The sequence below is a fragment of the Mesocricetus auratus genome, unplaced genomic scaffold (genome assembly GCF_017639785.1).
Source record: "Mesocricetus auratus isolate SY011 unplaced genomic scaffold, BCM_Maur_2.0 Super-Scaffold_4256, whole genome shotgun sequence".
NCBI lineage: Eukaryota > Metazoa > Chordata > Mammalia > Rodentia > Cricetidae > Mesocricetus > Mesocricetus auratus.
In genome coordinates this window covers 59,582,768-59,724,909 of record NW_024429182.1, presented here as the reverse complement: position 1 = coordinate 59,724,909, position 142,142 = coordinate 59,582,768, and the positions used below count along the sequence as shown (strand labels likewise).

The window sequence follows — 142,142 nt, the reverse complement described above, 5'->3', positions numbered from 1 at the left end:
CCACGCCCGTGGGGCAGAAATTGGCACTTTCCTTCATGGAGGGATTTTTCTTGTCCTCCGAGAGGGCCCTCGTTGCCTGCATCCCAGTGGCCTCGGATTGGGCATTATTTCAGTCCCTTGAGCCAGCCTTGCCCCTTTCCTGTACCTTCCTTTCTGACCAGTTTGGGAGGTCGGAAGGTATTCTGAGATGACTGTACCCATGATGCCCACAGGTTGGGCTGTGTCCCATAGCAACATTGAATCCATTCAACTGGGGCTGCCCAAAGGAGCAGTCTAAAGGAGGGATCAGGCTTTGTCATGCAGGCACGGACACTCGAGCTCATGGCAAACATATCCCAGGCCCTCATGGGGGCAGCTTCCTAACTGCAGGGTGATTTACATTACTCCAAGTGTTGAGAGACAGGAGACCTGAGGCCTGAGCCGCATTGCCAGGCTTCCTTACGTACAAAAAGCAGCCCAATTGCCAAATATGCTTCCAGTAAGAGGCAAGTGTGGCCTGTCTAGCAATTAGGACAGGGTGACTCCCAGAACAGCTGCACAAGCTGAGTGGTAACCAGAAGCATACCTGACTATGTCATGCCTCAGTTTCCCCATCCCATAGAACAGTGGTTCTCACCCTGTGGATTACAACCCCTTTGGGGATTATGTATCCTTAATAACAAGTATTTATATTACAATTCATAAAGTAGCAAAATTACAGTTGTGAAGTAGAAATGACATAATTTTGTGGTTGGGGGTGATCACAACATGAGGAACTGTATTAAAGGTTTTGTAGCATTAGGAAGGTTGAGAACCACTGCCATAGAAAAACTATTCTGTGTTATATAGAACATAGATCACCATGTAGGTCATCATGGCACCTGTCTCCAGTGTGACCCCAGAGATCAGATCTGAAGTGATGCCCTCCTTGAGCAGCTCCAGCCCTAGGCCCTGGCACAGTGCAGAGGGGCATGTGTGGCAGCTATAAGTGGGTGGAAACCACTAAGCCAGTGCCAGTATTCATGAAGTCACATCCTGAGCTTTGATTCTGGAAACTTCAGCTAGAGCCCAACCACAGTACAAGAACAAATTTTTGGTCCTGGCCATCCCAGGAAGAGACTGAGGGACATCATTCAAGTTGTGCATAGAGCCACAGAATAGCCTGTGCTCTTCTGCCTCTCCTGAGGCCCTGGGTCACCTGTAATGAACCTGGACCCTTGAGCAGGAGACAGGTGTCAGAGTCTACTCTGGTTCAGAGACACCACACCAACCCCGAACTGTTCCCTTATCTACCCACTTGACCACGACTGTCTCCCAGGATCTATCAGGGAGGGAACTTGGCTGACCTCCAGTCCCTGGAGAAGCCAGTCTGAGAGTTCAGAACACATGGAGGTCTCCGTGACTTACAGGATATCGAGCAGGCAGAAGTTCAGTGTTCATCTCAATGTTCCCACTGAGCTCTGAGACAGAGGACGGTTGACCACATCCCACCCAGAGTTTACCCACACCACAGGACTTACAAAACCGAGAATTCCAATGTCCCTGGGTCTAATTCTGCCTTTGTGACTCTTAACTATCTCTCCCCCCAGGAAATCTAGCTTCCAACATTTTAAATCCCATGAGAGCAAGGACCTGGGGACCCCATGGAATAGGCACTAGCTTTAAGAGCACCTGGAAGAGCAGAGTAGATGGGCAGGGCTGAATCAGGTGGAAAAGAAATGGAGTGGACCCCAAACAGGTGTCTCCCAATCACAGTGTCACACCAACAACTCCCAAAGGAATTAACCTTGTGAAAAATCTAGACCTGACCCTGGCCCTCCCCACAGGCAGCTAGCCTGGGCCAGGCCATCCCTCTGCAGCTGACACCCCGTGCTCTGGCCTCTGACACACTCCTCTGTACACTTCCCTTCCCTGTGCTCAGTTCTTTTGGTCCAGGTTAGGAGAAGGGGCTCAACACTGGGATTAGGGAAGACACTATCTGCCCAGCCAGTCCTGTCCACAGGCAGAACCATCCCTGCTGACTCATGCTTAGATAGACTTCACCTCAGATTTGGCATATTTGGATTTGAGAAATATTTTAATACCAGGATTGTGGAGATTCTTCCAAAATCAATTTCCGTTTCCACCTTCCTGTTCCTGGAGCCCTTGACAGACGGGGATCTCTTTTAAAAATGAAATAACACCATCCTGTCCTCCTTTTGGGTGAAATGCTTTAATGTGAGTTGTCTGAATCTGTTGGAAGCAAGCAGCAAACCCTAGTCGGTTGTCTCTTTAAATCGACTCTGCAGTGTGACGGGCAGCGGGCCGCCGGGCTGGGAAGAACCATTCCCGCTCTGCCGCAGGGAGCCAGGGCACGGCGCTGCCGCGGTCCGCGCCTCCCCCAGTCCCCATGGTTACAGCTCCTGCTTCCCGGCCGGTCCTTCATTCCCCTGGCTGCTGCTGCAGAAATCAGGCGCGCAGGCGGCTGGCGTCCCCCAACCCAGAGCTGGAAACTGCCTGCAGAGAGCGCATTGGATGCCTGCTCTTCTCGGCTCTGACTCACTCCCTCCGGGTGCAGAGCTCCGTCCCCAGCGCAGTGCTCTGGCCATAGCCAGTCGCCAGGCTGCAGCCCTGCAATCTGTTGATAACTCCACTCACAAGCTCCAGTCGAATGCCTGTCATCATAGGAAGCTGTTCCCTAACACGAGGGACATGCCATATCTCGCCTATGAGAAGCCTGAGACCTGTGCCTCTCCAGATGCCTTTACCAAAATAGGTGAGAAGTTGGGTGGCTTCCTCCTGGTGTCTGGGAAGGGAAGGGGAGGGGTGGTGCTTCTGGCCAAGCTACTGGCCCACCACAGTGTCCACTCATGAGGGCCATTTCTGGGGCAGAAACGCTGTGAGGGGTTTGAACACTCTTGCTGTTGGAAGGTGGATTCTGAATAACTTTGGCTAAGTCTGGGGCTTGGAGCCCTAGCAAGACCACATAGTTCCAGCACAGGCAAGAATGTCCATGTGGAAGACGCCAGCCCTCAAGGTCTGGCCACGTCAGGCAACAGAAGCTTCTGCCTGCCAGGTCTGCCCAGGCACTGAGAGATTTATTCAGGTTTATTTGATTCTCTTGATTTAAATTGATAATGTTGGTCTGGCTTGTGCAGCCTGAAATAACCAAGTGGTATTCATTCTCATGTTGGGAGGGTAAGCAGGGACTACTCAAGGGATGGTTTCTGGCTGCCAGGAGGCAGGTTTCCTCCAAAGTCCCAAAGCTCTGATTGTCACCACCTCTCTGGATGCCTCAGATGGAGTCTGAGCCAGGGACTCCAACAGGCTGGCCAGGTTGATAGAAGCCAGAAAGGGGCAAACTTGGAAAGGGACTGAGTGTTCCCTGAGCATGCATGTATGCACACCTGGGCACTGGCCGTAACTGGCTGAGCGGGCCCTCCCTCGAACTCTGAACATGCACTGTCTTTGCAGGTGGGTCAGCCTGCAGCTCCTCGGTCATCCTGTCACAGACACCCTGAGGTAGCCTTCCCAGGACTTCCACTGTGACTGCTATTTGGGACTTGATCTTCCTGATGGCCATGGAGGCTAGAGGGGAGAAGGGCGCAACATAGTGGTCGACGCCAGCAACCCCACCGGTGCTCTTGCCTCTCTTACTCTGCAGGGCTCATGGTAAGTACACAGCCCAAGGGGCTAGCAGCTCAGGGCACGCGGCATTCACGCCAGATCAAGTGCTACCACCTCCGGCAGGTGGAGAAAGGGAGGGCAGGAAAGTAACTGACGGGGCGGTTAGGTAGTTAACAACTGTCCAGCATGCGTTCATTCCTGGGGTGGGAGAACTCGATGGGGCTGGTGCTGAGGGCAGCAGGGTCTGGCTGCCCTGGGTCTCTGGCTGCCTGCCAGGGTCTGTCTGCTCGCTGGCTCACTCGGTGCTGTTCATACTAATTAGCTGCAGGCACACGGCAATGTCGAATCATTTAATCAACAGAGTGGCATCCATCCATGGGGCTCTTGTCCATCCCTAGGAAACCCTGTCCAATCCTAGACAAGGTTCTCTCCCACTCGGGAGGGCCTCAGTCAGGTCAGCCGGGCCTTTCCTACTGTTCCTGTTCCTCAGGAAGCCCAAGGGCTTTGGCAGCTACCCTACACCAGGAGTGGGGAGGGTGTTTCTCTCGCTAGAAAGGGGTAAGGACAGTGTGGTCAGCGAGTTGCAACAGTGTCCAAGATATGGTGGGGCCCTTTTCTGAAGCCTCCCACAAGCTTTTATTGTGGTTGCTGCCTACCGGTCTCCAGGAGGGCTGACAGCCGGGTAAATAATGCATTGTGTACGCTCCTAAGGGACAGCTGACAGGGCAGCTCGGGCTGGGGTGCGTGCTGAGAATACCAATGACCACCAGGATAACGTGTCCATAGCGCAGACATGGGCATGCATGCTCGGTGCAGATCTGCATGCCGCCTGGTCAGGAGCATTCTGTCTGCCTCTCTTGCTTCTCGCTCCACTCACAAATGCCCAAGAAGAGAAATCCCTGATGCCCAAAGCCTCACCACTTCAGCATTGTTGGCTGAGGCCACGCTTGTGTCCATGCTCTCCCTGACCCCAGCAAGGTTACCTGTTCCAGGCACTAGCAGCTCTCAAAGCAGAGCAGCCCGGGCTCAAGGGTCCCTTGGTTCCTGACACTCTCTCCTGCTGCCCCCAGGTGCCACACCCAACATGGCTGTCAGCCCTAGGTTGGAATGGTTTGTGGCTTTCATCTTCAGACTCATAATTGTTTGCGAAATGGAAACCTGCCCTTGGCAGATGATAAGTAAACTGATTGGAGCTTCAGGAGGCATGGGTAGCTGCCATGCCCACCCTATGGGGCTCACTGGGCAGAATCAGCTGCCTAGCTCAACCCTACCTTCCCCCACTCTTTACAAGCCCCTGGCCCTTGCCTACACTCAACTCCCTATACAAGAAGTGCCTGCCCTCTGCTCTCCCTGCCTCCATGTGCAGGACTAAGCAGCAGTTGCCAGCAGCCCTGTGGGGATATCTGATCTGCACACGGGCCATGCCAGACTTCAGCAGCCCATTTAAGAGTCCATACTATAAATGCCTCCCTGATAACTTGGCCCAGAGCCTATGGACTTACGGGGATTTTATTACTATCAACTGATAGCTTGCAGGTGAGAGAATCTGACAGACATAGAAAGTGGGCCATCTGAGATGTCAACAAGCTGTGGTGCAGGTGCTGGGCAATTCAGCTGGGACCCAAGGACAGTATGGTCAATGGTCCTGAGACTGAGTGACCATAGCTCCAATGGCTACCTGCACCATGCCTACTGGAACTTCTCCAACACATCCAGCAGTGAACAACCACCACCTTCCTACTCCCAGGCTTAAGACACAACCACATAGTCTGGTCTTCTGAGTCACATACCAGTGCTTAAACAAGCACTGGGTTCAAGAAGGACATTCAAGATGTCCTTGTCAGGGCATCTGTGTCACAGCAGATAACAAACTCAGAAGCAACCCAGTTTGCTTCTACAATAGGTACGGCTGTTTAATTCCAGAAGACACCCAGATATGGTTGATGTTGCCCTCTGTCACCTGTGATTCTCACCGTTAGCACCGAGATAGCATGCTCACAAAGGGAACAAAACAATGCCTGTCAATGACAGAGAGTTGTTCAGCACCTGCCTTCTCTCTGCTGTTCCCTGAGGGCATCCAGATTTGGTGGACTAACTAAGGCACTTTCCACGTGCATAGCTCTTGCTTTCTGGCAACTAGAGGTGAGGAACTAGACAGGATGGACTGATGTGGCAGTCACATTCTGTTGTGGTGTGGGGTGTGTGGTACAGAACATGCCATGTAGGGTGGGTTGGGGCGTGGGGTATAAACTAGTGTGGCCCAGAACGAGCAGTATAGAATATATGGCGTAAGATGGTGTGGTGCGGAGTCTGCGGCATATGATGGGATGGAATGTATGGTGTAGGATGTGTGGTGTGGGGTGTGTGTTCTAGACGTGCAGTGTGGAATGGACGGTGCAGGCTGTGTGGTGTGAGATGGGTGGAGTAGGCTGTGTGGCGTGGAATGTGTGCTGTTGGGTGTGTGTTGTAGATGTGTGGTGTTGGGTATGTAGCATGGAATGTGTGGTGTGGGATACGTGTTGTAGATGTGTAGTGTGGATGTATGTTACAGACATGCGGTGAGGGGTGTGTGGTGAGACGTCTAGTGTGGGGTATGGGTGTAGACTGGTATGGGGTATGATGTGTGTTATAGGATGGTACTATATAATATGTGTGGTAGGGGATTTGTGATATAGACCAGCGTGGTATGGAGTGTGTGGTGTGGGATTTGTAGTGCACATGTGTGGTGTGGGATGAGTGTATCGTGTGGAGTTTGGGATTTAGAATGTGTGGTGTGGTGGGGATGGGTGGTAGAGACATGTGGTGCTGAAGAGTGTGACGGGGTGTGTGGGGTAGAATATGTGGGGTAGATGTGAGATATAGACTGTGTGGTGGGGATTATGGTGTTGACTCGTCTAAGATGGTATGCATGGTATAGGATGTGTGGTGTGGGTTACATGGCACAGACCAGTGTCATGTGTATGGTATGGCGTGTGGTACAGGACGTGTAATATAGACTACTGGAGTGTGCAGGGTGTGTATGCAGCATGTGGTATACAATGTGTGGGGTGGATGTGTGGGGTGTGGTGTGTGGTGTGGTGTGTGGTGTGGTGTGTGGTTTAGGATAGTACAGTATTCCATGCTGTGAGGTCTGTGGTACGGGCGTGTGGTACAGACAAGTGTGGTGGGGATGTGTAGTAGGAATATCACTGTGGGTTATGGGTGTGATGCGGGTTGTGTGCTGTAGAGTTGTGTGGTACAGGATGTATGGTATAGAATGTTGTAGCAAGTAATGTATGGTGTGGGATGTGTGGGGTGTATAGTGTGAGGTTGTGATACACAATGGTGTGGTTGTGCAGACTGAGAGTGGTGGGTCATACCTGTCACCTCAAAATTCAAGAGGCTGAAGCAATACAACTGGCATACGTCTGAGACCAGCCTGGGCTGCAAAGCAAGACTCTGTCTGAAAAGTGAAGGGGTGGCGTGGACGACGGTGGAGCTTCAGGAGACATATTCACTGGATGGTGTGGAGAAACGGCATGAGGCGATCGTCTGGTGTGGTGGGGACTGTGGAGTTACGTCGTGTGCGGCAGCATAGGACAGAGCTGCGGTGCTGTATGCGGAACGACAGTGAGGAATGGTGTGGTGTGCAGCCGTAGAACGTGGGCTTGTGTGGTACGGAATGAAATGGTGGGGCTTATGATGACGCTTATTGAAACAGTATGATGTAAGATGATCTGAAGTAAAACAGCATAAAATAGGGTGGGAAAGGTTAGGGTGGCATTACGTAATGGGATACTCTGCGACAGCACAGCGAGAGAACCCATGGGTGGGATACAGTCACTAGTGTGGTGGGAGCAGGAGGTACTGACTGTGATATGGGGTGTCCTGGTGTGGGGTGACATGTGTGGAATGACTCCTGGCTCCCTGGAATTGTAGTATTTGAGTCTAGCTGATCAGGGGCTACTTCTGTCTGCTGGTTGTGACCATTCTGTGGCTCCTGTCTGCTGGTTGTGACAATGCTGTGGCTCCTGTCTGCTGGTTGTGACCATTCTGTGGCTCCTGTCTGCTGGTTGTGACCATTCTGTGGCTCCTGTCTGCTGGTTGTGACCATTCTGTGGCTCCTGTCTGCTGGTTGTGACCATTCTGTGGCTCCTGTCTGCTGGTTATGACCATTCTGTGACTACTGTCTGCTGGTTGTGACAATGCTGTGACTCCAGTCTGTTGGTTATGACAATGTTGTGGCATTGCATTGTTAAAAGTGCTATTGATAGCAGTGGCAACCACAGAGATTGGAGCTTTCCCAGAGAACTCAATTGGTCCTAACTCTGCTGTAGCCCAGAGCTTACCTCACTGCCATCGGATGGTCCTTAGCCACATTTGACAGGAACACAAGGTCCCTACTTGGAGTCAAGGGTCCCAATACATGATATATTTAAAACACCCTTTGTGTCTGCTACTTACAAATTCAAAAAAGTCAACAGAGAGGACTAAAGACCAACAGCAGCCTAAAAACCCAAGTTGAATCCCCAAAACCCACATTAAAGTAAAAGGAGAGAACCAATTCTGCAAAGTCATCCTCTGACCTCCACACAGGCTCCATGCATGGGCATAGCCCACCTACACACACACACACACAATGATAATGATCAATGAAATCAATAAACACATAAGACATGACATGATTTAAAATGCCAAAGGCACTGGAAATGTGTATAAAGGGCAAGACCTCAAACCCTGGCTCTTCAGCTCTATGAAACACAAACAAGCCCAAGGCCCTGCCTTCCTCCCCCCAGTCCCGGGCCACAAAGGCTGACAAGGGCACGTTCAGATTCACAGGGAAGCTCTACCTGTGTGAGGTCAGCTCTGGGACCATGGGTGAGGGCACGTCTGTAGCTCTCAGCTATGAAAAGTATATAAACCCAAATGTGATGGGTTCATTTCAAGTTAGCCAGGCTGGGAGGCAGCAAATGGCCTGGTCCTGCCTCTCCTTACAGGCCAGAGAAGGATGGCTGTGTTTATGAGCAGCTCGGAACTTTTGCTCACAGGGTTTGATGGTGTTTTGTTACTTGCTTTTGCTTTTTGTTTCTTTGTTTCCCTCTTCATTTTTTCCTTCATTCCGAGGTCTAAATGCTAAGAACAGCTCAGAGATACCTTTCTGTCAGGTAGGGCTGTTGCCATCCGCTCAACATTCCCCTTAAACTATCCACACTAAGAAAGAAGCCAGCAGGCTAGAAGGAAATCTCCATGATACTCTTCAAAATGTCTTTCTTCATGATTCCACCATCCCAGGTATCCCCCTAAAAAAGAAAATCACCACAAACTTTATTCGCGTAATTGGTATTTTGAGCAAATGAATGTCTTACCGTCTGCTTTTCCCATGGAAGGCTGATGGATTAAATATCACTGAAAAGACAGGCAAGGACATGCATCAGGCTCTAGCAAAACCAATCTGGGTTGGCACAGAAACAGGAAAGAAACGAGAACCAAGAAGACTAAACAAAGTAACCAAGCCGAGTGAGTGCAGTGACTCCGGCACTTGAGAGGCAGTGGCAGCTACAGAGTGAGACCCTGTCACAAAACAAAATAAAACAAAACCACAGATGGAGATCAGCAAGACTACCCAGGAAAACGAAGTAGAAAGAAGAACCAAGGCTGAGGAGATGAGTCAGTGGGTAAAACAACTTGCTGTGCAAAACACAAAACCCACCACCCAAGTAAAAAGCCAGCTATGGACACATGCTCCTGGAACCCCACTGCTGTGTAGGACAAAGACAGGAGGATTGTCAGAGCTGACTGGCTGTGAGACTAGCTCCAAGTTCAGCCAGAGACTGTCTCAAAGGAATAAAGCAGAAAGTGATAAAACAGGACACTTGACCACCTCCTCTGACTTCTGCATGCATGCAGAGCCACATGCTTCTGTGCATGCATGTATACATACACCACACTCACATTCAGACAGACACATGCACACACACTGACATACAGACCCACAAAAAATTTAAAGGAAGGAAGGAAAGAAGGAAGGAAGGAAGGAAGGAAGGAAGGAAGGAAGGAAGGAAGGAAGGAAGAGAGGGAGGAGGGTGTGAGGGAACAAACCAGAAGAGGAACCAGAGAGATCCACTTACTCCCTCTGTTCAAAGACCCCAGGTCAGAATGCAGTATGCCTTCAGACCTGGCATCCCCAGGTTCAAGAGATTCCTTTTCCACCTGTCTGCCACCAAGAGCTGACATATTGCTTAATTGAATTATCTTCCCTCTTCCCTCCTTTCTTCTTGTCCTGTGTAACTTTCTGGCCCATGCCATTGGCAGAACAAACCCAAAGGTTACATCAACTAAAATAAGATAAAAATGTGAAAGGAAGCCATGACTTATAACAGGATACCTGTTGCTATATGTTAGGGCAGGTGTCTTAATAGCTGTTCTGTTGCTGTGAAGAGATACCATGGGGCTGGAGAGATAGCTCAGAGGTTAGGCTGCTCCTCCAGAGGTCCTGAGTTCAATTCCCAGTAACAACATGGTGGCTCACAACCATCTGTAATGAGATCTGATGCCCCCTTATGGCCTTCAGGCATACACACAGGCAGAATACTGTATACACAATAAATAAATAAGTCTTTAAAAAAAAAGATACCATGACCAAGGCAACACTTATAAAAGAAAACATTTAACTGAAGGCTGGCTTACAGTTTCAGAGGTTTAGTCCATTATCATCATGGCTGACACTGGGTTTGGCATGGACTTTGAAACCTCAAAACCCAGCCCTAGTGACATACTTCCTCCAATAAGGCCACACCTTCTAATCCTTCTAATCTTTTCAAATAGGCCACCCATTGGTGACTAAACATTCATGACCCTGTAAGGGCCATTCTTATTCAAACTACCACCACAGTGGGTGTGAGACTGCTGACTGAGCAGCCATCTGAAGGGAAAGGGACTCTGGAATTTCCCAGTGAGCAAAGACGTGCCACAGTGGCTTCTAGAACAACCAGTCCATCCTACAGGCAATGCGAGCAGTATGTCACCTAGACCTAGAGGGCTGAGGGCAGCCTTTATCTGTCACTGAAATTCACCCTGCCTCTGAGATTCCCCTGTTACTGCATCTCCCAGTTCTTTTCTTACTTAGTGCTGATACATTACCCAACAGTTCTGGGAAGCAGGCAGGAAGTGTTACCTCGTGGTCAACGAACAGAAAAGGGGAGCTCAACTCTGAAGGCCCTCAGGCTGCTCTGGAGTGAGGGTTGTTACTAGGCCTGCATTCTAACAGTACAGCCTTCATGCTGTCATCAGAGAAGGGAGGAGACTTCCAGGAATCGGGGTGCTGCCTCTTTTCTCCCCTGACTTGGTTATATTCAGATCTGTGACAGCAGGGTGGGTGGATCTGTATCACTGTAATGAGATTATAATGAGCTCAGCATCCTCCGGAGTGTCAACATGACCTCTACACCAGACCTCATTGATGTGTAGTTCCTGTGGAACGTGAGTGCTAACTGGGTAGCCGGCAGCCAGGAGCGTGTGGTTATCAGCATGCTAGTTGTAGTTTGGGGGAGCAAGTGACACAGCTGGCTGGACAGCAGGCTTTGGTCATTTGAGAGCTCTTGTGTGTAACCTGGGAGCCAAGCTCTGCTTGCTATCCCTGCTCCAAAGACTGTTCTGGCTCCGCAGCTGCAGAGGGACTCTTTGTCCTCAAGCCAGGCAGCTTCTGCCTGACCCCATGTCAGATCACTGGAATCTTGCCCAAGGAACATTTGCACAGTAGACTCCTTGAGAGGAACTTGCCCATGTGTGAACTTTAAAATATGAAATGCATCTCCATTTTGCATTGCCTACTTTGAATTTTAAATGTCACCTCTAAAAATGCAGAAAGGCACTGCTGATCATTCTGATACAAACAAGCAGGAAGCCCAAATGAAACCTCACTTCTTACCAAAACTTGGTCATCCCGTGGGTCATTCTGCCCCTAGTCTCTGAAGTCTGTCTTCACATAGGTGACTCCACCCACGCAGGCCTGATCTCCCAAGCTTACAGAGCCACTAAAGGGTTAGAGGCCACTCCTAGGACTATCCAGCTGAGACTGAGCCCCTCAGCCCAAAGCTGTGTGACCCTGTCCTGACAGTATCCTTCAGAAAACATCACTGCACAGCAAGTTGGCTCTCTGAACATTCTATCTGCTACATGGAGACAGTTCTGATATTTTGTTTGGCCTCCCATGAGGCTTTGTTATGTGAATTCAAGCCATACATAGGAGTATCCAAATGCAGGTGTTCCTGTGGGGCCTGTGGATGAGAATGGGGATCTTCTGCTCCCAACTCAGAACTTGTTACGTTGTAAGCACTGCTGTGGTCAGAACTGAGTCCCCTGCCCTCCGTGGCAGTCCCCAGATCCTTCCCATCACAAAAGTCTGATACCGTCAGAAAGGCAAGTCCCTGTGACACCCCCCAAACCCCATATACACAGTGCCAATTACCAATTACCCTGAGAAGGGCCGTGGAAGCCTTGTAAGCCTTCAGGATCATTGTGGAGTTTTAGTTCCAGGGAAGAGACCTAGATGCAAGGAAAGGACTGTACTGGGAAGTTTGCTTTCTCTCTCTCTCTCTCTCTCTCTCTCTCTCTCTCTCTCTCTCTCTCTCTCTCTCTCTCTCTCTCTCTCTCTCTCTCTCTCTCTCTCTCCTTGCTAATAACAATAACCAAATTGGGTCAAAAAGACCCTCCATGAAAAGACCCATATGCACAAGACCCTGGAAGTACCACTTAATCCCAGTTCAGCCCAGAGTTTTTGGAGCCCCAGGGGGCACATCACCTCTGAGCAGCACAAGCTAATCAGGTGTGTGGGTACCCTGACCTCACCGGCAAGTGTACATTCTATGACTCAAGTGTTGGCTTCTCTCTGGCAGGAAGCAATTGAGTGGAGACAAACAGAATAATGGCTTTGGTGCTCGCAGGGGCCCCAGAGTTTCCTCTATCAGCCCATAGCAAATACAAATACCTGCAGACAGACAGCAAGGGAGGACACGTGAGCTGCCAAGGAGACCAGGTGTCCTGGAGGAGGAAGTTCTACACTGGGTCTGGGGCCCTCTGCTCAATACACTATGGAAAGCATCTGAGGCTTGAAGTCGGGGGCACTCAGGCAATCTTAAGGGAGGCTCTTGTGCTTGGAGAGTGAGGTAGTCTCTAGCCATGTTCCTAAAAATACCCACTGGCAAATGTTGTACATATGCCATGTAACTGAGCTGAGCCATCAGACTAGATGTTGGGTGTTGAGGACGAAAGGGCCAGTTGAAGGCATACTCCTTGGACTAGTGGTATTCACCCTGTTCAGAAACTCCCACTCCAATACAGGTGCCTTGTCCTCACTCAGGCACAGGCTCCTACTGTAGTTGGCCGTTGTTGCCTGGCCAGCACTTCCTAGGGCAGAGATGCATGGCCCTATGGGGCATCCTTTCCATCCTGTAGATATCCGGCCTCCCTTCCCAGGACCTTAGACCTATAGCTATCCTCCCTGCTGAGTTCCCTTCCCAGGGCCTGGGGCCCAGTGTGGGAAGTCTCCTAGTCAGGAGGGTAGGAAATGAAGAGCACTACACTGTGCCTGCACTAGGGTTAGCTTTCCAGTGTGTTGTTTTACCTTCATAACAGGGGCTGTACATTAAGGCTGTGGCCTGGGGGAATTCTGTTCCCCCAGATAATGGAGATTCAAAGACTAGGGTGAAAACCCGTGGGCTCAGAGAGTTAGAATAGCAACTAGCTAACCTTCTCTCTTTGCTGGTGTCCTAGAAACCACTCACTCCCTTCCACACTGCCCCAACCAAAACAAAACAAAGCAAACACACACACACACACACACACACACACACACACACACAGCTCTTCCCTGTCAACCAGTGGCTAACCCCACCTCTTTGAGCCCAGGTTAATTTTATTTAATTAACACAAATGCAACACTTCTTTACATAGTTAACAAATGCAACATGAACAAGTATAACACATCTTTGCCTGGTTTAAGCAAACATTCCACAACACCAATATCTCATTAGGAAATCATAATCTTGGAGGGACACAGGCTACACGACTTTCCACCTGTTGAGCCCCAGATCTCCTAGAGAGTTGTTCGTGTGATGCCCAAGTCCACAGCTAACCCCTCACACTTCTGCCCTGCTCCAGCTGTGGCCCTGAAGTGAGAAGGGTATGAGCACATTGTGAGCACTCGTCCTGGCGGCCCAGTGACCAGGTGTCTCTTCAAGGTCAAAGTAGGGACTTGACCCTCTTGACACAAGCATAGTGGCAAGGACACTCACCCTGGGCCACAAGGATTTCCAAGCATTTCCATCCCAGACATCCATTCCTCTGTGTTTCCCTACCACAGGAAAGTCATGCTTTCATCTGAACTGTGGCCTTGAACCCTTTACTTCAGTTTTGATACACAGTAAAGTGGGTGGAGGTAAAAGGCCCTGAGGCCACACCCATTGTTCACAACTTCTCTTTTCCCATCTGATCAGGCCACCGCCACTGTCTTAGCTGCAGAGATGTGTGCGGGACTCCCCAGGGAGGCATGTGAAAACATAACGTCAATGAGTGTGGGGTGCAGAAGTGGGCTGGGGAGGCTGAATGTTCTAGAGCTCCTCTGGAGGCAGCAGACATGCATGCAATGGAGGCTGGTGCCTGCCTGCCCTCCGCCAGCGACATGGATAGAAAGAATGCTAGAGGCAGGTGTGGTACCCCCGGGAGCTGCTCTGAGTCATAGGAAGATGCTCTCAGCTGAGCAGCCCCAGGAGGACACCAATCCCAGGTGGGCTCCTGGTATACTAGGCCCTACACTCTGCGTAAGTAGCCCCGAGCTTCCCAGAGTCCTTCTCAGCTGCCGGCCTGACCCCGCCTCCTGAGACACCTGACAAATCACATGAAGAATCCTGCCCATATCGGTCACACGAGTCTTTGCTTCCTTTCCAGGATTTGAAGACTGTCCTCTCCCTGCCCCAGTACCCAGGGGAGTTCCTGCACCCCGTGGTGTATGCCTGCACTGCGGTCATGCTCCTGTGCCTCCTTGCCTCTGTCATCACCTACATCCTGCATCAGAGGTAAGGGAGCCCACCTCACCCTACCTGGAGTAATGCCGAGGCCTGCTTCATAGCCAGTCACAAGTGGAGGCTTGGTATGACAAGGCCCCTGTTATAGGGAGAGGTTTGGATAGCCCCAAAACTGTTCTTAGTCTATTTTGGCAGCTCTAATAAGTTGCCACAGAGTGACTGGTTGATAACAATGCATAAAATAAAAATTGTGTATTTCATAGTTCTAGAAATTGGAATCCAAGAGTGAGGGTATTGAGCTGGTTTGGTGTCTAATGAGAACCCATGTCTTGGTTCACAATATCTCTCTCTCTATTTCTCTCTCTGTCTCTCTCTCTGTCTCTCTCTCTGTCTCTCTCTGTCTCTCTCTCTGTCTCTCTCTGTCTCTCTGTCTCTCTGTCTCTCTGTCTCTCTGTCTCTCTGTCTCTCTCTCTCTCTCTCTCTCTCTCTCTCTCTCTCTCTCTCTCGGGTCTCTCTTTGATAAGAGCACTAAATCTATTTGTGAGAACCCTGCCCCAACAACCACATTCTAATGCCACCATGCTGGCCGTAAGTTCCAGTGGGGATCTTGAGAAGCATTCTCAGACCACAGGAGCTGTAGATGTGTACACAGCCATGATGGAGTCCAAGTCATAAGCTGATTGATTTCTTCTGGCCTTGCCCTAACTAGCTAGGTAGAGCTTTAGACATGCTGGTGACCATGGACATTATCACAGCCAAAGGCAATCATACTTTGAGGCACATAGTCCAGCCCTCAGACATCTGCTCAGAGAAGAAGCTGCCCTGGGCATCAGGAGCATGACTTCCTCCTCTGAGATCCTAGACAAGTCAGTCTATCAAACGTGCAGAGGGGCAGGAACGCTACAGAAACTCTTCCAAGCATTGCACCAGTGAGAACCTGCTGAGTTGGACAAGGTCCAGTTGTCTGCCTTCCCCATGGTCTGGTCCTCTGAATGGGTTGCTCCCAGCCCTGCTGAAGGCCTACTGTTCCCACTGTGGACACAATGTGGTATTTCCAGGTTCTTCTCTGAACCAATGGTCTTTAATGTGAAATCTCTGTTTCCCACAGTGCCATCCGGATCAGCCGGAAAGGCCGGCACGCGCTCCTCAACTTCTGCTTCCACGCGGCTCTGACCTTCACCGTGTTTGCTGGTGGCATCAATCGCACCAAGCACCCCATCCTATGCCAAGCGGTGAGTGCTGCCTTCCCTGTGCTGAAAAACAAAAGTGTGCATGCCAGCTTTCTTATCCACTTGGAAATGAATGCTAATTTGATGATCAAATAATATCTTAGTGCGTGTTCGGCTGTTGCTCCTGACGGGAAGAGTGAGGCTCTATAGTGGGTCTGTAGTATAATCCCACTCCATCTGAAGCAGGTCGTTTTGCTCAACATTTGGACATACGAAACAATTCTATCTCTCACTACAGCAACTTGTCTAAGGGCTAGTGGGCCATAGAGGTATACTGTCCAGCAAATGGTGATCTTCACAAGAATGGGGATATGATGCCTTTCCTGAAGACCAGTGAGGCAGGACCCAGGGTGGGCTGAGTGAGACCTTCCAGGTGCTAACCTCACGTTGCCAGCAGATCTGCCAGCCATAGATACCAGTGGCAGCAAAGGCTCTATCCCCACATAAGCCAGAGCATCCCCAGGCATCTCTGCTCTCTCTTAGGGAGAAAGGAGCTTTGAACACCCAGTATGGAAAAGAACAGCTCAAATCACAAGGCACATCGATGTGGCCCGGTTTGCCTGGCTTAAATTAGAAAACAGAAGTGGCCTGTGGCCCCTGGCTAAGGTGACCCTAAAGAGCCTCCTTTCAAAGTCAAGCCCAGGACTGTCCTGTTGGGTTGTGGCTCTGGGTCAAGGAAGAGAGCCATCTGCACCTCCTGCAAGGAGTCTGTGTTTGTCTTGTCTCCAGACCTGCTCTACACCTAGGCTCCATGCGTGAGGTCAGGCAGGGACCCAGGGACCCAGAGCAACTTATCAAAGACCTTGGTGGTTTCTGTCATTGCATTGGTAACATCTTCCCTGAACCATGGGTCCTCAGGTAGTCCTAACTGTTGCAAATTCAGCCAATAGCTATGGGCTGCTGCAGAAATGACCTCCAGCCAATACCTGAAGACCACATAACCCACATTAATGACAATAGCCACACTAACTGGTTCCTCTGCCTTTCCTGTGACCTCTAATCCTACATGGGTAGCTAGCTGAAGGTGATGCTGTCCCTGCAGAGCAGTGGGTTAAAGGCTGCTCCCAGAACAGTCTCACTAAGAGGACACACACCCCTACCTACCTGGTCCCACGCAGGCCCACCTAGCTCAGGCAGGCTTCAGCTGACTCAGCCACTGCTACTTTGTTGCACTACACGCCTTTTGAGACTAAAAGTGTTCTGTGAGCATGACACTCACACCTGAAAGACACAACCCATGTTCTCCTCCCCTGGGTACCAAATATGTGGACTATGAGACACACTCAACCCTGGGAAGCCAGGCCTGGACCAGACAAGCCAAAGAGGCAGTACCACATGCCTGAACGGAAGGGAGAGAAGACAGCTTCCTCCATCGCTGCCTCTATTAGGCTGGAAACAGCCACAACAAGGGCTAGGAAATCCTACTCACTCCTGTTATAAAAGCCTGTCCAGAAGCCATCAAAAAGGCAATTGAGTGGGTCGTTATCTTTATGTCTTTATTCTGCCATCAAGTGCTGCACAGCTGGGGCCTGCTGGCCACATAGTCCATTGCAATCATTTTAGTGCCTCCATGAAGTCCAGCACTGCCCCCATGAAGCCCCAGGGAGGCAGGCATCTGTGGCATTCCAGAATTCTACTGGTGCAGGACCTGGAAGAGAGGTTTGGTAGGTGGGGACAAGTGGGCCTGGAAATATCCTCTGAGCTAAGATCTTTAAGGGTCACGCTCAGGTGAGAAGTCCTTAGTAACAACGCTGGGACTCCAGACGGTGGACGACGTGCTAGTGTAGTATGCACTGCAGAAAGCCGACCTGTGTGGTATTCTGTGGCTGTTCCTGGTGTGACCAGCCTCTATCCATCCCTCAGTTGGCAACACACCTTGCTTCCAGGCAGCGTTAGGGACCAGTGGAAACACATCAGCCAGGCTATGTTGGGGGAAGTTGTGAACAGCAGACTAAGGACGGGGGGGGGGCACAGGTAGGTGAGCTTTTGGAGACACAGAACTGCTGCAGGGCAGTAAGGAAGGGGAGAGAATTCAGGTAAACAAGGGCTAAGGGGAGAACCCCAGTTCCCACAAAGCACTCTGGGGGACAATCTCCTCCACACCAGGACATTTAATTCCCCATGCCTATAAGCAGAAGTGGAGTTGTCTATTGCTGCTGAGCCAGAGGCCAGGCCAGGAAGGTACCTGAGAGGAGCAGGCTAAAAGCTAGATCACTGAGAGCTAGATGTGTCCCCACTTGGACCAGCAACCAGGTGACTGAGTACAGGAGTCCCAGCCCCTCCCCATCCAAGCTCAGCACCACTACCAAACAACAAGGAGAAGTGGTCCAGAGCTCTGGATGGCTGGCAAGAACAGACAGTTGTCATGGCAACAGAAAGATGACCGTGAGTCTCATTAAAGTACTAAGTGACATCATAAACAAAGCAGACGGCTGCTGTTAGTCCCGCATAATGAATGTGCGCCAGTGCTGGCCCCGGGTCCGGAAGCAAGGGAGGGCGTCCTGCTTGCTTCTTCCTTTCAATAGCAATGCTGTCTGAAAGCCAAGCGGCATCTCCCTTGACCTCCCTGTGTGTTCTGCCTCAAGCTGGTGTTTAAGAGACAGAGCCTGGCCTTTGTACACCTTCGCCCACTCCTTGACCATACAGCCGGGATGAGGCTCAGCTTAAGGAAGGAAGCAGCCAGGCCTCCACTCCCTCTCTCCTCCTAGCCCAGCATCCACCCACCTCAAGGCCCTGGACTAATGTCTCAGGGCCAAAAGTCAGGAGCCCTTCTGAGGGTGAGTCTGACATTTCTGTTTGTATATGACAATGACAGCCTCACAAAAAACCTTCCTGCAAGCCATGGCTGCCTGCCCCTCTTCTGGGCACCCTTGGCCTGAACTCTTAGATAGCAGACAGCTCTTGCCACCTAGGTCCAGGACAGTCCTACTCTCGTCCAGGAGGGATGACCTCAGTGTACCTGGAATGTCCATATGCCCACCTCACCTGAGCAGCAGCAAGACCAATGGAAAACTGAAGTCACAGGACATGCTGTGCTTACCCAAGAAGCCATCTTAAACCATAAACAGCTCTTCAATCTTTCTACCACCCCCCAGCCCCAAATCCTCATCAATTATTTTAACATTTGCTCATAAGTAAAAACTGAACTCTGGATTTGATAAATCATTATAATGGTGCAATGTTAGCTTTATTCAGGAAATCTCGGCATTCCTTAAACATTTATGTCCTTTCCGATTATAGCAATATTTTACTTGTCATTTCAAAATGTCAGGTTATTACCTCAAAGGTAGCCTTATTTTATGGAATCAGATGGAGATGAAGCAGTGCAGAATGCGTAATTAGCTAGCGTAAAAGTGCTAGATGGGACCGGCTCCAGCGGCTGTTTCCATAGCAATGAGTCACTCTGACGTGCAAGGGCGGGTTCTCAGAGCCTCAGCCCTGAAGTGCCTTCCCTTCAATTCAATGCCACAACGAATGTGTGTTGGGAGTCCTGCTGTGTAACTGTGCCTGCCTTCCACCTAGGGGCCCCAGAGCGGGGCCAGAGTTCACAGGTAGGTGTGCATACCAGGACCCACAATAAGGAAGGCATAGGCATCTTGCAGGGGGGACCAGGATGGGAAACCAAAAGCTCCCCACCGGTTCGCACACACAGCAAACAGCTGAACAGTTTAAAAGCCGTGGCTGCCCCTGACACATCACCTACCTGTCTTCCTGTTGGTCTCATTTTTGTTACCGTTCCCAAAGAGTTGCAGAGTAGCTGCCAGGGTTCAGTACACTCACAGCAGAAAAAGTCTGGGCTGCACACAAGGAGTCTGCTGTGCTGTGCTGGGGCAGGTGACAGGAGGAGGTGGCTGGCTGACATTCTCCCCTCCAGGTGGGCATTGCACTGCATTATTCTACGCTCTCTACCATGCTGTGGATCGGAGTGACTGCCAGGAACATCTACAAACAGGTGACCAAGAAGGCCCTGCCATGCCCAGGTGCAGACCAGCCACCGTACCCCAAGCAGCCCTTGCTCAGGTATCCAAGAATATTCATGGGCCCCTCCATCACCTGAGCCCAAGAAACTCATGACCACGGACATGCCTGTCCTGTGTCCTGTAAGCCTTCCTCGCCAGACGCCAGGCTGGAGATGATCTGGCCTGCATAAGTGACCTGAGGGCTGGACAGAACTAGAAGGTGGCGCAGTAAGTGGGGGGAAGAGTCTGTGGGCAGAAATGGGGGGCTGTGCTGAGTATGGGGACCAAGAGTAGCATGAGATAGCAGAGCAAGGTCCTGAGGTAAGATGGATCTAACAAGAGGGTGAGGCTAATATAGGGATAGAGACAGGTAGGCCAGGAACAACTTGAAGGGCAGGACACTGCCCATGGTATCTCTGGCTGGAGTCTGGCTGGTCTGAGGACTTGTGTCCCTATACTACATGGTACACTGAGCTGCCCGGTTACTGGCAGAAGGTCCTCCATGCCCCTGGTAACCACACATGGGGCCTGGGCATCTGTGGCTATGGTTTACTTTCTGGTCTCAGTGACACTAAGGCACCTGCTTTTAACTAGTAGAAACCTTTGCACATTCTAGTACTGACTTCATAATCACTGTGCACTGGCCAGTTGGGACCCTGTGGATTAAGAGGCCCTGCTCAAGCTCTGTCCACTATGTTCTCTCCTCCGGGAGAATTCTCAGCAGACTTGGAACCATGTATGCTGGGGCCATGCAAACAACCCTCAAGGACAAAGACAGCAGGGCGGTTGCTTCCCTTTTCCCAGGGTCAGAGACAGAGAAGCCGTAGGACTAGCCCATCTAGGAAACGGCCAGAGTCCTCTCACTTCCCTTAGAAAAGAGCCGTGCTGCAGAGCCATTGAAAGCTGCTTTAGACAGGAGCATGCCTCTAACCATAATAGACAGAAGTTGGCAATAAGAGCCCCGTGGCTTTGTCACTTGCTCAACACCAAACCCCAACACTAAAGTCAACAAAAGCCAGACTCAGAGCAGCCTGCCTAGGAGGTTCAAGTGCCACCCTACGTGAAGCAGACCTCCCCTGTCCTGTAGGCCACTGAGGTTCCACAAGTACCCTTCTTGACCTACCAGGACCTGATGTGCTAGAGTAGTCCATGGTGCTAAGACCCCAGCAGCCCTTGGTCACTGGCATGTCTGACCCTTCCTGTCTTCCCCAGCCCCTTCTCCCATGACTACTAGCTATGGACTTGGTATACATACCTCCCTGGAAGTGGGCACCCAGTATATACATATGTAGGTGCATACCTTCTGTATACGCATGGGAACACAGGTACGTAGCCTCTGTAGATACATGCTGTCCACATATACACACATAAACATGCCCTCCGTAGGTTCACACTCTCAGTGGGTTAATGTCAAGGTGCAAGTTCAGGGATTATGAGGGGTGTCTGCTTGGTTCTCCACTAAAGTCCTGCTTCCCTCTGCTGACTTCCGACCCAGCCTGGGTCTGGTAAGGGAATTGCTGCACCTGGCCCTTCTCAGAGAGACCAGGGGCTAAAGAGAAGGAAGGAGGTAGCCTCTCGTCTCAGGCTCTGTGATGGGCCCTCCGATACTTGACCTTCACTGTTGACTTTACTGACTTGAGAGATGCCCGGGACCAGAAAACTCCATCTGGTATGTCTGTGAGGACATTTCCAGAGACGACTGATGTGTGATGCAGTACTGGAAAGGAAAGGCCCACCTTGAATGTGGGCAGCAGTATCCAATTAGACTGGAGCCCAAATGGAGTGCAGTGAGATAAGGGGGATACCACCCAGCAGGTACAAGCCTCACACTTGCTGAGAGAGTACATCTGTTTTGACTGCCATGCACCATGGACAACAGACTCCATCTTCTTCAGCCTTTGAATGTAATCACACCAGCGACTCTCTAGGGAACTTCCAGGTTTTCAGCCTCAGATGGAGGCATCACTGGTCCCTCCTGTTCTAAGGCTTCCAGCCTCTTGAACTAAGCAGCTAGGGGGATCCTCTGCCTCTCTAGCAGACAGCCATTGTTGGACTACCCAGTCCCTATCATGGGAGCCAACCTAACAAATCTTTTTATATTTTTGTAAAATATAATAATTTTAAATATAAACCTATAGGCATACATCCTATTGGTTCTGTTAGTCCAGAGAACGCTGACTGATGCACCCTCCATCTCTGGAACAGACACCTCTAGCATGCCTTCCTTGATCCAATATCTCACTCAGGTGTCTCTTCCCGGCATACCACAATGGGCATCTCCCTGGATTTGCATCCATCCCTGGTCCTCAAACCCATATCACCATTCACTGAAATTAGTTCCAGAGTCCCAAGAACTGCACAGTCCCAGGAAAGAAGAACCCCCAAAGTGTCCACCAGATGTATGTCCTGCTCATCTGCTCTCTGTACCCCTTCTTACTGGACCCTGGGCTACGACAGGCAGAACAGTCAAATTCCATGGGTACAGCTAGTGGGTTCTGTTTCCCATGTGCAAAGGCCATGTGGCCAGCCTAGCCTGCAGGTTCCAAGAAGAGGTACTAAGAGAGCTGCCTGCATAGGCTTCTGGGAGAGCCCAGGACACACTGTTAGAACTTTCCACATTATCAACAGCCTTCCCATCCTTGAGGTAGCGCTGCAATCTCAGTATTCTAAATACACTCCCTGCTCAGCTTAATGGAGACACACCCACCGCAGGGAAACCTGGTAGAAAAAAATCCAGCCACAGAAGATTCATAGGACTTAGGCAATGAGTACTGTGTCAGCCTGAGACCCTCTGTGTGAGCACTGAGCATGATGCAAACGGTGTCATTGGCACAAGGCGGAGGGTCCTTACTCCCTAGAGCCTCCACATGTGTGTCAGTGCTGTTTCAAGGAGAGAGAAGGATCCACAGAGGCCCACAGGAGAGCAGAGCAGCTAAGCGGGCCTCATTGCCAAGGTTGAAACCAAGTATTTGTTCCTCAACCATGATCGAGATTGGTAGTTTCCATGACAACAAAAAAGATTAGACTCTCAGCGGGGCATTCTGTGACTTTAGATAGTGATTCACCTGGTCTCATCTCCCCTTACTCTCTCGATGTGCATGTGACCACACACACACACACAGAGAGAGAGAGACTAAGGAACTCACTGAGAAGCCCATGGCCAGCCATGCCTTCAGAGAATGGCTCCTGGATATATGGAAAAGCAGCTACCCAGGTCTCTTCCTCAATAGCGGGGTGTCTTGAAGAAGGCATGACCAGCCCTGCTGCCAACAGGATCCTGGCTGGGACCAGGCAAGTGGCCATTCAGGCAGCTTATGTCCCAGAGGCAAGTTATCAAAGGCCAAAATCCCATGAAGGGACAGGTCAGGCACTCACACATGCTCATAATCCTGAGCCAGAGATGAAGAGCGCTGGCCTTGGGCAGTCTGTCAGATCTTTGCGGTTCAGCCTGCAGTGAGGACCTTGTGAGGAAGTCCTGTCATTTTCCAAGGCTGACGTTTCAATTCTGTAGATACAGCCTCTTTCTGTGCATGGAGATCTCACACTTCCCCCAGAACCCCCTGTAGTTCCCAACACAGATGTCTTGGACCTCCTTGCTTACATTTTTTCTTAAGTATATTTTCCCTTTTAATTATCACTATAGCTGGGTGTGGTATCTCATGCCTGTACTACTAGAACTCAAGAGGTTAAAACAGGGGATATCAAAAGTTCAAGACCAACTTGAGATATATAGTGTATTCCAAGCCAGTGGGGATGGCAGAGCAAGATCTTGTCTCAAAAAAAAAATTTAAAAAATTTAAGGAGTCATTATAAGTTGAGACTTTTTTAATTTTCATTTCTAATCACCCCATGCTTGCCTATAGAAATACAACTGGTTTTGTGTGTGGGTCTTGTTTCCTGTGGCTTTGATGAGCTCTCTTAGCAGTTTCAAAGGTGTTTTTGGTTAATTCCTAGAAGCTGTGTGCATGCAATGATTATGTCATTAGGGCCTAGCAACAAAGTTACTCCTCCCATGCCTGCCCGGGTTGTTCTTTTTCTCCCGTCTGGTTAACTGCTCTGGCCACGATGCCAAGACAGTACTGGCCTTCTCCCTCCCTCAGCGTAGCTCACATTTGCCAAGTTCGTTGCGCACTCTACAGAATCAGTCTTTGCTGCATCCACTACCTCTATTTCCTTCCTGTCTCTGCTCTGTCCTTTCTTCTGTGTGAACAGATTTGTTTTGCCTGTCTTCTTAGTTCCTAATCACATAAAATTGGGGGGTTAATCTTTCATTAAAATTGCTGTTTTATGACTGTACGCTTTCCTGTGTGTGGTGTCGCCGGGTCCCCAAGACACAGTGTGTGGTTTTTTCATTCATCTCAAAATAGTTTCTGGTTCTCCTCTTCCTTGGTCTTTGGTTACTTAAGAGGGTGCAGCTTTATTTTCACAGATCGTTAGGTATTAGAAAATGGAGGAAACTGTCTGGAAACTTGTAGAGATTTTTCTTTTTGTGATGATTGGAATGCAGAAATTCCTGGCTCGGCCACAGGGGGTGGTGAGGTTTTAGCTGCTAAGACTCTGTGAGGAGATCTTTGCTACAACCAAGTCTCATTCCTTTATCATGTTTAGAAAATTTTATGTGCCCAGTGGCTCCACAATCAGGGAAGCGGAAAAACTGGGCTGAGAGTAGGTGACACACATCTTCCCTCCCAGGTAAGTCCGGCTGTGCCCAGAGTAGACACTTCCTGCTCTGTTGGAGTGGGAAAAGGAGAGTGGCCAGTGGCGCTGTGTTGTTGGGTGCTTAGTGGGAACTACAGCTTCCAGAGAGTACCAGGTGTTGAAGACACTGGTCAGAAGTCATCCAGGCATCATGCAGTAGGCCCAGAGCCTTGACAGGGCTCTTTGGCCCAAACACAACTGTAGATTTAGGGGGGATCACATCCCTACCTTGGTCCTATCTCAAGCCTCTGTAGGTTAAGAAACTACTAGCAATCAAGAGAAACATTAGGGAAGCCCAGGAGCACAGAGTCTTGGGGAAGAGAGTCCTAGGACCTCAGCTAGGGAACTGGGGGTCTCTGACAAGGACAATCTGGCTTTGCCATTGAAGGAAGAGGCCCTTGAACAGGCCTAGCACACTGGCAGAATGGGTCTCATGCTGAAAAGAAGTTGTACTGGGAGAAGGGGGTTAGGGGGGCAGTGGGAAGCCTGAGGAAAAGCTGAGTTGCCTTGTTGAGAGGGTACCAGGGTGGGCCAGTACCCCCAACCACCTACACTGGGCCTCTGCTGATGTGGGGAAACCCAGCATAGCCAAACATTATATCCACAGCTCACACAGGATATCCTGGGCTCTAGCTCACAGCATTATGGCCAGATACACTGCTAAGCACACTGACTGGCTCACAACAGTGTAACTCCCACACACATGAACACAGAGAGGTCAATACTTAATGAAGCCTCCTCTAAGAAGCCACCACAGAGCTCAAATGTGATTTCAAGCACAGGCCTTCCCACAATCTACTTGGAATTCTGCCCTTGTAGAACCAAGACTCCCCACAATGTCCATAGGGGACCAGAAATCCATCTCCCTATGTCCACATCCTCCAAAGGTGTCCAAGACTATTCCCCCATTGATGTTTACATGAAAACAGAAACTTACCCACAAAGTTTACATGAGGCCAAGATCTCCCCATTTGTCTATATTGACCCAGACCCTCCTCCTCAGTATTCACATAGGCCCAGAACCGCCCCCCTCCTGCTCCCATGCCACTATGACCTACCCCCTCTAAATCCAAATGTCCAACTAAATTCTCCCCTCCAGAGTACACACACACACACACACACACACACACATACACACACACACACTATATCTACATGGGATCAGGACTTATGACTATGTTCAAACTTATTGGGGTCACCTGGGGAACCACAGGTGAGAAGTTACTTATAGGAGCATGAGTGACTCAAAGCCCACCCAAGAATAAGTGAGGTCTCAGAAAGAGAGGAGAGGAGATAGGGAGAGAGCCAGTATCTCTAGAGCTCCCTGAAAAACCAGAAGTTACCTTAGCCCATTTCGAGTCTCCCTGGTAATTTAATTGTTACTGTTTATATAGCCTGTGAATATTATAAGTTGCAGGAACTTCCTGAACCTTGCAAATTTTGTTTTCTTCCTGAGTCTTAGGACCCTTCCTCCAACCTCCAGTAGGAAAAGTTTCAATTCAGAGAAAATAGCTACCAATACTCTCCTAGATTTTCCTGAGGCCCATGACTGACTCCTTCCTCCTACAGTGAAATATGTTGTGTCTCCATCTAGGAAAGCAGGCTCAATGCTCCACTCAAAGTCCTTTTCTGGGCATAGTGTCTGAACATAGCCTTGAGGCCCCTGACCCTTAGGAGGTACACTGCTGCCTGAAACACACAATGTTACTCTATAAGCAGCCTTGGAAGAGACTGGCTCTGCAAACTCAGGCTGGTCACAAGATGGCCCTAAGTAGACCACAGTAGGAGCCAGCTGCCAGAACCACCCTCATAGAACATCAGGAGGCTAAGGTCTCCTGAACAGGGCGTATGTCCTCCAGTGGAGACTGGCAGCCCTCCCCATGTTCATCTACATGACGATACAGGGCCTTCGCTTCCCTGGAAAGCTGCTGCAATCATCTTTCTCTAAAAATACAGTGAGAAGAATGAAGTTGAGAGATTGGGTGAGAAATGTGCAAACAAGCATGTGTGGATACTGTCCCCTGGAATGTGCCTTCCTACACAAAGTAGGGGCACAGTAGGACCCCACTTCTGGAAAGTTGACAGACTTAATATTTCACATCAGAGCTACACAAGACTTGCTATGTCCCCTGTAACCTTAGTCAACCCACTTCCCTGTTAACATCCTTGTTAACTAGCCGTCTGAATTATCAGGAGGCTAACATCTCCTGCACTGGGCATATGTCCTCCAGCAGTCATAGGACAGAACAGCGATCATTGTCCTGACACACAGCAACTCTGTCGGGTTACACCTGATACTGTGGCTGAGACCAGGCCTGCTGCCCACCTCAGGTACCTCTCACCCAACCCTGATGGTCTTCCCTCATTCCGAGATGTCTCTATGGATACATCTTGCCACATTTTTCCCACCCTCCATCAGCCTGAGGCTCATAGAATTTCTTGAGGTGGTTTGTAGATGCTCAGGGGCTAGTTCCCAGTCAGCTACATGGGATTACATCCTACCTGTCTGGTATGTTCTGCTTCTTCTGGTGACATCTCCCTCAGTAGCACCCATTGCGGTAGGACCAACAGTGGTCTTTCTGTTTGGAAGAAAACTCAGTAGCCACAAGAAGATTGCAGTCAGCTTCAAGAGCCAGCTTTGGGAAATGACCATTTGTTTCCTCCCACACAATGAGGACAGATCTGCTGAAGCCCCAAGGACTGACATGATAACAGAATGGTTCCCTGGGACCCTCATCCAGGAACCCCTTCTTGGGCAGCAATAGCAAATTCTGAAAGCTACCATGGGTCTGTGATGTTCTCATGTTTAAGAACCAGCCAGGCCTGATCTGCACACAGAACTTGGGACCCTGGAAATGACAACAGTGCCAAGCCACCTTCTTGGACCTCACACTCGAGGCCAGTCTTCAAGGGAACTGTGTTGCAATGAGCTGTGGTGTCACGCAGACAGACAGACAGATGCAGGCAGGAGACAAGCACGGACAACCCTCCTTCTTCTCTCTAAAGGCTGTGGAGTACACTGGGGAGCTGACAGGATGCCAAGATTCAGAGACAGGGAGCCTAGACACTCTTGCGAAGGTAGCAGCCTCTAGAGCCTGCTGGGGGGCCCTGAGCACCAAGTAAAGCATTCCTCAGCCACCCTGCCTCACGTCCTTGGGTGCCAGGCCACAAAGGCCTTAGAGTTAATGCCCTGGCCCAGGTTCCCAGATGAGGAAACTGAGGTTAGAGCGGCATGGAAGCCTGTGCACAGCCATAGCCAGGCTTTCAGGGTCCTGGGCCCAACATTCGCACCTCTGGCCACATTGTGTCTCCTCACTCAGGAGTCCAAACAACATGGTATTGACCTGCTCTCATTGCCTGCAAATGGACAGGAAGACCAGAAAAAGATCCCTAGTGCTTCCAAGGACACTTAACCACCTCCACAAGAGCCTGTTCTGCATCCCTGTGGAGACACAGGGGATTCCAGAACCTTGGTGGACAGATGAAGCCATGGCAGGTACCCATATCCAGGAGCAGACCTTGAGTCCACACATGGGAAATACATCCTAGAGCAGATTTGACCCAACAATATAACCTCTCGTCGTGCAAAAATGATCCCATAGCCCAACCTATGGTAACCAAATTCTAGCAAGTCCCAGGGAATGGTGTTTTAACATTTTGGTAGGTCTCATTACACAATTGCCTTTCTGAACAGTAAGGCATCACAGTGCCATTTGCAGGTGGCATCTGGTCTCACTCTACATTTGATCTCCATGTCTTTGTCTCCTCCTGTCTTCTACTTACCTAAAGTCTGTCCCTCCATCATCGGTGTATCAGAGGCATCTCAGGGTACACAGGAACCTTGAGCCAGCCTCCTTATACAAGTGGGTATGAGCCCATCAATACCTTAGCTCAAATTCCCTGTCTGAGTTCTTGCAGTGTAGAAATCCCTCCCAACGTCTCTCCATGGATCCTGTGTCTTGGGGGCATAAAGGCCCCAGAGGACAGAGCCAAAATGTCTTCATTTCTTTTCTGTTGCTGTGATAAAACACCCTAACAAAAGCCATTTAGGTAAGAAGGGGGTTGTTTTAACTCACCATTTCCTTCATCACTGTGGGAAAACACAGCAGCGAAAGCTAGAGGCAGCTGGTCACAAGGCATCCATAGTTAGAAAGCAGAGAGCAAGGGATGCTTATGCTCAGTTTCCTCTTTCCTTTTCTTTCTGCTCAAAGCCTGAACCATGAAATGGCTCTACCCACATTCAGCATGGGTCTTCCACTTCATTTAACCCAATTAAGAAAATTCCTTGAAAGGGCCAGAGAGGTGGTTCATCTCTTAAGGACACTGGCTGGGTTCAGTTCCCAGCACCCACACTTTGGCTAACAACCACCTGTAATTCCAGTCCCAAGGAATCTGTCTCCCTCTCCTGGCCTCTGAGGGCACTGCATGTATGTGGCGTGCAGACACACACGCAGGTAAAACACCGTACGCATAAAATAAAAACAAAATGAACTTTCTAACATGAAAGGAAAATCTCTCATGGGCACACCCACAGACCTACCTGACCCAGACAGTCCTTCCCTGACATTTCCTTACTAAATGATTCCAGATCCTGCGAAGCTGACAATGGAAAGCAGCCATCACCTATGACTTCTGAGTTCTCACTGCCTCTGTCCTGTACAAGAGATCTCTGAAGTGCCCCTACTCCCCTGAGCAGCATCAATTCCATATCCTGGCTGTTTTCCTTGACAACCAACCCCAGCACACCCATGATCCCAACACATCACTCATGTTTTCTGGGGACTTTGCTCTCCTTCTTGGGCAGGAACGGAAACATCAGGCTGGGTGGTCCTCTCCTTCCTAAACTCCCCAAAGCCTTGGGATTAGCTGTTCATCAAACAGTAAGACCTCTCAAAGACTGCCTTCACCCCCCCCATAGCCACAGTCCCAGCACTGAACCTTGTCCCAGGTGTGGGCCTCTCTCTTGCTCACACCCTCTAGCTCATATGTTAGCTGATGTCCTAGTATATTTATGACTCAATGAATGTACAAAAGTTTCAATATGTATGTGCTGAGGTTGTATGTGCACACATAAGCAGATATATCTATACCTATGTTACATATATACATACATGTGAGCCTGTGTTTGTATGATGTATACATGCCAAGTGTGTGCCGTGTGCTGTACAAATGCCATCCATGTAAATGGTATGCTCATGTTGAACAGAGTGTGGTAAGATTGTGATTGAGTCTGAGCCCTTTTCCATAGTTTCTCAGGATTCCAGTAGTAAATTTATTCCGACAGGTACACCATTTCCAGTTGGCAGCAAGGTGACTAGAAAGGCAGGGACACTGACTGTCTTAAGGTTTCTATTGCTGACACGAAGCACCTTTACCAAAAGCAACTTGGTGAGGAAAGGGTTTCAGCTTACAGTTTGTAGCCCGTCATTGGGGAAGTCAGGGCAGGAACTCAGTACATGGAACCTGGAGGCAGGAACCAATGCAGAGGCCCTGGGGGAGTGCTGCTTACTGGCTTGTTCCTCATGACTTGCCCAGCTTGCTTTCTTATAGCACCCTGGACCACAAACCAGGGATGGCACTGCCCGTAGCGAGCTTCCCTGCCTGATCAATCATCAATCAAGAAAATGCGCCACAGGCTTATCCTCAGGCCAGTCTAATAGGAGCACTCTCTCAGCTGAGGTTCCTCCTTGCAAAATGACTCCAGCTTGTGTCGAGCTGACAAAAGTACCACTGAACAGGCCCACAAAAGATGGGATTACAGCGTGGGAGGACAGACTCGGTTACCCAACAAAGCCTCCTTTTTCTTTTTCTCCCAAGCATATGAGGGAGCACTCATGTGCAGGGGTGCGCAGCCTGCAGCCAGGAGGAGCTCCTGGGCCTGTCTAGCCCCAAGTCCCACTGGCCTGGTTTTAGAGTGCCCCACTGTCCGTGGTTTGCCACCCAAGTTTACATACACTGGTGTGCCTGAATCGGAGCTGAGGACCCTGGGATTGTTTCCCTGTTTATTGTTAGCATGGTTTTCTCTTGGACACTGCTTTTTTGTTCATTCATTTGTTGTTTGTTTTTGTTTTTTGGGGTTTTTTTTTACGTTTTGTTTTGTTGATTTTGGTTTTGGTTTTAGTTTTGGGTTTGGGTTTTAGAGACAGGGTTTTTCTGCGAAACAGTCCTGGCTGTCCTGGAATTCACTTTGTAGACCAGGATGTCCTCAGACTCACAGAGATCCACCTGCCTCTGCCTCCTGAGTGCTGGGATTAAACATGTGTGCCACCAATACTCAGCCTGTACACTGTTCTTAAAGGTGCATTACACTAACTGCTCGCAACGTGACTCGCCATTCGGTCTCACTGTGCAAGACAGGTTTGTATGGTGCTGTGGTTGGTCCAACCCCTCTGCCTCCTACACTCTCAGGTGTCCTGGTCCTTCCTCCCTTCCCACGAGGCTGTACCTGTAGCACCCTGAACTGCTGCTTCTAGAGGTTAGCCTTCTGAGGTTCTCTCCCCCTCTCCCTTTGACATACTGGGATCTGATTAGGGCTTCATTGAGACTCAGTTCCCTCCTTCCATTCTGTCACCAGAAAAGGAGAGGGTCTGACCCCCCAAGATAGATAATCCAAGCTGTACCTGCCCTGTGTCAGGTAGGCTGATGATTTGAAAGAAGTCCAGTCATCAGGGGCCCAGTTGGCCAGGGCTGAAACACTCAGAAGACAGAAGCCTCCCTGCAGAGGGAAACTGCACTTATCGAACAGTGATCCTAGGGTGGCATGATACAAGAGTTCCAGAGGAGAATACATCTGGAGCTTCCTCATAGTAAGCCAGGCATCAGACCCCAGTGAAGAGACTGTGACCACTGCTCTTCTGGCGGCCAGGACAGCTGGGTACCCAGGAAGAGGACAAGACAGGCACTGGTGCAAAGGTCCATGACCCAGACAGCTGGCATCGAGTAAGAGAGGGGACTCTAGAGTAGTCCAGCATCCACACTGGTGATGAATGCAAACACAGCAAGAAAAATCATGGCCTGGACAAAAGGCATCTGCAGCGGTCTCTCAGCCCTCTGCTGGCATAGTGCAGGCAAGCCAGGAAAGAATTAAAGACCAAAGTTGTGGCTGTGGTGTGTAAGGGTTTGGAGCTGCAACTCTGCAGGGGAGGACCGACCTTCCCAGCCACTGACTGGGAATAATGTCTCCCTCTGGGCAGATGACTTCCAGGTGACGCTGGAGGAAGCAGGATAAGGTTTACAGGCACTGCAGAGGCAGTATCGGACAGTGCTGAGTGACCCTAGTGAGAACCACAGCAGAGCCTCCAATCTCCAAGTAGTAATTGGGACTCCGGGGCACTACTCTCTGGCTCCTCAGAGGCCTGTGTCTGCAAAGAAAACCATAGGTTTGCTCTAAATAGAGAAAACCTATCATTCCTGTCGAGTTGCTGCGGGAGTCTGCAGCATCGAGTGGCACCTTGTGGCTGTAACCTGTAGACATCACGGGGTGTGACTGCCTTTCCACACTAAATGTGCTCTCAGGCTTTCATGTTCAGAGCCAGGGCTTTCTGTACCCCACCAGCCACAGAAGGAGCGGAGTCCCTGTGTGTGATGTCAGGTCCGCTGGCTCAAGACAGCCAGGCGCCGACTGACCTCCAGTGCCCGGGAGCAAGCTCTGGACAGAAACCTGTTTTGAGTGGATCTGCAAGCACAGCTCACTCATGAGCTCTCCCACTGCTGCTATGGACAATGTGCCCACTAATATGAGCCACTTCACAGTATGATGCCTCCAGCATGCTACAAGTCCCACATGGTCTGGATATCTTCCCTTTTGGCTTTCCATGATTACAATCTGGACGTCTTTGTAGATTTCCCTCCACATCAAGCCAGAACAACTGGCCAGTTTTTGGCCTTTCTTTGACCCTTCATTCAGCTGATGGCCAGACTTATTCTGTGACAGCATCATACATATTAGGCTGCCTCCCTAGCTCTAATGTCCCAGCTTGGTGCAGGCCCACGTTTAGCCGCAGAGAAAGCCCTCATAGTCACACACCCTGCCGAGTCCCAGTAGCAAGTCTCCACTGATGACTAATTTAACCAAGAAATGTGAGGGTCCTGTGACAACAGACTCGACACCCACCCATTGGCAGCCCCTGCATGGAGGCACCGTCTGGCTATATGGAGTTAGTAAGGTCAGTCTCTACCTGTATACGAAACAGTGATGTGGCAGAACGGATTCCCCAGGGGATATGGGGAGACTGTAGAGATGGAGGCTTGGCGGGGATGAGGTGAAGCAGCTGGGGAACAGCTTGTCAAATGCTGATAGAAGATCTTGAAAGGGACTGAGCCTTGAGGGGCTGCAGGCTTCTGGGGCATTCTGCTCAGTAGCCTCCGAGGTCCTTGTCATTCAGCTGAAAACACTACCTTACAGGTTGGGGTTCCTGTTTCCTAAGAAAAACCCTAATACTTTCTAATCAAGTGACCCCCCCACCCCACCCACTTCTTCCCAAGAAGAGCAGGGTCTTTGTGAGAAGACATTGCCTGGTCTATCTCTAGAGATGGGGCTGAGCCAGCCCCGCGCAGGCCGTGCAGGCCGGGGACATAGGCATATAGAGAGGAGGAAGCTCAGGTGTCCCACTGGTCCCATGTGTGCCCCTGAGAGCCACACAAAACTAGAACACCTGCAGCTTTAAGTGTTTCTAGCCAGGAAGCCTGGCAATCACTAAGTGGGGTTAATGTTGCCTGTCTAGTGACAACTCTTCCAAGATGATAGAGCTTAATCAAGGTCTGATGTGTTCATCAGGGAGCTGGGAGAACCCCATAAGAGGGGACCAAAAGTCAGAGTCAGAGCCAGCTGGGACCCCCAGTGCGGAATGGGTCTGTAGAGCTGAGTCTAGCCTGGACTAGTGGCCAAAGGAAAGGAATCTAACCTGGACTTGTGGCTAAAGGAAAGGAGTCTAGCCTGGGCTAGTGGCCAAAGGAAAGGAGTCTAGCCTGGACTAGTGGCCAAAGGAAAGGAGTCTAGCCTGGACTAGTGGCCAAAGGAAAGGAGTCTAGCCTGGACTAGTGGCCAAAGGAAAGGAGTCTTCCTAGATGTACCTTCTGGCTGCAGGGACCACAAGGCATGCAGACTCTAATGGGTTCCCTAAACTCCAAAGCCACAGGGATTCTGATGGGTTCAGGAGATGGGATAGGGCCAAACCACGGCCCACCTGCTGCAGCCCACCAGGACTCATTGGGAGGCCAGTGAACCCCACTCTGGACCAGATTCCCACCTACCCTCGTATAGCTCTCTCCCATGCTACCAGCACTGGCTATAGCCACCTCAAATGAGTCCTGAGAGAGTGGGGCTCCTGCTGTCTAGTGGCCTTCTACTTTGCCTTTTGTTGCTGTGATAAAACACTGACCAGAGCTGGGTTGTGCTGGCGCACGCCTTTAATCCCAGCACTCGGGAGGCAGAGGCAGACAGATCTCTGAGTTCAAGCCCAGCCTGGTTTACAGAGCAAGTTCAGGGCAGCCAGGGCTACACAGAGAAACCCTGTCTCAAAAAAAAAACAAAAACAAACAAACCCTGACCAAAAACAGTGTGGAGGAGAAAAGTGTTTATTTGGCTTACAGGTTACAACCCATCATCAAGAGAAGCCAAGGCAAGAGCCTAGGGGCAGGAAATGACGCAGAGACCGCAGAGGAGGAGTGCTGCTTACCTGCTTGCTCACTCTGGCTTGCTCAGCTACCTTTCTTACGCAGCCCAGGCCCGCCCGCCTACACATGACATTGCACTGCTTCATCAGTCAGCAATAAGACAATGGCTCTGACTGGGAGGTGGTGCACACATTTAATGCCAACACTCAGGAGGCAGAGGCAGGCGGATTTCTGTGAGTTTGAGGCCAGCCTGGCCTACAGAGCTAGTTCCAAGACAGCCAGGACTACACATAAAAAAACCCTGTCTTGAAAAACCAAAAAGGCCGGGCATTGGTGGCGCACACCTTTATCCCAGCATTGATTTCTGTGAGTTCAAGGTCAGCCTGGTCTACAGAATTAGTTCCAGGACAGCCTCCAAAACAATACAGAGAAACCCTGTCTCGAAAAAACAAAACAAAACAAAAAAAGTTCTTGAAGACATGGTCACAGGCAAATCAGATCAAAGCAATTCTTCAGCTGAGGTTTCCTCTTCCTACATGACTCTAGGTTTGTGTTAGATTGACAGCTGAAGCTAACTACGATAGGTGTGTTCCACATCCTCTAGGAATTCTAACGCAGAGGCATTTCCTGCTAGGACAGTGGCCTTCTTCTACCTGGTCACAACAGTTTACAAAGCCTTCATGTATGCTCAAAACTGAAAACCCATTGCCCCGACCTTATCCTACCCCCAGACCTCCACTGTACCACCCTTCACTGTCCAGTCACCCTCCCAAAGCTATCCACTCTCTGCAGCCCATCATCCTCCATCCACCCACTCCATCCTCCTTCTGTAGTCTAGATATACCCATCTGGCAATCCAACACACACACACACACACACACACACACACACACACCATGAAAAATAAATGACCCAGAGACTGCTATTGGGGTTCAAACTTCAAGCTGAATATCAGAAAAGCAAAGCATCCCACCGCTAGCTCTCACCTCTAACTCAGGCTGAAAGGGCTGAACCACACAGAAGCTCTCACCAAGTCTCAGTGTGTCGGGGAACGAATGCCTCCTACTGAATCCTGATACTGATTTATATACCGCTCACGAGTCCTGGGACTAAAGGTGTGTATCACCATGTCCCAGCCTCTGGCTGCTGGGATTAAAGATGTGTGCCTGGCTTCTATAGCTTGTGACTGACTTTGCTTTCTGAATCCTCCGGCAAGATTTAATAAATCATAAATAATATATCACTACACACACACCTGTCTATCCACTGTCAGCCTTATTTTTGTGCTTTTCTGAGTATGCTGCAGACCTCACATACACAATACAACTGTTCAGCAGTGTCTGCTGGCAGGGCTTCCCCACTGTGTGGAACTCACTTGTGCTCAAGTGAGTAGTGCTCACACATGCTCAGTGAGCTGCAGCAGATGCAGGCAGAGAACTTGACCACCCACCTAGGCAGCCAGCAGAGCCCATTCTATGAAGACTAAGTTTACGGGAGGCTATGCATATAATGGTAAACCGCGAGTGTATTCAAGGAAGAGGCAGCCAAGGGAAGGAGAGGGGTGATGTCCATGGGGTATTAATAAATGACCGTCAGCAACCGATCTAGGGGGTGTTGCTGCCTGAGGCAGAGCAGCCTCTGGTGACATCCCCACAGGAGTGTGTCCTCCTGAAGCTGGGGTGGTCTCTGTGCAAGACGTGCTTCTATCAGCCTGCTGTGGGGGCTGTTCATATCAGGAGCATGCGTGAGCGCTTCTTAATCACCTGACGCTTTATTATTTGTCTACTCCCTTGCTTGTGCTCATCTTGCTTTGAGTTTGACAACTTTCAAAGCCAAGTCCCAAAAGTGTTCTCATGTCTGGCCCTAGGCACCACTAGGAGGGATATTTTTCCATCACACGTTGACTCTGCCTGGGATGAATAAGACCATTCGGGACTGGAGTGTGGCTCTGTGGTAGAACACTTGTCTAACATGTACTCCACCCTCAGAGCACTACAAAGAAAAGAAAGACTCGGGGGGGGGACAGAAAGAGAGAGAGCACAAGAGAAAAAGAAACCCACTGCAGTGTGCAGCCTTTTCAATCAGACATGGTTGGCTCAGAATTTTTTGGATTCATGTCCTGTGAGGACAGATACACAAACCTATCATGTCAGGAATCAGGGATTCTTCTGAATCCTTCAAATGGATCTGAATAGTCTAATCATTTACATACCCAGATAACTCTACAATCAATTTTTCAACTTTTTTTCTTTTGGTTTTTGATTTTTCAATACAGGGTTTCTCTGTGTAGCCTTGGCTGTCCTGGAACTCGCTCTGTAGACCAGGCTGGCCTCGAACTCACAGAGATCCACCTGCCTCTGCCTCCCGAGTGCTGGGATTAAAGATGTGTGCTATCACCACCCAACTTCAATTTTTCAACTTTTAAAAGAAGAAAATCTTCTGGGGCTGTGACTGGGATGCATTTATACTATTTAATGACATCTTTATTTTTTTCTCAGTGGTCTCCTGTTTTCACTCAAATATAAACATGTGTGTCTATGTGTGAACCCTGCACCTTCTTAAACACACACACACACACACACACACACACACACACACACACACACACACACACACGTCCCATAGATCCTGCAGGATTTCTCATGAGAAACATGCCCCTTCAAACTCATCTGGTACAAGTGTTTCCCAGGTGACTTAAGGACAAGGGTTGGCTGAGTTTGGGAATGAGTGCATGCTGTCTCCACTAGCTGGTTTTCCTGAATCCCGTGAATGACCTCACTGTGTTGTCCACACTGCTGATACATTAAACCACTTTGCTACTATGTGTGAATAACAAACCAGCCCAGAGTTGTGAGGCCATTCTTATTTCTGTAAAGTATTAAGGCTTCCTTTATGAATACATTGCTAGAGAGTAGTTGCAAAGTACTACAGGTACAAATAACTGACCTCTTCAATGTCTGTGTCTGGTTTTGACATCAGGTCCCACTGACCCAAAATCTGAGGAAATTTTTCCTGCCCACTTCTCCCACTTTGAGTATACAGATATTAAAACCATTTTTGTTTGTTATTATTAGACAGCACACAATAAAGTTCATTTTGTTTTGTTTTAGTTGGTTGGTTGGTTGGTTAAGGAGGTTGTTTTTTGTTTCTTTTTTTTTTTTGAGACTCAATGTATTATTTATTTGTTACCCTTAAAGACTTATTTTTGACTGGACTCAGACTTAGAAGTAGAAGCTCTCAGCGAGGACAGCCTACGTCTCTTGGCGATCTGTTCCTGGCGCTTTTCTTTGGCTTCCTTCATTCTCTTGGCCAAAAGTTTAGCATATTCTGCAGCCTCCTCCTTGTTTTCCTTTGTTCGTTGTTTCTTCAGAGCAATACGACGGCGTTTGTGTTGCAGGACACGTGGAGTAACAAGACGCTGAATTTTGGGCGCTTTGGTCCTGGGCTTCTTACCTTCTTTGTTTAAAGGCTTTCTCACAACATATTGGCGGACATCATCTTCTTTAGAGAGATTAAAAAGCTTTCGGATTCCGCTAGCTCTTTTAGGTCCCAACCGACGAGGAACAGTAGTCAGTCCAGGAATATCCTTCTCTCCTTTTTTTACAATAACCAAGTTGAGCACACTCAGATTGGCGTCCACGATGCATCCTCGAACAGACTTGCGTTTCCTCTCTCCCGTTCTCCTTGGTCTATAGCAAGAATGCCCCTTACTCAACAGCAGGCGCACTCTGCCGTGGGTCAAAACGCCTTGCTTCATGGGAAAACCTTGTTTGTCATTCCCGCCACTGATTCGGACCACATGACCCTTCCACTCTTCACCCAGAGCATCGGCGGCTACTTCTGTGGCTGTGCGCTTCTCGTAGAACGTCCGAAGCTTGCGCTCACCGTCCACTTCGATGAGTTTCTGGCAGCCGGTTGCGGGGAGGGATGTATTCAGCTTCACCTTGACACAGCCCTGTTTTTTGTTTCTTGAGACAACATCTTGCTATGTAGCACAGGCTAACCCTGAACTTTGAGAGATCCTCCTCTCTGCCTCCCAGAGGGGGTATGTGCCATCAGGCACAGCAAGATTTTCTTTTCTTTTTTCTATGAAATATATTTTGATTATAATTTTCCCCTCCCCATCTTCTCCCAGATTCTCTCCCCACCTTCCTACACACCCAACTTAGTGTTCTTTCTCTCTCTTTCTCAAAAACAAGACATAAAATGAGAATCAAAACAAACAGTGAAAAAACAATTAATACTGTAAAAATGCCAAAACAAAATTAAACAAAAAGTCCACTCCCACCCCCCAAAAAGCTGGTATCTTCTTGGGCAAGGGGCTTGCCTGGAGTGTGGTTGATACACCCAGAGGCACTCTACTGGAGAGAACTGATTTTCCAGTTGCCTTCAGGTATCAATTGAAGCAAGATTTTCTAATGTTTTTGGTTTTATTTTTTCCCCAAAGAATATATGTATTTTCCCAAAGTTACTGAATCTGTTGGCATACCATTATTCACTATATATACCTTTGATTCTTGCAATGTGTCTGCAGGATGCATAACAATAACTGTTTCTTAAGATTAAGAACTAATCTTCTCAAACCATCTTTTTAGTTATTTTACTACCATTATTGTGTGTTCACAATATGTGGGGGGTGGGGGGATCTACAAGCCATGGCATGTGTGTAGAGGTCAGAGGACAACTTGGAGGAATCGGTTCTCTCTGTCCACCTTTACTTGGGTCCTAGAGATCAAGCTTGTGCTTGCAAGGCAAGGCCTTTGCCCTCTGAGCCATCTTGTCAGCGCTTCTCCTCTCCTTATGTAGTCTAAGGTTCATAGCCTCAGCGGTTTTGCTGTGGAAGAGCAAGTTTTCACGAGATTCCCTGTTCTTTATCATGTTCATCAGGGGCCTACCCTGAGCTTTTGTTTTTCTACCTTGTTGGGGTAGAATTTTAGATCACTAAATTTCAGATCTTCAGCTTCTTTCTAATGGAAGATTGGAAACTATAAATTTCCCACTCAGCCCTGCTGTATCTGCAGTCACAAAATTTGGATGTGTCATATGATTTTCTTTGGTATTGTTTAAGGTACTTCCTGATCCTTTATGATTTCTTCCTTGTTCTGTGAATGATTTATAAATGCATTGCTAAGTCCACAGTGTTTGTGGCATCTTGGTTATAATATTATCATCAACTTCCCATCTAATTTATTTGTGGTTCTAGAATATGCACTGCATGATCTCAAATCTTCTGAATGTTTGCGTCTTTCATGGCGTATACCTAGTGAAGAGCCCAAAACTACTGAAGAATATCATTGTTGTCACAGTGAGTATGCCACAGGCAATGAAGGAGTAATAGAAGGTACCAATGCTGCTGCGGTGAACAAGCCACACACAGTGGAGAGGGATGTGTGGATACTATGGTTGCCATGGTGAACAGACCACATGCACAGTGAAGGAGGGTATATGAATACCATTATTAACATAGTGAATAGGCCACATACAATGAAACAGGATGTCACTGTTGCCATGGTGATAACTATATGCACAGTGGAAGAAAATGGGTGCTTGCTGTCAATGCCAGTTTTCATGGTGAACATGCTACAGGCTCTGGAGGAGGATGCAGAGATACCATGGTTGACAGATTGAGGCGGGAGATCAATGCTATATGGAATGTAATATATTTATTTACATACAAGCTGAAGGGACAGAAAGCGTGTCAGGTTTCCAGAGGAGAAGAGAGATTCCTCTTCTCTTTCACTTTCTTTTATCCTCACCTGTGCTAAATTTCCCTATCTCTGCGCTTATGGGCGTGAAGAGTTTTGTGGGCTCACACCTACAACAGGTCACACACAGCAGAGGACTATGTGACATGGATGACATGGTGAAAACACACCCTGAAGGATTATGAATATTATGGTCACCACAGTTCTTGGGCCACATACACTAAGTGAAGATATGTGGGTACTACTCTCATTTGTGTGAACAAGTCACACATTCTGGAGAATAATGTGTAAATGTCACTGATGTCATGGTGAACAAGGTGGGTGACATTGGTGACGCTGTAGTGTGAGATATGTTACTGCCATGCCTGCTGCGCAGCCTGTGTCTGAGATTGTGCGGAGGGTGTCGGGATTGATGACACAAAGACCAGTTGGTGGCTTCTAGAAGGCTCTACTTTATTCTTACCCTGGCTGGTTATATATACCCTGACACCAGAAGCAGTGGTGGGTGGGTCAGAAAGAGGTGGTTAGTCTTTGGAAAGTTCAAGGTCAGGACATTTCCATGGGACAGCCCTTATCAGGAACTTATTGCTCCAGGCACTGTATTGTTTTTAGTAAACATTGTCTTTCAGCTGCCTGCTCCCAGGCTGATGGGGAAGTGGGCCTCTGGCCAAGGTCTGTTGTTCCCACAAGTTACAAGGAGTCTTGAGGTCAACTTCTTCAAATACTATGTTCACAGCCTCTGTTTCCTCATTGATTTTTAGTTAGTTGTTCTATCTCTTTCTGAGAGAAAGAACTTTAATACCACCTATAATTTAGGAACTGCTACTTTTCCTTTCTATCTGACAACATTTGTTCTGGTATTTTGAACCCTCTATTGGTGTCTGTTTGGTAGCTGTGCTGCCTCCCTGGAAAATGCAAATATCATATCATACCGGAGCCTGTTTTCCCTTCTGATGTTGGCCTAGCAGGCTTCCTTGGCTTACAGCAGTGGTTCTCAGTGTGTGTGTGTGTGTGTGTGTGTGTGTGTGTGTGTGTGTGTGTGTGTGTAATTAATTTATTTTTTACATTCCAGCTTCTTAACCTTTCTAATGCCACAACCATTTATAGTTCCTCATGTTGTGGTCACCCCCAAACCATAAAATTACCTTCATTGCTACTTTATAACTGTAATTCTGATACTACTATGAATCATAATGCTAATACCTGATATGCAACCACTGTGAAAGGGTCATTTGAACCCAAATAGGTCGTGACCCACAAATTGAGAACCACTAGCTTCCAACCATACCCATCTCTTCTACTCTTGACTATCTCCAGCTGGGTCTTTCCTTTCTCTCTGTTCTAACAATCTTGGCATTGAGGTAGACTGTTTACACTGTTAAAATGTAACTGATTTTTCACTTGATTAGATTGTCTCCATTTTATTTTCTCTTCTTTCTCTGCCTCTTCTGCCAGGTTGTTTTGGTGTAGTCTCCATTCTTTCATTCCTCCTTTTCTTCCTACATTTGTGTTGTTACTATATTTTCATCTCAAATTCAATGTATTAATTAGCTTTCCTCTCTTAGTGTCTTGCAGCCTCCTTAGAGATTAAAATGACCAATCTGTTCACAATCTAAGTGAAATAAAGTTGTACTATGTCACATAAAACATCCAGAGATACCTTGTAACTCAAGACCACCTCTACCTCATCTTTTATGTCACAAATGCCACAAGTGTCACCCCCACCCCACCCTCCGTTTTATTTGTGAACTCACAGATGGTCAGACTTCTTCATTTTTATACTCATCTGTATTTTGAAGATGTTAAAGAGAAAACAAATCTTTTCTAGTTTCCCTAATCCTTGTATTCCTTGAGTTCCTTGCATTCTCCCTTCCTGATGACCAGCTCCCTTCAATGCAGCATGCCACCATCCTGAGGCATGTCATGGGACCTTCCTTCCAGTGTAGTTCGCCCAAGCACAAACTGTGGTTATTTCTTCTGCAAGAGAGCATACCTGCTGCACTTGGTTTTCGTCTCTTTTCAGAAAAGGTATCTCTATGTAGCACTAGCTTGCCTGAAGCTTAACTGCTGGGCAGCCCAGGCTGTCCTCAAACTTGTGCCACACTGTCTACTCAGGGTGTCTGTAATAGCAGCCACTTTCTCATGGAAATCCTCTCTGAGGTGTCACCAACATGGCTCAGCAAAGTGGGAAGCTATCAGTCATTCCTGATATGACAGAATCGGTGTGTGCACAGGCTAAGCCTAGGACACACATGCTCAGTGGAGTTGAAGGCAAATAGGAGGCATCCAGAGGGCTGAACACTGAATCACCCTCAGTGAAGCTACCATCTGAGGCCCATGGAGGGGAGGTCAGTCCATGCCACAGCCTACTCCTACCAGGGTGATCAGCTGTCCCCCCATGGATAGCTCAAAGGTGAGTCAGGTTCCTCACCCTAAAACTAGGTCTAACAATACACTCATCCACTGATCACTGGGCACTGCTGACAGGGAGGGGAGGGGTGTGAGCTAGGCTCTGGCTAAAGACAGGCCCAAAGGGAGTCCAACTGGGCCACCACTCAGCACATCACTTTAGGATAGGGATGCCCCACTCAGTGCCCTCCATAACCTGCTTGCCCTATGGATATACTGGCTGTTCCTCCTCGCATCTGCCCTGCTCCCAGCCCAGGCTCCACGAGGTCCCACTGAGTCTGCAGATTCACAGTGAGCCCCTGCCAGCCAGAACCAAGTGGGAGGAGAGCAGGCTCCCCCACTGGACATGTGCCTGTCTAAAGGGTGGCATGACCCTGGAATCCAGCCACCTCCCTTTTGCACCGGGGAAGGGGGAGGGTGGCCTCGTTTCTCCATGAGGATTTGGGCCATTCCTGGGAAGTCAGCCTTCTGGTCTCTGGCAGGTTCTACCTCATCAGCGGAGGGGTCCCTTTCATCATCTGTGGGGTCACAGCTGCCACAAACATCAGAAATTATGGGACCGAGGATGAGGACGTGGCATAGTGAGTACTTCCTACCTGTGAGCCAGTGAAAAGTTGGGAGCACTGTCCAGCTCCTCCTGGGGTCATCCCTGACACTTGAGGAATTTGTCAACTTTGTGCCCAGGGCTGGGGAGGGCAGGGAAGGTGCCCACAGGCATGTCATAACCATTCTTTGTTAGTGATTGTCCTCCAAGACACCTGTGGTAAAGCAAGCCCTTGGGGTGAACAGAAAGCCTTGGGCCCCAGAAGACTGCTCGGGGCCGTGTCTCCCCAGCCTCTGTGTGAGCTGAGCCCTTCTCCCAACACCCTCAGCTTACCACTGGCCCTATTTCCTCAGACACCAAAGGCCTTCCTTTTTATAGCCTGGGACCAGATAGGTCAGCTAAGCACGGCATACCTCTGGAACAGAGACAGACCCAGCCCCACCCCCACAGGTGCCCGAAGTCCTGGTGGAACCTTCATCATTCTCAGCATCTCCTCAGGATCCCAGGATGTCCAGCCCTCACTCAAGCCATAGTGGGCCCCATGCCCTGCCCATCAGAACCTGTCTGTGCCCACTTCTCCTTACTCAGGACAATTTCCTGTCCACCTCAGTGGGCCTCCTTGTCCCCTCCACCCCACACCTGACTCTGTCCCACCCCTGCCCACCTCCTGAGGACCAGCACCCAGAGTTAACCAACCATCCGGATCCAAACACTCATCTAGACTGCAGTTCTGTCCCCATCAACCCAAACATCATGGCTGACCAGTCTCCAGAGCCATCTGTGTCCCTATCACAATTAAAATCCCCGCTTGTAGGAAACCCCACTCAGTCCTGATGGGCAGGGGAGAGAAGCTACTCCAGCTGCATACCCACACTTGCCTACTTCTCCCTGCAGCTGCTGGATGGCCTGGGAACCCAGCTTGGGTGCATTCTATGGGCCAGCTGCCTTCATTGCCCTGGTCACCTGTGTATACTTCCTCTGCACGTATGTGCAGCTGCGACGTCACCCAGAGCGCAGGTACGAGCTCAGAGAGCGCGCCGAGGAGCAGCAGCGGTTGGCGGTGTCAGAGAGTGGCCATCGCCATGGGGTACGTCCCGGCACACCACCACCCAGCTGTGATGCCCTGGCTGCCTCCCAGCTGCAGAATGAGCATTCCTTCAAGGCCCAGCTGCGTGCGGCTGCCTTCACGCTGTTCCTGTTCACAGCCACATGGACCTTCGGGGCCCTGGCTGTGTCTCAGGGCCACTTCCTGGACATGATCTTCAGCTGTCTGTATGGCGCCTTCTGCGTGACGCTGGGCCTCTTCGTACTTATCCACCACTGTGCCAAGCGGGAGGATGTGTGGCAGTGCTGGTGGTCATGCTGCCCCTCTCGGGGAGACACCTCAGCCACCAAGCCCAGTGCCCACCCTACACTCAACGCCAATGGGGATGCGCTGGGCCATACAGCCTGCCTGCAGGACTCACCATGCCCTGGAAAACTCAGAGCCTTTGGCCATCCACCAGCCAGCCACTGCAAGATGACCAACCTGCAGGCTGCCCAGGGCCATGTCAGCTGTCTGTCACCTGCCACCCCCTGCTGCGCCAAGATGCACTGCGAGCAACTAATGGAGGAGGAGGCCCACATGCACATGGCTGAGGAGGACACCTTCCCTCACGATCCCCACCTGCATGACCCTCACCTGCACAGGTGCCTCAAGGGCAGAACTAAGCCCCACTACTTCAGCCGGCACCAGGCAGCCGCAGCCGAGAGGGAGTATGCCTACCACATCCCCTCCAGTCTGGATGGCAGCCCCCACAGCTCGCGCACAGACAGCCCCCCCAGCTCCCTTGAGGGACCAGTAGGAGTGCATACATTGGCCTGCTGTGCCCAGGCCGATCCCTTCCCCATGGTCACCCAGCCTGAGGGTGGGGACATGAGCCCTGGGCTCTATGGCTGTCCCCCACGACTGTCCCCAGGCCCTGCCCACTTGGAGATGCTACGAAGGACACAGTCTCTGCCTTTCGGGGGCCCCAGCCAGAATGGGCTGCTCCAGGGTGATGTTCGAGAAGGCCTGCCATTTGGCACTGATGGGACAGGGAACATCCGAACGGGACCTTGGAAAAATGAAACTACAGTGTAACCAGGTTGGGAACACAACTCCGGCACCAGTGCCACCATGTGTCCTGTCCCTGCAGGAGCTTCAGAGCAGAGAGTGACACTCTGCTCTGGGAAGGTAATGGGCTGGGAGGGTCATCAAGTGACCAAGTGGCTCAGAAGTGGTTCATGCCCCTCAGTCATGACCCCTTTAATTGTGAAAGAGCTCTTCAGGAGAACACTGGGCCACACACACCGCCACTGGTTCCAAGGTGGGAGGTAACTCTCCATAAGCTTGTCACCTGCTTTCTGTTTATAGCACCTTCCCTTACTGCTAGGAGGGAAGCTGGGAGACCTCCACAAAGACTCCAGCTGGTGTTCCTGCCTTTGGTACCTGTGTGCTAGGTTTTACTCTAGGGACCACAGCAGTGGCCCTCCAGAGCACGCTCACACGGGGCTGTCCTTGGTCACCTCACACCTGCATCTTCACTGGGGACCACCTGGCACCTCTGCCTGCTCACCACCTGCACCCAGATGGGACATGGCCCTGGCCTGACAGCCTGAGGGCATCTTGGGTGCTGAGAATGGGCCTGCTGTGGAGCTGTGGGAAAGGAAGCAGCCAATGGCTGTGGTCTTCAGAGAGGTGGCCCCAGCCCCTCTGAGCCTATGCTTCGGAAAGATGCCCACACACTTTTCGATGGAGACCTGGCTTTGGAAGTCAGCCGCTGTCGGACTGGATTGTGTTCCAATGTGAGCATGTAGTAATCAAGTTCTCTGTTCCACAGGGAGGGGCTAACCGGGGTGTGATGGTCATCACAGGTGAAAAATTCTTTTCCTTTCTTTTGTCATTTTCATGAACACTTGGGTACAAAGCCCCACCTCAAAGAATAGACGTCAACAATGAGCTTTTTGTAAAAGCAAATGTCTTGTCCTAGGGGAGGTCCTCACAGAGGTGAGAGCCCATGAGTCCAGAGATGCCAACCTATGAGACTGTCCACCTTTCCTTTCTGTCTTTCTCTTTCCAATTTGTGGTTCATATGCACACACATGTACACACACATACACATACACACACCACATATGCACACATATATATGTACACTGCACATGTGTAAACCCACATACTTATACACATTTACAGTTACAATATGCATACCACAGACATGTGCATCCACACACCTGCTCACCACAAACATGCATGTGCACACACCTGCACACCACCATGCATATGCATACATACTGCAATACCTACATATTGCAATACCTACATACAGACATACTGTTCACATAACCCACAAATAATTAGTGCATTTCATAGCCCTGAGCACTGGGCTCCTCTGCATATGTGAAGAGTCTCTGTGACTTGCTTCACAGAGCAAAGCCTTGCTGACAACCTCCTCTCGGAGAACAGGCCACAGCTAAGTTCCGAGAGCATTGGAGGCGGCACCTTCTGCAGCCCGTGGTGGGCAGTGCCATCTAGAGGCAGACACTCAGTATCTGAGTAAGCAGACTGGCAGGCAGATCTGACATTTACAGGCTCCTCTGTGACGCTCTCCCTTAAAGCAGCATTCTGCACCCATCCTCCAGGTGGGTAGCCAGGGACCACCAGGCCGTTTCAGCTCTTTTCACTACCGGGCTTCTTTACCTGCTTGCGTAGCTGACGTGTGCAGAACCCACCATGCTGTGTGTGTACTGTAGATTCAGACCATCCAGAGGAAAATACAGTGTTTTACATTGTTTGTCCTTGGTCAGGCTGGTCAATAGCATTCGTGTGTGTTTCTCAGTCCTAACAGGGAAGAACAGTGTGGGAGAGGGTGGGATGCCATTCAGACTGCTCCCCTGGGCCTGCCCGTCACATCTTTTCTTCCATAGGGCCTCTGAGATATCAGAGACACATCTTCATTCAACCAAAGAAATTCAGCATTAAATATTGAACCTTGCTATGCTTCAGCATTGATTTAGAGTCATGAGTCCACTTGGACCAATACTGCAACAGACTCCAGTTATGTCCTGCGGGGCAAGTGTAGTGATTTGTAGCATACCTGCTTTTTAGAGCCCTCGACTCCTAACCAGCCTCCCTTAGACTGTGAAACTTGTCTGTGCCAGCTTATCAGACTTTCTCTCTCACGGCCCTTCCTTCTTTCATGAGAATGCGTATGGCCAACGTGTAGGTGACTGTGCTGTGAGTGTGCACATTACTGTGTGAATGCACATGCATGTAGTACGTGCTGTGTGAATTGTGAGAGGGTGTTTGTCAGAGTCACGAAGTGTGCATGTGTGTATGCATCTGTGTGCTCTTCACAAAGGTAGCCTGAGACACCTCCCACCCTTCTCCCCAGCCTCCCTGCACTGCTAAGGATTTCATGAGGTTATATCCTCACCACACAGAGATGCTATGATAACTTTAATCGCCTCTGCAGTGATTCTAGCTACGGAGGCTCTGCATGCTTGGAGACCAGCCGTGTTTGCTGTGTCTCCCTCGGGGGCACTCCACAGCCAGACAATCTCACATCTGCCTGCTGAGGTATTGGCACTGCCTAGGCAGCTCAAGGACACCTCTCAGATCTAGGAATGAGTCACCTCTGTGGGGGCTTTGAGCAGCTGAGAGGCCCCTGAAGCTAGCAGAACAAGATGAGATGGGATCCATGTTCCAGTGGCCGGGAACAGTCAGGTGAGACTGAAACATGGGAAAACAATGGAGACATTGGCTCCATCTTCAAAGAAAAGTCGGCTAGAGGATGCAACGAGGCTTTCAGGGATGTGGGTCTGGGAGCAGCCTTGACTGGGGACCTGTGGTTAGATCCTTCTGCAGGAGCAGGCAGTCCCAGGCATTTCTTAGTAGTGCCTGTCAGCGTCCCTAACAGTGGCTGTGCCATAGGCAGTCTTCCAAGTCCTGTCAACTGACTCTCAGTTTGCTGGGTAGGCTCTGAGATCAGCAGAGCCTTCTGCAAAGATCACAACCCCCAGGGAAGTCCCGTCACACTTACTCCTTCATGAGGTCTGTGTGATTTACTATTCACCAAAATGTCACCTATTATAACTGGAACCAAAGACCAAAGCCGATGAAGCGGAGTGTTTGGAATCCTATGACCACGATGGAGCCCAGCTCTGCATCTGAAGCACGGGATAGGGACAGGGGTTAGAGAGAAGAGAGACAGGAGGAGCACTGGACCCAAGGCTTAGGCAGAGGCTTGGTCCAGTGAGACTTCCGGGTAGAAAGAAGATAGAGAACCCAAGTGAAATGGTATCTGGGACAAATGTGCTTCAGTTAGCCAGGAGGATGGATGGAGCAGGAAGGTCCTGAGATCCAGACATGAAAGAGGAGCAAATCCCTGGGGCCACACTAGTAGCTGATGTTTTCACAGTGGGAAGGGAGGCTACAGTGAGGATCATTCTTCATCTCAGGCCGTTTGGCTTCTGTGTTCACAGACGGGAGGATGGATGGAGCAGGAAGGTCCTGAGATCCAGACATGAAAGAGGAGCAAATCCCTGGGGCCGCACTAGTAGCTGATGTTTTCACAGTGGGAAGGGAGGCTACAGTGAGGATCATTCTTCATCTCAGGCCTCTTTGGGTTGGCTTCTGTGTTCGCAGACGGGGCTTAAACAGAGCAAGCACCCATTCAGTCAATTCCCAGTGCTCTGGAATTACTGCAGGCCTCCTAGGGCTACACACCATGTTCTTTCCATTCACCGAGGCCCAGACAGGCACTGGGTACCTCCATCCTGGTTTCCCAGTGGATCATCTGGGACCATGGACCCCTGGTTGACCACTCACCCACTACTGATGCGGATACTCAGAGAAGCAACATTAATTTCCTTTTAAACCTGGTCTTCATGATTTGATTCTGCATAATAAAACATAATAAAAAAGCTGTGATACCACATTCCTGTCCCCACAATTCAAACCCCAGCCATAACCAGCCATGGCCCCTTGGGGGGGTGGGGGCGAGGACACGACACTGCAGTCAGGCTTGGTTTTACATGTGGTTTGGGGGATCTGATCTAACACCAGGAGACCGTGGCTTTGGGTTCTTGGTGAGGAAACCAGACAGCATCAACAGACATGTTTGGGAAAACATAGAAGAGCAAGCAGTATGGATCACATCAGGAAGAAGTGCCAGAGACCCATCATCCCTCTTAAAAGCCTGTCCAATGACTTAAGGACTCCTTGTCCCACAAAGGACCCCTCCTACAGGTGCATAACAACCCCCAACAGCACTCATTGGGAAACAAGCCTTTGACACATGAACTTTTGAGCATACCTATGCAGACCACAGCAAGAACACAGCAGCAAGACACCCAGAAGGCAGGCCCTTCCCTGACAGTAAATGTCCTCAGACCAGATCTACCTGCCTGGAGAGGGAGGGTGAAAATAGCTGACTCAGCAGGGACAGTGGGAGGAGTCCTCATGCCTGTGTCTCATTTAGAGAGGACTCCTGGCCCTGTTTCAGGAACACAGCCCTGTGTACCAAGACTCCCACAAGGAGAGGCAGTCTGATGGGTTGATGTGGGGAAGTGTTCAAGAGGATGCCAGCAGGACAAGGGACATGGCCTGCACAGGGCAGAACGAGTGTCACCATCAGAATGACCTTATCCACCTTTCTGGTACCCTGGAATGGTGAGTGTTCTTCACTGGCACACTCAGGGAAGCACATAAGTATTATTGGATAAGTAAACACTGTGTGGTCTTTGTATTCCGGGAGTGAGTGCAGCCTGAGCTTTGGGGAGCTGAGCCTGAAGTCTCTGAATCCTCATCGTCTGCATCACCAGGAGAGGTATCTTAGAAGGGAACCTGGGACAGAGGCTATTTCAGAAAGGTGGCCCAGGGTGGGAGGTAGATGAGGGACAGGGTTTCTAGACAAGGACATGATACTGTTACAGTTTGGGTGACTCAATTACGCAAGACCAGTAACCTGTATCAGGCAGTCTTGTTAAAAATCTACCCAGTGTCACTTATCACAGCCTGGAAAGAAAGATGGCAGTCAAGACTAGCACAATGATGTGGCACAATTAATAAAGACCCAGAGACAGATATTGGAGTTCAAGTTGAAGATCAGAAAAGCAAAGCAGCCAAGCACCTAGAGAGTTCTTACCTCCACCAAGGACCAAATGGGGGTGGTCCTGTCCTCAGCGTGACTGCAGACTGCAATGCTCTCCACCAAACTTCAGACTGCCCTGAGACTGCACTGAGCTCCTCCTCATATTCCTCTCTAGTGCTGGAATTAAAAGCATGTCATCCCAAATGCTGGGATCAAAGGTGTGAACTCTCACTCTCTTGTAGCCCAGGGTGGCCTTGAACTCACAGAGACTCATCTGCCACTGTCTGCTGAGTCTTGAATTAAAGGTGTGGCCACCACTGCCTGTCATCTATGGCTAACTAGTGGCCTAGGTATGTGTGTGGCTAACTAGTGGCTTAGTTCTCAACTAGGTGTGTGGCTAACTAGTGACTTAGCTCTGCACTCTAATCTTCAGGCAAGCTTTATTTGCTAGATTACAAACAAAATATCACTATGCAGTGGTGAAAAGAAACAATTTGACTCTGAACACTCAGGGTGAGGAGAAAGTGAGGCCCTAGAGCAGGTGCCCAGGGTCACCAGAATGCTCCCACTATACTAGCCATCAAGATAAGAAGTAGAAAGGCTCAAACTTAGCCAAGTTAAATTTTTCTCCAGAGAAGTTGGTAGAAATCGGGTTCTGTGGCAGGGATGTCTTAGTGACCTGAGCAGTTCCCCTGTGGTGGGAGGAGACATGGGCTGCACAGGATGAGGCTAATGAGAGAAGCCCTCTTGAGGACGGGTGAAACCATCAAGGTCAGGTGGCCAAACTCACCATGTCTTCTGCTGTCATTGCTGCCCACCATGCCAAGCCCTCCATCTAGGAGCATTCTCTCCACCCCCACTCTCTGTTCCCTGTGGCGATATCTCGCTAGTGGCAAGCTCCATCCTCTCATCTTCAGACAAGCTTTATTTGTACAAGCAAGATATCACCACAGGTCCCCCACAGAATCCCAGTCCTCCAGGAGAGCTTGGAGGAGGGGTACAAAGAGGGCTGATCTGGGCTACAAGGACACTGGGAGTCTAGGAACGGACCCATCCCTTCATATGGTGATGCAGCCACACATCAAAGCTATCACGCCGAACAGTTTTCCCACATCCAGTATCATGTGTGTCACTTATCCCTTTAAAAACTATCTGGAACATGGCATCATAAACAGGGAGTGGAAAATAAAAAGCTTCTATACAGAGAAGGAGGAGGAGGAGGAGGAGGAGGAGGAGGAGGAGGAGGAGGAGGAGGAGGAGGAGGAGGAGGAAAGAAAGAAAGAAAGAAAGAAAGAAAGAAAGAAAGAAAGAAAGAAAGAAGAATCAGGGGAATAGAGAGGAATGAGCAAAGGACCACACACCTTGGCTCAGACATTCAGAGTCAGCCTTCAAAGCTTACCTGAGATACTGGGCATAACCACAGGACTGTGGGATATGACTTGGCATAACGATCGCCATGGGAGCAGACTCAAGACCATGAGTGTTTTTTGAGACCTGGGTCTTGGGCATGCTCAGGGTACCTGGACTCATAATGACACCTAAGCCTGTAGGCCTGCTGAACCCTCTCTACTGCTGCACTGGTTATTAAGTCACTCACCCTACATGTCCTCAGACACAGCATCTCCTGCCCTGCATGGCAGGATGTCCACATACGCAGATACATGGGATGAGAGGAGAGCGAGAGAGCAGTTAGACTCCACAAAAATTCCCAGGATCCGATGTGAAGCTGGCCACCTGGACACTAACTGATGTACTCTCCTAGGAGAGGCTGGGAGACTTCATGGACCCCATAAGGCCACCCTAGTTCTAGAAAGCAAGGAGTTAGAGATGGGTACTAATATAGGCCAAGGTTTCACCTGGGGACACCATGGAGGAAACAGCCCACCTTGAAGTCAGCCCAGCTTCTCCTAGAAAGATAGATGATGTCTCAGAACTCACACACATACACATCACCCAGAGGGAGCCCAGGACCACCTAGCCATGAACTGTTCACCAGAAGGCTGGAGAGACACCAAAAAAAAGCCACAGAGTCAGGCACGGTGGGCTAGTTGCCAGAGAATGTCCTTGTGACAAAAATAATTAACTGAGACACAGGCCTCAGGGGGAGATGGTACGTCCCTATGCCTCTGGTCAGCTGGGACAAAGATGCATTGTCCTGTCTGGCCTTCTTCAAGCCTGGTCCGAGAGCTACCACAGTGACATCTGGGGACATCTACAGAGGACAATGTCAAACTAAGTAGGGAAATGGACTAAGTGATCCATGCTTTTCCAGAGTATGTTCTAGCCTCACCAATGCTTAGTGGAAGCCACCAGGACTTGAACCCCAGGGTTGGTTAGGGGTAGCATCAGAACTGTTTAACAGTGCTGAAATGGTCATACAGAGTCTTATATAAATCTTTATCAGTATCTACATACCTTGTTGTCTTACTCAGTGTTTTATTCTGTGAAGAGTCACCATGGTCGCCGCAGCTCTAATAAAGGAAAACATTTAATTGGGGCTGGCTTACAGTTTCAGAGACTTAGTTTCAGGCCTGGTGCTGGAGGAGCTGAGAGTTCCACATCTGGATCCACAGGCAGCAGGAAGGGAGAAACATTGGGCCTGGATTGGACTTTGTAAGACTCAAATCTCACCCCCAGGGGCACATGTCCTCCAGAAAATCCACTTCTACTCTTTTTGGGCCACATCTACCAATCCTTCTCAAGTAGTGCCACTCCCTGATGACCAAGCATTCAAATATATGAGGCTGTAGGGGCCATTCTTATTCAAATCACCATACCTATCAATAAGAAATATGAATCAAAGGATGTAGAAGAATTAAAAACAAAAGCATGATGAGGCTGGAGAGATGGCTCAGTGTTTAAGAGCACTAGCTGCTCTTGCAAAGGACCCAGTTTCCATCTCATAACTATGTAACTCCAGGTCCAGGGGATCTGACACCCAATTCTGACCTCCATAGGCACCAGGCACATGTGTTGTACATTGCATACATGCAGGCAAAATGCTCTAAACATAAAATAAATGATATTTATTAAAAAGTGAAAAAGCTTGCCTAGAAAACAAATGTTTTATTAAGTAAAACATAGTATTAATATTAAAAACATGAAGTGTTTCCCCAAATTCATTAAGGAATGTATTTCATAAAGATAGAGGATAACTTCAATATGGAAATACTACTGTTGAAAAGTAAGCATTTATACCTAATGCATCATGGTAAACTCAGAGTAGGAACTATCCAGTTCTAATCACAGTGAATGGTTTTTTTGGTTTTGGGGGGGTTTTTGTTGTTGTTGTTGTTGTTTTGATTTTTTTGAGACAGGGTTTCTCTGTATTGTTTTGGAGGCTGTCCTGGAACTCACTCTGTAGACCAGGCTGACCTCGAGCTCACAGAGATCTGCCTGCCTCTACCTCCCGAGTGCTGGGATTAAAGGCATGTGCCACCAATGCCGGGCAGAGTGAATGGTTTTTGTATACCCTTCTCAGCACCAAAAGACAAGCAGACTAATCATCCATGGTGGTGCATGCTTGTAATCCCAGCACTTGAAAGACTAAGGCAAGAAGATTGTGGGGTTGAATCCAGTCTGGCCTGTATAAACTGATCTTACCTCACAAAGAGAAGACAGAGGGGCAAGGCTGGAAAGAGAGCTTAGCTGTTAAGAGCACTGGCTGCTTTTACAGAAGACCTGGGTTTAATCTCCAGCACCCACATGGTGGCTCACACCCTTTGTAACTCCAGTTCCAGAGGCCCAGACACCCTCTTTTGGCCTCCTAGGCACTAGGTACACAGACATACATACAGGCAAGCAAACACTCGTACATATGAAGTTTTAAAAAGTAACCATTTTTTAAAAGGAAGAGGGAGAAGAGAGAGAGATGAGGGAGGGGAGGAGGAGAGAGGAGGGGAGAGGAAGAGAGGAGAGGAGAGGAGAGGAGAGGGGAGGGGAGGGAGGGGAGGGGAGGGGAGGGGAGGGGAGGGAGGGGAGGGGAGGGGAGGGGAGGGGAGGGGAGGGGAGGGGAGGGGAGGAGGGAAAGACTAAAGTCAAGATATAGAAACTCAAAACTGTGATCAGCTATGTTTGAAATACCAACATACAAAAAACACTTGTACCACAATAGAGCATATTTTAAGCTGTAAACCAAGTCTCAAATATTCTCTTATTCTCACTCTCCTTCTGGCTTTACCTCTCTTATATACTTGCATATACATGGTCCACATACAATCAGGCACACATACATACACATAACAAAAACAAAATATTTTTTTAATTTTGGAGAAGTTCTTAAAAATAGGGACTTAGACGTCTCAGACTGCCCTTGAACTCACTATGTAGCCAAGACTGGCCTTGAACTCATGATCCTCCTACTTTTGACTCTCATGTGCTGAGATTATAGGCATGCACAACCATGCCCATCTTCAAACAGTCTCCTAACACAATGTATTTCAGCTAAATATCATTGAGGTAAGCAGAAAACATGTTTGGAAATTGGGGAACATATTTCAACTAGAATAACAATGGCAATATAATACATCAAGACTTATGGTGAAACTCAGAGGCAATGTGCAATCATGAGGAAAATAAGAGAGGAAAGGTTTAAGGGGTGGAGAGGAAGGAGAGGGAAAGAAGCTGTAAATACGTAAGTTGTGCACCCACCTCAGGAGTTTATGAAAACAGGAGCTAGAGGGAGTAAGAGCATTTGTTGCCCTTGCAGAGGACCAGGTTTGGATGCCACACTGGGTAGCTCACAGCACTGCCTGTAACTCCAGTTCTATGTGTTCCTGGCTTCCACAGGTACACACATGTACATAAATAAAATTATTTTTTATTTTTAAAGAATTGTTAAAATTAACCAAAAGTGGGAGCTGGGAAGAAGAGATGGGGAGAAGAGGAAGAGAGAGTAGATCATGGGGGAACAGGAAGGTTGGGTGGGGGTAGAATAGGGGGAAGAGGGAATCATAGGTTAGAAGACAGAACTGGCACCAGTGTGACCTCTAGTGATCTAAAGGGATGACACCAACTAGCAAGCTAAGCAATAGTGGAGAGACCACCTTAATGCCCATTCCTGATAATGAACTTGATGTCTATAACCATCCTGGAGCCTTCATCCAGTGACTGATGGAAGCAGAGTCAAACACTCACAGTTAAACACTGAACTGAACCCATGGAACCCAATGACAGAGAGAGAGGATCGATGAGTTAATTGGCAAAAAAAAAAAAAAAATGGGCTGGCAAAACCAGCAGAGACAGCTGATCTGAACGGGGAGAGCTCTTGGACCCCAGACCAGACCGACAGCTGGGAGGCCAGCATGGGGCTGATCCAGACCCCCTGAATGTGAGAGTCAGTGAGGAGGCCTGGGCAACCTATGGGGCCCTGGGCAGTGGATCAGTGTTTATCCCTGGCATACAAATGGACTTCGTGTGTCCATAACACAAAGAGGGATGCTCTCTCAGCCTGGACTCTTAGGAGAGTGCCTGGACTCTACCCTGAGTGAAATGGCAGACTCTAGATATTGCCTATGTGGAAGGAAGTGGGGATAGGGTGGGAGGCTGAGGGGGGATGGTGGGGGGCGCGGGAGGAGGGGAGGGAGAGGGAACTGGGATTGACATGTGAAGCAAGCTATTTAAAATCAAAATAATAAAATAAATAATTTTTAAATTAACCAAAATTAGGAGAAATTAAATAATAAAGAGGAGTACAAAATAGAAACCTAAATATATGCTATATAGTCTTTAAAAATATTAACAAAGCCAGGTGTGGTGACATAAGCCTTTAATCCCAGCACTCAGGAGACAGGGGCAGGCTGATCTCTGTGATACTGAACTCAGCCTGGTTAACATAGCAAGTTCCAGGACATCCAGGGCTACTTAGTGACACTCTGTCATGAGAAAAAGAAGGAAGGAAAGAAGGAAGGAAGGAAGGAAGGAAGGAAGGAAGGAAGGAAGGAAGGAAGGAAAAAAGACAGACAGACAACCCTAGCAAATCTGATAAAGAAAGAAAGAAGCACCAAGCAGTGGTGGCACACACCTTTAATCCCAGCACTCGGGAAACAGAGGCAGGCTGATCTCTGTGAGTTCAAGGTTAGCCTGGTCTACAGAGCGAGTGCCAGGACAGCCAGGGGCTACACAGAGAAACCCTGTCTTTAAAAACAACAATGAGCCATTGTGGTACATTAATCACCGTAGAGACAGCACCAGGCCAAGCGCGAGCCGGACGGGCACTGGGCGACTCTGTGCCTCGAGGACAAAAGTCAACTAAACATGGGCAAAGGAGATCCTAAGAAGCCGAGAGGCAAAATGTGCTCATAGGCATTCTTTGTGCAGACTTGCCGGGAGGAACACCAGAAGCATCCGGATGTTTCTGTCAAGTTCTCAGAGTTCTCCAAAAAGGGCTCAGAAAGGTGGAAGACCATGTCTGCTAAAGAAAGGGGGAATCTGAAGACATGGCAAAGGCTGACAAGGCTGTCATGAAAGAGAAATGAAAACCTGCACCCAAAGGGGAGACCAAAAAGAAGTTCAAGAACCCCAGTGCACCCAAGAGGCCTCCTTCGGCCTTCATGTTCTATTTTGAGTATCGGCCAAAAATCAAAGGAGAACACCCTGGCTTGTCCATTGGTGATGTTGCAAAGTACCCGGGAGAGATGCGGAACAGCGCTGCCGCAGACGACAAGCAGCCCCACGGAAGGAAGGCTGCCACGCGAAGGAGAAGCACGGAGAGGACACTGCTGCTTACAGAGCTAACGGAAAACCCGATGCAGCGGAAACGGGGGTGGACAAGGCAGAAAACAGCAAGAAAGAGAAGGAAGAGAAGATGAGGAGGAGGAGGAAGAGGAGGAGGAGAGGAGGAAGAGGAAGATGAGGATGATGAATAAGTTGGTTCTAATGCAGTTTTTTGTTTGTTTGGTTTTTGTCTATAAAGCATTTAACCCCCTGTACACAATTCACTCCTTTTAAAGAAAAACAGTTGAAATGTAAGGCTGTGTAAGATTTGTTTTTGAACTGTACTCTGTCTTTTTTTGTATAGTTAACACACTACTGAAAGTGTCTTTAGATACCCTGTCCTGGTGGTATTTTCAGTAGCCACTAACCTTGTCTGGTACAGTCTGGGGTTGTAAAGTGGCATGGAAATTTAAAGCAGGTTCTTGTCAGTGCACAGCACACATTAGTTACATATGGGGACAGTAGTTTTTTTGGCTTTGTTTGTTTTGGTTTTTTATCTTCAGTTGTCTCTGAGGCAACTTATACAAAGATAATTGTTCTATTAACTGAATACCACTCTGTAATTGCAAAAAAAAATTGCAGCTGTTTTGTTGACATTCTGAATGCTTCTAAGTTAATTAGTAAAAAACAACAATAATAAAAAGAAGCACAAGCTATAGATGCCAGGAGTCACTGCAGATCCTATAGAAGAAAGAGAAGGGGGTGGAGACACAGAGAATTCATAGTACACATAGCCGTACACCATCAAGTTTAAACGGTTGAGTAAGACAGAAGAATTCCTAGGAAAGAATATAACACAATTGTCTTAAGAAAATATAAGAACAGTTTGACAGTTTATGACTATTAAAGAAATGACTCTGTAATTTGAAACTTTCACATTAAGGAAAAGAGTGTCTTAGTCCAAGTGTCCAGATGGCCTCATCAGAGAATTCTACCAACCACTTAAGATGGAAATAATATGAGTTTACAAGAACTTTTCCAAAGAACGGAAAAAGAAGGAATCTATCCAAACACTCATGAGTAAGCATAATCTTCTAATTAAATCTGACAAGGACATTATAAAAATACAAAATATAGGCCAATAAAAACAAGTACAAAAAGCCTACACAAAATATTATTCAACCAAGCCTAGCAATATTGGGAAAGATAGCATATCCTAATCTTATGGATTTATTCCAGAAATATATAATTAGTTTAACAGTAAGCATTTGTCAGTATAACCCAAAACATTAACAGAACAAATGGGAAAACATAATTATCTTCATAGGCACAAAACACATATTTGATGAGGTTCAATGTCTACTTAAGATTTTTTAAAAATGCATTAGTGGGGGCTGGAGACATGGCTCAGGATTAAGAGTCCTGGCTGCTCTCCCAGAGGACCCAGGTTCAATTCCCAGCACCAACATGGCAGCTCACAGCTATTTCTAGCTCCAGTTCCAGGGAATCTGACAACGTATTTTGGCCTCTGTAAGCACCAGACATATGTGCAGTGCATAGAAACACAGGCAGGTAAAGTACTCATACATGGGAAATAAAAATAAATAAAACCCTTTTTAATGCATTAGGCAAATCAGTGTAGACAGGAACTTAAACTGTTGAAAGGAGTCACAGAAACCCACAATGAAATTATGCTTCCTAGTAAAATACAAATCATGTCTGCTTTCACTCTGGGAACTCAACAAAGACTGTTATTACCACTTCTCCTCAATTATTGCACAGGAGGTCTTGGCAGGAACTGTACAGAAAGAGGCACATGATGAGAATTACCAGTGAAGAGCCCAAAACTCCTTATTCTCTGATAATACATTGCTTGCATAGGAAATCAGAGCAATCTACAGATCAAAATTAATAGGTTGACTTAGCAGCCAAGTATGGTGACACACACCTTTAGTTCCAGCATTGGGGAGGCAGAGGTAAATGGATCTCTGAGTTTGAGGCCAGCCTGGTCTACAGAGCAAGTCCCGGGACAGACAGGGCTACACAGAGAAATGCTATGAAAAAGGAAAGTAATTATTTTAAAACATAAAAACATATGTCACCCCTATAGGACAACACAAAGCAGATTTTTCTTTTACTTTTCTGTAGTACTGTAGATCAAACCCAAGGCTTTGCATATGGTAGACATCCACTTTAAGTTTTTTTTTTTTGCAAAGATCCCATTTGCAACAATACCACAAAATATCAAATATCAGCAATAAATATCGTCAAAGATACACAAATTTCTTCACAGGAATCTACAAAATGTAATAAAGGGGACATAAGAAGACTAAACACACAGAGAGATGTACATATTCCTAAAGCAGATGACCAGTAAAAATTTATAGCCAGTCATGGCATCACATGCCTTTAATCCCAGTACTAAAAAGGGAGAGGTAGGTAGATCTCCATGAGTTCAAGGGCAGCCTGAGCTACATAGTGAGATCCAGGACAGCCAAGGCTGCATTGTGAGATCCTGCTGTACAAGACTGGCAACTTGAGTTTGACCTCTGGAACCCACATAGAGGTGGAAGGAGAGGACCAACTACACAAAGTTGTTCTGACTTCCACATTGTCACAGCATGCAAGTTTACACACACAGCACACAGAAAGATTTGTAGACCCAATGCAATCCAATCGAATCCCAGCTTTCTGAAACACATAGTAAATTCTGAGTTGCCAAGTATGGCCAAGGAATTCTTTTGTGTTTGTTTTGTTTCGCATCGTGCCTGTCTTTAATTGTACCGCATGCATGCAGTGCCTGTAGAAGCCAGAAGAGGGCATCAAATTCCCCTGGAACTGGAGTTACAGATGTCTGAGCTGCCCAGTGTGCATCCTGGGAACCAAGCCCAAGTTCTCTGCAAAAGGTCTCTTAACTGCTGAGCCATCTACCCAACCTGTGGCCAAGACATTCTTTTAAGAAACATAAGGAGGAAGGGTGAGTTTTGAGTATAGAGATATCTGCCATTGTGGGAACAGAGTGTTGCTATTTGACAGACAAAATAAAACACAGTTGATTCAACAAAATCAAGGGAGAGCTGACTGGGCAGATCTCTGTAACTTCAAGGCCAGCCTGGTCTACAAAGTGAGTTCCAGGACAGCCAGGGCTTTCACACAGGGAAATCCTGTCTTGAAAAAACAAAGGGAGAACTGATAGCAAAGAACTATTCTCCATAAATTATGCCCAATCCATTGGACATCCTTGTGAGGGAAAAATATGAAATTAAACACATTCATCATGATGACCTGCCAATTCATAAATATAGACATATCTAAAGCAAGTGCACATGTGCAATGAGAAATAAACAAAAGATAGCTCCCAAATCTTGGTTCAGACACACTCAGACCTAGAGGCCACCCAGCACCCTCAACTACCAGGTTCAAGTCTCTGAATCCAATTCAGCAACTACAGTGAACAAGCTGTCAACAGCATGACTGATTCTCAAAAAAAAAATAATATGAGAGAAACCCCTTACCGCATCTGCATTACCCACATAAGATCCCAGTACCCACAAAGGAAAAATACAATGGGCAGATGAAAGTATCAGTGTATGGTGAAAACACACACACACACACACACACACACACACACACAGACACACACAGACACACACACAAAGAGAAACAGAAACACACAGCCCAGACGTGCGTGCCTGGGTATGCTTAGGTGGGAGCACAGCTCCCTGTCCTTCGAGGCCCTGCTTCCTTGTCAGTAGTTTCTGACCACAGGTTCACGTGGGGACACCAGGCTCTTAGGAATGTCCTCCCCAGGGCTTGCTTCAGGGTGAGCAGCTAAGATGGAGACTTCTGTCTTTATGTGCCATCATTTCCATCGTGGCTACAAAGGAATAGATGTAGGCTACGCACCGAAGCCAGCTAGCAGTGCACTCTCATAAAGTGGATCTATGGTCACTGGAAAACCAAAGAGAAAATGCTAGGGAAATCAGTAAATTATGATAAGGTATTTACTTTAAAAATGAGGGATAGAAACATGACAGTAAGATCAAATTCTGGGCAAAACCAGATGGCCACAATGAGCCTGGAGAGGAAATGTCAGGAGAGCTCTGACTAGAGAAATGTGTGCTGTGGGACCTTTAAATGATCGATTGGGGCATCAAAGCTCCTTTGGAATTTAGATTCCTGGATATGACTAACAGGGACTGGAGAGATAGCACAGCGGTTAAGAATGACTAACAGTTTTGTTTCAGAATATCAATATTTACCCCACACCAGAAATTATATTCTTTGCATTTTTATTTAAAAAAATAATATAGGCTTCAAAATGCACACGTGATTTGACAGCTTGTCAGACTTACCATCAGAAAAAAAAATGTGAGTCAAACTTTGAAACTCCCATTCCACCTGTCACCATGTGTAGCTAGTCAAGCTGAGTTCTGACCAATGCCATGAAATAAAGGCAGCCTTTGTGGAGTGGACACATGGGGTCATGGGACAAGATAAAGCCTGATCATGTCTGCGTATGACCAATATGGAGCAAGATCTCTGAAGAAAGGGGTCAAGGTCCCACGTACCTGGTACAGGGGATAGATCAGGAGGAGGCCAAAGGAGGCAACACCCAGGCAGGGAGAACAGTTCAGGCCAGGAACAGCAGTAGGCAGAGCTCTCCATGCAGCGGGATGGTCTTACAGGAAAGAGTGAAAGAACAGGCAAAGAATAAGTAGACCAGGCAAAAGTGGAAGAAATCACTGTCAGGAAGCCAGAGTGCACCAAGTCATGGCCTGAACCAGGGACCTGAAGGTACAGTCATCACTTTTACAGCGTTCTGACTGCCTGGGATAGGTCTTAGGAGGAAAATGCCAAGCAGATGTTAAGCACATTGTATAAACAGGGAGTGACAAGGGGAAGCCATTCCCGTGGTCTATTCCTGGAGTGAAGCTCCAGAGGCCCCTTGGACATTTGGGTACCATCTGTGCTGCTCATCAGCTGATAATGTGGACTGCCCAGTCTAAGCTTGCTCTGACCCCCAGCATTATGCCTTCACACAACCTTAGTAAGCACCTGCAACGTGCAAAGCATGGAGAACCAGGGCCAGTACCATATCCTTCCCCTGCAGTAAGCTCACTATACACGCACATAGATGGACAGATGTTCAGTGAGAGTCACAAAACATCAGGAAAGTAGCTGGTAGTTTGAAAACAGACAGTAGGTCCTAGCCCTCCAAAATCTCCTCCTCACCCCCCACAATGTTCATGCCCCCACCTATGAAGGAACCACAATGTAAATTAACTTAGAAGGCAAGGGTCGACCAGCAAGTTCAGCTGCTGCAGCCAAAGCTGCCCCAGCCTCTGTGTTCAAACGTCTCCCAAGTTGGATATACTTTTTCCTGAAGTAGATGGTGTGTCATTAGAGCCAGGAGTTGCACAGTGTGACTACTCCCTAAGTTTGGGGTTAGCTCTGACCCTTCCAGTCAATATTAGATCTTTTTCTTAAACCCAGAGTTCAAGGACACCATGAAGCCTCCTGACAAAGTCCCACCTTGGCCACCACCAGGCCCTGGAGCCTTCTTTTTGTGGTCATACCTACCTAGGTTCTTCAAGAGAGCATGGATTCAGAGGAACAGGAGAGCACAAGCCGGGAGGGAGCACCAGGTGAGGGATGCACGGGCTTAGGGAGGAAGAACATGGGCTAGAGAGAAGCACTAAGCTACAGGGAGCACCGACTGTGGAGAGAGCGCAGGCTGGGAAGCAGAAGCTGTGGCCTCACAGATTTGGGGACACAGGCTAGGCGAGAAGAGACTGAAGGCAGCATAGGCTATAGAGGAGCACAGACTTGGGAGCGCATGTTGCAGAGAGCACAGGCCAGGAGGAGCATGGTTGGAAGAGCACGAGCTGAAGGCACTGCCGGCGACAGAGGAGCACAGACCGAGGGAGCACAGACTGGAGGGAGGAGTACACAGGCTGAGTGGAGTCCAGGCTAGGAGAGCACAGACCAGGGCTGCATGAGAGGGGGTGGATGAGAAGCATCAAAGCTCGAACAAAGGAAGGTGGCAGCTCCTCAGCCCCCAAAACAGAGGACTGAGGCACAGGGCTTATTTATCTAGATTCCTGGGACAGGTTGCAGCTAGAACCCCTCCGGCCCATCCACTCTCCTCCACCTCGGAGGAGTGAGCAGGCCAGGGCAGCACACCTGCAAGATATATTTCCTCCAACTCAAGCTTCCAGCACCCTCCATCACCTACTCTGGCTACAAGCTCATGAATGGCCAGTCATGGGAAGCCTGAAGGGCAGTCTGTTGAGAATTAGTATCCTGACCTACAATGTACCCTTGAACTTTGAGTGATCAGTTCAAAGCCCACCCTCCTTCACTCAAGGAGCACATATTAAAGTGTCTGTTACTGTGCCTGGTCAGGCGAGGCTCTGGGGATAGGGCCAGCAACACAAGGGGCCAGGCTGACCTGCAGTGTTCTTCAGGAGCTGTGACCCATAGTTCTACTCCCTAAGCTTGGGGAGACTTTCGGAAATTAAAACACTCTCGTGTGGAAGGGAATCCATGCCTGTCCTTTGCCAAGTTTGGGAGATCCATCTAGTCCTTTGCTGTGCTTGAGGTGACCACCTGACTCCTGTCCATCACCGGCCCCAGCCAAGGGGAAAGCACTAGGAGCCTAGGAACCCAGTACCTGTCCCAGACTCCCTCCTGCAGTTGCCATTGGAAGTACTGCAAAAACCCCGCCCCTGGGCTAGGTGGGACGGGAACTGGGAAAGCCCTGGGGCCTGGTGTAGTGTAGGTGAGCTCAACCCAGCTACCCTCTGTGCGCCCAGGTGGGTGCAGAACCCCCGGGCAGCTGCTGCGCGGAGTGGCTCCGCCCCGAACTGTCACGGACAGCGCAGGCAGGCGGAGGGTGCACCCCGGAGGCTGACGTAGTCCAAGACATCTGCGGAGCCCAAAGTCGGCCCCGGCCCGCCAGTGACCACGGCCCTCAGAGCGCCACCCCCGGCCCCGCCCCAGGCGTCCCCGCGCCACCGTTTGGCGACACTGCGGCAGGCGGCGGGCGCGTTGCCATGGCGGCCAGGCGCGCGTAGCTGGCGGTGCCCAGCTCAACCCGGCAGGCACAGAGGCGGCGGCCAGCTTGGAGGGGATCTGCCGGAGGAAGGACCCGTCAGAGAGGGGATCTGACTCAGAGGAAACCTGCTGGGGAGGGGATCCCAGACCGGAGCGTGGTCCAGAGCTGGAGTTCCAACCTGCGCGCAGGCTCTGCTGAGCGCCAAGATGCAGGCCATGGACCCAGCCTCCCGGGGCTTCTACGAGGAAGATGGCAAGGACCTGGACTTCTATGACTTCGAACCGCTCCCCACCCTGCCGGAGGATGAGGTGAGCTAGTCCCAGAAGCCCACCTGCCCCTGAGGAGGGGTGGGGAAGAAGAGTGGGGAGAATATAGCTTTCCTGCTGCATAGATTCTGGTCCCTAGGGTACAGACTGCTAAGGGTTCCTGTCCTCAGCCCCACCCGCCACAGAACAGCTGGAATGCTGTATGGGACAGCAATGGGACTTTGCATGCAAAAGTTGGCTGCTGGAGGGGTGGGTTCCTGGTTTTTTAATCCTTGGACAGATTGGGGGCTGGGGATCCTGGCAGGTAGGGACAATAGGTAACTCCTGACCCACTCAGGTGGCCTAGCGCTAAAGCAGATGAGCTTGGGAATACCGTCTGAGACCCCTTCCCAGCGTTGTGGGTGCTTCCTGCCCTGGGGAACCTCCCTCCCCCAAGTCCCCTGAGAACTGCTTGTCCAGAACGGGCTTGGGCTACACAGAGCCCCTCCTGGTTGGATAGCTAGGTGCCCCGCCCCCAGGCTCCCAGATGATGGTCATGTACAAACTCCATGTCTTGGAATAGCATAGCAAGCAGCATCCCCCCCAAAAAAAATGCTCCCAGGGGCACCTTGACCTCCCTCAAGAGCCTTTGGGGGATCCTTCCAAGCCAGTACCTTTGGGGAGACCTTTCCAAATCAGGCTCTGGAGTCCCTGTGGAGGAATCCACCACTCTTTAGCCCCTTGAATACACCGGTGCTAGGGACCGTCCACCCACCTTTGCAGCTGGCCTAGCCATCTGATGGATGAAAGTCGGTCAGAACCTTCCTGAAGCATAAGCCTGAGGTCTGCAGCACCAGGCCCTGACAGCTCTTCCATTCCCCTTCCCTGGAGGAGTGGGTTCTGCTAGGATAGAAATCCATTGCTCCTGCCTGCCCCACCTCCAGTAGTGCTGGAGTTGGTGCTGCCCCCACCCTGAAGTGTCCTGGATTTGGCGCAACTGAAGTCTGCAGAGAGAAGAAGCCAGGGAATAAATAAGCCTTTGGACATCTCCCTGGCTTTGATGGGAATGAAAGGGTGCCCTCGGCACCCAGCCTTCAGAAACTGCTGGAGGACAGGACCTGTTCCAGGCTATCTGTGGGAGCCTCGGCTCTTGGTCAGCACCAGAAACAGATCTGAGAACCTCTGTGCCTTTTTGTATCAGCCACTGAGCTTGGAGGGCTCACTCTGTGCCTGGCATCCGAGGCAGTGGGATCGCTGCATCAACAGCACCTTGGTCCACAGGTTGAAGCTGAGCCTTGTACCCAGAGGGCCATCTGTCCACCATTCTCTGACACATTCTGTATTAGGAATGTCCCCAATCCTTCTGGGTTGGAGAGTTTCCATATACACAATGTGTGAGGTTTCTGTCCTCTGACCCTGATGAGTCCTTTCTTTGGAATTCCCGCATTTTAGTTGTATTCAGTAGGAAGTTCAGGTGAGTTCCTTGCCTGAGGAAGAGTGCAACTTTTCTTCCTATAAACAGAAGGTAATGGAGCTCAGTAGAAGCATGCCTAGCAAACCCAGTGCCACAAGAAAACTGAACAACAAAAACTTATTCTCTAAAATAAGAGAAGAGTCTTCCGGGCCTGGTCTTGAACCAACACAGTCCTGAGTCTAAGAATACACCTGAGATCTAGATTTGATGATTCCTACAGTCAGCTCAGTCCCCATTAAGGTTTTAAAATTCATGTACATCAAAGTCACATGACTCTGTCCCTAGCATTTGAAAGGGTTGCTGTCCAGAGGGTGGCAAAGAGTTAGGCTGCCACCCATTCTGCAGCTCAGTGCTGGAGAATCCCTAGGGGTCATGTAACCCAGGCCTGGACAGCCTTTGTGCAGGTGAGGTGAGACCGATCCATGATACATAGAGAGCATATAGGACATTTGAATTCTCTAATTCTACAGCTAAGAAATAGAATCCTACAGAATCTCCAGGGGTCCCAAATATCTCTACCCTGTCATGACCTAAAGAAAATCCAAATGACTTGGGAACACATTGTTCCCTCCTGGTAGCTGGTACAGTGCTAAACATGCTCACTGAAGGCTTTACTGTAGCTGCCGGAGATGACACACTGAACAGTGTTATGTGTGAGCAGGCCCCTCCTCTGTGGTGGAAGTGGGAAATGCCCGTCGGAGACCATCTTGGCATTTTCTTGTAATAAAGAGACCAGTGTCTGCATTCCAGCAATTCTCCAGAAAAACACGGCATATGAGCAGGCCATGTGCCCATGAAAAAACCTACTGAACATTTAGAACTCACCGCGAATGGACCAGCATATCCCACTACATTGTGGAGGCTGAAGCCATGCTCTGTCCCTGGTCTCCTAAACTGATGCAGCAAGAAGACCCTAGATACACAGTAAAGTTGCTATGCAAGGTGAACTTCTTGGAGGAGATGGCCTTTCCAGGATTCAACATGGAACATCAGCCTTTCTAAACATGGAAAGTGGAATCAGAAACAAACCGGTAAGACTGAATGTAAGCAGAACCCATAGCTGCCAGAATGGCAGGCATGCACCAAGTGACTGTGGTTGAGGGCCCAGTAGTGCTGGCCAAGAGGTAGGTGATATCACTGGCCTTCAGGAATTCGGAACAGTACAGGTTTGGCAATGAAGATGGCAACACTGGGTGTCAGCAGAGAGTTCTCACTGTCCCCAAGCCAACCAAATGTCTCCCAGAACCTCCTGGTGCAGGGCTGGCCTTGAGGACTGAAAATGAACAGAGACCCACAGCAGAAATTCTACTATTACAAAGGGGTTTTCCCCGTCATGCCCTTAGAGTCCATATAATATGTTTCCAAACAGGCTCTGGACAGAAGGCAGCCTAAAACTAGAAAAGAATTGAGCCAGCAGGGTGGGCACTCGGGGGCAGACACAGCCCACAGAGCACCCTGCAAGTTCCTGCCTCCCTGCTGGGGTTTGGCTGAGACTCACAAACTGAGGCTGCCAACACATGGTGCCGGCATCAATTTGAGTTTCATGTTGCCAGGTCCTGTTATGATAAGCTGAAAAGTCAATTGGTTATAGATGTACTGAAATGTGCACAGTGACCCCTAAGACTCCTGTAACCCAGCTCCAAGTCTATCTAGAGGAAGGGGAGCTCATGAGTGCATATAGACTCTTAAGCAGGGCACTCTGAGGTAACCAGATAAGGGCTTGGTCTCTGGAGCTCAGGGATCAGCTGAAGTATCTCTCCCCAGAGCATAGCCCCCAATCCCCAGGGTCTCAGTCCTTCCAGCCAAGATCAGGTTAAGTTTGCACCAGCGCACTGCAAGCAGAGGACTGATCTTTCTGCCTGCAGGGTGATCCCCACCCCACACCCACAAGTGCCACCCTGGTAAGGATGGTGAGGGGCAGGCTGAACTGTGAAGGAACTTCTCACCCACCAAGACCTGGGCCTATATAGGGCAAACGGAGCCCTATATACGTGGCTTCAGATCAGACCATCAACTGATCTTCCATGGCAAGAGCTGCAAGAGACTGCAAGGCCTGGAGCTTGCAATGCCGGGATCTGCATGAAACCCTTAGTGTGGTTGGCATGGGAACGCCATACGGACCCACATCTACATGAGTGAGCTCTAACTGCTCACGGGACTCACGGCAAATCACCTCTTTGATAGCCCCTGGACATGGTACCTTGTGGAGCCAAAGTCAAAGGCCTGCAGCAGGCTGAGCCTATTTCACTGGGGACTGAGCTGTGTGTGTGGCAGATAAACTGGCTACCATATGTCCAGGCAGCACCGTGAAGAAGCCAATGATGACACACAAGGCGGGCTCCTATCCACGGAGGAACCAAGAGGATTCACTGGAACTGGGATAGAATAGGGCACAGACTGAGTGAGGTTGGGTGGCTGGTGAGTGACATCTGAGTCCCCCTGGTCTGACATCCTTGTTCCTGACCCATTAGTCAAAACTTTCCCCTTCCCCTAAGACAGTCCTTTCTCCTACCTGGCAAAACTGGAGCAGCTGTAGGTCCTAGAGGCAGATGACCTCAGAGCCCACAATTCAGGCCTGGGGTCCTTCAGCTCTCTTGTTGTGGAGCACCGACAGGACCTTCAGCTGTGTAAATAGACTCTGGCCTGAGGATGCCGTGTGTGGAAGGGCTGATAATTCTGTCATTAGAGAAAACCTTGGACACAGCTAGAAGCAATGAACGACTCAGGACCCATGGGGTTCATCCCAGAATCATACAAATGACTCTGGGCTCCTGCTTTCCCAAGTCATTTACCCCTACCACAAACTGACCCTGAGGGCTGCAGGTCTTCAGCTGCTCTAAGGTCTGACCAGACCCCCCCCCCCTGCTCTCAGGAGCATCTTCCTGACAGACCTAAGTGGGAGGCAGTGATGTATGCTGCAGGATGGCCAAGCAGCATGTCTGGCAGGGTTGCCCTTTTTCTGCTGGCGGCACATCCTGTCATGGCTGTGAGCAGGCAGGCCTGCTGGCCAGCGTGAGCAGCAGCAGTGGGTGCCGGCAGGCCCTACCATGGGACTGAGGCTGACTCAGATTCATGTCGTGAGTTGGCTTCCTTTCACCTACATGGCTCAGCCCCACGGGGTCCTCAAGGCAACATGCTACCTCACGTATGTGTCTGTGTCGGCTTGCATGGATATGTGTGTACAAGCATGTTGCCCTGTATTGTACACTGTGATGGCACATTCCTGTGTGAAGGTGTGGAGGGATGGTGTACACGTGTGTGTGCAGTGTGTGTGTGTGTGTGTGTGTGTGTGTGTGTGTGTGTGTGTGTGTGTGTTCAGCCATGTCTGGTTGGCATCACCGGGAGCTCGGGTTCTCCTGAATTCTGAGAGGCGTCCTTGATACTACAAAGAAACCACAGGCTTGAGCCCTGTGTAGAAAAACAGCTTAACTGTCAGGGACCTTGTGTTTCAGGAGTAGGAGGTCTGGGAATGTGACCTCACCAAACCCCACTTTGAGCTCCAAGAATGAATTGCCCTGTGGATATGCAGGCTCTAACAGCCACTCAGAACCTAAAGGCTCGGGCCAGCAGCTTGTGGATCCTGCTCTTGGTATCATCCATTTGACTAGTTGCTTGTTTGGTTGATTTAATCACCATCTTCTCATCTGTGGCTTGTGATCATGGGGATGCCTTACAGTGTCAGCCAGAGGCAGAGACCCTTATGAACTATCACATGAAAAAACAAAATACAAAATACAAAAAAACCTGTCATTTGCCTATACTTGGGCAGCCCGTGTCTGGGGCCATGGCCACAGCTAGAGAAGCCAAGGCTCTGCCTCCGCTTCACCATTCCACTCCCCCCTGACAAGGGGTATCCACATCCTTTGCCACAGCAGCCCCCAGCCCAGCTCCAGAAGAAACTTCCAGACACTTGTGTAAGTGGGCGGTACACAAGACATGAACACAGGGGGTGACACAGACTTGACAGCAGCCAGGCCGGAGGCTTGCAGGCTAAGATGTCTGGTATGAATGAGTCCAGGTGTGTGTGAGGTGTGTGAGCATGTGTGAGCAACTGAGGCTGGGCTTGTGAGTGTAGGTGGGTACAGCAATGTGTATTATTGTACAGGAGTGTTTTTGCCAAGTGTGAGTGTGCATATGGGAAGACAACTACCAGTGAATGTGTGTGCCTGTTTTGGGCAATACACCAAATGCTCCATGGCTATGACATTCAAGGTATAACAGGGTGACTCTGCCTAAAAAGGCCTGGCCTAAGACCCTTTTCCTGACTGTAAGTGAAGTACCACCACAAGTCATCTATTTCCTAGAGCATTAGTCTCAGCGTGGAGTACTAGGTCCTTTCTGGGGCAGCCCTCTGTGAGCTTACACCAAGCCTGTCTTGGCAGGAAAATGTGTCTCTGGCTGACATCCTCTCCCTGCGGGACAGAGGTCTCAGTGAGCAGGAGGCCTGGGCTGTATGCCTAGAATGCAGCCTGTCCATGCGGAGTGTCGCCCACGCAGCCATCTTCCAGACCCTGTGCATCACTCCTGACACCTTGGCGTTCAACACCAGTGGCAACGTGTGCTTCATGGAGCAGCTCAGTGGTGAGGAAAAGGAGGGAACCCGGTAGGGGTGGGGGATACCTAGTGTGGCACAGTGGCGGTACCTTGAAGCTGGGTGTGAGCGCCAAGCAGCTGAGGCCATAAGGCAGGGCCCAAGCCCTGGATTTCCTTTGGAATCTGACTGTGTTCAAGTCAGTGCAGAGGAGAAAGGCGGGCTGGATGTTGAGTTTCGGTGGCCCCTGTAAGCCCCACCATCCTGAGATGCCATACACTCCCTCAGGGAACCAGAGAAGTGCTCAGCCGTAATTCTGAGCTCTATTCAGGCCTTCCTCAGAAGAGGATGCCTGGGTCATTGCCTCCCCTAGGGTGGCACTTCCGGCCTGCTGGAAGTTGATGCAAGAGCCTGAAGGTGAGACTTATCTGACCAGGTATACTGGACATTTATTAGGCCCCGTCCAGGTAAAGTTTGGTTTTCTTATATTAAGAGCCCAGCGTTCCTTTTTCAAGAGTCCAAACAAATTCCTTTTCTCCTTCTGCTTTGGACCTTGTGTGGTTCAAGAATGATGTATTATTGCCTCGGGTGCTTACAACTTTCCTTAGGGGGTCAGCCTGAGCAAAGGGAAAAGAGGCTCCAGGCTCTTCCTGGCTCCTGGCTGTTCTAGAAGGCTCCCAGGGTCTGAGCTCTGGTAGGTGGGGTTCTTTCTCCATCAAAGGATAAGATCAGAATGTCTCTCTTTTCTTCTCTAAGATGACCCCGAGGGTGCCTTTGTCCCACCAGAGTTTGACCTAACAGGAAACACCTTTGAGGTAAGCAGTGACTCTCCAAGTCTTGGTCACTTCATCTTTGGGTAACCTTTGTTATTGTAGTCCTGTGGCCTCCGTGTAGTAGGTTGTCCCCAGCGGGGAACTGCCTGTGGATGTTTGCGAACAACTCTGCCAGTTGGAATTGAGTTCACTTACAGCAATGTCAAATCAAATGACCTCTTAGTCTCACCAGTGACTTGTTGGAGGAACCAGAAAAGGCTATAGGTGCTCACCACCCTTAAGAAATAGCTCTGGAAGCCGGGCGTTGGTGGCACACGCCTTTAATCCCAGCACTCGGGAGGCAGAGGCAGGCGGACCTCTGTGAGTTCAAGGCCAGCCTGGTCTACAAGAGCTAGTTCCAGGACAGCCTCCAAAGCCACAGAGAAACCCTGTCTCGAAAAACCAAAAAAAAAAAAAAAAAAAAAAAAAAAAGAAATAGCTCTGGAGAGCCAGGCTGTAGTAGCCCACTTCTTTAATCCCAGTACTCAGGAGGCAGAGGCACACAGACTTCTGTGAGTTTGAGGCCAGCCTGGTTTACCAAGTGAGTTCCAGGATAGCCAAGGCTATTATACAGAGAAACCCTGTCTCAAAAACCAGGTGGGGGAAAGCCTCTGGGGACTGCAGAGATGGCTCAATGGCTAAGGGCACTTGCTGCTCTTGCAGAAGACCCAAGTCTGGTTGCCAGAACCCACATAGTGGCTAACACCATCTTTAACTCCAGTTCCAGGGGATCGGATGTTTCCAGGTGTCCACTGTGGGAAAGAGTTTGTTTTGTTTTGTTTGCCATGGGGTCTGGCTATATTGCTCAGATGTCTTAGTTGGGATTACTATTACTGTAGTGAAACATCATGGCCAAAGCAACTTGAGGAGCAAAGGGTTTACTTGGCTCACACTTCCACATCATAGTCCATTGTTGAAGGACGTCAGGACAGGAACCTGGAGGCAGGAGCTGATGCAGAGGCCATGGAGGGGTACTGCTTACTGGCTTGCATGTCATGGCTTGCTCAGCCTGCTTTCTTACTGTCCCAAGGATGGCGCCACCCGCGATGGACTGGGCCCTCCTTCATCAACTGCTAATTAAGAAACTTCCCTGCAGCTGGAACTTATGGAAGTATTTTCTCAGTTAAGGTTCCCTCCTTTCAGATAACTCTAGCTTGAGTCAAGTTGACATAAAACTGACTAGCACACCAGGCTAGTTCACAGCTGCTAGACTCAAGTGATCCTCCTGCTTTAGCGTCCCAAATGCAAGGGCAAACGTGTGCACCACCACACCCACCCAGTTTCTCAGCAACAACAGAGTCACAGTGACCAGAGCTCCTTACATTGTTAATGTATTCTGCATCCTTAACAGACCTCCTGACCTTGAAGTCAGATGTTCACTGGCATTCTCCACCAAAATTCTCAAAGTTCTAGTCTTTATACTGAGCCCATCAGAAGCTGATTTCCTCAGCTTCACGTAACAGTGATTGACAAACCAAAGTTGTATCTTTTCATCGTACAAGGTGATGTTCCAATACACACTGATGCTATAATGACCCAATCAGACTAGTCAACATGGCATTTCTTTTCACCCAGTGTGAGACAGAAATCATTTCATCTTCTTCTGTGGATGGCTGGCCATTTTTCCAGCTCTGTTTATTGGCTAACTGTGGTACACATGAAACTACCATCCACTGGCTTTTTACTTCAGTTTTCTGTTCTTTGTTAAATTTATCCACTCTAATATCAAAACAGAATCTTGCTACTATTTCTAGTAACTTAGAGGTTTGGTTTTTTGTTTTTTCATTTTTTCCTCTTGATCAGATGACCAGCAGTTGTTTCATACCATCTCCTCCAGGGACAAAGCTCATTCCCGCTCCAATCCTCAGCAAGTGCAGCATCTAGTGATTAGATTCTAGTCTATGGAGGAAGGAAGTGCAGAGATCACCTGTCCTGCCTCGGGGAATTGGTGACCCCTAATCTAACTATATGGATGGCACTGGCCTTGGCCATATGACTTCATATCTGTTCTGAGACTATCAAGGTTTACCATGAATACATATTTCATATTATGAAATATTTCTTTTGTCTCCTTGAAATGATCATGTAATTTCCTTCACTGAGATGTTAGTTTTTATGTCCTAATATTATCACCCTTTCCCACTTAAGAAAACCACTGTTGCATTTGACTGATGAGTACTTATTATGGGTCTTCCGGGGTTTTTATGGGCAGCTGGTACTTTTCCACCCTACAAATGACCAGCTCTGGTTTCAGAATTGCTCTGGGCTTGCCTCTTTGCTCTGTTTGTACAAGAATAGCATTATCTATGCATTGGAAATCTGGGAAAACTCATTGAATAGGACATCGGCTTCCTTTGTGAATAATTTCTAACTAACATCAATTTTTAATAGTTATAGCACTGACCTTGTTTGTGCTACAAAGGTTTTATTTTTTGTTGTTTTGAAACTACAGCAGGAGAAAACATGCACCTAATGGGCTGAAGGTGATGCCCTTTGCATCTTTGTGATGTCTGCTAGTTTCCTGTTCCCATGCACTGGACCATTCTTCAATTTCTCTCTGCTGTGGATCTAACCAGAGGCTGTTTACCTTGTTAGTTCTTTCAGAGTACCCTCTGCATCCCCTGGTTCTGAGCCTGTCTCTTCTTTTGTTTGCTTTGAGTTCAATGTCTATTCCTTCACTTCAGGGGGAAACTCATCCACCTTCATCTTCTTTATCTCCGGCTGTGAGTTCCCTCAGCATGTGAGCTTTGTCACATCTTGTTTGCTTCTGGGTATTTTTTTTTTAGTTCAGCTCAATAACAAGAGTTATTCAGTTATGTGAATAGGTTCGGTTTCCTTTTTAGGAAGACATATACACAGAAGGCACACATGTACCAAGTACACAGCTCCACTGTAATGATGAAGCCTGTGGTGAACCTTGGTGAATTCCATGGCAGGTGAGGGCGCCCAAGGGGAGGGACAAACACGACAGGCAGACAAAGCTTCAGTGAGAAATTTTATTAGAAAGGGGAAGGAAGAGGGAAGGAAAGAGGTAAAGAGAGCTAGAGAGAGGACAGAAGAGGGAGACTGAAAAATCTTGTCTGCCCGAGGGGAACCTCGGGGAAAGAAAGGGGCTGGGGAAAGTGCAAGTGGGCGTGGGTCTTTTTTAAAAGAGGTTCTGTGCACCTACCTCTAGACTAGTAGGCATGGGACCCCGAGCTGACCAGAGTGCTGCCTGAGTGCATTCTGCCAGGTGACAGGGGCGGGCCAGCATAATGCCTGAAGCCTTACACCCACACCTTTTCCAAAGCTGGCATCTCTGCAGTCGGTATCCAAACGGAGTCATCACAATGAGAAACCGGCACCCCCACCCCCACGGTGACTGTCCAACCACACAGAACAGAGATGTTGATCTCATCCTGTTCTCCTGCTCCCTGTGGCTGGACTCAGCGGGGCTGGTGACAACTGTCATGAGAGTGTAGTCACTGGAAAGCTTTCATTCTCTATAATCTCTTCTTATTTCTGAGCACACTGGGACTTTTAATGCAGCTTTGTCTTTCTCTTTTGACTTTCTAGCTCAGTCAGGCTGTGGCTGAAGCAACGTCCCCTGCACACCTAGTAGAGAAAGAGTGTGCAGGTTTCCTTTATTCCTTGGTCAAGATGCAGCCTTTTCCATGTAACTCGGGCTCATTCATCCATTTGTCTGAATCTTCTGTGGCATTCATTTTGTTTTTGTTTATTTGTTTACTTATTCATTCTAGTAACCTTCAAAAGGCATTGAAATCTGCCTCTAGGGACAGGTAAATGGGGCTCCCCTTCGGTAAGGGCAATGTGTTCCCTTGGTTGCAGAGCAAGTAGCCACTAAACCTGAGAGGGTGCAGAAGAGGGGCTGCCCTGGGGGCTGAGCCTTGTGGGGAGGGGATTTCCTGTGGATTGGCTGCAGGACACCAGTGTGGTTAGCCAGGGTAGAAACAGGAACTGGGGCTTGTATGTCGGAGAGGGGTCCCAGGTCTCAGAGCTTCTTCGGGTTCCTTCAGGTTCCTTCATACCTTACCCTTACTATGGAGAGACTCTGCATGTACTGGGAAGTGTTCCCATGTTCACTCTGGGACATATGACCCTAGCGTGAGTCAAGGTGCCCAGGGTCTCTGTTCTGCCCCAGATTCGCTTTATTCTGGAACCCTTTGCTGGGGCCTGCCAGAAGTCCTAAGCAGTTCAGGAGATACAAACAGTGGCAGGAACACAGGGCTCAAGTGTGTGACGTGGACAGCCTCACTCTGGCTTAGGTACACCTTCTCTGGAACCTTCTAGTGTCATCTCCTCCCTGTGCTGTTCCTCTCTGGCTCTGTGGGGCCGGCCACTACAGGCACAAGCTGCACAGCTAGCTTTGGGTCTTTGGACCAGCCTCACTTTGGACAGAGGTTGCCTGTTGTGACCAGGCTGGTCACCTGATCACCATGTCACCTGCTGACCTTACAACAATAGCCCCACCACACCTTCAGTGTTGTTATATCCGTTCAGACCCAGACCCTGCTCCCTCCTCCACCTGACCTGGGCCATTTCTCCCTGTTCTCCATGCTCTCCCCACAGAGCCCAGATAACAGGGAGCATCTCCTCCAGTGCTCCCGCCCCCATCCAGGTATCCACCTGGACCCTCTGTGTTCCAAACACCATCCAGCCACCCCTTCTGATCTTCCCCTCTGCTACTGAGACCAACTCCCCAAAACATGTTCTAGAATCTCCCAGGCTTGTTGTGACCAGTCTTCTCAGAACTGGGTAAGGTCAACCCCCTTGTCCAAAACCCCCTCGGGCTGCCTAGCTTCCAAACGTTAACAATCCCCCAACCTCTACACTGGCCCTCTGTCACATGCACAGTCCCTGTCCTTGACTCTGTCACTCTGATGGGCTCCTATGGTACCAGGCAGGATGGCTGAGTCCTATCACCTGCCATTTACTTGAGACCACAGGCCACAGAGAGGCCTGATGATAGGAGACTGTGAGTCAGGGACCTGTCAGTGATGCTGAAATGGAACAAGGAGCCTGGCTTTCATCAAGGGGCGGAGGCCTCTGCAAGCAGGTAGACTTCAGGCTACAGACAACAGAATGAGTCCAAGGGGAACAAGGCTGAGGAGGTGGGCGAGGAGTGAGTACCCACTTAAACGATAAGGAGGCTGATACTCACTGGCCAGGAGAGGCACATCTGCAGTCCCCTCTCCTCAGCCATGTTGCCCTCACAGAATGTGACGGGATGACTAGGGGGGAAAGGCAATGTTGGTCAGGACAGTCAGGATCCCAGCACTGACTGAGAGTGCAGCAGACAATGACCCTGACCAGAGTGGACACAGCATGGGCTGAACCCAGAGCAGGTGCACATAGTACCTGGGCCTAAAAGAATAAGACTTCCAATGTATGAACCAGCATACAGCCCAAAATAAATGGAGTGCTTTGTATCGATAGTTTCAAGGTAGAAATGTAACTTAAGTGTGTGACATTTATTCTTTTCAATTTTTTATTTTTTATTTCATTTTACATACCAACTACAGTTCTCCCTTCCATCCCTCCTCCCACGCCCACCACCCCCTCCCACCACCCCTCAATTCCCCCCTAGCCCACTCTCAGTCCACTCCTCCTCACCTGCAAGGGCTCCCATGAGGAGTCAACATAGTCTGTCACAATAGGTTGGGGCAGGGCCAGGCCCCTCTCCCTTGCATTAAAACCGAACACAGCATCCCACCATAGAGAATGGGGTCCAGCAAGCTAGTTCATGCACTGGCATTATATCATGGTCCTACTAAGTGTGTCATTTATAATAGCAACAAAACCCACAGGAATCCAGCAATTAAGGCAGCAAGATTTTTAAGAAATAGAACAGTCAAGTAAGTCAACACAATGAACATACGTGGAGAGATTTCATCGTCCCCTAAAATATAGGTGGTTATTTGTGAATATAAATAAATATCCTGACTAAGCATCATGATTTCATTTTGCAAGCAGATTAAAAGGGGGCTAGTCCTTCTTGAATAACATTGGCTTATACACACACACACACACACACACACACACACACACGGGGGGGGGCACGGACACGTTCACACACCCGGTATTCCAGCCTGGTACAGAGCCCTCCCTCACTCTCCTGTGCACAGACAGGACAATGCCAGCTTCCAAACCAAAAGAAGACTCTTCTCCCCTCCCGCTCATTTCCTGTTTGTGGAGAACAGGATTTCTATGCCCTGGGCAGCAGGCCCAGGCAGCATGCTGACCACAGGAATGGCAGACTTGCTGGTCTTGGCAGGGGAAAGCAGTCGCTTGCAGGACAGGTACTAACACTCCTTGGTACCACAGGCTCACATCTACTCCCTGGGGGCCACACTGAAGGCTGCCCTGGAGTTTGTGGCAGAACCAGAGCTGGAGCCCAGGCTGAGCCCAGACCTGGAGGGTCTGCTGAGCCAGATGCAGGCAGAAGACCCCAGGGACCGGCCAGACCTGGAGGTAAGCTCCCAGCTAGACACGCATGCTGCATGACCATACAGACAGCACAGACCCTGCAGCCTCACTGGGTTCCTTGGCTGGAATCTGGAGGCCCTGTGTTCTGTTGAGATAGAGGCCGGGTTTTGCTATACCTTGTGTAATAAAAGCTATCAGGGGCAAAACAGTCTTTTTTTTCCTGCCAGGATGTATGCCTTGCTTTTTTTTTTTATGTATCAGAGAGTGCATGTGTAAACAGGTGGCCTGATCTGGGGGTGATGGGTGCCATCCCAGAGCTGTGCAGTTGGGCGGGTCTCAGGAGGCTAGGCTTCCTTGGAGAGCTGCAACCTGAGAGGCACCCTGGCGCTTGCAGAGCATCATAGCACTGTGCGAGGAGAAGATGCAGCCTGCGTCCTCATGCCGCCTGTGCCGCAGTCTTTCAGCCATTGGAAGAAGGGTGCTCTCCATTGAGTCCTTCGGAGCATTCCAGGGTAAGCGCCAACACTTACACGTCTATGCCTACACATGTACACATGCATACACATACGTTCATACATGTGCACAGGGACACATACACATTTAACACCATCCGCAGAAGAATGCACACAGTATAGTAACACGCACCCTTACTCATGTTCACATGTTCTCATACACCATATAAACACCACACTCACAGTCACACACTTGTTCAAATCCAGCACATGTGTATCCCATGTAAACATGCTCATGTGTTTATACCATTACATACATAAATATGCAAATGCCTGTTTATACTACACACTCGAGTGCAAGTGTGCAGACTGGTGTATACATCTACATTCAAGTGCATACCACATACGTGTACACATGTGCCTGCTGCGCACACGCTGCCATTTTCAAACTCAGGCTTCGTGACTCCAGCCAGCCCTGTCTGGTGCGCTCACCTCTCCACATGCAAAGCTGTTGCCATCCATCCAGAATTTATCATAGTCTCGGGACCAGGCTGGCCTCCACAACTACCCAGAGCCTCAGAGTGGCTGGAGGGTCATCCCTGACAAGCAAGCAGCAGGGTTTGTAATGCTGCAGCCCTGATGATTGCCAGTGTCACCTCGACAACAGGAGAGGGTGACTTCTGAGGGCAGGTATAGACAAAATACTGAGTAAAACAGGCAGCTGAGTCGCTGTGGCATGTATGCAGAACTTTGTGACATACTGTGTGTGTGCAATTGTGTACCATAGCATGTGTGCAAGACCATCCTGCATGCCATGTGTGTAGAAGACTATGTGCCCTATGCCTGCCACCAGACTCCACTTCTCCCCCTAGGGAGTGGCTTGTATAATCACAACGGAAAAATGAGGAGCTTTGGGATAAAGTAATTAATTAGATGGCAAGGGCTGATCCCCTGGGAAGCTCAGCCAAGAGGGAGACCCAGAAGCCTGCATTCAGAGACTATAATTGACTGAGTTATGTGACTGTAGATCCTGGGGACCTGGAGCCTATGCTAAGGGGACAAGTGGGAATCTGGAAGTACAGGACATGTAAGCCTGCCCTGTGAGACTTTGGGGAGGGAACTGTGGTGATGAGTAGGACAGGGTCAGGGATGGCTCTCAGGTCACCACCCTAGCACAGACTCCTGATCCCAACTTCCCTGCAGTAACCATTTCCTGCTTCTGTTCAGACCTCAGTGAGAACACATGGAGGGGAAGACCTGCTCCAAGAAATGTGGGGCCCAAGAAGATGCCAGGAGACCTCAGCACTGATCCAGAGGCACTGTCCTCACCAAGGGGCCTACTCCAGCCTCCTGCCTCCAGAGATGCAGAGCAGGAGACTGGTCAAGGTCCCAGAGCCCCCTCCCCCAAACCACTGCTTTCGGCCCCCATGAGAAATGGTGAGAGCCCAGGACAGGAAGGGCTGGCCAACCTTGTCCTGGATGCCAGGTGCCCCCTGGGTGAGGTGGACAGAGACATCCTCAGGCGAAGCCGGCTGAAAAAGGCTCAGACATTTCCCAGGCTACTGCAGGAAAGTACGGAGACCAGCACCCTCTGTCTGTCACTGACCAGCTCAAGAAACCAGCTGACCATATCCGAGTTCTTCCCCCCAGACCCCAGCAAACTCTTCCTGGAAGGGAAAAATGGTCTTTCTAGCTTCAATACACAGTCTAGAAGCAGACTTTGGCCAGAGCAGGAACCTGGAGTCCAGCTGGATAAGGCACCAGGTGCAGGCCGCAATTCGCATAGGAGTCCAGGAGCCTCCGGACAGTCTGAGGCTGCATCTCCTAGCCAGGGACCCGCAGAGTACAAACTTTTGCCCCGCCCAGTAGACTCTGGAGATTCAGACCGTGAAGGCCAAATATCTAAGAGTGAAGAGGGAATTCCAGAAGGATCCAGACAACTGGAAAGTGCAGCCACTGAGCAGGTATGTGAGGTAGAAGGGGGTCAGAGGCTGCTTCTCCTTATCCTGGATGTGCAGCTCACACAGGCCCTGCCCCGCCCTGCCTTCACTCTTGACCAATAATTAACAGTGTCTTGTGGGCTCCCTATTTTTGAAGGGAATTTCAAATGCAAATTGAGGGAAGGGCTGGATGTCACCCCCAGACATGGGCCCCCAGGCCAGAACCCCTCCCTGTGGTCTTTCTAGATGTGTAAGTTCACCTCTGAACACCCTAGAAAGAAACAATTTCCTCAGCCCCAATCCACCCGTGTACAGGTGCATCCCCATGGTTCATTATCTTCCCAGACTGAAGTAGACAGCTCCTAGATTGGGCTTCAGGGGCCCAACCATTTTCCAAGCCTTACCTCAGACTAGGTTCCATGAGCTTCATACTTCACAGAGGGATGGAATTCCAGTACCTGGGTCTGCAGGTCAGATGTGGACCACAGCACTAAGTGTGCTCCCACCTTGGCTGTTCAGTGGGTCCCTCAAAGCTCTGTGTCCCCACGTGTTTCTCAGAGTAAGGACACCTGAGCCAGTGGCCTAGTTTACATTTGTATATCAAAAACCATCAGGCCAGCTGGGTGGTGGTGGCGCACGCCTTTAATCCCAGCACTCAGGAGGCAGAGGCAGGCAGATCTCTGTGAGTTCAAGGCCAGTCTGCTCTACAGAGTGAGTTCCAGGACAGCCGGGGCTACACAGAGAATCCCTGACTCCAAAAGTCAAGAAAAAGAAAGAAAGAAAGAAAGGAAGGAAGGAAGGAAGGAAGAAAGAAAGAAAGAAAGAAAGAAAGAAAGAAAGAAAGAAAGAAAGAAAGAAAGAAAGAAAGGAAAAAAGGAAAAAAGCATCCCTATTTCCCACCAGGCTTTGTTACCCCGAAGGAGAGAGTGTGAGGCAGGTATTTCTGTGGTGTATATTATCATTTGCACACTGATGAGAGCTTGAAGAATTCCCATGGGAGTGTGGATGTCTGGTGTAGGGTTGGTGATGCAGATGATCTGCATTGTCTGGGTCTGTGGTACTCACATATGCTCAACCACCATCTCAGGATTTCTCCACAGGGTACAGTCATCTTACAACACCATCTTCTAGATGGATAAACAGAGGTCTGGACAGCTGAGTAGCCTATGGTGGGAAATGCACTGCTAAGGAGGAAAGTTGATGTCTAGCTTGAAAAAGAACAGAGCAAATCAGTAAGCCTGGCTTTCACCTTAGCCATCTGGTCAACCTGCCTCAGATAGAGTATGCCCAGGACCCTCCAAACCTCAGACTCCCACATAGGGATGGCCCAGAACTGTTAATGTATCAACCCTTCCTGTGCACGGAGCCAGTGGATAGTATCTCAGGTGAAGCTGATGGCCTCTGAAAGCTTCTGCTACTGCTAATGTGTGTGTACTTCTGTGGTGACCTTGTTCCCAGATCTTCAGGTGGTTTCCACAGGCAGGAGCCATCTTCTAAGTTCCATTAGTTATATTCACCTGAAGATGTATTAAGATACACATAAACACAAAATTTACCATCTTAACCACCTCTAAGTGCATGGCCCAGTGTATTAAGGACATTCACATCTCACTATCTCCAGAGCAGACTCTCTTAACCTGTGGGTCATGACCCCTTTGGGGGTTTAAATGGCCTTTTCACAGGGGTCACCTAAGACCATTGGAAAACACAGATATTTACATTATGATTCATAATAGTAGCAAAATTACCATTATACAGTAACAGCGAAAATAATTTTATGGTTGGGGGTCACCACAACTTGAGGGACTGTATTAAAGGGTCACAGCATTAAGAAGACTGAGAACCACTGCTCCAGAGGTTTTCCATAAGTCGGGCATTGATGGCTCATGCCTTTAATCCCAGCACTCCAGAGGCAGAGGCAGGCAGATCTCTGTGAGTTCGAGGCCAGCCTGGTCTACAGAGCGAGTTCCAGGACAACCTCCAAAGCACAGAGAAACCCTGTCTTGAAAAACCAAAAATAAAATTCTCACAGAGGTTTTCCATTCCCTACACCTGAGCTCTGCCTCCAACGAACACTGGTTTTCCTTCATTCCTCTCCACGGCCTCATCACCTTCTATATTTTTACAAATACAACCTCGTGTGTGAAATCCAACAGCTTCTGTTATCTAGCGTGTTTCATTCCCATAATGCCTTCAAGATCCACCAGTAATCAACAGTGCAGTGTCTCCTCCTCCTCCCTGCTCTTTTTTCTCCTTGTCTCGTGGTACCTGCACAGTCCCGGGACTCACTCTGGAGCTGTGAGGGAGCTTCAGTTCTTGGTCCTCCTGCCTCCACTTCTCAAATGCTGGGATTACAGGTGCCACCACGCCCAGCTCTTGAATGTTCTCCTGGGCCATGCCCTTAGAAATAGTTGAAACATTTAAGTTTTATGCTCTGTATTTTAACACACACACACATCACTTCACACACACACACACACATACACACAGAAGTGAAATCTCTTCATTTTAAAACTTGAGCAGTCCTATAATATTCTGTCCCGTGGATGGACTACATTTCTTCTCTCTCTTGTTTTAATCGACCTTTATTTTAATTTATGTGTATGACTGTGGACTGCTATTTAGGTGCTGGGAATTGAAAGGTCCTCTACAAGAGCTATTTCTCCAACCCCTGGACCACATTTCTTTATCCATCCATCAGTATTTGAGATGCTTCCCCTTTTGGGGTCTGGTGAATGATGCTGCCTTGAACCTGGGTAGACAGCTGTCCACTCCAGTTTCCTTTCAGGTCTTAGTGGAATTGTTGGATCTTAGGTGATTCCCTGTACTTTCTCTAAGGAACTGCCATCCTTTCCCATGGCAGCTGCACCATTTCATGGGTGAGGGCTCCAGGTTCTCCACATACCCACCCATGGAATTTGGAGAACTTCTCCAGTCCCTTGCATAGGGGATACTGCATGTGGGAACGGAATCACTATTCACCTGTCACCCTCCATGGAAACTCTTCCTTAGCACCGAGAGGACTGAGTGTTCTCATGTGACCTGTCTCTTCCACAGAGCCTCTCCCTGCAGGACCTTCTGTCTAAGCTAGGCCGGCCCTTCAGGGAGTACGAGCTGTGGGCCCTGTGCCTCTCCTGCCTTAGCACTCTGCAGAAATACACGGAGCACCCAGGTGATGGGTCTGAGCCCTGGGCCCAAAAGCTGGGAGGGAGAGAGGGGAGTAGCAAAATGCTATGAGCCAGAGGCAGCGATGGAAGCTCGGTTTTACTGGGCAACATACCCTAGGGGGACACCTGGGTCTTGGCACAAAGGGACAGTGGAGACAATTGCCTAAAATGTGGTCCTAACATCAATAGCCCCCTCCCCCCAGTAAAAGAAGGGTCTGGGATGTTACACTAGTTTGTGACCCTGCATGTTCAACCCTGCTGAATAATCACATAACTGGACTGTCATCTGTGCTCTCAAAGTGCCATGTGCAGTAATGGAGGTAGCATCTGAGGGGACCAGGCTGCCACCCTTGGAGAAATATTGTCCAAGGACAATCTGCTGTTAAGCTGCCTCTCAGCCATAAGTCTGGAGAATCTGAAGAGCCCAACCTCCCTCACCCAGCCATTCCCAAGAGCAGAGCACCGTGGGCCTTGTCCACACCCATCCTCCTGTTTATCCTTAACTTGATGAGGATGATAGGCCCCAACAGTGTTCCCAGGAAGCTCTGCTCCTTAGGATGTAAAGACCTCCAGTGCCTGTCCAGTCTTGACAGGTGTCTCTGGGGTCTCTGTGTGCCCCGGAGTCCCCTGATGCTGGCGAGGGAGCTGCCCACATGTAGCTGCATCCTTGTTCTGTTCTGTTGCAGCCCGCCTGTGCCTGGATAACGTGCTGGTGGCTCAGGACGGGACTGTGTTCTTCGGACCACCCCCTTCCAATGGTACACATGGGTCACTCTCAGGGGGCGGAGGACCAGAGCTACCTGCCAGGCTGGGAAGGAAAACCAAACTGTGGTTGCTTTTCTAGGCTCCTACAACTCACTCTTCCTGGCTCCCGAGGTGTCTGAAGAGAAATTGGTGACGGAAAAGGTAAGTGCATCATCTCTCGCGCTGTCTGTGCCCTCTGCCCAGTCGGTCACAGTGCCAAACGCAACACCAACTTCACGTGCTGCGGAGAGTTACTGGTCGTGCGGTGGCGAGTTACTGGTCATATGGTGGAGAGTTACTGGTCATGCGGTGGCGAGTTACTGGTGTGCCACGGGACACACTCCTATCCTGAGGACCTAGGCCCCGTCGCCACTATCAGGCTAATAGGCTTTGACAAACTTTAAATGAAATTAACTAAATTACACTCGGAATCTGGTGCAAACCGCCACTCTGGGGACCAGGTTAGCTAATCCTCCTGGTTTTGGCTCACTTGGTACTTAGCAGGACAGGGGCCAGGTCACTTAAGGAGAGGGAGAGGGACAAATGGAGAGGACCGGGCCTTGAGGGGCAAGGGCTGAAAGGTTTTGGGTGGAAGGAGTGAGGGAGAAGGGTGATACCAGAGAGGACAGAGCAAGCCCAGTGGTTTTCAACCTCATGTGCTGGACCCTGCTGCTAGAGAAATGGCCCCTGGGAAATTCCACAGAGGCAAACGGAACCTCCCCAAGGCCAGGCTTTCTAGCCAGAGGGGTCAGGAAAAAGCAAGGTGACTTCAGACACCCTGCCCGTGCCTTCTGCTTATGCAATTCACATGGGGCCTACTGGCCGGCTGAGACCTAGAGCAACAAAGGTGCATTGGCCTCAGCTGCTGATGCTGAGGGTCCATCCACCCACGGCAGCTGCGGGGAGCTGGAACCATAGACACTTGGACAAGAAAAAGAAAGGAGACCAAACGTTGAACATGCCTGAGGAGCCTGCCCTAGAAAACCAAGCGTTCGTGTCATCAGAATTCTGGAAGGGAAGAAAACAGTGGGGGAGGCAGAAGAATAATCAAGAATAATGAAAGAAAAATATCCAATTATGGCAAAACACATAAACCCACATATTCAAGACACAGGAAAGAAAAAGGGAATAAACCTAAAAAACCAACATCAGGTTATAGTAAAACCTCTGAAACTGAGATCAAAAGAGAAACAGTTTATCCACCCACAGGGGAAAACAGTTCAAATGTCAGTGAGTTCCTTCTGGATGACCTTTCACCCAGAGTCTCATGAAAACACCTTTGTATCAAGACAGGCGATGGTGGCCTAAGCCTTGAAACCCAGCACTCGGGAAGCAGAGGCAGGCGGATCTCTGTGAGTTCAGATTTCTGTGAGTTCGAGACCAGCCTGAGCTACAAGAGCTAGTTCCAGGACAGGCTCCAAAGCCACACACACACACACACACACACACACACACACACACACACACACACACACACACACACACACACACACACACACACACACACACACACACACACACTCTCTCTCTCTCTCTCTCTCTCTCTCTCTCTCTCTCTCTCTCTCTCTCTCTCTCTAAACTGAGGCAGTAATAGTTATAGTGCAGCATACAGACTGGGCTGGCAAGATGGTGGATAAAGCGCAGGTCTAACAGTCCTGAGTCCAAGCCCCAGAACCCAGGGATTCTGGGAAGAGAACTGACACCACAGAGTTGTCCTCTGACTTCCATACACACGGTGGCACCCCGCCCACACACCATCAACACACACAACAATAGTGAGGTGTAGTGAGGTGGGGTTTTGTCAGTTTGCTAATTAAGTATAAAGACTGGGGTGGAGGCTCGGTGGTTCAGAGCATGCGCTGCTCTTGCAAAGCATCAGTTTTATTCCCTGCACCCACAGCAGATGGCTCTTGTAACTCCTGTTCCAGGGCATCTGATGACCTCTTCTGGCTTCCTCAGGCACTGTACTTATGTGAGCAAACACACCCCCCCCACACACACTTTAAAATAAAAGCTCAAAAACTATAGCTGAAGAAATAAGATTATAGATAGCATTGTTTATGTAAAATCCCAAGGAATCCACCATACAAACAAAAATCCCTCCTAAAACTTAGAAGTGAATTCTGCAATGTCACAGGATGCAAGATAAGCTCATGGCTGCAGAGGTGCTAGTCTGCTATGCTGAGGGGGTAACGTGGGGAAAACAGTGTATTTCAGTGGTCAGGAAGAAGCATGGATGGGACAAATCATGACACAGCCCTGAGAATGGGTCTCCAGTGACTTCCTCCAGCTAGACTCCACCCCAGCTGACTTCCTCCTGTACCTCTCCAAACAGCACCACCCGGGGACAAGTGTTTTAACACACCACCCTGTGGGAGACCATTCATATTCAAACCATAATAGTCTGGCTGAGTCATGATGTGTGACATTTATAATTCCCACAATCTAAATATTCTTACCCAGCTAACCTCTAGCTTCCTGGACTCAGGTGTCGGTCAGTCCAAGATCAAGTTCACAGCCAACTGTTGCCACATGATTGGGAAATTGCCAGCTCAGTGTTTATTAAAGTTTTAAAAACTTAAGCATTTTTGACATTTAAAATATTTATTTTTGGCTGGGTGTTTGTTGCAATCGCCTTTAATCCCAGCACTCGGGAGGCGGAGGCAGGCGGATCTCTGTGAGTTCGAGACCAGCCTGGTCTACAGGGTGAGTTCCAGGACAGCCTCCAAAACAATACAGAGAAACCCTGTCTTGAAAAACCAAAATAAATAAAAATAAACAAAAAAAACTGGGGAGATGCCTCATGGTAAGCCCACTGGCTCTTCTAGAGATCTAGGTTCAATTTCTAGCACCCACATGACAGAACCACAAAACCCATTCACATAAAAATTCTAAAGTAAACTCTGGTGATAGAAATGGGGGGGTCATTGCTCTGACTGCCTGGGAAAGTGGTTCTAAAGTCTTGGGAATCATTTGTGGAAATTTGGAAACATTAAATGAGGCAGACTAGAGTAGCCCTAGAAAGTCGTAAGCAGAGCTCAAAGGGCAATGCTGGTGAAAGGTGAACTGCAGGACAGAGGTGGAGGTGGCTTGCACCTTTAATTCCAGCTGGAGCCAGAGGCAGGTGGATCTCTGCGTTCGAGGCCAGCCTGGTGTACAGAGCGAGTTCCCTGCCTGGAAAAAGGGGGGAAAAAAGGAAGGAAGGAAGGAAGGAAGGAAGGGTAGTTTAGAATGCTGATAGAAATGCAGAAAAGGCTGGGTGCATACAGTTTCAAGTGGAAAGAAGACTTTACTGGGAATTGAACTGGAAGCCACTTGTGTTCCCTTCTGGCAAATCACTTCAGTAAGAGACTGAATTCAAAAGTATTAGACTAATTACTTTTATGAGGGAAATTTCAAGGCACCACATAGTTTAGGTTGTGGCATGGTTCTTGCTGGCTGGTTTTAGTTAGAATTTGCAGGGCGACCTGGGATCAAAAAGTAGAGTCAGGGTTTGAGACATTTGCAGTTTGCTCCTAACGGAAGCAGAACAGAAGGTTGGGGCCAAGGCCAGAGATTGCAGAACAGATTGCAACCATTAAAAAGAAGAGAAACACTTGGAGCTGGGACAATGGGGAACATGCCCAGAGGGAATCTCAGGAATGGCCTGACCCCACCCACAGCGACCAATTATAAAGGCTTTTGTAAGACCTCCCCTGTAAAGACAAAGTGTTGTTCCAGGGTGAACTGCTTGCAAAAGATCAGCCTGGAAACATGTTTCCCTCATGCTCCTTTCACAGAACTTAACTTTCCAGACTCTCGGAAACTGTTACAGCCATGATCCCAGTGAGTTTGGTCCCTGCTCCAGCTGACAACATGTCTGGCATTGCCCACAGAATACTGGGGTTTTGCAGAGGGTGCAGGAGTTACAAGGGTCCTGGGGGCTCAAGAGAAGACTTCAAAGGAAAGCAAGGCAGAGGCAGGCAGGTCCCCGACAGGATCATGCTTAAAGCTCTGAGAGTAAAGCCTAAACTGCATCAGACATGTATAATATCCCTCTATCTTTGTTTTTTTCAGGTGTTGATCACAGCAATGATAAAAATGGCTAATAATCAGTTAGTAAAACATGCTACACAGTGTGGCCCAGGAGCTAGAGAAAAAGTAATCTTCCTCCACCCAGAGTTTTGGTTTTATCTGATTGTTTTGAAATTGAGTAGCCCAGGCTGGCCTCAAACTCTGAAACCTACCTGCTTCAGCCTCCAAAGTGCTAGGGTTAAAGGCACATGCCACTGTCCACTATCATGCTTTGCTCTGATGTTACTTATCAAGCATTAGGGGGGCAGAGGCAGGCAGATCTGAAAGCATACATTTGTCAAAGGCCGTTAGAGATGATGCAGTTGAGTAAAAACTGAGGAGAGCATTCAATACAGAGAGAACATCTTAACTCCCGTGCTATGCACTCCCCTATCAGAGAGACAGAGTGACTCAGAGTGACTGTTCTGTGACCACAGAGCCGGTTTTTTAAGCATTTGGCAGGACCACAGAGCCGGTTCTGTGACCACAGAGCCGGTTTTTTAAGCATTTGGCAGGACACTATTAATTGGGAAGGCATCCCAGATGCGCAGGTTCTGGGTGATACATAAGCAAGTGGTTCTCAAACGACTGAGCTTTTGTCCTCATGTCCAGCAAGTCCGACTGGGGTCTTTTACAGTCTCTAAAACCCAAACAGAATAGGGGAGGGGACCTGGTTCTGTTAAACATGTAGATTCCCCCAGACTGTGACCCTGGCTTCCAGGAATCTAGCCGCCAAGGAGTGGCCCAAGACAGTGAGCAGCCACTGTCTGAGGGACTGTACTCTGGGGTGGGGGCAGTCAGACCTGGTGAGCTCCCCTGGCCCCACTGTTACTACCTCTTCCTCCTCTGTCTCCCCACCATACAGGCCTCTGTATACTGTGTGGCTGCAGTTCTGTGGACAGCAGCCAAGTTCAGTGCACCCCGAGACCACAAACTGGCCCTGCCACGCAGGCTCAAGACACTCCTTCTGGATATGGCCAGACGCCATGCCTCGGAACGGCCGTCTGCAGCCGAAGCCATCAAGGTAACTGCACTATGGCTAGGCCCTTTCAGAGTCTCAAGGGTTAGTGTGAGGGACAGTAGAGAGGTCATGGCCATGGCCTGTGATGCCGAAGCTGATAATGACACTTGTCACCTGTGTAGGCAGCATGTTAAGGATTGCCACGTCTTGTACATGATCCTGATCCAGCCATGCTGTGACCCTGTAACAGTACCCTCCTTCCCAGTGTCTGCTTCTCAACTCCCCAATATCAGGCAGCCCATGACACCGCCTTGAGCCCGTTGTCTGAGACTCCAGCTCTTCAGTTTTATTCATAGCTATGGCAGGAAATCTAGACACCGTGCTGCCCAGGACTTGGATTATACAGAAAAGAACCAAGGATCTCGGGTCAAGGGTCTCCGTGACAAATGTTCCTTATGGTATCAGGAGAAATGGGGCAGGCACAACGGAGCCAGTGCCTGGCCCACCGGGCCATCCTGGAGAGACGTCTCCTTTATTTCAGGTGTGCAGCAGCTACCTCCTCCAGCGAGGCATGGACAGCAGCAAGATTCTAGCCCACCTGCGGGCGTCCACCTGCAAGGCAAGACAATGCTTTCCAAAGGTCACGAGGACTCCTTCATGCTGCCACTTGCACCCACGGGCCCTGCTTGTCTCCACTTGCTTTGTAGACTTAGAGGGAATCTAGGGAAGAACAGTGACCAGACAGCTGCCTTCCCAGCAGACCTGTTCCCAGTGATCCCTGCCGAGATGTGCTGCCCACCACTACACAGTGCAGGCACTTTATCGGGAAGACACCCGATAAAGTGCCTGTATAATCCAAGACGGGTGTCCTCGATGGACAGCCCCCCCTGCAACCTTTACATAGGAATCTGGAATCCCCTAACTGGGTGGGGGATCCAGTAAGGGTCCCATCCTGAGGATTACAGGTAGCAGTGGGCAGGAACACGGGGCTCTCTGGGGGCTAGTTCTCCTCCATCTTCATAGTCTCTAGAATCCCACCACAGATTCACTGAGAAGTCCTGATGGCTCTGACTCTGTCTGTGCTAGCTCCCCCAAGCCACAGGATATTCCTGAACTAGCCTGGGGGCTGTGTCTGGTGGTTGTAAAGTATACATCTGTACTATACCTCCTCAGCCCCAGTTGGCCCCAACTGACCATTTATGACTTTCCACCCCAGGTCCACCCAGAGGAAGAGACCATTGGTCTCCAAAATGCCTTCTCAGTGGTGGAACTGAAGCCTCCCATGGAGCCTGCTCCTGAGAGTAGTCCAGGTGGGCCTGCCCAAGCCTTCCCACTCATTGGCCCCTGTACCCCTTAGCCACAGCTGACCCCTGTCCTCCATCGTAGTATTGCCCTGAGTGGACACTTGGAGCACATTTCACCCAGAAGGCAGGATCATCGGGTCAAGGCATGCTGTCTGCCCTTGGCCTAAGCCTTGTCTTCCCTCACTCTGCGGCCTGCAGGTGCTCTCTGTGCAGCCAGTCCCAACCTTCCTTCCCCGGTCCACGTCTGTAAGCCAGTGGATAAGGGACCTCTCCTTAGCATCATTGCACGCTCCGGCCTATGGCCCTGTCTCCTCACTATAGCTCTTCCCAGGCATTGTCGCACATACCTTCAGGCTCCAGGGTTAAACTTGACATTGAACAGCCTATGGACATCTGTGGTGTAGGGTCACTCAAAGGTACCTGCTCATTCCCCCCACTGCTCTTTCTGTCCCCCAACTACCTGCTGTCTCCAGGGTTCCTGCAGGTCAGCAGTGACACCAAGCTTGTCGCTGTCCCCGGGCCTGTGTCTAGTCTACCCCCCTGCAGCAAAGAAGCCTGCCAGCTGCCAGCCGCCTTCACCTCTGAGGCCACTCACTTTAAGCCCATAGTCCTGGCTCAGGACACGGGTGTTGCGAGGTGAGTGTCCCCACTCCCTGCTAGCAGTGGCCCCAGGCACAGGTGGCCCCTCCTGAGTTCTCGTCTCTCTCCACAGAGACCAGTTTGCCTTGTCCTCAGAGTCAAATGAGAAGCCCAGAGATGGAAGTGGTCAGCTGGACAGGGAAGGAACGACAAAGCAGACATCCGGGGAGCTTGTTGAGGGCACTGACCTGAAGGTGTCTGACCAGCTGCCACCTGGTCTGGCACTGCAGGGAGCAACTGCAGACCCTGCTGGTGACTCAGTGTCCCACAGCTCCTGCCCACATGGTCCTTCTCTGGTCACCCATCAAAAAGGAACTTCGGGGACACCCAGCTCTCCTGCCTCATCCCTGCCCCCTGAGCACAGGCCAGATTGTCAGGTCCCACTAGGAGCCACTCTGTCCTCAGGATCCACCTCAGCCAGCCAAGGCCCTGGATACCCATGCAAGCCACCCAGGGGCAAGGCTGCAGTGAGTCCCAGCAGCCCTACGGGCCCAGATGGTCATCCTGAGAAGCCTCGGCCAGCAGACCGCAAGCTCTGTCCATCCAGTGTGGAAACCTCGTCACCCCCTAAGATGACAGCCTGCCCCTCACTGCAGGAAGCCATGCGCCTCATCCAGGAGGAATTTGCCTTTGATGGCTACCTGGACAACGGGCTAGAGGCTCTGATCATGGGTATGAAAGCCACAAGGGCCACCCCGAAAACCCAAGACAAGGGAGAGGTTGAGGGAGGCAGACCCAGTCCAGAGAGCATCAGTATGAAGGGGACTTAGGGGCTCACACATCTGTCCTGCTGAGATCAGTCAGGACAAACAAGGGCAGCTTCCAGCTTACATCATGCAGGAAGAGAGCCCTGCAGCCCATACCCCTCCAACCCCAAAGCCTTGAGACCACCTCCCAGTGACCCAGTGCAAGGGAACCAGAAAGCCTTCCTCCCATGTGTAACCTGACCCATCCTTTGCAAACCAGGGGAGTATATTTACGCCTTGAAAGACCTCACCTTTGCCACCTTCTGTGGCGCCATATCTGAGAAGTTCTGTGACCTGTACTGGGACGAGCAATTGCTGCAGAACCTCTTCAAGGTGGTCAATGGGCCGGCCTCACCCTCTGAGAGGTAAGTATCTGGGTCCAGCATTTCCCTGGGCAGATCAAGCCACCAAACCCTGTTGGCTCAGTACTTACAGCCACCCTCATCCACTCTGACTGCCCCAGAATAGTCCAAGGCAACTCTGTGGTGCTACATGTGATTGTTGCTGGTGTGCGTGGTTGGGGGGAGAGGCAGGAAGGGAAGGAGCCACTGGTAACCGGAAGTTCCACCTTTTAACAGTGAAATTGCCCTAGGCAGCCAGGCATGGTGGTTTACATGTGTAATCCTAGTTCTTGGAAAACAAGAGGCAGGAACTTTGCCATAGTTTGGGGTCAATGTAGATTGCATATTCAGTTCCAAGTCAGCCAGGGCCACATAGTGAGACCCTGTTTCAAAGAAAAAAATAGATAAACAAACAAATAAATAGCCACAGGCAAACATGCGTTCCCCATCCTGCACTCAACCAATAGCATGTCCACATCTCTGAGAAGGCTTTCTGGACTATACCCACCCGCTTTCAAGTGGGGCACTGTGGAGCCAGTGCCCAGGGGTTCTGACACCAGGGAGATGATATGGTCCCGCTTACTCCAGTAGGCTCAGGTGACTTTCCATGCCAATGCATCTCTGCACAGGCCTCAGGCCTCATCCCAATGGGGGCTGACTGATGTTCTCATTACTAGCACTTCTGAGGAGCCTGGATCCCAGCCAGAACACTCACCCAGCAGATGTTCCGTGTCAAGCAAAAGGCCCTCACTGCATGGACTGGGTAAGAGACATGGCCTGCATCGTGAGGACAGGCAAGATCTATTCTCATTGGGGTCCCCGGGACAGCTATAAGAAGACTTCTGTTGTCAAGGACAGCCCTGTGCTGGGAGACATCCAAGGAGCCCAGACCTTAGGGCATGGGTTGTCAGGGGACAGTTCCCCATCCTTTTTCTTGCCAGCATGATACTGACTCTTCACATCTACTCTGAAAGTAGAAGCCACTTAAATACCAGAGCTAGCCTTCCAGATTGTTAGCCAGAACCCCAGATCAACTTAAAACTCAAAGAGTTGGGTCTAGGGGCACACGCCTTTTAATCCCAGCACTCGGGAGGCAGAGGCAGAGTGATTTCTGTGAGTTCGTGGCCAGGCTGCTCTACATAGCAAGTTCCAGGATAGTTAGGACTACATAAAGACCCTGTCTCAAAAAACAAATAAACAAAAGCCTCAATAAGCAGTTTGAGGAAGAGAGGCCAGCCAAGTGGGAGTCCCTGGGGATCAGTGCAAGGCTGTGATCACCTGGGTCTGTCTACTGACTGTGATGAGACCGTGGTGGTGGCTTCATCCTCGTTTAAGTACATCAAGTAGCAGGTGATCATGTCTTGGGCACGAAGTCTACCTGCTCCTGAATGGCCAGAGGCTGCTAGCACAGAGAGAAGCTTCTGGAGTTGCCCAAGTTCCAAGTACCCTGACAGGTCTGTATGTGAAACGTATGTATATGACGGAGCTAGGTTTGATTTTTAAACGCTCTGGCAGAGCACATAGGACCAGAGGGAACATGTCTGGTTGGGATCAGTTCTAGGAGAGGAGAAAGTCCAGGCCCCAGAGAAGTTTGAAGCAGGGCAAATACCTGAGGGAGCTGGTCCTAGCTAAGCCTGTTTCTTCACAAGCACTGCAGTGTCCCCCCCAAACTCCTTTGCAGTTCCACCTAGCACAGTAGCTGTAGCTAGGGTCCTTCATGAGGGTGTCTGGGTTTCCCCCACAGCTGAAGGTGGAGGTGGGGTTGCTACCTATTGACCATCTTTCTTTTAAGGCAAGGAAAAGCCAACTACAACCTGGGGCAGTGGGGGGCCCTGCTCGCCCACAGCACTATCAGATATAGACTCCGACACGCTCTCTCAGGGAAACTTTGAGGTTGGATTTCGGTCTCAGAAGTCAATAAAAGCCACACGAGAGCAACAACCGGCGGCGGAAGTGGATGGGCAGCCAGGCCCAAGTCAGGAGCCCACCAGCAATTCCTCAGATACGGTGGCCCGGCTCGCCAAGTCTGAGGACAGCGGCCCAGCTGTGTCCCCAGGTGCAGCCGATTTCCAGAACTGCAGCCCTGGTTGGTCCAGTGCCTTCTATGAAGCTGACTGCTTTGGAGCCGATGTCTACAACTATGTGAAGGGTCTGGAGAGGCAGAAGGCCAATGGGCACACAGAACTGGAAGCCCAGAGTCCAGTGAGTAGGACTGGTGGGGAGGACATTTGTGGCCTTAGGAGCACCAGGGGGAGGGAGGCTTTTGCTCAGACAAGGCTTCCGGCCACCTAGGTCCAATGACAGGACGCTGAGAACACCCTGTCCAGACTGTGTCTATTCTCAGGACTCTCCCACCCCGGTGGCCTCACTCCTTTTAGCCTGCATTGAAGGTGCTATACTGTGGGCACATGTTCCCACAGCTGGGAGGTGGAGAGTGACTTTTCCCATTAGCTGTGTCTGTGGCTCCCAGATGACACTACTCAAGGAGGGGTCACTTGATGTTTGTGAGCATGATAGTGTTGGGTTAAGTCTCCTGAAGATAGCTCCTGAAGATCTCTTCCATATGGAATCTCGACCCCAGGTGAGAGAAAACACCAGAAGCAGCATGCCTGCAGCAAGTTCGGGCTGGACGTGGGGTCAGTGTGGACTAGCAAGAGTTTCCCTGGCAGGTAGCATGGGGAAAGGCCTGGTCAATAGGGAGAAAGGAGTTGTGAAGTCATCAGCCTGGCCAGCATGGTATACAAAAGGAGCTGATGGCTCTGGAGGTGCTGCATGTGAGGCAGACCCATTGCTGGGAGAAGGGAGGGAGCATCAGTAGCCTGAGTATGGCTATACGTATGGAATATGTGAGCAACAGGCATCTCCACACTGCAGACAGGCAGCCCTGGTCACCCCGCATCCTGGCCTGGTTCTAGGCCTTGCTTCTCCTGCTGATCCAACAGGCCTTTTTTTTTTTTTTTTTTTTTGGCATTTAGAGGAATGCTATGGTTCAATTCATCTTCTTTTTGTCTACACTCGGCTTCCTTCTGATTGTTATTTTGTATGTACACCCAATTGATATTCTTAGCCTTTTTCCAACTAAACTCAGTAGCTCTCCTGCTTAAATTATTCCTCAAATCATCTCTCTCTCTCTCTCTTTCTCTCTCTTTGTTTCTCTCTCACACACATACACAAGAAATCAAAGCTTTTTTTATTTTTTAGTTTTTCGAGACAGGGTTTCTCTGTGGCTTTGGAGGCTGTCCTGGAACTAACTAGCTCTTGTAGACCAGGCTGGTCTCAAACTCACAGTGATCTGCCTGCCTCTGCCTCCCGAGTGCTGGGATTAAAGGTGTGTGTCACCAACGCCTGGCTGCTTTTTAAATTTTTACAACAAATTCAGAATGAGATCTGGTCATAGACAGAAGATGAACTTACATTGCCCTCACTACTTAACTTAGATTTTGTGACCGAGTTAGTTTCTTCAACATCCTATATGTTTCGTGAATTTTAGGTTATGTGTATTTCTCTAAAGTCATTAAAACAGCCTCAGAGACTCTAATTGCCATCAGTATCAGCAATGTGGTGCTAACAAATGTCAATACGAACTACAATCCAAGGCTATTGACACCAACTTCAGTGAGTTCAATGAGCCTCCTCTGGTTCCCTAATGTCTCAGTGCTCACAAACCCTCCCTAGCAGGGTACCAGGATCAGGACAGTGCATGATGGACAGACAGCAGATCACAACTTGGAACTTCATAGTCCCTCATTGTCCAGATGTCCTAGATGTATACTTCCATGGGGGAACCACCAGCCACTGGTAGCTGCTGATTACTTAAACAGTGGCCCACATGGCTGAGAAAGTGACATTTTCGTCTTAGATTTACTAATCTGGACATCCTCAGATGCCCAGTGGCTCCATGTGGGGAGCCTAGGTAGGGGACTCACAGTGCATGCCAAGCCTGACTCTGATCCCTGCCCACAAGGAGAAACTGTCTGGCTGTCCATCCAGTGGAAACCAGATTTTTTGTTTTCAAGAAAGGGTTTCTCTGTATTGCTTTGGAGCCTGTCCTGGAACTATCTGTAGACCACACTGGCCTCAAACTCACAGAGATCTGCCTGCCTTTACCTCCCGAGTGATGTGATTAAAGGCATGTGCTACCAACACCCGGCTGGAAACCAGGTTTGAAGCCAAGATATCTGATGCCAGAGCCCAGACTCTCTTCTGGAACCTGATATGGGAAAGTAGTATCCCAGGAGTTTGGAACAGTTAGAAAAGCATCTGGCTGGCTTCCTTATCAAGAACTGGTCATAAATGGAGACCTTGTATAGTTCAAGTCAGTTTTCTCCAGTTTCTGTGGCTTCACACCATCCACCAGGCGAGGGTGAACACTAGTTGAGTGGATTCATACTCTCATCAGTGAGCTGGAGTAGGACCCAGAGGTCCTAAACTTCCTGGCCTCAGTGAGACCGCAAAGCATAGACATTCTGCTGAAGCTGTGTGCCTTCCATGGCTGCCCAGAACCTGGACAGCATAGCCACCAGGAAAAACTGAGGTAAACCCTGCCACACAGCACAGCCAACCTCCACAGTCCAGCTAGTGGATTCCCAAAGCAAGATTGGGGGGTTCATCTGCACATTAAGAAATTTACATGGCGGCCGGGCATTGGTGACACACGCCTTTAATCCCAGCACTCGGGAGGCAGAGGCAGGCGGATCTCTGTGAGTTTGAGGCCAGCCTGGTCTACAAATCGAGTTCTAGGACAGCCTCCAAAACAATACAGAGAAACCCTGACTCGAAAAACCAAAAAAAAAAAAAAAAAAAAAAAAAAAAAAAGAAATTTACATGGCTAGGCTTCTTAAAGCCTAACTTAAAAAGAAAGACACAGCATTCATCCCTGTCTGCTTCCTGACTGCAATGTGATCAGCTACAACCTACCCTTACCAGCAAAGCTTCCCTGTTGTGATGGACATATTCCCTGAAAGAGTAAACCAAAATAAACCTTAAAAAAAAGAAGGAAACAGGAAGGAGAAAGGGAGAGAGGAAAGAAGGCAGGGAGGGAGGGAGAAGAGGGAGGGAGGGAAGGAGGGAGGGAGGGAAGACAGGCCAAGCATGTGGTACACACCTGCAGTTCCAGCATAGGGAAGCTAAGACAGGAAGATTGTTGAGTTCAAGGTGATGGTAGGCTATAGAGTGAGTTCTACACCAGCCTGAGACATAAGAAAACCCTGTCTCAAAGAGGAGAGAAAAAATAAAGTGACTAAGAACCAGAAGGGAGCCATTTGGGGAAGGTATCCAACCCTGGGATAGATTCTCCTCTCTCCCCACAGTGCAGTCAGGTTAGAGGTACTACAGTCAGGTTAGAGGTTCAAACAGGGAGCAAACATCAGAGCCACAGCTCATTTTCATGAAGCACAGGGACATGGCAACCACATACCCAAGCCCACTGTCCATACTGTCATCTGTGTGTTCCCCCAGAGCCTGACAAAGTGAAGGACCTGGAGAGGAGGTTCCCTGTGGCCATAGAAGGAAGGCAGCCTACCCTGAGCTCAGTAGGAGCCAGGGAGGCTGGAGACATTAGAGGAGCCTTTCAGGCTACACATACAGGGCCTGCCTTTGCTTACTGAATAAGCCTGCAGCTGATCTCCGAGAGCAGGGAAGCCACAAAAAGGCTTGGCCCCGACCTTCTGAGTTGGAAGTCTATATAACTCTTCAGAAGCAGCCAGGTGGGACCGGCCTGCTGGGTGAGGGGAAGGATACCTCAGGAGACAGACACATCCTAAGACTGGACCATGTCTCAGGAATCAAAATAGGCCCTAGGTGATGATGGACCTTTTACTGTGCCTCCCCTTCGGGCAGTCAACCCATGGTTCAGGTTGGGTCTGGCATCCTTGAGGGATCACCTATCAAGTGCTGGTTTCAAGGTGAACCCCTGGAGCCCACTCCTAAGATGGGACCTCATTTTTTCCTTTGTCCTTCTTATGTCAACCAAATGCCCCAGCCCTAAGACACACTTGTCCTTCATGTGGCCACTCAGGCAGCTCACCAGGCTGCTGTGCCTACTGCATCTTGTATGGAAGACAAGTGGTGCCTGGACCCACAGCTGCTCTGGCTTCACACACTGCTATGCTTCCTCTTAGGAGCTAGAGCAGCAGCTCATGATAGAGAAAAGAAACTACAGGAAGACCCTAAAGTTCTACCAGAAACTCTTACAGAAGGAAAAACGAAACAAAGGTAACACTGTACAACCAGCTGCCTGCCGCACATGAGGTGCTTTAAGGCCCCTGGAAACCATGTGCTGACTCTGCTCTGCCCTCAGGCTCTGAAGTAAGGACCATGTTGTCCAAACTTCGGGGACAGCTAGAAGAAATGAAGTCCAAGGTGCAGTTCCTGGGCCTGGTCAAGAAGTACCTCCAGGCAAGTAGCCTTCCATCCAGCCCACCCACCTCTGGAATGAGTATGGGCCCTCAGATGGGTTCCCTTTAGTTGTTCTATGGATCAAGACACATTAGGTCATACACATAGGCCCTGTGTCAGGGTTCAAAGTACTGAGAAGCCCTGCCACCCCGAGTCAGTAGCAAAGTGACTCATAGACACACATCTAGTGGGCAGCCATAATTCACTTCCTTTCCCCACAGGTCATGTATGCAGAGCGCTGGGGGCTGGAGCCCTGTGCTTTGCCAGTGATTGTGAACATCGCAGCGGCTCCCTGTGACACGTTGGATTTCAGCCCCCTGGACGAGTCTTCTTCCCTCATCTTCTACAATGTCAACAAGCACCCATGCAGCGGCCGGCAGAAGAAGGCCCGCATCCTGCAGGCTGGCACACCACTGGGACTCATGGCCTACCTCTACTCCAGGTGTGTCAGGTGCCCCAGAAGGACCTTCTGACCCTGGGGCACAGGTTTGAGAACAAAGGGGAGAAGAGCAAGGAAAGCTCTGTCTGGCATGGGTTGTACATTTATTTAGTCTTACTAGAATTTAGTTTGACATTTCCTAGCTTCCATCTACTGCATGGCCCAGTCCCCCATGAGACTCCTTCTGGCCCTGATGCTGGGTCACAGGGTGCAGCCAAGCAGCACTGAGGGAGAGCCAGGGGCAGGCTGCAGGATTAACATGTGAAAAAACAAAAACCTCACACATGATCTTCCGCAGGAGCCTCCAAGGCACCATCTGGATTCAAATCACTAATCAAAATCCACCATAATGGGCACAGAGCACTATCGATGGAATTCTATGCCTCTGTGTCTCTGAGTGTGAATACTGCTTTGGTAACAGCCTGAGAACTAAGTACTGAGAGCTTGGCCCTATGTCAGGAAGAGTACTCACATCCATTCACCTATGCCCAGGGTCACGGGGCATTCATGACACTTAGGACTGGACTCTCATCCCTTCCTGCCTTTCTCCCTCCAGTACCATTCACCCTGCCTCCCTCTGCCCCATAGAGCTCCAGCCTTGCCTCGTTTCTAGATAATTCAAGCTCCCTGAAGTTCTTCTCACCTTGATGGCTGGTCCTATGCCCAGTCCTGGATCCAAAAAGGCCATTGTTACCTCCATAGTCCTTACACAATTTCTGGAGTCCTCTTTGAGCAAAAGGCTATCAACTTCAAGCCGGGCATGGTGGCTCACACCTTTAATCCCAGCACTCGGGAGGCAGAGGCAGGCGAATCTCTGTGAGTTCGAGGCCAGCCTGGTCTACAGAGTGAGTTCCAGAACAGCCTCCAAAACAATAGAGAAACCCTGTCTCGAAAAGCCAAAAAAACAAGGCTATCAACTTCAAATCTTATTGGCAGGTAGCCTTGGGAGAACAATTAGGAAACAAACCTCGCTCTATAGAAGCCCAGGCTTTCCTGGGATACACTTGATAATGTGCATGTGTAATGGACATGCATACGTATGGTATTTTGAGGTGAATGTAGTATGACATGTACTGCATTTGTGATATACATGCATGTAGTGTGCTGTGGAAATATTATATAGTGTACATAGTTGTGTGTGTCTGGTATATCTGATACATGTGTGGGTTTGTGTGCTGATGGTGTGTGACATTACCCCTAGGGAGACATGAATAAATATTTACTCACCCCAGATAGGGAACCAATGACAGACAAAAGTAACAATATCATCAAAGTCTTTCTTGATAAATCAGTGAGTTTATTGAAGTTACATATAGGAATATGAGTGAGGTATACAAGAGCATGGACGACTGAAGAGCAGCTATGTCACTGAAAGCTCACCGGAGTATAAGTGACCACTTGTGAGAGCTAGAACCCTTGAGCTCACTACAAGACTTGCAGGCAAATCAGTGGGTCTTCTTCTTGAGCATGATTGGTCAGAAACTGTCTCTTTCATGCAAATGGTCTCAGCCTCTCCCAGGCAGCTCAGTTGGTCTGGGTCTCCTCAGTAGCCCTTACTACTTATATAACTTAGGGAAGGAGGGACATTTGTGTGTCTGGTAAATTTCAGGAACTTCCTGAGACTTCTGAGTTGTTTACTTGCTCACTGTGAGCCTCTCTTTAGAACATCCTGTTTAAAGAGCCTCCCTTTAGAGTGGGTGGAGGTGTTTTCTGGTGGATGTGAACACATGTGGGAGTATGTGATGGGTGGTAGTACTGTGTAGTTTGGTGCATGTATGATTATAGTCTGTGATGTATGTCTGAGCAGAGAGCAGTGGAAGGCAGAATTCCTTGTTGAAGTAAGCATTCGCAAGGGGTTTGCTCTAAGTACTCCGTGGGCATTGCCTCTGTAAGACAGGCTGGGTAGGGGACTGCTTAGTCCCTGGCTTGAAATATGGCTATCAGTATCCTCATGCTTAAGAAGCTCAGAGAGGTAGACCAGTGCCAAGCGACCTTGATATTGGATATGATGTCTTTCATCCTGGAACTCCTCTGAGCAAGAAGTCTCTTGCTAGAACCCCTCACCTTTATGGCTACTGGCCATCACATTGCCCAGATTGTCAACAAGTCACATTTAGGGCTCCTGTTAGTGTTCCATGCATGAAGCCTTCTGGGAAGCACCCGCTCTGGGTTGTTATATTCAATGAGATGTGACAATTCCCCAATCTCACACACACACACACACACACACACACACACACACACACACACACACACTCTCTCTCTCTCTCTCTCTCTCTCTCTCACTCACTCACACACACACACACACACACACACACACACACACACCCTGAGAAGCTGCACATATATTCACAGATGCACTTAGAACAAACAGGCATACTCACTCATTCCAGGACACTCACTCACTGCACGGGGAGGTTGCAGGTAGGGTTCTGGCTGGCCTAGGCCCAAGGCCTAATACCACATTCTACCCTCAGTGATGCTTTCCTTGAGGGCTACGTCCAGCAGTTTCTCTACACTTTTCGGTACTTCTGCACACCGCACGACTTCCTACACTTCCTCCTCGACCGCATCAGCAGCACCCTATCCAGGTACCACCACCTGAGTTCCCTGCTAATAGGGGTGGGATCCTGGGGCACCTTGTTTCTCCTGTGAAGGACCCTGACAGGAATGAGGGTAGAGATGAAGTTTCCGGGGGAAAGGTTAAGGCAAGACCTGAGGGATCATGGGTAAAGGAACCCAGCAAGGGATAGCAGGTGGAGTTTATATGCTAGGGTAGGGAAGGTCACCGGCAAGACCCTTACTGCTTCCATAAAAGGCAGGGGTAGCTGAGGCCCAAACAAGAAGATAAGAGAGAGCCAAGCTCACCAACCTGACAAGGATAGTCCAAGGGGCGAGGCCTGTGAACCGTAGCTTCTTTCCACAGGACACCCAGGCCAGCAGACTCGGGGAGGGGCACCAGATTGGTGACCAGAGGGTTGGTGAACATGAGGGCAGTGCTCTGTCCTCAACCCTCACTGGCCTGTTATCACTTGGACTCTCCCTGAACTCCTTACCCTGCTCGTGCCCAGCTGGGGCCTATGCTAAGGCTTACCATCTGCCTCCAGGGCTCACCAGGATCCTACCTCGACCTTCACCAAGATCTACAGGCGGAGCCTCTGTGTCCTGCAGGCCTGGGTGGAAGACTGCTACACCGTGGACTTCATTAGGAACGCCGGACTTCTGGGACAGCTTGAGGACTTCATCTCTTCCAAGGTGACTGCTGCACTGGCCAGCCTAGTCAGCCTTCTGGGCTCCGGCAGAGAAAAGCACTGCCGTGTCCCAGGAACAACAGTGACACCCGATGCCTCTGCCTAGATCCTGCCCCTGGACGGCACTGCCAAGCACCTGCTGGGTCTCCTGGAGGTGGGCACTGAGCGGCGGGCTGACAGTACCTCTCGAGGTTCAGACCTAGAGGACCCTAAGGAGGCAGAGGAAGACACCAGACCTTTTAATGCCCTCTGCAAGAGGTTCTCAGAGGATGGTATCTCCCGGAAGGTGGGGACCTTTCCTGGGGAGGGTTTCTCTTGACAGGAATGCATCCTGGAAGACATGGCATGTGCATGTATACACATGCAGAAACAAGACATGCATGCACACATGCCCATAGGCAAGTGCACATATAGATATGTGTACACACACACACACACACACACACACACACACACACACACACACACACTTCCCTGCTGGCCTGGCACTTCCTGCCTTGTGGAAGGAAAGCCATGGACTAGCAGGGTTGACTCTGTCCTAGCCGGTGTCCTACTGTGGCTCCCTGAACTCACCTTCCTGATACCCAGGGCAGCAGCCTGAGTGGAAGAATCCACTGGGGTCAATGAATGGTCTTCCTACGAGTGCATAGAGACAGTCCCAAATCTGAGTAATGTGCATGGGTGGTCTGCACAAGTGACCAGGATGGGAATCCTGACAACAAGCCTGCATGGAAGGGATTTACTTTCTGGCTCTACTTGAGCCAGCCTGAAGAGGCCTGGGTTGGACCAGCCTACCCTTACTCTGCCCCACCCTGGCCTGTCCTGGCCCACTCAGCCAGGAGGAGCAGGACACCTGTCTCATTTGCAGAGCTTCTCCTGGAGGCTGCCTCGGGCCAACGGCCTAGTGCTGCCACACCATAAGGAGCGCCAGTACACCATTGCATCAGCCCTGCCTAAGCCCTGCTTCTTTGAAGACTTCTATGGCCCCTATGCCAAAGCCAGTGAGAAGGGCCCTTACTTCTTGACAGAGTATAGTACCAACCAGCTCTTCACTCAGCTGACACTACTGCAGCAGGTATGTAGGAGCTGGCACCATCAAAGAGGGGACAGGGACCTCTACATTTGGGCCAGTTGCTTATGTCATGGGGTAGACCCAGGGATGCTCTGGTGTTTGTGAAGCCTCAGCAGACACTTTGCACAGGGACAGCTGGATGGTCAGTAGAGGGGTCTGGTTGCTGGGTACACAGGTTCTGTCTTTAAAGCAGGAAGACTCAGCCCAGCAGGATTCTCCTCTCCAGCTACACAGAGTACACAGAACACCATGCACTGGGCATCCCCTGCCAATACAGTTCCTCATGTCCTTTCCCAGCCCTGAGCACTGATCAACTACTCCCTCTGTTCCTGCCCTCAGCCCAGAGCCTAGGCAGGGCACACCTAGGTCTTCACCATCCTGTAACCCAATGTCATGAGGCAGGTGACAGTGCGGAGTGATCCTTGTCACTATCCTCAGACCTAGCCAATGTCATAAGCCCTGAGGTGACTTGCACACAGGGAACTCTTTCAGCCGAGCCATGACACACTTAGCAGGTTGATCTATGGTTGCACAAATGGCTTCAAAATACTGAAGCCCTCTTCGGGACACTGCCTTGGCCATCAGATCCTTGGGAGCAATGGGTTGACCATCTGCTTCCGTATCTCCAACAGGAATTATTTCAAAAGTGTCACCCTGTCCACTTCCTAAATTCACGGGCCCTGGGTGTCATGGACAAAAGTGCAGCCATTCCCAAGTGAGTATCACTCCCGAGGGTGGCCCTGGGAACCTTTGGTTTGGAAGGTTTATAGGAGGGTCTAGCGGACCGGGATTCTCCTAAGGTCTCCTTGGATAGTCCTGGCAGAAGGGAGATACTTGGTTCTCATCCTGAGGGAAGGATATCATGACCTCCCACTCTGCCCCCAGGGCTTGGCGGGACAATGTCTCACACTACCAGGTGACATGCACCATTTTTCTTCCAGAGCCAGCTCTTCTGAGTCTCTGTCTGCGAAACCCTGCAGTCTATTCCTACCCAATTATGTCCAGGACAGATATCTGCTACAGCTTTTGAGAAACGCTGACGATGTCAGCACCTGGGTGGCCGCTGAAATCGTTACCAGTCATACCTCCAAGGTAGACACCTCCATAACTCTGGGGTCAGAATGATCTGTGGGGCTCTACACGGCAGTGTTCCTGTGGGACCACAGTCAGTCCCTTCTCTGGTACAGGGAATCCACACCCCGTGTCTTGGCGCCATAGTCAACTCAAGGCAAACAGAAAAAGTGAGGTGCTTACTAATGTCAGCAGAAACATCCAACACCATCAGCTTCTGCATTCACAGGAGTCACAGCCCAGCTCAATACTGTCTCCTCTTTCTACCGGGGATGATCCAGATCTGTGGACCACCCGCAGGATGTGTGAAGCCTCCAGCAGGGCACTGCTCAGGAGACTCTACAGTCTTTTATATATACACACAGTCTCCCACTCTGTTCTTTATACACACAGTCCAGCATACACAGTCCCTCATAAGATGCAGTCACACATGGGAGGAGAGCATGGGGAGGCAGGGAGGGAGAGAGAGACACTGACTGACACATGGACACAATCCCTCACACAGTACCTCATATTCACAGGCCCTCACATACACAGTCCATACATCTAGTCCTTTGCAGCTTGCCACATACAACACGTACAGTCCATCATGGACACAGTTCCTCACACTCATAGCCATTACACACTGCCCTTTACACAGTAGGCAGTCTTCTTGTAACCATAAAAGAATGCCTGGCTTACGCAAGTTAGGAGGAACGATTTGTTTTTTTTTTATTTTTAAAGATTTATTTATTTATTATGTATGCAGTGTTCTGTCTGCATGTATGCCTGCAGGCCAGAAGAGGGCATCGGATCTTGTTTATATAGTTGTGAGCCACCCTGTGGTTGCTGGGAATTGAACTCAGGACCCCTGGAAGAGCAGTCAGTGCTCTTGTTTTGTTTTGTTTTGTTTTGTTGCAAGACAGGGTTTCTCTGTGGCTTTGGAGTCTGTCCTGGAACTAGCTCTTGTAGACCAGGCTGGTCTCAAACTCACATCTCTACCATAAGAAACTGAAATCTCTGGAGCTATATGTAAAACAAATTGTTCTGTGCTGGAAAGATGGCTCAGTGGTTAAGAGCACTGACTGCGCCAGGCGGTGGTGGCGCACGCCTTTAATCCCAGCACTTGGGAGGCAGAGGCAGGCGGATCTTTGTGCGTTCGAGACCAGCCTGGACTACCAAGCGAGTTACAGGACAGCCTCCAAAGCCACATAGAAACCCTGTCTCGAAAAACCAAAAAAAAAAAAAAAAAAATTAACCCATTTCTATTAATCTGTGGCTATGGCTTGCCTAGGTGATACCCTAGCGTCCTGCCTACCTGATGACTACATGTTGTCTCTCAACTCTATCTTCCTCTTCCCTGCTTCTTTGTGCGGAATTCCCACCTAGCTAAATTTTGCCTGTCCATTGGCCAAAACAACTTTATTCATCAACCAGTAAAAGAAACATATAGTCACAGCATACAGAAGGACATCCCCCACCATTTCCCAGTCCAATCAAGTCAACAATAAGGTTTAACCATTGAACACACAATCTCTCACACATATAACCCTCAAGCTCCTTCATAAACCCTATATAGCCTCTCACACAAGTCTTACACTCCCTCGTACACAGTTGTTTACATATACAGTTCCTCACACTCATTTCCTCACTTAGTTCCTCACACACAGTCATAGTCTACCACAGTCACAACACACCCCTATCTTGTCCCATATTTGCCTGAGTCTGTTCGTGGATGACTTGTCACCCTGATCTGCCCTGCGTGCACTAAGGCAGTGATCCTCCTGGCTAAATTGCAGGCTACTGTTCCTCACTGACAGACCCGACACTGCAAGGTCTTACAAGAATTGTGGAATTCTAATACTTTGCTCAGTATCTGGCCAAGGTCAAGGTTCAGCTTTTGTACACCCAAACCCAGATTCCCCTTAAGTCCTATGGGCCTTGAGCTAGACTGGGGATAGTTCAGCTGCTCACAGTCATGTCCTGGACAGTCCAAAAGGAACTGTCCTAGTTTACCAAAAGGCAAGTTGGGTGCTTACACTTCCATATCATTGTTCATCGTTGAAGGAAGTCAGGACAGGAACTCAAGCAGGGCAGGAACACAGAGGCAGGAGCTGATGCAGAGGTCATGGAGGGGTGCTGCTTTCTAGCTTACTCCCCATGGCTTGCTGAGCCTGCTTTCTTATAGAACCCAGGACAACCAGCTCAGGGGTGCCACCACCCACAATGGGCTGGACCCTCCCCATTAATCACTAATTAAGAAAATGCTCTACAGGCTGGCCCACAGCCCAATCTTATGGAGCCATTTTCTCAATCAAGGTTTCCTCCTCTCAGATGACTACAGTTTGTGCCAAGTTGACACAAATCTAGCCAGCACAGGGACCATCACCCACCTCAGGTCAGGGCCTCCTTCCAGGTTCCCATCCAGGATTACCAATTGTCCACAGCTTCTCAAGACAGAGTACTCCCAATCCTAAGGGTCTGCATCTTCATCCAGTGAAAACTCTATTACATAGGGCTCTAATTCTTCCCCTAGTCAGTACAAGATAGGACCAAGTAGGTTCCTTCCCACACAAACAGAAGGGCTGATTGAGCATCAGGATGCAAAGCTTTTCCACTCCACAACAGGAAGGATGGAGATCTCAGACCATGATAGGCACCCATTACCACCAGGACCACAACTCCCCTAAAGATAACTCAACCCCAATGATCAGGGCTCCCCCAGCATGAAACCCACACTAGTTACACAAACTCACCACCCACACTTCTGCCAGAACATAGGAACAGAGGACTTGGGCTTCTCAGTTTGCTGTAATCTATGATGCTATGATTATCATATATGACATTAAAATGTGTTAGGGGATGGGTATGGTGGCATATGCCTTTAATCCTAGCAGTCAAGAGGCAGACGCAAGAGGATCTCTGTGAGCTCAAGGCTAGCCTGATCTATATAGCAAGGTCCAGGACAGCCAGGGCTATGTAGAAAGACCCTGTCTTTAAAAAAAAAAAAGTGTCAGGTCTTCAACAAACTTCATGTGACTGTGCTGTACAGGACCAGAAGAAATATGATGGAAGTCACTTCACAGACCTCAGTGTCCCTGGACATGTTCCAGCCCCAGGAACCCAGTGCCCCTCCCAACCTGAAGTCACTCAACCGAAGGGTAAAAGCCAGAGTGCTACATCCTGGCATACAGGCAGTCCTGGGTCTGCAGTGTGGGACATGAGGATATCCATCCCAGGCTCTGAGCTTCCAACTTAGAAAGATGAGAAGAACACAGAGCACCACAGAGACCACTTTGTCACTGCTGTCCCTCACATCATGTAGAAAGAACAATGTTTGGCTATGGATCAGGAACTCTCACGGGAGACATGAGATAAGATTGCACCATATCCTTCCAACCAGGGAGCTTATCACATTTTAAAATGCATGCTGTATTGATGTTCTGCATTTTACTTACTGCTGTGCCAAAACACTCCAAAGACTATTACACCTATAAACTTATGGTCCCAGAACACTGTTGAAACGTGGAGTTTGGCCAGACAGTCCAGTGGGGTCAACCAAAGGCACTGGGGAGAAATAGTCTGACCCATTCAGATGACATCCTAGAAGCCCATGGGGGCTCTCTCAAAGTTATTACACATGATACCCAAGCCACTCACAGGCAACACTCAGAGCCCGGCATCTACACTACACGCCACTTTCTTTTTTAACAAATAACTCAGTCGTGGGGCTCTGTGCCTCCAGGATGGGCTATTTCAACGGGTCTCAGTTGTTGCTTCTGTTCCTCTTTTGTTCAGTTTCATTATGTTGGTGCTGGGGTGCAAGCCTACTGCCTTGAGCATGCTTGTACCGCACTCTATTGCTGAGCTGTACATCTTTAAAGACACTGAGCTCCGTTCTATCATTTCAGCTGCAAGTGAACTTGCTGTCCAAATTCCTGCTGATCGCAAAATCTTGCTATGAACAGAGGAACTTTGCAACAGCCATGCAGATACTGGGAGGTTTGGAGCACCTGGCTGTAAGGCAGTCCCCTGTGCGTCTCGTGGGACTCAGGGTGCTGAGGGTATGTATGGGCAAGTACACGAGGCCACAAAGATCTCACCTGTGCTTCCATCTCAGGCCTGGAAAATCCTGCCTGCGAAGATTGCTGAGGTCATGGAAGAGCTGAAAGCTGTGGAGGTTTGTACAAGTTCCTTGCAGAGCTTCCCCCAAACAACTTGGTCCACACATCTCAGGGAACGCATAGCAGGGTATTATCAGAGAATCCCAAAAACACAAGCTGGGTACGGTGGCACACCTCTGTAATCCCAGAACTCAAAACAGATTTCAGTGCGTTTAAGGCCAGACTGGTCTACATATCAAGTTCTAGGCCAGCCAGAGAAGCCTGCAGAGCAAAGATGCCTGCCTGCTGGTTTAACTGACTGGTCTGCTGTCCCAACCCAGGATACAAGGGATGCAAGTCTACAAACAAATCCTGGACCAGGGCAAGTAGGAGGTCTGCTCCAGTGGCCCAGAGGTGGCCTCATGAGTTGACAGGAAACACAGATTAAGTGACTGCATTTCCTACTGAGACAGCAGGGGCTCCATAGGCATTAGCCTGAGACAGACACCCCAGACAAGTCCCAGCCTGTGCTGTCCCTGAGCTCCAAGCACAGCCTCATCTCCCAGGGATTAGGAGATAACAGGATGTATACTCACTGTGCTCAGGGCCTGCAGCAGCTTCTGCAGGCCCCATTTGGGAAGGGTGGTCACCTGACTCTTTTCTAGAGTCAGAAGTAAAGAACTGGCTGTTTGAGTAGCAAAAGCTTTCTGTGGCTGTCGGTGTTTCCATGGCAGCGAGCTTTTGATCTACAATCCAGAAACCTCAGGTTCATTTCGGATTGAATGTTCAGTGAAGTATTGGGGCCTCTCACGCCCCAGGAAGACAGGTATTAACAGGGACAGGTGGGCTGGCCCACCTGGATGATGACTGTCTGTTTTTCCCTGCTCACTTTCCTGGCTGGTTCCCCAGGTGTTCCTGAAGAGCGACAGCCTGTGTCTGATGGAAGGTCGGCGCTTCCGGGCCCAGCCTACCCTGCCCTCTGCCCACCTGCTGGCCATGCACATCCAGCAGCTAGAGACAGGGGGTTTCACCATGACAAATGGAGCCCACAGGTGGAGTAAGCTGAGGTAAGGGGCCTTCACCCTGCCTAGCAGAGTCCACAGGTGGAGCCAGCTGAGGTAAGGGGCCTTCAACCTGCCTAGCAGAGTCCACAGGTGAAATAAGCTGAGGTAAGGGGCCTTCACCCTGCCTAGCAGAGTCCACAGGTGGAGCAAGCTGAGGTAAGGGGGCTTCACTGCGACCAAAGAGGCACTCACACAGATGAAGTCAGCAGAGGTAAGGGGATGGCACCTAGTCCGATTTGTCCCACCAGTGAGCACATTCAAGTGCAAGTCCCCTCTGGTCTCTGCTCCTTGTATCTTTTTGGTTCCCTCGGCCCAGAGCCATCCACACAGCCCCAGCCTGTAGATATGTTTCGTATCTTGTCACCCCCACCCTCCCATCTCCTCTCATTGTCCACAGTGATCAGACAATGGCCGTGCTAGGTAGATGAGGCCCCGGGGATCTGGTGAACAGTGACTGCAACCAGCCTACTGCAAGATCTCCTTTTGTGTGTATATGAATGTGTGTGTGTGTGTGTGTGTGTGTGTGTGTGTGTGTGTGTGTGTGCATGTGGCAGCCCCGAGGTCAGCCTCAGGTGTGATTCCTTAGGAGCCATTCACCTTGTTTTGAGACAGGGTTTCTCACTGGCACCCGAGGCTCACTGTAAACTAGACTGGCTGGCGAGCCTGAGCCAGGATTCTGAATAGCTCCACCTTCCCAGTCCCAAGACCACAAGTGCATGCCATTACATCTGGCACTTTTATTTACGTGAGTGCTAGGGATCAACCCAGGTCCTCATGCTTGTACAGAAGGCCCTTTGCCAACCGAGCCTCCAGCCAGCCTGAAGAGCCCCTTTTTAGAGAGTCACCAAGTTAAAAAGAAAACGAAAACGCACTACAAGCACGTGGCTATTGCAATAGAAAAGAAAGCTACATTGGCCAAAGGGAAATGAAAGACTGGAGGTGAAGCCGCAAAAGTGGGTGAAGAGCTCTTGTCTGCTATTCAACTTTGTCCTTTAAAGACAAAAGCAATGATCACACACTGCTCTGGAGCTGAGGGGGACAGACACATCTGCAGGTCTGTCCCCTTTCTGTTCCCAGGAGGCCCAAGCTGGGCCAGGGCAATCAGCCTAGGTTTCAGGTCTGGTTTGGTTTTCCATGTTGAAGACCTCAACTGGAGCAACCTGGCATAGAGGTTTTCCATGAATATGTATGGAGGATGAGGGGGAATGGAGGGTGGGGTGCATGTCTTGGTGAGTAAGTACAGAAAACCTCCCCTTTGGTGCTGTGCTTTGGGAAAGATTTGGTTGAAGCCATTCCCGAGACATTAGGATTAGTTGGCCAAAGTGGAAACTAACGAACCTTTTCTCTCCCCAAAGAAACATCGCCAAGGTGGCAAGCCAGGTACACGCATTCCAGGAGAACCCATACACATTCAGCCCTGACCCCAAGCTACAGGCTCACCTGAAACAAAGAATCGCCCGTTTCAGCGGGGCGGATGTTTCCATCTTAGCAGCAGATAACAGGGCCAACTTCCACCAGATCCCCGGCGAAAAGCACTCCCGGAAGATCCAGGACAAACTGAGGAGAATGAAAGCCACATTCCAGTAGCCCAGGGCTCCATCTGGGTGCAGACTCCCAGTGGAACCAGACCAGGGAAGATGGGTCAAGTGGAAGGAACCCCCACGTCTGCTTGCAGAGGCTCAGACCCACTGAGCACCCAGGAGAAAAGTGTTTTTACTTCCCAGAACATAACTGGAAGCTGCAGGGGACTAGCCCGAGGCCATCCACCTGGAGGGTTGTATCAACTCCAACAGAGCCCTATCCCCAAGGCAGGGTGGATACAGAGTCTGGTGGGCCTGTTTCTCCTAGAATTTAAAAAATCTAATTTAAAAATGAAAAGGGAATAGGTCCAACCGTCCCCAGAGCTTGAGACTTCTCCTAAACTGGGGTTCCCACCTATTTTTCATTGACCTCTCCAAAACCCAACACACACCCACATCTGACTCCAAAAGAGCCCAAACTTAGCTGCTTGCTGACCGGTATTTTTGTTTCCACTCAGCAAGAAGGACCAAAACTATCTTTTGCATTTAGCAGCTCCAAAGGGTCTGGAACCTTCCACTGGAGCCCAAGGTTTCTAGCAACCTGTCTTGGCCAGGTTTGTACTCTCACCCCATCTGCAGCTGATCCTGCCAAGTCCCTCCAGTCCTCTAGAGAGTGGGAGAAGCCTCTGTCCCAGCTGGGCCCTCTGCCTCAGCCCTTGGCCCTCCCCGTGGCCTGTTGCCTCCCGCCCCCAGCTTACAACAGCTGCAGTTTGACAGGGATGCTGGGCAGAGGCTCTGGACATCTGGAAAAGGAAAACAAACACTGCGCAGTAACAGTAGCACCAATGCAGACGGCTCGCCTTCCCAGAGCCTGTGGGAGCAAAGTCCCTTTACTGCCATGTGGGTCCTGACAACGGCTGCCTACCAGCCTTCAGCAGCTGTGCATGCGCACACCCATCCACTGTGTTCCCTTGGCTCTGCGCTTTGTTAGACAGACAAAGATGTGAGACAAGCCTGCTGCCGCCATCGCGTCAGACACCTGGATTTCTGGATCCTCAACAGCTGGTGCTGGGCTTTGGCTCAGGGGGAAGGGGTCCACTGACCAGGAGGGCTGAGAATATGATGGATTATGGCAGGTCGTTCAGCCACCTTAAGCAACTGGCACCGACCAAGCCCTGCCTGCCACAAGACCAAGACTGTTCTGTATTTTAGAAGTAGGGATTTGTAGTGACGCAGCTAGTGGTATTTCTAGGAAGCTATGACTTGTGACCAAACGCTGGATTTTTAATGCTGAGATGTGTTTCCTCACATGAATTTGCTGGAGACACCAGGCCCTGCTTACACTGGATGTAAGTGGGACTGGGAGTCCTGGCCACGCACATGCAGCATAACTGTTTGGGGACTTTTCTACAAGGATTATGTTCTGTTGATCAACGCCTACATTTTCAGATTTTGTATCTAGTGCAGGAGGTGTCCAGCGCAAACCAGCATTCCAACGGTGCTGATTTATTGCGTGGGGAAGTGAACAGGCTTTTGGCTTTAGCACTGTTTGCATGGCGCCCTGATGTCACAAGGTACAGATTTCTAAATAAAGTCATTTCTACCAAGCTACTGCCATATGGTCCTTTTTCATAGGTTTCAAAAGCAGCACCTGGCCGGGCGGTGGTGGCGCACGCCTTTAATCCCAGCACTCGGGAGGCAGAGGCAAGCGGATCTCTGTGAGTTCGAGGCTGGGCTGGACCGATAGCCTCTGAAACAATACAGAGAAACCCTGTCTCGTAAAAACCAAAAAAAAAAAAAAAAAAAAAAAAAAAGCAACACCCACTTTGAAGCTAAAGTAAGTCCTTCTTGGCTCAGTAGGGACACCTCACCTAGGGTCTCAAAGGGCTTCAATAGGAAATATACCCAGTCCAGGACTGAAAACTGTACTTCCAGATCACACCACATTCTTGGTGACACTCACACAGTCACTATCACAGGGACCAGGTTTGGGAGACTCACCTCTAATTCGGCTGTCCTCTCCAAAACCAAGACTTCTGATGACCACAGCTCATTTTCCCATGGCACCAATGAGAGGGAGGCATATCCTGCTGTAACCTGTCCACCTCAACCAGTTTCTACCCATCAGCCTGAGGACAGGACAGGGCTAGCTGGTTTGCTTGACTACCTACTAGGGACCTCTCCAGAATTTCCAGGTGTCTCAGAGACATGAAGGGATTGGGGAGTGGCTTGCATCTCAATGTACTCATTCAGATCACAGTTCAGAGACAGTCTTAAGGCCAGGGGCTCTTAAGTGTGTTTACTGAATTTTTGTTGTTGTTAATGAAAGCTATCTGTAGGGATATTTCCATAATGACAATAGAGCTATCTGTGTGGTGGCTATGCAGAGGAAAAAGTGACAGCCATTGGCCCTCAGGGCTTAGTGATTCCCTCCTCTCCATCCCTGCCCTGTGCTGAGCCTGGAGTCTGGTCCTGAGTATTGTGACCTCAAACACACATGGACTTTACCCTAAAACCACAATACTGAGGGTAAGCTCAAAATGGACATATGGTGTGTTGAATGGGCAAAGATGCCCCACCAGCTGCCTTGCCCTAGAACAACTAGGCACCATACCGAGGGGCTTGAACCAAGTGATGAAGACCCAGGAAAAAGCAGGCTGCAACTCAAAATGCTGTCCCAGGCAGCTAGCCTTAGTATGGCCAGCTAGAGGCTACCCTGGCCTGCCCCAGTCAGGAGGAGTACAGCAGGTGATCCTTGGTCTTTGCTCAAGTCCCTGGCCACAAATCACTAAATAATGAAACAGTGGCTAGTCTTTGTTGATGCCTTGTACCAGTGTGTTCCACAGCAGGAGACTACTAAAATCCTAAAATGGTAGGAAGTAGGATACAAGATTGGCACTTTCTTCTGACTCCACTGATCTCTGTAAAAACAGGGCTTGTATCGCTAGTCCACAGATCACTGGGGTTTATGTCCCATCTTTATATTTCTTTTTCTTGTCTCACCACACTGGTCAAGAATTTTACACCAAAAACTAACTTTGAATATCTTTTTTCTTGTTTAACAGTATTTCTTGATGTAGCTTTGGATCCTGTCCTTGAACTTGCACTGTAACCCAGGCTGGCTTCAAACTCAGAGATCCGCCTGCCTCTGCCTACCAAGTGCTGGGATTAAAGGCATGCGCCACCAACGCCCAGTCTTTTTTCTTTCCTTTTCTTTTCTTTATGTTTTAGGTTTATTTATTTATTGTGTATGCAGTGTGCTTCTGCGTGTACCCTGCAGGCCAGAAGAGGACACCAGATCTTATTACAGATGGTTGTGAGCCACTATGTGGGTCCTGGGAATTGAACTCAGGACCCCTGGAAGAACAGCCAGTGCTCTTAATCTATGAGCCATCTCTGCAGCCTGGTTTTGGCTATTTGATACAAGGTTTCTCTGTGTAGCCCGGCACTCTGAAGACTCCGGGATCCGTCTGCCTCCTGCCTCTCACCTCCTGAGTTCTGGGAGTGCTGGTATTAAAGGCCTGTGCTACCACCGCCCAGCTTCCTTTTCTTGGTCCTAACTTTGGAAGAAGAGATGATACTGTCACCTTTATTAGTAGATGCATTTTACTAAAGAGATTCTTTGTAATGAACTAAGACTTCAATCCCAATATCGGGCCATTGATCTCTATATCAAATCTAGCATTCAAGTGACCTCCTTACAGCAATGAATGCCCCACTGATAGCTAGATTAGTAAATTAGATACTAATCTTCCATCTTCCAAAGGCCACAGCCAGATGCAAGCAGGGAGGGCAACACAACCACACTCATTACATGAAGGAACAACACATTCCAGTACACAAAGACAGAAAGGGTGGCAGAGTTTTGTTTCTATAGGTATTTATAGGCTGTGAGTAGTGATTAATGGACATAACACAAATGTAAAAACAAGCTGTCCTCCTCAGGCTTATTATATTGTACCTTGATTACTATTTTTTTTTTTTTTTGTTTCTCCATTCTTTTTTTCTGGGGGGTGGGGTCCAGACAGGATTTCTCTATGTAGACCTCGCTGTCTTAGAACTCATTTTGTAGACGAGGCTGGTGGGGAACTCACAGAGATTCTCCTGCCTCTGCCTCCCCAGTGCTGTGATTAAAGGTGTGAGTCACTGCACCCGGCTGATTAAATGTTTTTGAACTTAAAAAAAAAAGTTTTTTACATGTTCTGCTTCGTGTAATGGGACAAAACTTTGTTCTCCGGGTTAGGATCTCTATCTAATAAAGGGCTAGAAAAGGGGTGGGCTAGAAAAAGCAAGGTACAAGCACCTCCAAAAAACAAAAACAAAACAAAAAACTAGGCGGGCACGAGGGGCGGGACGAGGAGGGGCGGGGCGGCTGAACGATGGGAGGGTCGCGTAGACCCGGCTTAGACGCCGAGGACGACGGCAGGGGTCCTTACAGCGTGTGTGGGCGGCTCTGGACAAGCGCTCCTCCAGTGAGGCTAGAGCCTCAGAATACACGCACTTCCACCTTTCTCCGGGATGCTGCTTCGTCCCCGGCGGCTGCCCCATTTCTCACCACCGTCGCCAGCTAGCCCCGACGCCGAGCTGCGGCCGTCCGGGGACGTCCAGGTGACTACATCTGATGCCTTCGACCCCACTCCGGGAGCGATGGCGGAGCCTGGTTCGCCCAAGGCTCCCGTGTCTCCGGGCTCGGCGCAGCGCACTCCCTGGAGTGCCCGAGAAACGGAGCTACTTCTAGGCACGCTGCTGCAGCCGGCCATGTGGCGCTCACTACTGCTGGACCGCCGGCAGGCTCTGCCCACCTACCGCCGCGTGTCGGCCGCGCTGGCCCGTCAGCAAGTTCGGCGCACGCCCGCCCAGTGTCGCCGCCGCTACAAGTTCCTCAAGGACAAACTCCGAGACTCCCATGGCCAGCCGTCCGGGCCCTACGACGACCAGATCCGCCAGCTCATGGGGTTGCTAGGCGACGATGGGCACCAGCGAGTCCGCCGTCGCCTTACCGGCCCTGGACGTCCCCAGCGCCGCGGCCGCTCGACCCTCGCGGTGTTAACGCCCGCGCCTACATCAGTCGAGCCAGGTAGGATCAGGGGTGCGGGCAGTAATGGGCTGGGTCTACGTGGGGTAGGGACGGAACCCCGAGGTAAGATTCCGTACACACCACTAGCGGGACCACGCGCTTCTCTCGTAGGGGCTACGCTGCCGCTAACAGCGGGGGCCGCCGACCCCGCCTCCGCGCTCAGATACAGCTCCTCCGCTACGAAGTCTGCAGATGCCTGTCGCATTACCAGCTCCCCTACCCCTAGGGCCCTCGGCACTCTGGCTCCTGAGCCCGGCCGTGCAGCCCTCGGATCCTCCCCACCACCAACCCTCGAGTACGACATGGAGAACCCGAATGAGCCTCCTGACCTTCCCCAAGACCGTGCGCCCCCGCAGGTTGCGTCCCAGTCGCTGAACACCGCTGTGCTGCAGGCCTTGACGCACTTGGGCGACATCTCGACAGTTCTGGGTCCTCTGCGCGACCAGCTGGCAACCCTGAACCAGCACGTGGAGCATCTGCGAGGTTCCTTCGACCAAACAGTTTCCCTGGCTGTGGGCTTCATTCTGGGCAATGCAGCCTCCGAGCGGGGCATCCTTGGGGATCTGCGCCACTAAAGCCTTATTTGTCGGCAATTCTTCCCCTCCAGAGCTGACCCCAAGCCTACCTCGACCCCGGTTAGTGTCCCCATCCCCACCCCAAATTTAACGTTCGTAAAATAAAAATTGTATTTTCTGCTTAATCTGGTGAATGAGTTCGGGTTCCACGTCTGTAAGAATGGACCCCTGAGGGTAGCGGGTACTAAGATATTAAGGAAAACTAGGCAGACCCACTCAAAATTGTGCGCTACTTTCGGTGAAGGCTTGGGTGGGAAGGTAGAGTTGTTTACTGTTATCAACGTTCTCAAGGTGCGGGATCCCGCCCACCGGGAGCACTGGTAAGCGGTGAATGGGCAGGCACGACAGGTACGTGTACAGCATCCCCAAAATTCTACCTTCTCATGAGCCAAACTCAGTTTGAATACGGACTGGACTCCAGTCCTTGTGGACCGGGATAGTCAAGAGCACAGCTCCCAGGAAGATTATCTTGGAGATGTCTGGACCATAGAGATGCCACAGCCTGGGTACCACAGCAGGCAAGCTACCCTGCTAGAATTTTCCAACTTTAGCTGACATTCCAAGCCCCCCTCCCCGCGACTAGAGACTCAGAGTGGGGGAGGGCTCGGCCGCAGTTAGGAAAGGATGTAGCTGCAGGCACTTCACTAGCATGACAATGCCTGCTCTGACTGTCTCCGTTTTACAAATTCTGGGCCCTTCCGGGCACACTGCGAACCCCGGGACTGGTGGAAGTTTTGCTGAAGGGAAGTTTTGAGGAGTTTGTTCAGGTGGTCCCAAGGTCACTACTCCACCCCCTTCTGAAGACTTGGAATGACCTTGCACTTTGCCCTGCCAGCCAGGTACTGCCCCCCTCTCCCCTGTGAAAGACCAATTTGGGGAGGACCCCACTCTACGCTGAGAAATGAAATTGAGTCCCTAAACCTTATTAGATGAACCCACCCTTTAGATACTCCCCTGGTCAGTCAGAGCTACATGTTGTAGACACTGGAGGTGGAGGCCTCAGATACAGCCCAGGTGCCTCTACAACTTGGGGGGTGGGGGAGGGGTGGCCCATACCTTTATTCCTCGTGCTCAAAAGGTAGAAGAAGTTGGATGTCTTGAGTTCAAGGTCAGTCAACAGTGAATTCCAGGATAGTCAAGGCTACACAGAGAAACCCTGTCTCAATAGATAAATAAAATGCACATATATATACATATTATAAAAGATTGTATTTACCAGCAGATGTACTCACACTAACGTTAGTTCTGGAGAAGCTGGATCCTGAAACTGGAGTAGACTCACCAGACGTCTGGCTGAGCTGGCTCCTTGGAGCTCCTTTGAGCCCAAGGTGACAGGAATGAATCTTGAGTTAATTTTAAAGTTATGAATTCCCACTCAGTCTATGGGTTTCTTTTATTCTCTGTCTCTCCGTTCTTCCCTCCCTCCCTCCCTCTCTCCTTCTCCCCTCTCTGTCGTTTCTGTAGAACAGGCTGGCCTCTATTTCAGAGATCTGCCTGCATCTTCCTTGATTAAAGGCATGCACCACCACCGGCCTGGTTTAAGTCTTTAAACTTATTTGATTGTGGCCATCCCAGTGGGTGTGAGATTCGCACCTTGTTTTACACCTAATGGAGTTCTGAAAATGCCCTTGTTACAGTGGGGCGTTTTGTTTTCTCCCTCCTGCCAGTGGACTAGACTTCCTGCTTAGAGTTATGTGCTATATGTAGCCTGTCAGTATAGAATCTGTACACCAAGTAAGACAGTTAGACCTGCTCTTTTGGGCAGCCGTCCCAGTTTCTGAGCCAACTAACTGGCCTCGCCTAACAGTTAAGTACTGACTGCTACTACCCTGAGTTGGCAGCAGGCTTCTGTAAGGAATTGGCATGAGCCTTTAGGCATCGCCCTCTGCTATCTATCAGGCTGTCCCTGAGGCAAAGGCTTTGTGTGTGAGCCCTACGCTCTCAGGCTTACCCCTGAGAAGGCTTACCCCTTCTTCACTAGTCCACTATGTGGACTTCCCATCACACCCTAAGTCTTTCTTGCTTCCTCAAATTTGTGCCAAGTGGGATCTGGGCCTCTGTAAAGTCAGCTCTTCTAGTGGTTCAGTATATTGCTAATTAATGAATACTTATATGTAAACAACCTTGTCAGTTTAGGACTCTATCCCAGGAGACTAGGTGGTCATGTGGCTTTTATTATGTTTTTTGGTTTGTTTGGATTTGGAAGTTTTTTGTTTTGTTTTTCGCTGTGATGGAAATAAGAGGCAAGGTTTTGCCCATGCTGGACAAGGATCTTCAATAGAACTTTGTCCCCATCTCTATTCTTCCTAAAATTTAGCAAATATAAATGATATGCAGCTCTTGTATGCACAGAGTCCTCAGCTCAAACCCTAGTACCACCAGTACATAAGTAGAGTTTCAAGTTCATAATCTCCCATCTCCTGGTTCTTGTCTATCTGAATTAATGCTTGCTCTACATGTTTCTCTGAACTTTGTCAGGTATTCAGTGTCCCACTAGTGACTAGTTTGTTTGGTTGACTGGTTCACTTTTTTGAGATGGGGTTTCTCTGTGTAACACCCCCTGCTGCCGTGGAACTCTCTTTGTAGATCACGCCTGCCTTGAACTCACAGAGATCCACCTGCGTCTGCCTCCAAGTACTGGGATTAAAGGTGTGCACCACTGTGCCCAGCAAACTATGACTATTGGCTTTACTAACCAAGACACTGAATTTTGGTCTGGCATCCCTGCAAAGAACACATCCTATGGTTTTGGAAAACCTGTGCTCCCTCTTTGTATGACTTCAGAGGTATGAAGATTCCCTTTTCACCAGAGCTCTTACTTCAGCATCCTAAAGCTGTCCAGTCAGTCACTGGCTGATCTTCCTGACCTCAATGCCCACTGTAGGGCTGTCTTATTCTTGGTCAGCTGCTGGCATGTCTCAGCATCATTGCCACGCTTGGTTAATCTAGCTTTATCTTCTGTTTGTAACAGAGAATAACCATGCCAGCTCATGGCAACTCCTAGGCCTTGGACATCACAGTCCTTTTCTTTGACTGGCAGCCTGATCTCACACATGGGAGCAGTTGCTCTGCCATGGAAGTTTTCTGTAAGTGAAGAATCTGTTTATTTCCTGATTGTTAAAGCTAAGCTGTGGGCACTTGTGCCTCCGTTCTCATGTTTCTTTGTGATGCCCATGCCAGTCTAAAAGAGAATTTTACCCTGATTGGTTTCTCTGTGGCTGACTGCCCCCCATTTACTGGTTGTATCATTTCTCACTAATGTTCAGTTACCTACATGGTTGTCCATGCCTTTAAACAGGGCTTGGTGAGGCATCTGCTAAGGCCCAAGCTCTGTATCCCTCTCTGGACTCATGCATTTGCTTCTCTGGGGTGCTACCTGTGCCTCAGTCCAAAGCTAGCCACTCTAGTTTCATGACTGCACAGGCCTCTCAACCCTGAGGGCACTGTGTCCCTTTGCACCATGTGTGACTCTATCTTGGGATAAATTGCATAGATTTAAGTGACTTGTTTTTTGAGGCAGGGTTTTCTGTGTAACAGCCCTGACTGTCCTGAAACTTGCTTTATAGACCAGGCTGGCCTCAAACTCACAGAGATCTGTCTACCTCTGCCTCCTGAGTGCTGGGATTAAAGGTGTGTGCCACCATGCCTGTCAACTTAAGTGAGTTCTTAAAAACAGATCTGTTTCCTTGTGGTGGTCGTAACCACTAGTTACTCATCATCTCTGTCATTCATTTCCAAGATGAGATTTTGAACCTTACTATGTTTAAAAATGTGCTGTCTCAATCTCAGCACCAGTGAGCCCAGTACCCTCCACTGTGCAGTGTTGAGCAGCATTCCTGGGATTGCAGAATGTTCCAGAATTCATCTGAGACCTTGAAATCTGTCCAGTATAACCACAGAACTGAATTTATTTTATTTGACACAGAATCTTACTGTGTAGCTGGGGCAGCCCTTGAACTCACAAAAGTCTGCCTGCCTCTGCCTCCTGAGTGTTAGGACTGCAGGGGTGCACCACCAAACCTCGATAAAACAGAACATTTTATTTAATTTAGCACTACCGACAAGTGCTTCAGGGCTCACAGTTCTATTCCTACCTGTGCTTGGTGCACCTTAGATTTGTCCCAGCACAAAGTTCCATTCCCTCCACACAGGGTAGAAGCCAGGGGCTGAAGTTGGCACAGAGAGGACTTCCAGGGCTCTTTGTTCGGTTATCTGCCTCGGAGCAGCTCCCCAACCCTTAAGGGTTAAGGTTAAGGAAGCACTCACTCCTGTTACCTATATCTCTGGGGAGCATCTGAAGAGTCAAGGGGCCCCTACTGTCATGCTATGAGCATTGCATCTTCTTAATGGACTGCCCATAGTGGTGGGTCCCTGGACTCTAAGACAGGTGTGAGCATGCAGTCCTGGAAGTCACACACTCAAAGGTCACACGGCAAGAGACATGAAGTCCCCCTAAAGCACCAGAATTAAGAGGGACTGGTAACATGCTTGGAAGCCTGGGGCCAATCAAAACGAGCTAGCAGCCAAAGCTTTCCTACTGCTGGCATAAGCCAGTGACGCAGGCCAAACCTGATAAAAGGTGGAAACAAGTCTCCACCCCCCCCCCGGGAGGTGGCGCTCTAATCTACACGTAAGAATTCCAGCAGGGGGGCTGACTGCCCACAACACTCTGAATAAACACAATCCGCAGCTGCAGCCTCTCAGGTTTCGGAGTTGCTCTCCTGCTGGGACCGGGCTTCCCCTCACAGCCCGTAGCTTCTGTGGGTGAGGGGTGGGGGTGGGGGATGGCGTTTTTCAAACTTGGCCCCAGGTTCACCACATTCCCTTCCTATAGAGTCCTCCTGAAAACCCACAGGCTGTGAGCTGAACAGAAGCAGGCCTCTTCCTTCCTAAACATACAGGGAAAAGCAAGCTGTCCTAGGAGCAGCCACCCCCGAAAGACGTAGATGCTCGAACAGAAGGCATCCTCTCCCTAGATGAGCACCAGGACGTGATGATGCCCATGCAGCCCCCACACTCACCACTTCCACTCTCCACTAGGAGTGCAAAGGCTTGCGGGTTTGGGGGAAGGGGGAAGGAGGGTCTGGAGAGCCGACAAGGATGAGCGACGAATAGGGAGGAAATGAGGGACAGTACGAGGTAGAGGGGTTCGTAGGGAAAAGGTGGGGGAAGAGAGAGTTGGAAAGTCGCGCGCGCGGGGGGTTGGGGGAGAGTTAGGGTGTAGGAAGGCGGAGCTGATCCCAAGAGTGAAGACTGGGCTGGCTGGGTCAAGGGCTCCTGATGTGGAGGATGTAACTCCGCATCATCTTGGTCCTGGCCAGCGCTTGAACCTAGACTCCTGGAACCAGTGCGCTCTTCTCGGAGAAGTGCTGGAGAGGGAGCCGACGTCTGCAGGGCTTCAAAAGTTCCCTTGCAGAGCTCCTTCCCTAGAAGGGCTTTGGGAGCAAGAAGGTGAATGGGAGATACTGGAACTATCGTGAGGTACAGAGAGGGGTGTTGACTGCAGGAGCGATGGGGGGGGGAGGGAACCACCCCCCACCCGGCTTAAAGGCTCGGAAGGAGAAAGTATGAGACTCTGTTGGTGGCAGTTCAGCCCTGCAGGTGTGCTAGGTAAGCACTCTGAGGAGTTCATCCTCAACCTCAAACAAGCAACATCATTTACTGTGTAACATGTATGCGCAAAAACGTCTGACGTGCACAGCGCCCTGTGGAAGTCGGAAGACAATTTTATGGACAAGGTCCTCTGCTCTTGGGTTTGAGGAGGATGGAACTCAGGTCGCCAAGCTTGTGTGTTAAGCAGGTTCTCCTGCCAGCTCAGTGTTGTTTTTGAGAAAGGGTGTCTAATAAGCCGGCCTGGCTTGAAACGTCGTCAAAGGCCCTGCATGCTGGGGTTATAAGCACGAGCCATATGTGGCTTTGTACCTGGAGTTTTTACGGGAGTCATGCCTCCCAAGCCCCTCTCCACGCCAGGCCCTCCCCTGCTCCTTCCTGTTTTGTTTTGTTTTTCAGTTAGTAGCTTATTTCAGTTGTTTCCCTGAAAGCACAGCTTTCATATTTTCTTTTTATCTGACAACTCTGAGCCTGGACCTTCTAGGTGACTACTGGGAAATAGACAAAGGTGTTTTTAGTTGCCACGGCTGCCGAAACAACCCCACGGACTGGGTGCCTTCAGCACAGAGCCCTAGAGGCTACAGGCCTAGTCACCCAGGGCCTTTCTGTGGCTGCCTTGACTGCCACTCTCTGTGTCTTCACATGGCCTTGACTCATCTTGGTCCCCCAGCTGCTTCCCTCTGGTGAGGACTCTGGCTACATTGATTCTAGCAGGCCCAAAACCTCTTTCAACTTTAATTACCACCTTGAAGGCCCTGTCTTAAGCCATAACGGAAACCGGGGCTCCTGGTAGTAGTTCTAGGAGGACACCATTTTGTCCAAAGCTGCCTACTTCCTCTGAGGACAGCTTCTTGGGGAAGGCTTCGGGTCCCTGACAGCACTCCTGTCTAGTGGTGGCGCCAGTGCACCCTGCTGGAAGGTGCTCCTGAGGTGACCTCCAAGCCTGCCGCCTTGAGTTTGATCCCTGGGTCCCACTTAATGGAAAGAGAGAACCACTGCCCTCAAGTTGTCCTCTGACCTCTACATGCACATGCCACACCCCCCAATAAACAAACAAACAAATAAATAAATAAATAAATGTGATTTTTAAAAACCGAAAAAAGAAACGCTGTGCACAAGGCCCAGTGCAAAGCCTCACAAGAATAACACTAGGAAACTTAAAAACTGAGGAGAGAGTGCTGAGGACAGAGCAGGCAGGTCTCTGTGGGTCTGAGCCCAGCCTGGACTTCATAACAAGCTCCACACCGGACAAGACCACATAGTGAGTCCCTGTCTCAAAAATTAACTAATAATCAATTAAAAACAGGAAAGGTAGAACGTATGGTTTGGGAAACCTTTATGGTGGCTCACATCTGGAATCCCAGCATTCCAACAGTTTGGGCTATAAACCTGCACAGGAAGTGAAGGAGGTTGAATGTTGCGGTGTAAACCTCTAATCAGGAGGCATAGGCAGGTGTATTTCTGCGAGTTCAGAGTCAGCCTGGTCTACAGAGGGCGTTCAAAGCTAGTTAAGGCTACATAGCAAGGCCCTATTTCAAAGCAAAAGAAAAAAAAAGAAAGAAAGAAATGAAATGAAGAGGCTGAAGAGATTGTTCAGTGGTTAGAGCACTTGCTGTGCTTTTAGAAGACCTGGGCTGAGTTCCCAGCACCCACATGTTGGCTCATGACCATCCCAAGGTATTCATGTGGTGCATATACAATGCAAGCAAAACACTCAAGCACATAAGTAAATCCAAAAAGCTGGCCAATGGTGGTGCACGCCTCTAATCCCAGCACTCAAGAGGCAGAGGCAGGTGGATCTCTGAGTTCAAGCCAGTCTGGTTTACAGAGTGAGCTCCAGGACAGTCAGATCTATACAAAGCAACCCTGTCTCAAAAAACAAAAAAACAAGCAAATAACCCAAAAAAAAAAATACACACACAGAAGAAATTAAATGACTTACAAATGTTGGAATCATGTCATAAAATGTGCAGTGAGAGTCACCTATGGAGAGGTGCACCTGAACTCCAACATTCTGGAGGTTGAGTCAGAAGGATTACCTTGAGTTCAGGGCCAGTCTGAGCTACACAGTGAAACTTTGTCTCATTGGCCATCATCCCCCAAAAGTGCAGCTGCTTCAGAATATTATTATACTCAGCACCCGAGTTTCTATCAGCCACAGAATAAAAACGGGGAAACAGTAAAATGTCAGCTTTCCTTGAGTCACTCAGAACCAGACATGGACTGAGTGACAGGCAGGAGGCAGACACCAGAGAGCACACACAGCTATTAGAAAAAAAAAAAGAATTAGAGCATTCTTTTCAGCACTTGCACTGATTGACTTATATATTAAACACGTGGGTGATTGCCACAATAGTCATTTTTTTTTTCTTTTTTTCTTTTTTCTTTTTTCTTTTTTTTTGGTTTTTCGAGACAGGGTTTCTCTGTATTGTTTTGGAGACTGTCCTGGAACTAGCTCTGTAGACCTGGCTGGCCTCGAACTCACAGAGATCCACCTGTCTCTGCCTCCCAAGTGCTGGGATTAAAGGCATGCGCCACCAATGCCCGGCTTACAATAGTCATTTTCAAATCAGCAGGGGAGCAGGGGATGCATTCCCCAGTGGGTACCTGGGCTGCAGAAGTCTGAACCTTGCCTGTGTGTACATAGGAAGAACACTGTAGGATGCATTAAAGAAAACTGCTGGGACGTTCAGTCCTTTGGTCATCTGGGCCAAGCATCTCTGAATTCTTCTTCATACTAGAACTGGGAAGCCATGAGACCTTTCTCCCTGGCTGACTATTCCCCAGTACTGCATGGGATTCTGGAACAGGGATGGGCAACCGAAGAGGATTTGGCATTTGGGCCATTCCATCCCCTTCTTCTGCCCACCACTTGCAGACCCCAAGCCTTTGTGGCCCTTCTGAGCTAGGAAACATACCTTATGTGCACAGTATTTAAGCCACATGGACCCTGCACCATCCCCTCACCCCACAGCACAACCTGTACAAACTCAGTACTTTGGGGGTGTATTTTAGCACCATGCATTCCTGGGGTCCCTAGAATGGATGAAGCTGGTCAGAGGTCAGGTGAGCCAGCCAACATCAGGCTGAGCTAGCGTGGGTTCCCACCCCTCCTCCAGGCTTGTTTCTGCAAACATAGTTTCAGTATCATCAAATGAAACAAAGGTCAAACTCAGGGCTCCCCACTGAGTACACCCTTCTGGGGACTTCAGCACACACCCCTGGCTTTCTCCGGCTTCCACTTTGGACCATGACTCACGACTACTACACCATTAGGCACCCTTGCTCTGACTCCATGCTTTCCTGTTGCCCTCTGAGGACTTCTGGGAGTTCTGCCAAGTAGGTGAAATCCCCAGGCCTCTACCTGTTCATACCACCTTCCATGGATGGGATTTCAGCCCCATCTAAGATACTAGGGAATTTATGGCCCAAGAAATTTTGTTTGTTTATTTGTTTTGTTGATTTCCCACACACACACACACACACACACATAAACATACATACAAGGTTTCTCTGTGTAGTCCTGGATGTCCTGGAACTCATTCTGTAGACCAGGCTAGCCCCAAACTCGCAGAGATCTGCCTCTGCCTCCTAAGTTGTGGAATTAAAGGCATGTGCCACCATCATCTGTTGTTTTCTTTTTGTGATTGGTTGTTTTCTTGGTTTTTTTCTTCTGTGCCTTGTTGTTGTGTCTGTGCAAGGGTATTGGGTCCTCTGGAACTGGAGTCACAGACAGCAGTAGGTGCTGGGAATTGAACTGGGGTCCTCTGGAAGAGCAGCCAGTACTCTTAATCACTGGGCCATCTCTTCAACCTATTTTGTTGGTTTTTCAAGACAGAGTTTGCTGTGTAGCCCTGGCTGTCCTGAAACTCGCACCGTAGACCAGGCTAGCTCAAACTCAGTCCTAAGATCAAAGGCAGGAACTGCCATGTCCAGCCTGAGGAAGTGTTGAAACTGTTCTTTCACTGAAATTCATTGAAGAGTGAATTAGTAACTGATGAATGAGTTGTGTGGGCTTGATGTGTTTAAAGCCTGTGTGTGTGGAGGGGGAAGGTGTTGTTTCTTGAGAAGTTCCTGTCTGTCCTGGAACTTGCTATGTAGACCAGGCTGACCTAGAACTCACAGAGATTCTCCTGCTTGCCTTCCAAGTGGTGGCATTAAAGGTATGCACCACCACACCAGGCCTCTGTGTGAAGGGTTTTTTTTTTTTTCCGTAATCTGCAAGGATAATTTATTCAACAAAATGTGTTGGCAAAACTGGTTTTCCTACTGAAAAAATAAAAATTATCAGCCTCACAGGTAATAAAGAGTGGAAGGAAAAGTAGGTGATATATTTTTCAGCTTGGACTTGAGTCTGTGAAAGCCCTCTAGCAAGGTCCTAGCCAATGGCCATGATGGTGTTGGTAGCTGGGAACTGCACTCAGTGGCATTTCCAGAGTGGATGATACACTGAGGAGCAAGGACCTAAGGTTGCCCAGACTAGGTCTTTGTGTGAGTCTTCCTGCCCCAGCATTTCACCTGCTGGAAGAGCAGCCTCCCTTGAGCACAATGGCCAAGGACCAGCAGCTACCTGTGTGCGTGGAGAGGGGGGATGATATGTGGTACCAACTTGTGATAGTGTGCATTGATCTAGGGTGAACTTCCCTTTGCTGGTTCCACACTGAGGGCCCGCACACCGACAGCTGGGATGTAACTGACTGGGTCCCTGCTCAGTCTTCGGGAAGGTGACGTTGACCTGTGTGAATCATGCTCACACATACCCCAGGCTATAGTGAAAGGAATTAGGCACCTGTTCTAAGGTCCTGAGCTCTCAGCAAGCCAACCTTGGACAGTGGAGCACTTCAGACTTCCCTTTCTCGGTGTTCATACTATGGGAATGTTTACAGTGAACCTATGACTTACACTGCACTACGATGTACAGGGACTACCGCCTAAACAAAGCCCCTGAGGACTGTGGGAGCCTGCAGATAGTTGACTGCAGGTAGGTCTACAGGTCAGTGGGGCACTGTCCATGAGCTGACAGATTACTTGTTGTACCAACCAAGGAGTGCCACCACAGCTCCTGTACCCCTCCCTCAGTGGGTGAGGACTTGCAAGTGGTGCACCTCATGGTCCAACAAGCTTGAGCTAGCTGCTCTCCCTATAGCAGACTGCCCAACAGGCTCCAAGTTGGCAGTGCAGCATAAAGCTTGAGTCCTTGAGACTGTGCTCTCGGGCCAGAGGCTCACAGGTAACCAGCCTCCACAAAGTAGCAGTCACCGGCCAGCCCATCATTGCTGGGACACAGTGGCTCCTGTAGGCTTCTGGGCTGTTCTCTGCCTCATGGTTCTTCACTTGCTAATCTTCTGGCATCAGTAGTCCCAGGGTTTGAGCCACATTTTCTTTGCTCCATGATGCTCTCCATTTCCCCAAATCTGCAGTGTTTCCATAGGCAGGGAGGAGCTTAACTACTTCCCCCTTCCTTAGTCATTAATTATACCCAGGGCTTATCCCAACAGACCCTGCTGCCCGCTGCTACTGCCCCCTCCCCCGGTCTCTCCCTCCTACTGGGCAGCTGGCAGCTGGGGACAAAAGCAAGGAACTTTCCTGTTGAGAATCTCTTCTCCTCTTTCCTTTCTCCATACTCTGGCAGTGGTCCATTAGGGGAGGTGCCCACTGGGGACAATTAGAAAAGGGTAAGGAAACAAGTGAGGCAGAGCCTGGGGTAGATGGGAGGGGTAGAAGTTTGCTGGGCTCAATTTAGGCTAACAGGATGAAGGTCCCACACCCACTGAGCCCAGTGACTCAAACTGCAAAAGCGTGAAGGACTCAGCAGCTCAGCTCACAGAGACCTGTGTTCCTCCTCCATAAAGGCCCTGCCCTACACTCAAGCCCATGTGACAAGCCCCAGTGTGGTCCTTGTAATGCCCTTCCCTTGATGTGAGACTTCCAGTTGTAATACCTGTTATGGTGGCAGCTTCACCCTGGCCTCTGGCATCTGTATACCCACAGAGTCTGGGATGTTATGGTGGAGGTTCCACCCAAGCTCCCTTCCCCCATCTCCCTCCAAACCCTGCTGCATCTCAGAAAGCCCACCAAATGATGACCCCTCCCCCAAAGATGCTCAAGACCACTCCCACAGGGTATTTAAACTGCCCCTCAGAAAATACACATGTGGTTTTCCTGTCTCTCTTTCTCATCTCCTCTCTGGGGGGCTAGCAGGCTATCTGGGAGCGTTGTATCCATTAAACGTGGGCTTTTCCTAATTTGGTTTGATTTGGTCTGATTTGGATTACTGCATCGGCGGAGAGGCTTATCGGGGCGCAGAAACTTTTCAATTCCCCCATGTGATACCTCTGATATCCCTCCCACTTTCAGTGTGGTACCTGGGATGTCACTCCCCACAGTGAACACACACACACACACACACACACACACACCAGGCCACAGCCGTGGAAAGAAAGAACAGTGTAACAGAACAACATGGCTCAAAATTTTATTTTTGTCAGTTTTCCTGATTTTTATTTTCCCTCAGTTCTGGAAATTGAACCCATGACCTCCTCACCCATTAATGGGAAGCATTCTGCCACCAAGAGACACCCAGCTTTAGCCTGAACTTAAGCTCAAAAAATAAATATAAATATAAATCAATCATACCCATCATTGTTAAAATGTAAAATGGTGACAGGAAACAATACAGACTGAACCCAGAGCCCGCTGAACCCTCAGCCGGCCCTTTTATCTCCTCCAACATCAGACCCGTGGTCATTCACTATTGTGAAATGTTTTCATACACTGATTTCATACCTTAAAGAAAATTTCAAAGATCAAGTCCTGATCCTACCCACCCCTCCGAGGTCCCCAGAACCCAGGATTGCCTAAGCCCAAACTTAGACAGATCTGTTCTAACACTGTAAGACCTTGGATCAGTCGGCTCTGCCCCCAGAGTTCCCCCACCCAGTGAAAGTCCTCCATTCTAACACCTGAGTGGTCCCTAAGATTGGCTTGGGTAGGGCCAGCACTGTTCCCTTGAAGACACAGGAAAGGCAGTGCGGCTCTTCTTACAGTGCCCAGAGCTGACAGGAAAGCTCCCAGCCCCGGGTCCAGTGGGAGGGAAGCAGAAGTCGCCTGGTCCGGAAGCAGGTCTAAGCACATCCTTCTGGTGGGGAAGATCTCACTGCTCCATTTTCCCATGCGCTACACCTCTTTAGACCAGTTCCACAAAGAAGTATATGCATAGGAAAAAGGAACAGCCAGCAAGTCTGCCCCGGCAACTCTTTGATACTTGCAGGCAGCAGCAACCACCAGAAGGGTCGGTCCCCTGCAAAAGACAAACAGGAATAGCTTAGGAATGAGACCAGGGATAGCAGGCGCTGCCGTACTGTGGGTGTGGTAAAGGAGCCCAGCTAAGCCCAGGCTGTGTCCCCTGAGGCAAACCAGTCTTACCTAGGCCCAGACTTCCCGGACACGGTCCTTGGAGGAGTGGTGGAGGACTTGACTGCTGCTCGTTGGAGGTGGAGTCCTGCTCCTTGCAACCGGGGCACCCCATTTATGCATGGCTGAGACCTTGGCCACTGCAGTCCCATGTGGTCAGAGAGCTGTTCTGTGCCAAGGACCCTGTCCCACCCCCGCACATGCGAGGCCGGGGCACAAAGACCTGCTGTGAACAAGCAGGTCTTTTGGCAGTGGGGCCCCCAGGGTAGGGGGCTGCTAACCCAGGAACTAGGACAGGGCCAGTCCTGGCCAGCTGCCCCTTAACACTTTATCTCTTGCTTGCGTCAGGGGCCTGGGAAATGGATACGGAGGAGAACTACTTGTCCAGGGAGAAAGGCACTCCTCCTCCTGGACCTACCCAGCTCAGTGATAGCTGTATCTCTGGGTGCTTCTGCAGCCCTGAGGCTGGACTTTGTAGGTGCCAGGCTTGAGGTCTATAATTGTCCTCTACTTAGCTGGGAACTGAGATTCAGACCCCTGCCCGTGGGAAGCACCCACCTGGACCTCTCGAGGCTTCTGTACAGGGGGTCAAGTGGGTGCTGACCAGAAGGAAACCAAGACTCAGGGAAGGTTCTCTGTTACAGAGCTGACCTGAGCCTTTTCCCTTTCCCAGAACCCCCAGGGGCATATGAGGGACATGGCTACAAGATTTTAGGAACAAGAAAGCATGGCCACATAGAGAGGGCTCTTCAGAGACAGCAAAGACCCAAGGACACCCAAACAGAGACCTCACAAAAATGCCAGGTGCTAGGTTCTAAGGGACTAGCCCTGGTCAGGCACCACTCAGGATATGGGCAGTCAGAGGCTGCTAGGAGGCAAAGCTGAGGTCTCCAGGCCTGTGTTGGCTTCAAGCTCTAATCCTGATCTGCAGAATCAGAGCCCAAGTACAGCAGGTATCCAGACATACACAGCACTCCTTACCCAGGCTGCTCAGCTCATTTCACACAGTGTGTGAGCATTAACTGGTCAGTGCTAGCCAGGGCTGGGGATAGGCAAGTTCTCATGACGAGTGTCTGTAATATTCAGAGGGAGGCCTGAGGTTGGCCAGGCCTAAGGTTGCATCTGTAACCATGAGTCAGATGTACTTCCCAGGAGACCTTAGGTAGTCCTCATTCACCTGGGAAGAGAGCAGGGTGAGAGCAGTGGACAAGGACAGGACTCCCAGTGATGGGCACATGCATGGACAGGACTCCCAGTGATGGGCACATGCAAGAAAATTCAGGGAGGACCAACAGCCCAGAGCCTTCCTGACAATGCCCTCAGACTCCTACATGGTAGACGACAGGGTAGAGTACTTGAGCACTGCAGGCACTAGACTATCATAGGGTCTGGGGCTTAAGGAGCTCTTGGGACTCTGAGAGATAACAGGATCCGCAGACCATACAACTCTGACAGCCATCTCCTGCCTCATGCCCACTGACCTGGACCTTTGGCCATGAGAGTGGTCAGTGGTGACTGAGAGGCAGTACAGAGAAGAATGGTTGAAACACAGGGTGCTGCTGGAGGCCTGCCATGCCTGGCAGACTGGACCTCCTGAGGCCTAGGCTAAAAAGGGCTGTGGATCTGTCCTGGTAAAGAGCCATTCCACAGAGAAGCAGGTATAGCCCTAAGAGTTCAGACATGCTCACCTTCACACACATGCAATGTATACAGACCCATGGTTTTGTTTTCTCTCTGTATATAGCCCTGGCTGTCCCAGGACTCACTATGTAGACCAGGTTGGCCCACAAACTCACAGAGATCCACCTGCCTCTGCCTCCCAAGTGCTGGGATTAAGGGTATGAGCCACCATGCCTGGCCTCAGACACATTTCTGGGTCCCCTGGGTTGAAGGAAGTGTTCTCAGGGGCACTGATAGGTAAGAGACCCACTTTCAAATTATCATAGGCCTGAAAAGAGCACTCAGACCCAACTGCCTAGACCTGAGCCTAAAGGGCCCAAAGAGTGGACCCATCCTCTCCTGCCTGTCATAACCTCATGAAAGCTGCCTCCCTTCTGCAGCTGCAGCTACAGTGTTGTCCCCAACCTTGGACTGTGGCCTCGGCCTCTCATTTGGGATGGAAAAGAGAAGAAAAGGAGAAATGGAGTGGGAGGTGGGGGTTGGCATTGGCTGAGACTCTGCGTGTCAGAGACTGAGAGAGGATGAGGAACAGATGAGGTAACGAACGGGTGAGCATGCCCAGCAGCACCCTCTAACGCTGCTGTGGGATTACTCGTCTCCATCTTCTCCCCTCTTCCATATCAGAAAACCAAGACTTGTTAGTAACAAGGCAATGTAAAAGGCCAGAGGACCTCACAACAGGAGAGCTGGACTGTGGCCCGGTATGGGAACAGTTGTCCCTCTAAAAGTATATGAGGCACTGTCCTTCTCCTGGCCTGGTCCCACTGGGAAGGAAGGGGCTAGCTAGGTAGTGGACCCCATAAGTTTCCCAGGGGGCCCAGGGAGTTACAAACACTGTGGAGGCTAAGTGACCCATGTTTCAGAAGCCTCTCTCGGGCTGCTGTGCTGATTTCACAGGAAGCGAAGGGTGAAGAAGATTTTAGTTTGAGCCTGGCCTTCCCAGCCATAACTTACAGAAGATCCTGTGACCCCCTGGGGTCGCAGTCCCTTTCCAGGACTGGCTATCCGTCAGGTTTACCCACAGGTACCCCTTTGCCAATTCCTCCATGGCACTCCAATATTTGGGTGAAACCTAACCCTGTGAATAGGATGTCAGGACCCCCTAAGGCAGCCCCAGTGTCTGCAGAGCCCAGCTGCCCCCTGCTGTGGGCCCCAGCCTGAGATCTGCAGTGACAGGGAGAAAGGACCTGAAGACAGAAGGGGCCACTGTTGCCATGGGCCCTCTCCCCCTCCCTCATGGTGAGTCCTCCATGGGCATCCTTTCAGCACCTGGCAAGGCTGGGGGCCTGCAGCCAGATACCAGCCCCAGGAAGACCCCAGTGCGCACATCAAAAGATCCCTGCTGCCAAGGGCACCATGCGTCCCCCCAGCAGAGCCCCTGTGCTAGCACACATGAGGTTGCCTCCCTCTGCTTAGGAGACAGAAAGTATCCTTGTGGATCAGGAGGACGTGCTTGGCACGGAACCCCGACGATAAGCAGTGGCCTTCAGGCCGGCTCACTCACTCCTTCCGTCCTGTGCCCTTCGGAGCTGGGGAGGGGGGTAGAGGGGAACTGCAGCTGTCTTCACGTAGCACCAGGATGCAGTCTCCTGGGCGGCAGTTCCCAAGGCAAGGGCCTGCCGGCCTGCCTCACTGGAGACGTCTGTCCCTGCATGGTCCACAGTGCAAGGTTGAGTTCCTCCTGCAGGCTGTCCTGTACTCCAACATGCTTTGCACATTAGCTTGTCTGGCAAACCAACATGACCTCTAACCCAGTATGCCCTATGGATCAACAAGCCCCATACCCCAGCATCCTGCACAGCCCAACAGTGCCCAAATCCAAGTATGCGTCATGGCCCAACAACTCCCATAGCCCTACATGTACCACAGCCCAACAGGCACCACAGCTTAACATGCCTCACATACCAGTATGCCCCACACCCAAGTATGTCTCACATTGTATGTAGCATGTCCTATGCATAGCCCAGAATTCCCTGTACCCCAACATGACCACATACCAGTATGCCCTGCACCCCCAACACGCCTCTCCTCCCTCCTTGGGACTGACATCCTGGGAGTGACTGCGCTTTACTCCAAGGACAGACTAGGCTGGCTGCCAGCTGTACCACACAGCAGTAGCTCGCCACAGCCATGTTGCTCAGTCATCTCTTCTGGCCTCGGTGTCCCCATCCACCAGAATAAGTGCTGGAAATGACACAGCTCCCTGGGAGTCTCATAAACTTGCTTCACTCAATGGCCTGGCAATTTTACAAGAGCACTTGAAGTTACTGATCTTCCCAAGACTTGAGCAAGGATGATCCCAAGCTGGACCCCACGCCCCAGACCACAGAAAGGGTGAGAGCCATGGAGAGAGAAGAGTAGGTAGAAGCCGCAGGCATCATGATGACTACCCTGGAAGCCCTGCCCAAGCAGTCCTGCCCACAGATGCATGCCTGTCAAATCCCAGGAGAGTGAACTTGAGAGGCATCTCTGTTTTGGCATTATAGGGGATTGAACCAGCACGTATTCGAGGCAAACATCCTATCATGGAGCCCCAGCCATGGGAGGTTTGTGGGTCACACCGTCGGCAAAGGGGTCTCAAAGTAAAGTAGAAACACAGGAGAAGCTGCCCAGCGAGGTGGGGGAGGTGTCCCTATCCTGAGACTGTTTAACAGCTCATCCCATAAGGCCTTACCAAACAAACAGCTTAGAGAGAAGGCTTTGTGGGTAAAACACCTGCTGTGAAAGCAAGAGGACCTGAGTTCAAATCCTCAGGACCTGTTGAAAAGAAGCCTGGCATGGGTGTATGCTCTTGAAATCCCAGCACTGGCAGAGACAGTCAGATCCTGGGAACTCTCTGGCCTGTCAGCCTAGCGGAAACCTACCTAACACTTACTGGCTTGTGAGAGATCATCGCCAGGGAACAAGCAGAGAGTGATAGAGGAAGATACCCAACATCCTCATGTGTGCCCACGGCTACAGGTGTGTGTGAGCATACGCACAAGCATGGGACACATTTGGGAGCCTTGGTCAGATGTGAATCTCAGAAAACACAGACAAATTTTTTTTCTTTTTCTTTTTCTAAATTATATAAATTGGCCCATTTATTGCAGACTAGGGATGTGTCAAATGGTAGCACTTATTTGGTCTTTAAAAGCTTCTTTTTTTACATTTTTTAGTGATTTACTTATTTTTATTTTATATGAATTGGTGTTTTGTCTGCATGTCTGTGTGAGGGTGTCGGATCCCCTGGAACTGGAATGGTTGTGCGGTTGTGAGCTGCCATGTGAGTGCTGGGAATTGAACCTAGGTCCTCTAGAAGAGCAGCCAGTGCTCTTAACCACTGAGCCATCTCTCCAGCCCTGGTCTTTCGATTCTTTCAGTCTTCTGACTGTAAACTTAACTGTGACAGCAGAAGTGGTACAGGTCAAGCCTCAGCAGCTACTCATTCAGGAGCCACAGTGCTAGTCGCCAATGTCCCATCTCTTCTTCTTGGCTTTGTCACAAAAGAAGAAAGTGTCCTTGGTGTGCTAGCTGATTTCAATCCATTTCCCAGTGGAAGACACCATAACTGGTCCCTTTTTAAAAAGCTGTATTTATTTCTGTGTGGGTATGTGTACCACATGCCTTCCTGGTGCCCATGAAGGTCAGAAAAGGACGTTGGATCCTCCTGGAACTAGAGTTACAGATGGTTGTGAACACCATATAGGTGCTGGGAATCAAGTCTGGGTCCTCTGCAGGAGCAGCAAGTGCTCTTAACTGAGCCCCCTCAGGCCCAGCTGTTCCTGTATTTACTAATAAGTCTGACCTTGGTTCACTTAGCCATGCCATCATGGCCTAGGCCTGAGCCTGGAAATCAGTATAGGCAAGTTCTTAATATGAGTACTTCCCATTCTAGGATACCCAAGCCAAAAATACCCTTTGGTCTGAAATTTGAATTCAACTGGACGCTCTGGATTTTCACCTGCTGAATGTAGTGGCCCCAGCCCAGCTTACAGAGAGAATGTGGGTTTGAGGCCAGGCACCAGATCTGGGTCTCCACTCTCAGCTGGAAAAGGCAGGGGGCACCCTGGGAAGTCCTCAGGGTTTGGGAGGGTTTCGTGGCTAGTGATGCCCAGGCTGCTCCTGGACAGGAGGTGGGGGTGGGGGTAGCACAGATGGCCCTGGGCTTTGGGTAGAGCTGGCCCCTGCCCTGGGGCTTCATTTCAAGGCTGAGTCTGTCACTCCCTACAGGGAAATAATCTCAGCTTCTTGATGTTTCTTTCCCTCTCCCCTGCCCACACCAACGAATCAGGAACACTCAGGCCGTGGGAACTCCTGCTGGCCCTCCAAGGCCACGAAGCAAACAGATCTCCAAGTTCTACCCTGTGGAACTGTGATTACTTTATGCAGCATGCGTCACCTGACTGCCCACCGCAGGGGACCCTGGTGCATCTGGCCAGAAGCCAGAGCCTGCACCTGAGCTGGGTATCATGAACACAAATGCAAGGGCATGTCACCCACAAGAACACACATCATACATTTACCTGGGAATACACCACATATATGTGCAAGCCCCTCACATGTGCACACATCACACACACACACACACACACACACTTATGTATACACGTCAGTCTGCATGCTTGGCTGACTTCTTTTCTGTCCACATGGATCTGGATACCAAACTCAAAGCATATCTTGCGCCAGGACTCAAGCCCAGCATGGTCATTTCTATTGATTCCTGGAACCTAGGCATGTCTTGGAAAGGAGCTAAATTTCTCCAAGGTCACCACTTTAGGTCCCACCAGTCCCTGCCTTTAACCAGCTGGACAGGGAGGGACTCTAGTCTGACTATGGCAGGTTCACTCGTCCTTGGCTCTTGGCTCAGGTCTGGGTCCCTCTGTTGTTTTGATTCAGTTACGCGCAGGTAGAGTAGATGGAACAGGAAACCATGCTTCAGTTACGGGTAGATGAAAATACGAATCACAAGACTCAACAAACCCATGTGGAGTTTATTGAAGGGAAAGGGAAGAAGAAAGGGGGGAAAGGAGAGAGAGAGAGAAATAAGTGGAGAAGGGGAGAGAGGGGTGGAGAAGGGGCAAAGGGAGAGAGAGAGCGCAAATATGTGGAGATGCTCACCTAAAAGGGGAAGCTTGCACATGCGTACTGAGTCCTTACACAGCCCATAACGCATGAGGCAATCATAATGTGGCCACGCAACACAGGGCCCTTTGGGCTGCCTGAATGCCAATATGCATGTCCCACCCATTATCAGGGGGTGGGGTCAGCATTATGCCGAGGTTCCAACACCCTCAGCATTGCCTGGGCCTGTAGACCCTAGTCCTGGCCCCTTACCCATTTGCTGAGAGGAAATGGAGGCACAATTAGGTGCCAGTACCACAGTCAGCACCCATGTCTCCTGGTTCCAGCATCTAGAGCATCTCAGGAGACCTGTGCCTCTTGATCAAGGGAGAGGCCACCTGGCTTAACCTGGCTGGGCTGAGGGCTGTCATCTGTCTAGGGAGCTCCCAGGCCATGCAGCCAGTGAGACTCATACCCTGGGCCTTGGCTGCAAAGGTTGCATGTTTCCTGAATCTGGGCCTTGGCTGCAAAGGCTGCATGCTTCCTGAATCTGGAACATGATTCTCTGGGTCCTCTGTTGTTGGACTCAGGGATGCTGTCCTTGAACAAGAAAGGACAGCCACAGACCTCAGCAGACAGGTCCTCTGTCTCCAGGTCAGGTTCAGATTGACACCAGCTCCAGGATCACATACTGTTCAGAGAGTCAGAGAAACCAGTGGGCATGCAGGGTTATGTTGCATGCACATGGGTGAACTTGTCTGATGGGAGACTGCGCATGGCTGTGAGTGAGTGGAAACTCAGGCTTAAATTTGGGGTGTGGGAAATGACATGAAACCCAGACATGGTCAGCTTTAGGCTGGGTAGCCGTGGAGGGTGAAGGGCATTCTAGGGCCTCACTGTCCCTCAGCCCTCCACAGCTAAGTCTGGGAGGCCTGGAAGAAAGACCAAGCTCATGATACACTACACCTGGGTGAGGTGAGGGGTGGCTGGGGCAGGTGCCCAAGGTTGGGGGAACCACTGGGACCCTGGGGAGATGGGATGAAAGGGAGTCATTAGGTGTTTGGGCTTTTTGTTTTGTGTTTGGTTTTTTTTTTTTTTGTTTTTTTAGTTTTTATTTGTTTGGTCTTGTTTTTCGAGACAGGGTTTCTCTGTATAACAGCCCTGGCTGTTCTGGAACTCACTTTGTAGACCAGGCTGGCCTCAGATTCACAGAACTGCCTGCCTCTGCCTCCTGAGTGCTGGGATTAAAGGCGTGCACCACCACCGCCCGACATCACCTGGTATTTTTTGAGAAGGGATTTCTCTTTGGCCTGGCTAGATTGACTGGCCAGCAAGTTCCAGAAATCCTCTGTGGTCTTCCAACTCCCCCCCCCCACCTGCACAAGCTAAGATTCCAGGCGTGTACCACATCACGGGGTGTTTTATTCACTTCAGGTTCTCGTGCTTGTGTGCCAAACACTTTACTGATTAAGCTATCTCTTCAGCCCCCTGTACATACTTTCTATATGTGTGACCCACCTTTCAAGGATGCCCATCATGGAGGAGTCCTGATAGGTCCCGTTGGCAATTGCTTTGAGTTTACCACGGAGGAAAGGAGGGGAGGTGCCACAGGAGCATCCCCAGACACTTTGAGCATCCAAATCCACCCATGGGTATTCTGGGTCATGGTCCCCCACAGAGCACACACTCATAGGCATCTTTTACTCCAAACAGGCTGTCCACTATGAGAGGATCCTCTTCTATTTGTCCCTAATATTTGCTTCTGATCTCCTGTCATTTGTTTATTAGGTCTTCTGGAACAATCTCTGGCTTGACCTAAAGCAGTTGAAGTGAACTTTTCAGGTTCCAAATGATGTTTTGTGCTTAATGTGATACCACACCCAGATCCAAGGGAGTTAAATTTCCCTTTTTAATTATGTGCTTGGGAAGTCTAGAAGAGTGTATTGGATCTCCTGGAGTTAGAGGCAGTTGTGGATCATAGAAATCAAACTTGGGTCCTCTACAAGTGTAGGTCACACATTTAACTGCCAACCCATCTCTCCAGCTCGAAGTGAGTTTTTTGTTGTTTGGGTTTTTCAAGATAGGCTTTCTCGGTGTAGCTTTGGAGTCTGTCTTGGAACTCACTCTGTAGACCAGACTGGCCTTGAACTCACAGAGATTCACCTGCCTCTGCCTCCCAAGTGCTGGGACTAAAGGCTTGGACCACCGCCGCCCGGCCTCTAAGTGAGTTTTAAAGGAAATGTTGTGATACTGGGTTGTTTCAGCAATGGCTGCCAGTTCACACTCACAGCTTTTGTACAGTTATTTTCTCTAAGCTGTTCATTGCAGAATAGTTAACCCATGCAGAACCGTGTAGCCAGTGATTAAAGAGAACCGCTATGCCATACCTACCCCTCTCAGTGTCTACACTGGTACCTGCTGCCCACATTCCCAGTCAGCCCCACCCTATTAAGGCTCCTATCTTCTGTCAAAACTCAGTCTGAGGCTTTTCATTTCCTGGCCCAGCATCTCATCATCTTTCTTAAGCTCATGACTCTCCCTCTTCAGGGGCAGGCCACACTAGCACAGAGGCACTCCAGGGTGCCGAGAGGGCCCCTCACACCCGTCTAGGGTTGAGGAAAGCACTGCTTTTCTTGATTGCTCCACTGAAAGGGATTTCTCTTATTACGAAGCAGCAGAGGCACCTCATGAGCCGGCCCAGCAGAGACTGACACTGCATTGACTGTAGCTTTGTACACATTGGAGGGGCTCTGTATCCCAGGAGCCCTCTCCAGGGGGCCTTGCAAATGGTTGCTGTGACCATCAACCCGAGTCCCTGAAGCCTTTTCTAGACAAGAAGGGGAGGAAATTAGGAGAAAAAAAAAAAATGAAGACTGTCTCACTGAGTACACCAAACTTCGTGGAAGGGAGATACCCAGACTGGCCACACGGGGTCATCCTGAGACTGAAGACAGTTGATCCCTGCTAAACAGCCAACAACAGACGGTTTAGCCTTGCAATCCGTCAGCCTAAGCCACACCCTGCTGGTATCACCCTGGGGAGCCAGGGTTTCTCTGTTTGCGAATGAGGAAACTGCTCAGCTGTGCCCCCAGGTCTCTGCAGTCATGCCCAGGCACAGACGTGTCTCCCAGCAGTTCATTTGCATCCATGTGCGTCCTTCAGTATTAATAGAGTTAGGTCAAAAGCAACCTGGAACAGGCTCAGCTACTCCCCAAGAATGCCAATCCAAGAAATCAGTAGCGGTGAAGGATAAAGAAAGGGGGTTTCGTCAGAGCGGGCACACTGGGAAGAGGAGATAAAGGGGTTCCGTGGCCAAGTGGAAACTAAGATGTCACAGAGGAGGGAAACAAAAGTGTTCTGGGTGCATAGCTGATGGAGCATGTGTCCCTGGTCCGTGGCTCTCTGGAAGCCACCGCCGTCATCACTCCAGGGAAAGGGCTCCTAGGTGCCCGCTCACTCCTTTTCTGGGTGCAGCCCTGCTGTCATGAAAATCATTCTCTTTGGGGGAGTGGATTCCACAGGGTTAGTTCTGTTCCTTTTCAGAAGGGTGTTTAGTGAGCGCTGACACCCCTAGAATGCAAGGTAACTGAAGAAGCGATGCAGGAGGAAAACGTTAGAGGTGACAACTATCAAGAAGGGACAATGGAGTTAGTGGCGCTGTGGGGTGTTCTCCCTAAAGCTCCTAAAAACGTCCTCCAAGACAGGCATGGAAACTCATGACTGCAGTCTCAACCTTTGAGTGGCCAAGCAGGACGACTATAGGGGTCGAGGCCTTCTGAATAGGATTGTTTCAAGCTTGAGGCCAGTCTGGGTTACAAAACAAGATCCCCTCAAAAAACAAAAACAAAACAAAACAAAAACAAAAATAAATGCCTTTAATCCCAGAATTTGGGAGGCAGAGGCAGGCAGATCTCTGTGAGTTTGAGACCAGCCTGGTCTACATAGTAATTTCCAGAACAGTTAGAACTATTGCACACAGGAACCCTGTCTCGAAAAAACAAAAACAAAACAAACCCAGCTTGGTGTTGTGGCCTATGCCTTTAATTCTAGCACTCAGGGGCAGAAGTGGGTAGATCTCTATATGATCGAGATCAGCCTGGTTTACATAAGACCATATTAAAAAAAAAAAAACTAGGATTACAAGTGTGTACTACCACATCTGGAATGAATGCTTTCTTATGGGCACTTAATTTGTTCTGGAATTTTTTATATTTCTTTTATTGCATAGTAGGAAACACTATAAAATTAATTTTAAAAGCAAACAGCAAGGACTGGGTCGTGTGGTTCTGCTTAGCTCCTGTTTACACCTAGTTTTTCATGGTCTTATCTCTACTCCTAAATTCATGGGAGACATTGCCACCAGATGGGAAATGACACTAGCTGGTTCCTTGTACCTCACTAGAACGTCTCGTTTCTCTGAACTGGGGCTCAAGCTGGGTATTTCCATGAGCAGCCACTGAGAGCAAAGGTAAAACCTAGCCACAGCATCAGTCTTTACTCACTTCCTGGAAGGTTGGAGTCAGCACTGCAGGCTGACCTCCAGCAACTACCTCTGCTTAGTTTTGAGGAAATCAGATATCTCTGCCCCAGGTGTGGGAAGTGAAGGCCTCAGCTGCTCTTCAAGGATTTCTGTATATGGGTCTAGAAGACCATCCTTAATGATCCTTAGACTCTAAAGATCTCAGGGTCCGGTTGCATGCCTTTAATCTAAGCTCTTGGGAAGCAAAGGCAAGTGGATCTCTGTGAATTTGAGAACGGTTTGGTCTACATAATGAGTTCCAGAACAGCCAGGGCTACATAGAGAGGCCCTGTCTCAAAACACACACACACACTCACACAACTCAGGATCAAGCTGTTTTAACATCCTATGTCAGGTCCCTAAGGGAAGAGACCCCGAGACCAAGGTAGAGAATGTCAATTAGATCATGAAAGGTAGAGCCCGCTCCAGAGAATGTCCCAGGAGCCTTCTTGAAATCATGCCAGGTCTTGCAACGACTTTTCTATCCAAAGATACTGGTTACTGGTCGATCTGGACTAGGGGGGCTGTGGCAGGGGCCTCCGTTCTTCATTTGTTCTCAACTTATTTTTTAGACAGGGGCTCTTTTATTATGTAACTCTGGCTGTTCTGAGTGCTGGGATTAAAAGTGTACACTATCAAGCTAGGTCGTCGTCCTTGCTTAGGTAAAGGCCTCAGGAGACTTCCAGCTCCGTAGCCTGGGTTACTCCTGTACTTGCAGCCCCACAAGTCTCCTCTAGGTGGTACCCTAGGTTCTCAGGTTTCTCTGTCTGTGTGTGTTTATCTGTTTCTCTCTCTGTCTCTGTCTCTGTCTCTGTCTCTGTCTGTCTCTGTCTGTCTGTCTGTCTGTCTGTCTGTCTGTCTGTCTCTCTCTCTCTCTCTCTCTCTCTCTCTCTCTCTCTCTCTCTCTCTCTCTCTCTCTCTCTCCTCTCCCCCCCTCTCTGTTTCTCTGTCTCTCTCTCTCTCTCCTCTGCGACTTCCTCTCCACCTCCATCAGGTACCCCTAGCCAGAACAAGCATGGTCCCTGAGGCAAGCCACCCTATCCCCAAAATTTCAGCTTGTAATTGCTACTTTTGACAACTTAAATCTAGAATTACTTGGGGGAGGGTTTCAATGAAGGACTGTCTAGATCAGGTAGGCCTGTGAGTATGTCTATGAGGATTGCCCTGATTACATTAACTGAGGTGGGAGACTCTGCCCACCATGGGTGGAACCATTCCCTGGGTTTGGGTCCAGGACTGTACAATACAGCAAACAAGCGGAACATAAGCAAGCGTGCATTCCTTTCTGTTTCTGATTATGGTACCAGACCCTCAATCGTCTGCTGTGGTTTCTCCACTCTTGAAATAGACCCTTTCTCCCATAAGCAGGGTATTGTGTCACAGTAACTGGAAATTGAACAAAGACACGGACTAATAGCATGGGTGGTGCTCCCAGGAGGACACTGGCTAAGAAGAGAAGGTCAAATGACATCATGGTCAGGGATGGGAAAGAGGAAGCCTGGAGCTGTGGGTGCAGGGAGTCACCGGGACTGAGTTTTCGGTTCTGGTCTTTGCTGGTGCAGGGCAAAGCCAGCCCAAGTAAGGAGAAGTAGGTGATTGCCTGCATGTCCCAGACCCTCAGGCACAGTCTCTTGCAAGGTTGTTACCACTAAGCCACCACTGTGGTCCCAACTCCTGCTCTAGCATGACTATGTGACTTCTTTCAGGCCACCTCAGAGTGGGTATCCTAGTTCCTCACGCCTGGGGAACTCCAGCTCAATTCAGGCTCCTGCCCCCCATGCCCACCCTCCCCTCAACTCCAGGTGCTTCCTGGGGTGCTGGCTTTGGGTGAGCAAGCCGTGGCTTGCCTGTGAAACACCTGAGGTACCAGTTACCTAACCCCCACTTGTTTTTCTGTTTGTCCTTGGCACCGCACACACTCC

General features: G+C 49.7%; 4 protein-coding genes, 1 long non-coding RNA gene and 1 pseudogene across 6 annotated transcripts; 4 read left to right on the top strand and 2 right to left on the bottom strand.

The window, feature by feature from the left end:
• The first annotated feature begins 2,305 nt into the window (after positions 1-2,305).
• Adgra1 (adhesion G protein-coupled receptor A1) lies at positions 2,306-46,559 on the top strand. The gene is made up of 7 exons (XM_013114220.3): positions 2,306-2,734; positions 3,433-3,630; positions 14,509-14,636; positions 15,694-15,817; positions 19,689-19,834; positions 42,683-42,781; positions 43,639-46,559. The coding sequence occupies exons 2-7, from the start codon at positions 3,628-3,630 to the stop codon at positions 44,864-44,866; spliced, it is 1,728 nt and encodes a 575-aa protein (XP_012969674.1). The 5' UTR covers positions 2,306-2,734; positions 3,433-3,627; the 3' UTR covers positions 44,867-46,559.
• LOC121135486 (40S ribosomal protein S6-like) lies at positions 37,253-42,191 on the bottom strand. Its single transcript, XM_040734319.1, has 2 exons — positions 42,168-42,191; positions 37,253-38,041 (listed from the first exon to the last, which is right to left on the bottom strand). Exons 1-2 carry the CDS (start codon positions 42,189-42,191, stop codon positions 37,286-37,288), a joined length of 780 nt encoding a protein of 259 aa, XP_040590253.1. The 3' UTR covers positions 37,253-37,285.
• A 9,332-nt stretch (positions 46,560-55,891) lies between the features above and the next one.
• LOC101826482 lies at positions 55,892-56,828 on the top strand (annotated as a pseudogene).
• Positions 56,829-63,422: 6,594 nt separating this feature from the next.
• Positions 63,423-111,910, top strand: Kndc1 (kinase non-catalytic C-lobe domain containing 1). 2 transcript variants are annotated; one of them, XM_040752136.1, is made up of 30 exons: positions 63,423-63,881; positions 69,675-69,873; positions 70,580-70,638; positions 76,960-77,106; positions 77,456-77,573; positions 78,741-79,477; positions 82,511-82,625; positions 83,307-83,378; positions 83,465-83,526; positions 88,283-88,441; positions 88,920-89,018; positions 89,595-89,688; positions 90,156-90,318; positions 90,395-90,993; positions 91,288-91,432; positions 92,086-92,171; positions 93,201-93,610; positions 97,528-97,621; positions 97,707-97,804; positions 98,026-98,246; positions 100,721-100,834; positions 101,351-101,498; positions 101,601-101,780; positions 102,363-102,569; positions 103,199-103,281; positions 103,508-103,658; positions 107,528-107,650; positions 107,737-107,796; positions 108,629-108,786; positions 110,139-111,910. In XM_040752136.1, exons 1-30 carry the CDS (start codon positions 63,780-63,782, stop codon positions 110,368-110,370), a joined length of 5,235 nt encoding a protein of 1,744 aa, XP_040608070.1. In that variant the 5' UTR covers positions 63,423-63,779; the 3' UTR covers positions 110,371-111,910. The 2 variants fall into 2 exon arrangements, with proteins under 2 accessions (XP_040608070.1, XP_005064312.1); XM_005064255.4 differs by having other exon boundaries at positions 63,426-63,881; positions 88,920-88,997.
• Positions 111,911-114,707: 2,797 nt separating this feature from the next.
• Positions 114,708-116,080, top strand: Utf1 (undifferentiated embryonic cell transcription factor 1). Its single transcript, XM_005063352.2, has 2 exons — positions 114,708-115,380; positions 115,492-116,080. Exons 1-2 carry the CDS (start codon positions 114,822-114,824, stop codon positions 115,953-115,955), a joined length of 1,023 nt encoding a protein of 340 aa, XP_005063409.1. The 5' UTR covers positions 114,708-114,821; the 3' UTR covers positions 115,956-116,080.
• An 11,935-nt stretch (positions 116,081-128,015) lies between these two features.
• LOC121142369 lies at positions 128,016-129,107 on the bottom strand. Its single transcript, XR_005879373.1, has 2 exons — positions 128,991-129,107; positions 128,016-128,865 (listed from the first exon to the last, which is right to left on the bottom strand). It is a non-coding gene; the product is annotated as an uncharacterized LOC121142369 (long non-coding RNA).
• Between the last annotated feature and the right edge of the window lie 13,035 nt (positions 129,108-142,142).

Bases quoted from the DNA above. Each gene is read 5' to 3' on its own strand.
- Kndc1 (XM_040752136.1), top strand. From the start codon at position 63,780: ATGCAGGCCATGGACCCAGCCTCCCGGGGCTTCTACGAGGAAGATGGC. The intron at 93,611-97,527 runs GTGAGTAGGACT...GCTTCCTCTTAG, and splicing joins AACTGGAAGCCCAGAGTCCA to GAGCTAGAGCAGCAGCTCAT. The intron at 107,797-108,628 runs GTTTGTACAAGT...CTGGTTCCCCAG, and splicing joins AAGAGCTGAAAGCTGTGGAG to GTGTTCCTGAAGAGCGACAG.
- Utf1 (XM_005063352.2), top strand. From the start codon at position 114,822: ATGCTGCTTCGTCCCCGGCGGCTGCCCCATTTCTCACCACCGTCGCCA. The intron at 115,381-115,491 runs GTAGGATCAGGG...CTTCTCTCGTAG, and splicing joins GCCTACATCAGTCGAGCCAG to GGGCTACGCTGCCGCTAACA.
- Adgra1 (XM_013114220.3), top strand. The intron at 14,637-15,693 runs GTAAGGGAGCCC...TGTTTCCCACAG, and splicing joins ACCTACATCCTGCATCAGAG to TGCCATCCGGATCAGCCGGA. The intron at 19,835-42,682 runs GTATCCAAGAAT...GGTCTCTGGCAG, and splicing joins CCCAAGCAGCCCTTGCTCAG to GTTCTACCTCATCAGCGGAG.
- LOC121135486 (XM_040734319.1), bottom strand. From the start codon at position 42,191: ATGGGGGGACAGCTGATCACCCTG. The intron at 38,042-42,167 runs GTAGGAGTAGGC...AACAAAAAACAG, and splicing joins GGGGACAGCTGATCACCCTG to GGCTGTGTCAAGGTGAAGCT.